General features: G+C 39.3%; 4 protein-coding genes across 13 annotated transcripts; 1 reads left to right on the top strand and 3 right to left on the bottom strand.

Annotated features, from left to right (window-relative positions):
• Positions 1–17,108: 17,108 nt before the first annotated feature.
• lepr (leptin receptor) lies at positions 17,109–64,189 on the bottom strand. Of its 2 annotated transcripts, XM_039811755.1 has the most exons (22): positions 64,098–64,189; positions 44,220–44,342; positions 43,406–43,463; positions 42,247–42,299; positions 39,890–40,114; positions 36,244–36,373; positions 35,651–35,841; positions 33,385–33,533; positions 32,387–32,528; positions 30,300–30,460; positions 30,040–30,145; positions 29,620–29,719; positions 26,304–26,521; positions 25,532–25,677; positions 24,748–24,901; positions 23,587–23,669; positions 23,279–23,492; positions 20,662–20,868; positions 20,476–20,559; positions 20,255–20,348; positions 19,688–19,763; positions 17,109–19,303 (listed from the first exon to the last, which is right to left on the bottom strand). In XM_039811755.1, the coding sequence occupies exons 3-22, from the start codon at positions 43,417–43,419 to the stop codon at positions 18,341–18,343; spliced, it is 3,510 nt and encodes a 1,169-aa protein (XP_039667689.1). In that variant the 5' UTR covers positions 43,420–43,463; positions 44,220–44,342; positions 64,098–64,189; the 3' UTR covers positions 17,109–18,340. The 2 variants fall into 2 exon arrangements, with proteins under 2 accessions (XP_039667689.1, XP_039667688.1); XM_039811754.1 differs by lacking the exon at positions 64,098–64,189 and having other exon boundaries at positions 44,220–44,549.
• A 7,111-nt stretch (positions 64,190–71,300) lies between these two features.
• Positions 71,301–111,965, bottom strand: dnajc6 (DnaJ (Hsp40) homolog, subfamily C, member 6). 8 transcript variants are annotated; one of them, XM_039811402.1, is made up of 21 exons: positions 111,612–111,965; positions 106,669–106,822; positions 106,241–106,289; positions 98,645–98,780; positions 90,136–90,185; positions 89,204–89,352; positions 87,642–87,764; positions 85,852–85,985; positions 84,993–85,187; positions 84,657–84,774; positions 83,828–83,907; positions 83,486–83,679; positions 82,323–82,349; positions 81,048–81,419; positions 80,293–80,436; positions 79,609–79,710; positions 79,142–79,273; positions 78,717–79,052; positions 78,205–78,353; positions 77,561–77,737; positions 71,301–74,265 (listed from the first exon to the last, which is right to left on the bottom strand). In XM_039811402.1, exons 4-21 carry the CDS (start codon positions 98,776–98,778, stop codon positions 74,164–74,166), a joined length of 2,718 nt encoding a protein of 905 aa, XP_039667336.1. In that variant the 5' UTR covers positions 98,779–98,780; positions 106,241–106,289; positions 106,669–106,822; positions 111,612–111,965; the 3' UTR covers positions 71,301–74,163. The 8 variants fall into 8 exon arrangements, with proteins under 8 accessions (XP_039667336.1, XP_039667335.1, XP_039667334.1 ...); XM_039811401.1 differs by lacking the exon at positions 106,241–106,289; XM_039811400.1 differs by lacking the exons at positions 106,241–106,289; positions 106,669–106,822.
• LOC120565535 (endogenous retrovirus group 3 member 1 Env polyprotein-like) lies at positions 75,149–77,221 on the top strand. Its single transcript, XM_039811404.1, has 2 exons — positions 75,149–75,288; positions 75,642–77,221. Exon 2 carries the CDS (start codon positions 75,749–75,751, stop codon positions 76,991–76,993), a length of 1,245 nt encoding a protein of 414 aa, XP_039667338.1. The 5' UTR covers positions 75,149–75,288; positions 75,642–75,748; the 3' UTR covers positions 76,994–77,221.
• A 5,063-nt stretch (positions 111,966–117,028) lies between the features above and the next one.
• Positions 117,029–125,820, bottom strand: ak4 (adenylate kinase 4). Of its 2 annotated transcripts, XM_039811774.1 has the most exons (6): positions 125,280–125,820; positions 124,294–124,413; positions 120,483–120,655; positions 119,616–119,734; positions 118,585–118,737; positions 117,029–117,579 (listed from the first exon to the last, which is right to left on the bottom strand). In XM_039811774.1, exons 1-5 carry the CDS (start codon positions 125,419–125,421, stop codon positions 118,611–118,613), a joined length of 681 nt encoding a protein of 226 aa, XP_039667708.1. In that variant the 5' UTR covers positions 125,422–125,820; the 3' UTR covers positions 117,029–117,579; positions 118,585–118,610. The 2 variants fall into 2 exon arrangements, with proteins under 2 accessions (XP_039667708.1, XP_039667707.1); XM_039811773.1 differs by having other exon boundaries at positions 117,029–118,737; positions 125,280–125,819.
• Positions 125,821–132,094: the final 6,274 nt, after the last annotated feature.

Here is a 132,094-nt window from a genome sequence, read left to right as displayed (position 1 = left end):
TTCGCCAAGCCACATGGAAAAAGAAGTTGCCAAGAACAAACCTGTAAAACACATTACATCAAGCTAAAGTGTCTCTCTGAAGGTACACTGTAGACCAAGATGTTGTCATGTGTTTTCAGTGGGCACATCCAGTTTAAAATTAGACTATGTTTTAAAGCGCTCAATGGCAGAGATTTAATGAGTGGTGAAAGTCTAGGTGCCAGGAGAAATCGCTTGTGGCCTGATTGTTTTTGAAAGATGGATATAAGTATATGCATGGTAGTGTTACTAACTGGCAAGCTATTGGAAAATACATTTCAGTCAAAGCTTTCCAGTATATATTAGAGAGTATGGAGGTAAACACAACCCGGCAGGCTTGCTCCCTTCCATCCAATCCTATTATGATGTCCGGGATTTATCTGATGTCCAGTGCGTAGTGTGTTTGCCTTGGCTTCAGGTGGCAGGCACCCTCTAGCTATTCTGGGTAGCAAGACAAACAACATGATTACATAGGCGAGTGGATATCCACACCGTTGCCATGACAATGAGAGCGAGCAGGCTTCAGCTCTAGTGGTGACATAAAAACATGATTTACTGTGTGGCAGTATAGCAATAGTGTTTGAATGATGGCAGGTGAGATGAAAGAAATGAGATGAAGGAACCCTGTATAAAACGGGTTGTAAGTTTTAACTGATGAGCTTATTAATGATTTATTTACTAATGTTTTAAAGCTCAATTATAAGCCATTAATATTAACGTTGGGTTGCCAGGTAGTGAAGAATCCCTTATTTCTAGAAAACGGCTGCAGCGCTAACATTTATAACTGCAGACTTAATGATTAAAACACTTTTGACTTATTCACTTTTACAACTGCAGACTTAATGGATATTTAGAAAGTTAGACACCGATGAGCATTGATTGATGGACTAGTAACATTTATCTGCATTATTACCAAATACAAAGAGAAAGGATAAACATCAATCAATGGGATGTTTTACCATATAGCCAAATGTTATAATTAATGCTAATAGCTGATTAATAATGCATTAGTAAATGTTTTATTTAACATTAAAAAGCCATACTTACGTATTAACTCTTTAAGAAGAATTCATATTCCTTGTTCATATCTATTGAAAACTTTAAAGAGGTCTTCAAAATCGCTTGAAAATATTTTGAATCTCATCTCAATATGTATGTATTGAAAAAAACAAGTATTGTCCAAACACTGTTAATCACTCCCGTAAACTTCATTTATGTTAATCTTGCATCAAATAAAAAGGTTTAATTCTATACTACCCAATTTGGGCTCAACACTTTTTTGTAATGTAATAAAACAGAAAAGAAATAGTTTTTTTTAACAGTGTTGAGAGTTCTTGAGAGGCAGAAATCACAAAACATCCACGGTAAAACTAAATAAAAAGCTTCAGATGAAAATTATATTTCTCATGATATGAAGAACTTAGGGCATTTTTTGTCTAAGTCTTTTTTGCTTCCTTCTTGTCTCTCTCCCCACTGTTCCACATTGGCACACTGCTTAGCCACTCTTTCTATTAGCCACCTGAAATGCAGTCAAAAGCCCTTTCCCTTCATTCTTCCATTTTGAAGAAGCTAAGAGACAGACTGGTTGTGCCCTTCTGGAGACAAAATAAAGGGATAAACAGCTGCGCTAAACAGCGACTCACACAGCTTGCAGCTAAAAGGAAGCTTCCACCCCCGGTATCCTGCTGTCTTCTTCTTTCCTCTTATACATACACAAACATGCACACACACATTTATCCCACGACTGACATGGGTCACTTGGCACCTGAAAGCTCCTCAAAGAGAGCCATTAAGCATTTCCTTTACTTGAATGTTATTTATCCCTGTGTGTGTGTGTGTGTGTGTGTGTGTGTGTGTGTGTGTGTGTGTGTGTGTGTGTGTGTGTGTGTGTGTGTGTGTGTGTGTGTGTGTGTGTGTGTGTGTGTGTGTGTGTGTTCTTGTTTAACTATATTCGTGGGGTCCAAAAACCGGGAGTCCAGTATACTTGTGGGGTCCCGACAGCTTTGTGGGGCCAAAATGCTGGAACCCCCAAGTTTAAAGGGCTGTTTGAGGGTTAAGACTTGGTTTTAGGATTAGGGATAGAATTAGGTGATGGTTAAGGTTAGGGTAAGGGTTAAGGTTAGGCATTCAGTTGTGATGGTTAAGGTTAGGGTAAGGGGCTAGGGAATGCATTATGTCAATGACAGGTCCCCACAAAGATAGTGCCACAAACCTGTGTGTGTGTGTGTGTGTGTGTGTGTGTGTGTGTGTGTGTGTGTGTGTGTGTGTGTGTGTGTGTGTGTGTGTGTGTGTGTGTGTGTGTGTGTGTGTGTTCACATCCCAAACTGCTCAAAGACATGGAAGTGAATTGAAATAAACCCCACTGAGTGCACACTGGGCTCTGAACCGGGTCCAAAACTTTACTTAGGCAACACAAAGCTTAGAGGATTGAAAGATAAAAGCCAGAGAGACCGACTGCAGTTCACTGGATCTGTCCAATCTATATCTTGCTTGAGTGAGTGGAACGGTTTTTATTTCCATGGTACGATGGAAATACTATGGTATTATTTTGTTATGCAAGAAAAAATGTATTTTTGTTTTATTAAGTGGAAATGTTAATAATAATAACTGATTGTGTTCATTAATGTGGAGAATTATATTATGCAGTATGTAAATTATACAAGCTTATCCAATGAATAAAGATATTTTAAATGTTTTTGCTTGTGTTTTTATTCCTTGCTCATGAGAATATCCTAAGCTATTAGTATGCTAGTCAGCTGTTTGTTTTTTTTAAATCCTTTGGACAAACTCTGTATTAAATATTACCCCTGAGGAAAGCAAATAAGAAATTCAAAACCTCCCCACCTTCTCTTGATCAGCAGCTGTTTTCCACCTGACCTCTTAATGTGAACTACACTGAGTGCTTTCAGTGAACCTTATGTAGATTTTTAATCAATACTTGGCACAGCACAGCCCTCAAAGGTTTATCAATGCAGATACATTAGCACTCAAAGCACTCAATGGCCATTTCACAAAACAACGACAGCATAATATCCTGGTTGATGAAAGTAGAAAAAGCATCACTGTTTTTCTTCTGGCAGAATGTCTCAAGCTTTAGCAGTCACTAACAAACCATCATCAGAGGCAGTTTGATGTCATGGAACCACAGCAAATACAGTAAATAGGCTACCATGTTTGGCCTAATAGAGAAACACATATAAGCATTCACAGGTGTCATGCCACTGGTTTATATCTACTTATGGAAAATGCTTCCTCAAAAAGTAGAATGTCCCAGTATTTACTTTTATGATTTCCACTACTTCAAATAGAGGTGTGAAAAAGAAATAAATAATAACAAATTCTGAAAATGCAAATCAGCACTATATTCACATGGGATTTTGTTACAGGGCTGATTTGACGCTCAGGGTAAGACATCAGATTGCATAGCTGTTTCCCTTTTTTCCAGTATTTGTACCTAGCTAAGCTAACCAGCTACTGTAGCTTCATAATTACCTTACAATTATGAGAGTAGCAATCTTCTAATGGCATGAAAGTGAATATCTAACACATAATACTTGTGATAGCTCAGATAAATAGTGATAATTAGGTTTTCTAGCAGACATCTTGTGCATTCACACGTGCAATGGGCCACACACTTCCTAACATGCTCACACTTTTATAGGGGCACAAATGAAAAGGGTTTATCCCCACAGTGCTATTTCATTGTAAAGTGCTTCTCAAATGAGCTGACATAATCCCATGTGTGTGTTCAGTGTGCTCGTATATAAATCCAGTGCTATTTGTGTCCCCCCCATCCTTCTGTTTACAGCTCAGCAATATTACAATTGATTTGCTCTAAAGGGTGGCAGATAGTATCAGCCTATGTAATTTAACAACAACCTTTGAGCCCCTTTGTCTGTCTGCTGGAAAACTGCATTCTCACTGTGCTGGGTTTATACTGTAAAGGAGGGAGGATGGCAGGGATGTGATGCAGGTGTGTGCGTTTTCTGCAGATGTGAAAATAAGACGGTCGGGTTAACAGAATGAGGTGATGATGGCTGGGTGTGAGGGTGAGAAGGTGTTGGGGGTAGAAGGGTGTGTGATGCTCTGACATATACATAACAATTTCCACATTACGACTTTTCTCTTGCAGTCCACACAAGGTTTTCCTCAACCTCAACAGAAATGTAAGCAGTGCTGCTCTGTTGAGATGATGGACTGCTGTGTTAAAATGCTGTTGTCAGTGTCAGCCATTGATTTTCACTACCCAGGAGACAGTGGTTTTGTCCGGTAATGCACAGCTCTGCTAATTGAAGCAGGCTAAGTGTTTGCGGCTGTTGTTGACGCCTGTGTCAGCAGAGACTTTTATTTTACAACCAACAACCACAAGGAGCCGTGAGACCCACTGACGCTAAGCAGAGCTACTCGACAGATTATGCAAATGCCACGGTTTCAACCTGCGTTTTATTCAGAGCCCTGACAAAGGTATTTTTATTTCCACTTGAGCATGTTTTTCCCCACAGTGGGTGGTAAGTGTATGGAGTGCACGTAAACAATGTGGGCAGGCTGTAAAAGCACAGCGAAACAGTGGGAGGGAGGAAGGTATCCTGGTTATAAGACAGTGTGGAGGACAGGGGGGTGGGGAGAGAAAATACAGACAAAAGGAATCATTTAAAATTTCTGGGAAAATATTGTCCTTCTTGTCATGAGTTAGATTTGAATATTAATACCACTCTCGTATCTATACAGTAAATATGAAGCTTGAGCCAGCAGCTAATTAGCTTAGCAGAAAGACGGGAAGCAGGTAAAAACAGCTAGCAAACACATGTTGTGTTATTTCATTATGGAAAAACATGTCTAAAAAAGTCACTTATTTCAATAGCTATGTAAAAGGTGTTCACTTTTCTCTTTACTGTCAGTTGAACACACACACACACACACACACACACACACACACACACACACACACACACACACACACACACACACACACACATACAGTACCACTTATCTCCTCGAGTACCCCACAATGTCATGACAACAACCATTCAAAATAGTTTGAGTCTTCCAAAACTGGAAGGAAAAAGCACCACAGGCCATCCTCCCCTCAGCGTGGTGTGAGAGGAAACCACAGATCAGGACCCGTCCATCCTCGAATGTTGTTTTTTGACCGAATGTCACCACAGTGGGGACAAATAAAGATTTTCAGGGATGAATCTATCAAACCAAATTTATAAGTGAGAATCAAAAGAATCATCTTGAAATAATGACAGAAGACTGGAGTCTGAAATACAAAACTCAGAGGAGCAGAGGAGTGTAATGTCTTAGAAAAAGGTGAGATGTTATAGAGTGACTCACATATAGTTTTCTTTTCCTAGGATGCCTGGTGAAACATTTGACTCAGCTACACTTACTTTAAATACGCAGTAAGTTTCTTGTTTCTGTTGTTTGGAGCTATCCAACCATTTTTTCCTCCATACTTATGTACTATAAGGTCAAAATCCTTTTTAGTTTGCCAACAAATAATTACCCTTTAAGTCCTCACCCAGAAAACAAGCATTTTAACCGTGTTTAATCCAGCTACTAGCTAGCAGTAGGCTAACATTAGCTGCTCTCGAGTGAATTGAAATGCAAAATAATAGAATTTTAATAATGTGATAATACATGCTATTAATCGCGATTAACTATAGAAATTCAGCGATTAATCACAATTTAAAAAAAAAGTCGTTTCACAGCCCTACTTTAAACCAATCACAATCGTCTTAAGCAGCGCTAAGCGCCTGCTGCAATAACGGTGCCTCTGCCTAGTCTAGCTGTCTGATTAACCCTGCAGAGATCTGAGGAGCAGTTACCCATAGTCCTCATAAAAAGACCAGAGTTTAGAATGCCAACATAAAGAAAGCGGAAGGTGAGGGAAAATCCGCAAAAAAACGAGGGACATCTGGCGAAACCTTGGGCGGCACCAAACAATCCCGTCAACGAAACATCAACAACATAGACTAGTTAGGCCGCAACCTCTTGTGGTCGTAGTAATTATTGCAGGAGTGAGGAGGGAAATGAGGTGACAAAGTATAAGACTTTTCACTGGACTTTCACTCAGGAGGAGGGGTTAGTGTCCCTTGTGAAACCAAAAGTCAACAGTCCCTTTTTGAATTTAACTGGCTTTAAAAGTACTATAGTCCGTACAATCCTAATGCTAACTACATGTTTAAAACGTTACGTTAAAAAGGTCACATGATTAAAACTGGCACAGCAGTCACATGTTACGGACTTCTGTTAAAAGCAGCCACCATGTGGCAGGAAATTCATTTTGGGAGTCATTGGAAATTGACCTATTGTATTGTTTTGGCTGTTTGCTATGAGAGCTGTGAGAGTGGACCAAAACAGTAAAGTTGCAGGCCGGACAGCTGAACAATGAGCTGAAACTCATTATAAAGCTCCATAAAGCCAAAAAGCTCTACAGATTCAGGTGTTAATTCTCTGCAGGTTCATCACGAGGGACCCTTTGACATTGTCATTATACACATTGTATTATAAAAAAAATAGCTGTAATAATCCTAAAGATTTGCATTATGATCCACTGATAAAAGCCCTTGCATTTACAGTATTAAGAACTGGGTTTCTGTGGTGACATTCCCAGGAAAAAAATCACAAGCAGAGCACAGCTAGTGACGTATTTTCCATCACCCAGCAGTGGTTGGTCTGCCAGGGAGGGTAGGCGGAGCTAACAGAACAAAGTTGCTAATGTCTTCAACTCACTTGTGTGTGCAGTGGCCATTGACATATATATAATGGACCAATAGACCCCGTTGCTCTGGACGGAGACCAGTGAAGGCTATTAGAAGCACTTTTCCGGTGATCTCTTGCTTTACTGCGCAGCCTCCAACTGACAGAGACAACGTAAATGTGACGTGAGCAACGTGTCTGAAAGTTATAAGTCTTCTAGTAGCTGTGCCAAGAGAAATCTCAATCATTCCCAATCTTAAAGAGACGGAGAGTGTAGGTATATGTAAGGAGATAACATAAGCACAGGCTAATTATTGCTAACTAACATGCTAGTTAACATTAGTAATTAAACCTAAACAGCTAACGTAAGTCAAAACTGCCTGCGAGCTTCTCCTGTACTATACGGTAATTCCTCTACTATGCGACAGTAAGTTACTTGGTTATGACACAATCGTTAGCCTATTTTTACAAAAACATCTGCTACGGAGCCATAACGTGAGATACAAGGTAATGGAGCCTTTTATACATTGTCGTGTTTCTTTAGAAATAAACAATGGACAAATAGAGTCTTTAAACATTTCTGATGTAAAGTTATTCGCTGTCAAAGTGGCGCCAAAATGTATGCTAGTCAGTGGAATGCTAATGGGAGGTGATTTCTTTGTAGCGTCAAAATGGCGCCATAGGAGGTTCGAGTTCTGAAGCGAAGCTTACCCCCTTGGCAGTGGCATACAGATTTTTCGGTCTTTTTCCGATTTCTCCTAGCGTTGCTAGAAATGGTTACTATGGCCGAACAACGAAAAGAGCCACAACTACAGATGAGACTTCAAAAACAAGTTAAAGTGAGATCCAAAAACACCGCTGCAATTACTGCTTATCGCCATAGGTGCCGCCAAAGCTGAGGTCTTCGAGATTGTACAATCACAACAACAACGTTACTTCTTTTTTTTTTTAAGATTATTTATACAGCTGAAGACATGAAAGTGGAGAGAGAGGGGGTATGACATGCAGCAAAGGGCCGCAGGTCAGAGTCGAACCCTGGCCCGCTGCGTTGAGGAGTAAACCTCTAGATATGGGTGCCTGCTCTAGCAACTGAGCTATCTGGTCGTCAACAACGTTACTTCTAGTCAATTTTGGCTTTATTGGTAAAAAAAAATAAAGATTAATAATATGAACTCTTTTCTCTTTGCTACACTTATACAATAGCTTCATGTTTTTAATCCCATCTTGTCTTCCTCCCCCTCACATAACAACTACTTGGATCCTCTGAATTTGTTAGGACGTTCCCAGACAGAGGAATGTGCCACGAGTGGGTTGCTACTGTCTTGTGTTTTTACTCCAGAGGTCCCCAGGCTCTATGGGACGCTGAGGCAAACAAACAAAGGGGCAGAACTAGGCCGTCGTGTTCCCACAGAGTGACGTGATCGAACGTGGGTCAAAGTCAGAAGAGGCCGGTATTTTGGGAATTGTTGTTGGGAATTTCAAATGGCTACACGAAGATTTTGCGGTGAAGTAACTCATAACATGGTTGAGGACGAAGGCATCTGTTTTGTGTTAGTGTGACTGCCTGTGTTTGTGACTGCATATGTGTGTGTGTGTGTGTGTGTGTGTGTGTGTGTGTTTGTGTGTGAGTGTGTTAAGTTTCTCAGCAGGATGGTTGCAGCATACTCAGCATGCAAGTTGTGAGGCCATTTTGTGTTCACTGCTCACTGTTTGCAAGACGCAAACAAATTTTCAGGCAGATGTCTAGGCGGCAAACTGACAGAGAGACAAAAATACAGCCAATCAAAATAACAAGTTTAGGGAGAAAAGATTATATCAAGCTAACATTATATTATATATATTTGATTGAAGACTGAATGGAGTATTGATCATGTCATCAGTGGTAAACGAGGCAAGGCTCTTAGATTCATTATTATTCCACTTGAGTGTTTGATATTAAGCTGAGGTTCTGAGATCAAACAAAGCTGTTAAAGAATACAGAGGGGGGGGAAAAGATCAGCAGGGACGAGAAATGTATAAGTAGACTTTTCGGAGCTGCACTTTTCCAGTTTGTGTTATCTTTATTTCAATATTAGGTAAAAGTGATTTTATTAATATTTAGACTCAGACAAACTTAGGTAAAATATATCAAAACCTCATCAAACTAAATCACAGGCAGATGTGATACAGAAGTTAACCTGTACTGTATGATGCTATAACTAAATGATTGAGTGTTATTTTAAATTAAATCCATCCAAGTAACGGGGTGTCCTGGTGGTCTCTTCTCAAATTTCCTGTCATCTCTAAACTATCTGCTATAAAAATAAAGGAAAAGATGCCCTGAAACACACTTAAAAAAACTAGACCTGCAGCTGATGACTTTGTACATGTATGTCTTGAGGAATCAGCTAACATAATTAGCTCTTGGATTGCAATAATTTAAGTATGAAAATTAGCACATAAAATAAGATATACCAAATGCATGTTGAAGTGTGGGATTTGAAAAAAACAACAACTACTGAATAAGTTAGTGTTCTGCTTGATACACCTCACAGAAAGAAAGTTTATTTTAGAGCATTTTAACTGTACACCGTCTCTCTTTTAATGATGTAAATGAAGAGATCTCTTTGCATGTTATGTTGTAAATGTAGTATCTTTTTAGTTTAGTCAGAGATGTTGGTGATTTCCATCTGTAAACGGCTTCCTTTATGACAGATCTTAAATTCTTTGCAAAGCAATTTAAGTATTTTTGTGGGAGTTTTATGCCTTTACTTGGAAGTGAAATGAGATGCAACAAAAGTCCCCAGGAGGAAATGAATAGAGGAATTTGCCACAAAAGTTTCCCATTTCAAGCAAATGTTGTTTCTTCTCTTAATATATTTGGTTTGTGTTTGTTCTCATTAAGATCATAAGTGATATTTTACACTTTTCAATGCAATCAGTGCAATCAGATTTGCAAGGTAAGTGCTTACATGCCCTACACAACTAATGTCCAACCATATATGTGTTTTAATTTATCTTGTCATTACACATCTCTTGGGGAGTGTGTGACAACTTATTAGTTTTGTTGCACCTGTTAAGGTGAGAGTTATACATGTATCATTCTTAATAAGCTATGTAGTTTGGGGACTTCAAGAAGTTCCACCAAACGTCAACCTGAACAGAGGTCTATTCAGCCAGAATAAGTGAAACGAACTGTGTGGGTGTGCAGGAACTTTAAGGGATGGGTTGTGTCTAAAAATCACACCCTAATTCACTATTCCCCATATAACAGACACTCAGTTTACTTTATAAAGAGCTGTAAATTGAGATCTTAGACACTTGTGAATTATCTTTTTCCCACAATGTAATGCATCTCATACGTACTTTGGTAGAAAGCTGTGTACACGCCTTTATTTTCAAAGGCACAACACTCAAAAGGCAGAAAATGGCAGACAGTAAATATTAGTGCACTATATAGTATACAACATTTCACAGCGATTGTGTGATCCTAAAACCTCTGATGCAAGGTTTTCTACAGACATGGCAGAACACTGAACATTTTAAATTGTATCAGTGAATCACTAATTTGATCTTTTCCTGAAAAGTAGCCTTTTTCTAGCCTGGTTAAACCCAGCCCGATCTGACGGCGATTTGATTTCGCCCTGCAGCTCAGGCTGGAAACATTTATCTATCCTGCTTCCGTTACAATTTTGCAGGGACCAATGACAAACTGGCTTATCTACCTGGAGCGCTATTGGCGGGTTTAACACGATGACGATAGAGAAGCGGCCAAGCAGCTTCTTGTTTACATTCAACATAGCGGCCACCGAAGCGCAGCCATCCGTTGATGCCGCTGCCGCTGCTACATCACCCGGATCGTTGGTCTGATTGGTTGAAGGACTATCCAATTGCGTACAGAGTCATTTGAACTATGCCCGTTGATCACGCCTCTTGTGCAGTAGAAAATACAGAGCAGACCCCCCAGACTAATGTTCAATCTTAAAATATTGAGCTTGGTCTGGTGATAGCCAGACTAGCCTTTTTCAGGTTTTTGACTGAGAAAGTAGTTTTAGCAGAATTAAAGATCTGAAAATGTATCTGACATAACCACAAGTATAGTGCAGTATGTAGTTTAAGGAGTAAAAAAAATACATGGCTGTACAGTATGGGTCTCTGGAGAGCAGGGATAGAGGCTTTCCAGTAATGCATTAAAGCAGTGCAACACACCATGCAGATATGCTCTTCTGTACTGCTGCCCGCTCATGGGAATGTCTCAGATAGATCCATATCTGCACTTAACTCTAAACCACTCTGCCCTGTGACATTCCCTCAGTAGATACTTCATCTGTGCGTCAAATGAGCTGTGAAAATATCCAAGTAATTGTCTAAAATTGCTGCACATGTTCAAAGAGAAAATAGGCTATCCACCCCTTGGCTTAAAACCTACTTTGGTAGTTCACAGATCAAAGGAATATTTCCAGTCAGAAAATAGTGAACAAGTGCACAGAAGCCTGGGGTGTCGCTTTGCCACATGCCTGTTGTGGACCTCAAACCAATTAGGCCTTAATTGAGTGACAGAGTGAAAGGGGGCCATTCAGCTGAGCCTCTTTCACCCTGTTAGCCAGAGACAAGCATTTTTTGTGACACACGTACTGACTGATCTGGAGACATTTCGTTCATACGACCCACTTATGGAAAAAAGGCTGCCCCAGGTCCCTTTCGCAGACTTGTGCATCTCATGTTTCCTCCCACAAACAAGTGGACAAATGAATTTTGCCATGCAAATAATTGGGTTAATGGTTCTGGTTGAATGCCAGTTCGTGTCTAATAAATATGTGGGGCAATGGTTCTCTTTCCCTCGTGCAAACAAGCAGAACAATAGGTCACAATAGACGAGGACGAGCTCTTTGATGGCATCTTTTAATACATACAGTGTGGATGTTTGTTTGTCCCCATCAAGCTCGGGTGACCCAGTTGTTCTGTACCCAAACAACAGAAGAAAGGTTGTGTGAGGTAAAATTGGTGTCTTTAATTAGTGGGTTGAACATAACTGAAGAATATCATCCTACTTAACTGCACTTTCATGTGGGTTCACAGATATTTAGCAACAAATTCAGCTGCTCCTTAAAAGACATACACAGGCAAATTTAGCATAACTGCAGCTCATGGATGGATGGATGGATGTGTTGATGTCAGCTGTATTTACTTGGAAATGTGTCAGGGCTATCCATAAATGCCTAAGCGATGACAGAGGAAATGGACTTTAAAGACATGTTAAATTCACTAAAACATTTCAGCTTCTTACTAAGTATTAAACTCTTAAGAATGCAGAGTTTTTGTTCAAGTGATTGTTGCTTATTTAGCCTTCAATATTTCATTCATAGAGAAAGATTTGAAGCAAAGTTTCCAGAGGCTTTAAGATGAAATATTGAAAAGTATTTTGAAAAAAATGTATTTGGGGTCCTGTAAACTTTATGTATTTTAATCAACAATATATTTTCTTTCTATAAAGTCACTTGACAAAATGACCCCAGGGCCTTCATTTCAGTCAGTGAGTAGCTCATAGAATACATTAAGGTATCATGGTAATATATGAATCGGTAAAAATGAATACCTCTTGGCAATTCACATGACTTGAAAATTCTTGCTCTGAAATGAAATATTGCCAGATGTCTGATGATACAAATCATCTAACAGTTAACAAATAGCTCAAATATTTGCAACCTTGTCTGAGAGAAATAAGGTGAGAGAGCTATATGCATGTCTTCCTAAATCCTCTCAGAGGCCTCCAGCACAGAAAGGGCCCCAAGGGTCAGCACAGCTTCTGTCTGTTTTTTTTTCCCTCTTCGTTTGCTCTGCTCTGTTCCACCTTCTGCTACAGATACATTTTAACTTATAGATTTTCAGATCCACTGTGGCTTCTCTCGTATTTGTCATCCTATGCTCACTGGTTTTCCTCTCTCTCTTTCTCGCTCTCACTCGTCTCTCTTTTTCCTCATGATTGTTGATGACAATTATTTCCCTACAATTGAGCTGCCGTTGATTTAAGATTAAAGATAACAGGGAGAGAAAGGCATTACATTCCCAGTGAGTCCACATCTATCCAACTTGCAGTGTGCTGTGATGCCTGGCAACCAGACTATGTTTCTCTTCCATTCGGTTTACTAAAAGAGGGAGCACAGCCAAATGCAGCATACTCATGCAGCTCAAAACCAGCTAAGGCAGATTTTCCTCATTTGCTTTGCAGCCGTGGACTTTTGCAGTGAACTTGCCACAATCTGACCTTTACCCCAGATGTTAAGGCCTTCAAAGCTAACATGGATAAACAGCAGTAGCCAAAGCCCTTCCCGATTGCTGCACGAATTAATGCCAGACGATCAATGAAGGATTTACAAGGTCAAGCTGCTAAATCTTTCTCCTGATGCACATTAACAGGGCTGATGGCAAGAGCCACAGTATCTCCTGATGCACATTAACAGGGCTGATGGCAAGAGCCACAGTATGAACAGTGGCATTGGTACACACACACACACACACACACACACAACACACACACACACACACACACACACACACACACACTTGTCTTTCAGGTCAATTTGTCAGTTCACTGATGGCCAGGTTGATAAAACTGCATAGTAACAGTGGTTTTTCAAGATGAACTTTTTATGGACGACAAGTTATTTTTATCCCGCTGAGGGATTTCAGCACATCTGGTTTGGTTTACACAAATTTTTACCGTTGTGTTTTGGGAGAGCAGAAAGGGTTTAGGTAAATTATACATGTACCAGCAGTGATAGATGTTTGTTTACTGTGGTGAGTAACCACAGCTAACCAGTGACAACCCCTGTGGATACCACCTTGATCTGTACCAAACCAGTGTGTTTGCAAGATGTAGCCTTTAAAGCTGCACTAATGCATATTTTTCTATTACCAGTTGAATGGCAAGAGAGGTGTCACTTATATTTAGGACACATAAAATGATCACTTAACATCGAAACTCTGTTTCCCTCAGCTGTACAGTTCGTTTTAGCATCTTTCAGCTCATTGTTTTGGTTTTCCAACCGGCAACTTTACTGTTTTGGTTTACATTGCCTCCCTTCTAGATGCAGTCAGCTGTTTTGGGCAAAAAAGCTATAATAAACCAATGTACACTACCTGCTCACCAAACGGCAAAAAGAGAAAGTTGGTGGACATACAGTATGAGCATTTAGCTGCTTTCGGGCCAGATATTCTCCTCAGGATTAAGGGGAGAGTGAATATATAATATGATACATTTAATGAACAGAAAGTAATGGATTCCTGTAATGGCAGAAAGAAACACATCCAAATACCTAAAACACAGTCAACTGGTTGATTGTGATTTGATGTACAGTATACACTATATGATATATACTGTATATGTAAAGCCTCTGACATTGTCCTTTAAAGCCAAGGTTTAACCTGTAACCTCTCAGCCACCAGAGCAGAGCCGTGGATCAGCATTTACTTTTTTAGTCCTCTTCAAAACTGTCCTCTTTGCCTCGTCAGTTGTTTTCTCCTACTTTTTCCAACTCCCACCTCCTTCTTCCACAACCCAAAGGTGATTAAATCACTTCCAGATGACAACATCCAGCTCAAGAGAGATAAATCAGTCAGGACATGTAGGTTTGTTTTTGAAGAAAGTTGCAACACCAGACAGATATTTCCTGGGAGGTGAGGAAGCTTTCTGTGAAAGTGTTTGAGCTGCCATTTCCAGATGAATGGATTTAGGCAGAGATGGCAAGGACCAGGGAAGAGAGAAAGATGGAGAAATCAAGCCCAATATGGATTATTTAAGATCCCTAACCCAGTTTTTACTTAAGATAACATAACATATGACCAAGAGTAACATATATTTTGTGACAAATGAGTTTTGTGTGAACAGTTCACAGTTCTTTACTTATAGCATTTCAAAGCCTGAATATAAATCTCTTTAGGACATGGCAAAGCTTAAGGCTTTGAACAAAACATTTTTGTGCCAGGAACTTTGAGCAGATCATATGGTCTTCAAAAGGAACATTTAAGTCAATATTCATAATCTTATTTTTTTACCAGTCACTCTTTCCCAACTAATGAACAAAAGCTCAATCGTAAGGACAAGATTACTGCATTTCACAGATACTTTGTTTACACTACCTCAGTGGCAAAGTGTTGAAGCTCAGTCCTTTCTTGGTGATGCTAATTTGTCACAGCTGAGAGATCAGCAGAGCACCAAAGAACTTTCACGTGTAGCATTTCTCTTGCCGGTCGTCTTATCTCACGACCTCGTGTTAAGCTGCTAAATTTGCAGACCAGGAAGCAGGTACTGAGGTCTGCTGCTGGGGGTTTCTGGGGGTATCTGGATCACTTGACTAGACATAGCAGTTTTTTGATTTTGGATCTTTTTGATCATTGGTGTGATGTCATGCGTCTTAATTTGCAACACTTGTATCTGATGGCTTTCAGGTTGGGATCCTCAAAGTAAACTCTATAAAAATATAACTGAGCTCCACATACATCTTTGTAATTAATTACCTAACTTGATGACACTTGTGTTCAAACTCCTTGCAAAGCCAGGCAGTTAATTTGCAAATAAAACCACAGAGGGCCTTTAAGGATACAGCTCCCTTGACATCACTGGGGGAAAAAAAAGAGTTACTGAGCTCCATAAGTGGTGCTTTTCTGTCTCCTCCTGGCTGCAAAATGCAAATACATGTGTATAGCGTTGGACGATTACAGATGGATTTATAATACTACACATTATAATGTAATTTGATAATGTTATGTGCAGTATATGTCATGTTGCTCTGTCACTAGCATTTTTGATTGTCAGGGGTGCATTTCATCCTCCTAAACTGTCATTTTGTGGCTGTAAGAAGAAAATGCATCAGAATGGCATCAGTACTACATTGTACTGTACTCGTCATGTGGCAAATATAAAGATGGGGAAATAATATCCTCTGGTGGTTTATTTAGCGGTTTACGAAGAGTATAATTACCACGTTGTCTGGACCAAGTCACATTGTCTCTTTGATTGCTGTATCCTTGTAAGCTGTAGTCTAGAGGCCTTTACACACCTTTACATGTGACAAATAACATACAGGAAAATCCATAATACTCTCTTATAGATATAAAAAATAATGGCTTGCAAATTATTCGCAAAAAAACAAACGTGCCCGGTGTGTAAAGGCCTTTAAACTACAGCTTTCAGAGACACAGCAATGCGCTATTTGGATGTATTTGCTTTTTGCAGCCACAAGGTTACAGCATATTACTGCAGTTTAAGAGAGTGATATGCACATCTGATCAGCATGTGCATGCTTTTATGTACTATTCATCTAATTATTCAATGTGTAATTTATTTATTTTAAGGTTTTGTGATGGTATAGCTACACCGACTACATAATCCAAAGCATATTAAGAATTAGATAGGGATGTGCTCAGTGGGCAAATTTTGATTTGCACTGAAACGCTAATGCTCTTGAAGAAAAAGGTTTGACATTTTAAAATGTGAGCTCCAAATACTCATATGAGTATTTGGAGCTTTGATGAGAAGCCGAATAAAAGAATAAAAATATAAGAAATAAAAAGAATAAAAAGACCATATTCGACAGGTCTTCAGAAGGGTTTCAAACAATAAAGGTGTGACCCTTTTTGTACATTCTTTCAGGAGTGCGATCTATATTGGGTAACTGCGACAAAAGGTGGGAGACAAAGCATGGTGTTAAAATAGTTTCATAACTTTTCGCAACTAGTAAAACACAATGCATGTACGTAATATACCACTACCTTTCACTCTATACTCATTTCATATCCAGACCCTATACATCATAATTTATCATATTACACTGCTGTGTTTCTTTATTTATTTAGGCTATATTACATTTCTGTTTTAATACAGATGAACACTAAGTTGCATTACTAAATCATATCAGTCTGGTGTACACTGTTAACATAGACATGCTGACTCTGCTACTATTAATCATTCACTTACTGTCATTTTTCCATGCAATTTAGTTAGTTTTTTTTTTTAAATACCGCCAGGGTTTCCCGCAGCACTTTGCAGCTAAGGCGGCTGCCTAAACAAGACACCCCTGCCACCTTAACTACGTCGTAAAAAAAAAAAAAAAAAAACAATAGTACATATGAGCGATATCTGCCTTGTTACTCTGTCCTGTTTTCTCCCTTTCATTCCAATCCGTGACCAACGCCAGTCTCCCTTCTCTGCAGTACAGAGTCTGTACTAGTCTATCGCACAAACAAGCCGCCCCCCGTCTGATGGCAAACCCCAGCCTACCACCTTAACTGACAAATGTTCCTGCACCTGTGCTCCTCTACGCATGAGTGCCTGAAGTATTCTCTTTTGCACACATTTTGAACAGTACATTGATCGTTCCGATCTTTGTTACACAAACCAGACAAACTCACGATAAACACTTTATTTCAACCATGAAAAATAGACAACATATCTCAATATACAATAATATTTAATGTCAACCGATATTTTCATTACTTATCATTTCTGTCCTCCTCTGGTTTCAAAGGTACATTCTTTTGTCTTTTATTAACACCAGACAGCAGGTGTTATTGGCCAAACAGAAAAAATAGAGATCACATTTCTCAAATACATTACAGCACAAAGTACAAAAAGACATTCTTTTGGTTGGTGGGGTGAGTTAATGCATGCAGATGTTGTTGCACAGCCTGATTACAAGTACAGTAAATTATGTGACCAAAAATCACCTGCAATTACTCACAGACTACATCTGTTTTTTATTGTTAACCTGCATTTCATTTAGTCACAACAGTAGCTTTAAAGTGACATCCAAGGTTTGCCTTCACTTCACAGTCTTATGTGCTTTTAAGGAAACCGAAACTGTCCAGGTTATGGGTTATTATTCTCTTTCACTTTCTGAGCGTTTCTTTATTCTCTTTGAACCTCTTACATGTTTCACTAAAAATGTAGTTGAAATAATTCAGCATTAGAGAATGAAAGTCACGTCACATTACAGAAGCAGCAGATGAGTAAATTTACTATATGCACACATACAACATCTAATGTAGAACCACCTGTGAAATATGCTGTATGTATAGGATGTTTAAAGCCAAAAGATGACTACAACCTCCATTACTCTCTTCCTGATTACCAGTGTACTGCTTACAGTCGGTCTGCTGTTCTCTGTGAGAACTGTACAGAATTCCACTAGCCTAAACTCCATTAAAAAAGTTCATTTTCCTCAGCAGGTAGTCCTGCATCAGGAAACGAGTGCAGAGGAGCAATGTGGCACAGTAGAATCTGGATTTCAAAGTCCCATGAAGAAAGAAAGAAAGAAAGAAAGAAAGAAAGAAAGAAAGAAAGAAAGAAAGAAAGAAAGAAAGAAAGAAAGAAAGAAAGAAAGGTCATAGCTGAGGCTGGTGCACCCTTGACGTCTTTTCTCACAGAGAACACAATAGCAGCATTGATGAATGTCAATTTGCAATCACACATTAGTCAAGGTAGTTTTCTGTTGTTTTTTTTTAGCTCCACACCTCACTGTGTCTGAAGGAACATCCGCTGCATGCAAATCTGCTTTGGTAAATGCTGAATCATGACGCAGTCGATGACATGACGGATGTAAAAAGGTGCATATTTTATTTTAATGCAGTCTGTGTAGAGTCACAGCTGGGGTTTGCAGTCATGTGGCTGAGCTGTGACTTGCCTCGTGCACGGAGCAGTTCTGAACTGAGGCAGGTACAGCGGAGAAAAGCTATGTGTTGAGGCTGACAGCAGCTCGCTCGAGTCCTCAGGGCCCAGCAAAGGGTGCGACTCCACAGAACAGTCCTCTAAGTTCAAAACTACATTTTTAAGCAGCTCAATTTTGGTTTCCTCTTTTCTCTGCTCCTTGTCTTCCTCGCTCTCCTCATCCTCGCTCTCCTCATCCTCCGCCGGATAGTTCATTCCTAGATAATACAAGTCCTTCCCTTCTCTCGTCACGTGTTCTTCTTCTTCTTGCTCTGATGTTTCAGAAAGCTTCTCCACAGAGTTGTAGGAGCAGGGGCGCTGCGGGTCGTCCATCCCTCCACCTCGGCAGCTGTCCAGCTCCCACAGGCCGCAGGGGAAAGATCCAGAAATGTCTGAGTTGTTGGCAGAGAAATTGCCCTCGTCGCTGGAGCTGCTGCCACTACCATCCTTGTAGTGGAGATGAATGGGCTGCTGCTCCTGCTTCAGACCAGACAGCAGCACAGTGGCATATGTGACTGAAGACTGAGCAGAGCTGTCAGTGGTGCCTGGAGGCTGGTCTCCTGGGGGATCAACTAGCGGTAACAGATCTATCCTTGGGAGTGTACTGGTTATTGCATCCAGATTAAGCGCTAAGGAAGCTCTACCTTGGAGCACCTCACTCTCCATGGGTTGGTCTTGGTCGACCTCGGAGTTAAACCCTGAAGGAATAGAGATAGATAAGGCAGTGGCTGGGTCAGGAGTTAGGGACACAAGTGGGGCTTGGACTAAAGCTGTAGACAGAGCTCCTAGGTCGAACTTGTCCCCTATGACGACTTCAGAAATGTTCTCAGATGGCAGGAGCAGTGGCCAGGCTGAAAGGCCCTCTCGAGGTATGAACAGGTGGTCAAAGCTGTCAGCCTAAAAAGACGTGCAAAGACATATTTTCAGAATTTGAGCTGATATATAAAAACGTATGAACAAGAAAAGACATAGCAGAGATTGCAATTGTGATGATAAGTGGTTAAGAAGGGGCGATGAACTGCCCAAATCTGGTTCTGTACTACCCGATGGTAGCATTGCAAACTACTCACACTACTACAAATGTAAAGACATAGAGCTTGTACATTTCTTTGACTACAGCAATTAATACAGTAAATGTGCAGGCATGAAGTAGAACACATTCTTACATGAAGGGCCAAATGTACACCATCATGCAAATGAATCATATTCAAGTGCATCAGTGTATAAAATAAGCATGTAAACATGTTGAGTCATTATCGTTGTAATTTTTCTTTTTTTTACCTGTTTGAAATCTAGTCCTTTGGCCCAGGAGCACTTGTTTGGGTTGGGAACATCCTTCCACACAAACCTTTTCATCCTGAAAAAATATGCACCAGATATTTATGTTTATCTCTCTGTCTAAAGGCTTTTCCCTCGCACTTCTTTTTTTTTTTTTTTTTTTTTTTTTTTTTTTTTTTACCCCTTCCCCCGTTTATGTTAACCCCCCCCTTCTTTTTTTTGGGGGGGGGGGTGCCTTCTTTTTGGGGGCGGCCCCCCCCCCCTTTTTTTTTTTTTTTTTTTTTTTTTTTTTTTGGTAAAAGAATAATTTGCTATACACTCATGCCATACATTAATACCCAATGCAAGATTAAATATGGAGTAAAACTGCACATTCTGCATGTGTCTTTCGTGAGATAAAATATTGCTGTTGTAGCATTAAAACATCTCCAACTCATATAATACCAGACGTTATACATGGTGATTTTCTTTGTGCAGCATGTTTCGTGACTGAACATCAACAACATAATTTTTGAGTTTAATTTCTCAAATATGTATTTGGAGTTTTTTCATCAAACAGCAGCCTTTTACTGGTTTTGGGAGAGGATCAGGGTGACGAACAAGACGATGAAGAGGAAGGAGATGATCATCAACATCATGTAGGCTGCAGGGTCTCCGCTGGTGGCTGTAACAGTTGGAAAAATACACATCAGACCTATGATTAATAACAGAAAACATGCTGGCATTGTGTCAGCGCTTAAAATACTTAAATGTGTAATATGATTTTGACAGCCGAAAAACCTGGTGCATACCTATGGCATACATTGGCTCCCCTTCACCATCAGCAAACACAGGGTACAAGTAGAAGCCACACTCCTCAGAGCCTAAGAAATCACCTAAAATGATACATTTAAATTATGTTGGCTGAGTATATATACGCACTCTTACACTGAAAAATAAATTAATAAAAAGAACAGACAGAGAAGAGGTCCTGTTACCTCTCAGATAGATAGGGTGGTCGGTGTAGGGAAGTCTGGCCCATGTTTTTCCACTCCTGCCGTTGTGATAATCAGAGTCCTGTTGCCTCTGTGGAGACCACTGGACCACCATGAACAGAGGCACATAGCTGTTGTCCAGCAGACTCCAGGACAGAGACACACAGGTGCTGTTGACAACCAACACACTGAACGAATGCACACAGCGGCCTGGAGAGTAGAGAAGAAGAAACTGAGTGGATTCAAACAATAAATCTATTAGTTCCATGGCAATTGCGAAACACCATTCTGCCCAAAGATATTTCCTTATTTTGGTGTTTTGAGGACACACATTCTGTGACTCCTCACACCCTGAATGGATCCATTTCTTTGTCTGCACTTACTTATTTAGGATTTTCTATTTTTTTCTGTATACTGTGAGCAACTACAACTGATAGTGTTTCTAACATATAAATACATTTATAGTTTATTTCTACCATTACACCTGCAGTAGTTATTTTGGCCACTCGAGGGCAGTAGAAACAAGTTGTGAAAATGCATATTGCTCACATTGACCTTTTAGGTTAATATGACAAACCTGGTTTTATTCTTCACCAACTCCTGAGCAAATATCTGAATCTCTAGCCGCGAAATGCTCCAATATGTTCACCAGCTAGTTGCTAACTGTGCCTGTTGCCTTTTGGTGTTGGGCAGGTAGTGAACAGAGGAAAAACAGGATATGTGTGGGCTGAAAAACAATGAGCTAATAGGTGCTAAAAGGCTCTGTAGAGTTGAGGGGAACTGTAGAGTCGGATGAGAAGTATCTGTCACTGTGAGTGATGCCTTTGACATACATGTATATGTGATCTATTGTTAATATAAAAATGTATTTATAGACACTTTAAGTAGCATGATTCTTTTATTTACAGACTGTTTACTGACGAAGGAAAAACCTGAGTAAATCAACAGAGAAACTAATGCAGATCCATACAAAAGGTCACTTAATGGTTTACTGAGTATATTGTGAATCATTAGCTACTGTATGGCCCTGAAATGTCAACATCAGTTATTTAGCTGCTCATAACACTGAAAACATATTCTTAAAATACAAATGGGAAAATTTCTGACAAACATGCTTTTTTTCTATAAAACTAATGAGTGAAATGGAAAAACATTTAGATTTTTCCAGTTAGTACTTTAATGAAAATATTTCCCCCTGAATTAGGAGTAATGGCAGGGTGACACACACACACACACACATACATAGTGCTTCTCACTATCTTTGTGGGGACCCGTCATTGACATAAAGCATTCCCTAGCCCCTTACCCTAACTTTAACCATCCCAACTAAATGCCTAACCTTAACCCTTACCCTAGCCATAACCTAATTCTATCCCTAATCCTAAAACCAAGTCTTAACCCTCAAACTGCCCTTTAATGTTGTGGGGTCCAGCACTTTGGCCCCACAAAGCTGTCGGGACCCCACAAGTATACTGGACTCCCGGTTTTTGGACCCCACGGATGTAGTTAAACGAGAACACACCACACACCACACACACACACACACACACACACACACACACACACACACACACACACACACACACACACACACACACACACACACACACACACACACACACACTTCTTAAACATCTGTTGTTTAGTAATAACTATACTAAAGCTAATGGCAGCAGCGCCTCACTCAGCGCTTTCACGGGCTTTCCAGAGACATGTAAGTGTCACATCCTAATGGATGGCTGTTTACATCCTTACGTATTTGTCATGTGTTATGAGGCCATGGTTATAGGGGGAAAATAACAGACAAAAAACATTTGTTTAAATGGTTAAAAAAAAAAAAAAAAAAAAAAAACATGTAGAAGGAATGTCTTGCCCAACAATCTAAAACATAATAGCCAAGGTGATGTTTTTCAAGAAATACATATTTCTGAGAGGACTTTTTTTTTTTATTGCCATCTTAACATAGTTTGGAAAGAAAGAAAAATATTACTGGAACCTTGTTATTTTCTTTCTAGTACATGTACACCTGCATCTGTAAGTAAAGTACTGACCATGAATCTGACTGATCTTAACCTCACTTTTGTAGACCTATCTTTCCCAGTGTTATAAAACTGCAAACCCTTTTCAACTCAGCTACAGCTTTCACATCTTTACTGGAACATAACAGCATGTGATAGTATTTAAATGAAACCGTTTGCTCTCTTTCTCCTGACTGCTTGAATCTTGAGGTGAGTTTTTTTGAAGTTGTTTCTAAGATGTATTTTTAGAGAGAAGTTGCAAAACCTCACATGCAACAAAGGTTTGGCATTTTTGCTTGATAAATTACTTAAATGATGATCAACAAAATTATTGAGGATTTATGTTTTGTTAACTTTTTATGTTCATGGGCCTCAAACACGCTGTTCCCTTTACCGTTGTAGCTATCCTTAAAATGTAAGATTACTGCAGATGTAGTCTTTAAAGAGGACTTACAGTACTGTTGCTGCATAATGTAATATGGTCCTCATGTCCAAATGGTTGAATAGATTCAGTGTTTGTGTAAAACAGAATATGACTATATAACTTTCTGTCTTACACTTCAAAAAAATATATAGATAAAACATATTTTCAGCTCACTCACGTTTGGGCTGTCTCTCCAGCGTCATGTTGATGTTGTTAGTGGACCTTCCCAGATTATTGTAGGCCTCCACAGTCACAGTTTGGGGCACCAGGTTCCACTCAAATGTGTAGGAGGACACCCGGTCGATCTTCTCCCTTATCACAGAGCCACTCAAGGCCTTGTACTGGACTATAAATCCATCAACACAGTAAGAGCGCCCTGATATTTGGAGATGCTGCAGGGGAAAAAAGCAGGAAAATCAACATTTTATTATATTTAGTTATGTATAAATTACAAGCCTGAACATGTTTTTGTTTTAGTTTGTGTACCTCAAATAGCAGAGTGACATTAGTCTGGTTTCTGTATGGATCATCTTGAAGGATTCTCCAGAAATCAGGGCCATGCTCAGGAGCTGGGGGGGAGAGACCGACAATTACATCACAGCTTTCACCTCTGTGTTAGTGGTATGATGTGTATCTCGTGGGCCGTCTTCCATTAGCACTAGGACTGCACAATATTAGGAAAATATGCGATAACATCGTTGAATATAGCGATAATGATATTACTTGCGACAAACAAACCGATATTAAAGTCTACTCAGTTCTACATTTTTGCTACTTTCAGTATTCTGTAAGATACAACAAATTGCTTTTGAATTTAAAACAAATGAAAGGAAATCATTACCAACATTCTTTTTTTGAACAAATTGAACATTGATTTGAATATAAAAGGCACTACTAAAAAAAAGAATGACAGGTGGCTGGGTTGGATCAGTGGGTAGAGCAGGCGCACATATACTTGGAGGTTTATGTCTCGACGCAGAGGTCTGGGGTTCGAATCCGACCTGTGACAATTTCCTGCATGTCTTCCCCCCCCCTCTCTCGCCCCTTTCTCACCTAGCTGTCCTGTCAAATAAAGGTGGAAAAGCCCCCCAAAAAAAAAGAATGACAGTTACATTATAAAGTGCAGTTTTCTACTGATATTTTCTTTCAACTGACACAAAAAGTGTATATTGCGCCAGTTGTTATTACGTTGACAATAAAAAAAAATTATATATTGAGCAGCCTTAATTAGCGCTAAAATCAGAAGGTCAGCTATGATATAAAAGGCCACATCAGGCATCAAGAGTGAAAGCTTTAGTGCGGAACGTTTTTTAATTAATGAACGTCCGTTACATTAAAGCCATTGCCCTATGAGTTGCTACAAAGCTTATTATTAAGTCTAAATTGTTGTCGTCCGGTAACTTTCCCACGCAGAAACTCGAGTGAAGATAATTACCTCTTCTGAAGAGTTCATCATGTTTTTTTAATCCTCCATGTCCTCATTGGCTACTAGCATCTGCGTGGAGGAACGGTGGGGGCGCGTGCGCGATTACGGAAGGCTTGTGTCATGTGGATGCAACAACAGTGTTGTTGTCATTACTTAGAATTCCTCATGGGGGTGACAGAAACTACGCACTATAGCTTGAAAGTAATGATGCCCTCCTGTACCTCTGCTGTTCTGAGGCGTGGAGTAGACCGAGTCGCTCCATTCGCTCCAGTAGCCGGTACCGCTGGTGGGCATACAGCGTACTTGTACCACATACTCCTGGCACATGGCTGACACTGCGGTCTTCGCCCACTGCACCCGCACTGGACTGTGGACCTGCAGGCATGACATTGTTCCCAGTTACTTGGTGTTCATTTTAGATGAAGGAAATGAAACATATCTGATCTGTTTCATCCTTCTCTCCGTTTACCAAAACAAAGGGAACAAACTATTTCCTCATCTTTCTCATTATATTAATAGCATGTGTCCAATTTTCCAGAGAATATTTCAACGAGAGACAGAAATATGGTCTCATCGCAGCTCCTATCAGATCATGTCAAACTGACCAGATTCCATGTCAAAGCATTCTGTGGCATTTAATGAGAAATGAGACTTGTTTACCAGCTGAGTCCTGGAGTCCTGGAATAACCTTTAATGTGTTTGTTGTTAATAGATAAACATCTTTCCTACAGGTAGAAGATTATTCAATGTCAATAATGTCGCTTTATAGAATAAAATAACAGTGAATGAACAGTAGTGAGTTGTCTGTGGTAATCATCCAGTTTGCCACCAAATACAATAATTACATGCAAGTTGATATTTAGATGGTTTGCAATGTTCTGGAGGGCTATTGTCTATTAACCTCCTATAATAATTGGTTTTCGATCAAGGTTAAATGCCGACCGTAATGCCACATAGCCAAACTTTCTATCAAAGCCTGGTAAAGAGTCCGATAGAGCAGCTCACCTTCCACTGTCTCACAGCAGAGGTTAAGTGGTACTGAAACTGACACTGGAGCCCCTCGACTGGCAGAGACGGAGGCTCCCATGTAACCATCAGGACTCCATTGCTCTGGCTCACTGCCTTTACATTAGTGGGTGTGTGGGGTTTCACTGCATGGAAAATAGAATGGAGGAAGCGTGAGTTTGTCTCATACAGCAGCAAAACATCTGATAAACATGATCATAGGGAATGGAAAAAAACATAACCAATCTTGTGTAAAGCTGTTTTCAGTTTTTCTCTGTGAGCAATAATATTCACTACTTTAACCTCAAGTTCATCTTCAAACAACCAACTCGTCCCCTAAGAATATATAACAGAGCAACGGTTTCTTGTGAAGTTAATATCCATTTGCCTTAAAACCTTATTTTAAAATTCCAAATATGCCATTTAGATAATGCTGATTTTTGATAACATCTAAACTAAACAAGAGGAATTATTTACATATATTTTCACATGCTATTTTATTTTTAAAAACACATGAACTTCCATGACAATTCATGACAATAAGCAACACCCTTGATGGACAAGATGCCCTTTTCAACCTATGTGACAGATTTAATTCATATTCAAAAACCTTTATTTTTCTTAGTGGCCTGAATCAATGCATCAATACATGACTTTATAAGAATGTTGTGGAGTGTAATTTAATCTTTTTACACTTTGAATCCAAATTTCTGTCACTTTTCCGTTCTGTTTAGTTTTGGTATGTTCCACACATCTTGTCCATCTTGCTCACCATGATCTATGGGCAACAGGTAGATGGGTTTAGAACTGATGGGGCCCAGTGGGGATGGCAACTCAAGCCACAGCTTGTAGCAGTTCATCCTCAAAGGCTTGATGGTGCAGGAGGTTTTCTGCTTGGATCTGTCCTGCAGGCAAGCGGGCCCCATCTCCCCCACTTCCACCCCGGCTCGTTCCCTCTCCTCCATCACATCACATGGCAGGTCAGCCCACCTGGCGTGAATTATTATGAAGATCTTGAATGTTGTAATGTTACTTTTATACAATCTGATTAATACAGCTCAAATGCCAATAGAGGCTCAGATGCATAAATAAAGAATTATTCCAGTTTCTGACAACTTGAGTCTTATTTTTTGTAGTTTTGGTTAGGATACTATTGTACTCAACCAGAATAATTGCTGAGATCTGGGAACAAGGCAACTTTAGCTAGAATGAAGACAGACAAGGCAACAAACAAGCGGTAAAATAATCAGACATGTAAACAAGCCAACTGTTAAAGTGATGGTTCGGAGTATTTCACCCTAGGGTCCTTTGCACCATGACCTCGAGCCAAAGACCCCCCCAGAAGTTTTTTTCACCTGGGTCGAACATTGGGAGAGTTAGCTAGAGTAGCGTTATCAGCTGAATAGCTTAGCGCAGGGGCTAACGGACCCACGTTTGTATCTTGTAAGTTACCCCACTAATAATGCCCGAAATGATACCAAACGTCTACAAGTAGTACAAATAGGTTATGCTCTCATAAAACGATGGATTGGATAGTTTGTAAGTACACCAGAAGTTTATGAACACTTGCCTGCTCTCTTCAGCTCTCTGCTGCTGCTGCTGCTACCTGCAGTTAGAAGAGTGCTTAGGGCCGTCTACAAATTACTACACCGAAAAGAGTTACAACAAAAATATTTATTAATTCAATGATTAAATAAAGTAATGTCTCCAAACTTACCTCAATTATTACTTGTCTCCTGCTAGTTATATTACAGCACTTACAGTGCCTTGCGAAAGTATTCGGCCCCCTTGAACGTTTCGACCTTTGCCATAGCAAGTAAAGATATAAAACTGTAATTTTTGTGAAGAATACAAAGTGGATATGTAAAAATATGAGTGGTTAGATGAAGCCCTGATCACTCTGGTGCACAGTCTACAGTGGTGGGGACCTGTATAGCACATCGTCGTATACTGCACAAATCTGGCTTGGAGTGGCCATTTCTTAAGATATCCTAGTGTCGTTTAAAGTTTGCCAAGCCACCTGGGGACACACCAATGTGGGGTTGTGGTAGATGACAAAACTTTTGACAATAACGTTATGTTTGGTAGCAACACAGCTCATCACCCTGCACACCTCACTGTCAACATGGTGGTGGCAGATCATGGTTTGGGCCGATTTTCTTCAGAGGAAGGAGATGGTTCAAATTGATGGGAGATGGATGGAGCCAATACAGGACCATTCTGAAGTGGGGTTCAGATGATATTGTCTTCCAACAAAAATATCAAATAAAGCAAAATACAATGATGTTACAATAAAATATCAGTGTTAGAATGCAAGTAAGTGATATCAATCGAGATTGTGATTGTGTTAAGTCTCCATCCAACCTCACTGAGTCAGTGTTTTGCAAGGGGATGGGCAAAATGTCAGTCTGTCGATGTGCAAAACTGATAGAGACATACTCCAGCGCTTACAGCTGTAACGAAGCAAAATGCTACAAAGTATTAACTTAAGGGGCTGAATAATTTTGCACGCCAATATTTCAGTTTTTATTTGTTTTAAAAGGTTTGAAATATCAATAAATTTCGTTCCACTTCATTATTGTGTCCCACTTGTTGTTGATTCTTCACAAAAAATTACAGTTTTATATCTTTATGTTTGAGGCCTGAAATGTGGCAAAGGTCGAAAAGTTCAAGGGGGCCGAATACTTTCGCAAGGCACTGTACTTAAAAAAAAAAATTAAATTAATAAATATTTTTGTTGTAACTCTTTTCGGTGTTGTAATTTGTAGACGACCCTAAGCACTCATCTTACAGCAGCAACAACAACAACAGAGAGCAGAAGCCAGCAGGCAAGTGTTATTTAAATAAACTTCTGGTGTACTTACAAACTTTCCAATCCATCGTTTTATGAGAGCATAACCTATTTGTACTACTTGTAGACGTTTGGTATCATTTCGGGCATTATTAGTGGGGTAACTTACGAGATACAAACGTGGGTCCGTTAGCCCCTGCGCTAAGCTATTCAGCTGATAACGCTACTCTACGCTAACTCTCCCAATGTTAGACCCAGGTGAAAAAAGCTTCTGGGGGGGTGTTTGGCTCGAGGTCATGGTGCAAAGGACCCTAGGGTGAATTACTCTGAACCATCACTATAAGTCAGATTAATAAAACCAGTGTACGTGGAGGGCGCAAAACTGAAAGTGAGGGCACCCAAAATGTCTGTAATAATCAGTCATTGCACGAGAAAACTATAGCCAGTGTGGTGGGTTAAAGTTAAATCAGGAAATCCATCTGCAATCTGTGATAGATGTTTACAAAACAGTTTGGGGATTAACTTTCATTTTGATTGGATTGGTTTAAAACCTGTATGATCATCCGACTACTCATATATTTTGCCCGTGTTATCCTGTCAGACATTTTTGCAATATTGCCACATTCCCAGAACTTATTACGGAGTGATTGTTAAACTGTGTAAATAAAACCTACATTGTATTAAAATGCAATTATTCTTAAAATTATAAATCACTTCAAAATAGTAAAACATCTCTCACATCTAAATTCACAGTGATTTGTTGTTTCCATCTCTATTTGAAAGATGGGGAATTAAAGGAAATGTAACAAAAAAAAATAGGAACTGGAGTAAAGAACAAAATAATGTTGCACAAGAAAGTTATAAAACAAGCTTTACATCAGTCTGTCAGTCCTCATTGTTGCTGTGGTTTTTAGAGTGTAGAGACTTTCTATTGGGGTCAGAAGATGAAATAAACCTCCTGGTATCACTTCACACAACTATTTCCTGGGTGTGTTCACTAATTGTGCTGCCTGCTACTCTGTGTTCAGTAAATTCTAGGTTTTCAACACACTTCAACACACTGAGGTTAAATCCTAAATCAGATCTGCTAGAATGATCGACGTAAGAATACCAGAGTAAGCCAATCAGAGGGAGAATAAGGCAGGCCACAAGGCACATCCTTTGACGTTGACACGTCTAGTGGGTCCGATCTAGCATCAACCAGTTGTGAGGTTTCATAAACAATGCCACAGCTTGTACAAACATCCTAACACACTAAAAGAAGAGAGCTACTGTGAAATGTAAATTGGTGCTTTACCTGGATCTGAATTTGTGTTTACTCCACTTCGGGTTGTTCCAGCTGCACTTCATAGCATCGATATTACCGTTGGTTTCACAGTTTATATCGATGGAGACTCCTGAGATATGCAGGAAGACACTCACATTTAGGTCACAATAACAAACTTCACCTGAGATTGCCTCTGTGCACTCTGATTATTTTTGGTTCACATTGTTGTGCTGTCGCATGTCTCCTCTCTCTTTCCTGTCTTTGTCCTCTGCCATGGAAAAGTGAGGGACTTCCAGGAACTTTAAAACATCAGAGGTGAAATGTTGACGTTTGACTTTCCCTACAGAATTAGCTCATCCGTGTCTTAAACTGTAAATAAATGATGACTGATGATGGTTTCCTTCTGTCTGTAATATTTCGCTTTGCAGTTATTGGTGCAACAAAGCTCACCTTCTACATAGATCTGGCTGTACGGGATGGTCCACTCCTGAGTGCACCGCAGCAGGTTGTACAGGTCGTACCGAGTCTCTGAAGGACGCACTGTGATCTGGCTGACCTGGTTTGGGAACGGGAAAGCCAGATCTATTAAGTAATTAGGTGGACTGTTCTTTCCTAAAAAAATACACAGGGAAGTCATTCAAACGTGTTGGAAATGTTCCCAAAAACACACAAAAGCCCTGGAAGGAGGAGGTTGTTTTTTTTCTTCTTACCCATTGGTTGACTGCGTGGTACTGACTGCGAGGAAGCTGCTGTTGGAGGTTGAGCATCCACATGGCCGTGCTGGCGTTGATGCTGTGGTCGTTGAACACGCAATACACCGTTACGTTCTCACCCGGTCGCGCCACCACTTCCTCAGGGATGTAGCTCACCTCTGCACACACACACAAAAACATCATGACACGGTTTGATTTCTTTATAAAACTTCTCTCTTCCTCTTTTTATAATTTTCATAGAAGTCTCAATATTGCACACATTATTTTATATAAAGCAACATCCAGGCGTCCTTCAGTTGAAAGGACGCCTGATTCATTCTTATTCACGCACAGTTTCCATGTTGACTTTTTACAAAAGACAAAAAAAAAAAAATAACTTTGATTGGGATATTGTCTGAAATGAGTGTGAGGGTGTGAGGGCTGTCATCTAAAACACCTCCTCAGATGCAGCCAACCAAAACATCTGAGTGGAGTCAAAAGAAAAACTAAAGTAAATGAACTCATCCGTCTGCAGGTGAGGAGCTCAACAAAAGAATTCTGTTTCATGTCTCATCATTGTTGAAGCTTATTTTTTTACTGCTGATACGCATTAAAAAAACCTTCCAAGAGTCATTCATTTACTTTGCTGTGTTGGAAGACTTGCTGTCATCAGTTCATTTGCAATAAAGTTTTTTAAGCTTGTTTGGGTGAGATGACTCAGAGTTGTTGAGTCTTACAAACTTTCAACCCCATGACACGGACAGATTTTTCCACCAGACTCAGGTTTCCTCATGTGATGTAGAGTAGAAGAGCAACCATTTGTAAACAGCACATGCAAACACATGCATGTCTACATAAAAAAGTTAAAAGCAAGTATGCACAAAGAGATCTAATGACAGCACGAAGCACTGCCCAATACACAAAAGGTATGTTGTGTTTTTAAGCCGTCAGGCTGATGTTCACATTTTAATTATCAGTCTGATGTTGCAGAACACAAACTAACAACCAGCCAAAAGGAGCTATTTATAGTCTCTGAGTAAATGAATTATTTGGAGTGTGCGAATAATTCTCGCTCTCAATACTCAAATCTCAGTTTCATCATTTCAATGGATGGCTGCTTCATGTTCAGCTTTTTGCTGCTTGTGACATTTTCCTTATTTTTTATACAGTTTTATACAGTCTATGGTCATGCTGTAGGATTTGTAGCCTTGAGAACGACCTCTGGTTCAGAGTCTATTGGCGTTGACCACATTGGAGTGAGTTCTTCATTAATAGCCAATGAGCTGGACTCATTTTAATAGATTAGCATTGACATAAATCTACCTGAGGGATAATTGAGGTCAGGTGTTTAAATCCAACACAGTCAGTGATGAGTGTTGAATTGCAGCCATCAGGACAGGTTAAAATGGTCATTGCAAAAAGGGGAAATTATGTCATTCCACTCCCTGATTTTAGGGCCATCAAATACCCAAATTACCTATTCGTATAGTTCAGCTTTTGCAGTTCTGAAACAACACCGTTAAACAATCAAGTTTCAAAACGTCAGCAGTGAGTTGAGAGTATTTTTTTTTTATTTTATTAAGAAACTAAATTGAAAAAAGGGGGATAAGAGTTATTAAGAAATAATTATTTTTCACATTTCAGTTGGAGGTTTTGTCATTATTAAATCATTTGGTAAAAAAGGACATCTCATTAAAAGTAAACACAGCAGCCAATATGTAATATTTAAGGCAGACTGAGAAAAAGCAACCAGAACAAGGACAAGTTTTACTTTAAACATTTTGAGAGAAATTGTATACCTTACATACACACAGCAGGCTGTAAAATGCCTTTAGCATAGCCTGTCACTTATTTTATGCAAAATTAAGTGAATGTTTTGCAGTACTTCCAAGAATCCCCAGAAAGTCATTGACCCCCTGTTGAATACAACAATGAATTTCAAACAAACCGTGCAGGGTTGTACTGAGTGATACATTTACATTAGAGGGAAAAAAAAATCAAGAGGCAAAAACCTTTCAGCTTGAATTTATTGAAGTATGAATAAAAAAAACTAAATATCTTCTTGTATGTCTCTATATAAACAGATGGAAGGGAACAGTTCTTACCGTCCAGGTGGATGCGGTAAGGTTCACTCCACTCGCTCCACAGTGAAGGCTTGTCCAGGCAGGAGCAGCGAACCTGGGTGATGTACTTCAATCTGGGCTTCAGCTCCAGAGACAACCTGGGCTCTCTAGGAGCAGACACCACCTGGAGCCGGTAGAGAGGGAATTAAAAAAAACTGAATCCAGGATAGTTGGGTGTGTTCTTATATGAACGATGACTGAATCAAATCCATCATCGTAAACATGACTGTGGCTGGGTCTTGGATCAACTGTAACTGTCACAAAAACATACAATCAGAAATGGATGGTGTGTGTAGACTTCGGCAATTTTTTAACATTAAAAGTCAGCATTTTTCATGTTAAAGTTTAATCATATCTGAACCCTGGATGAATCATGGAGCCTCTGCTGAACACCGAGTGCAATGTTAAATGCTAAGTACACTCTCTGAGGCTATTACAACCGAAATGACTGAGCAGCAGCGAAAAGCAAATACAGTTAAGTGTATTTATAGTCGTGTGTGTGTGTGTGTGTGTGTGTGTGTGTGTGTGTGTGTGTGTGTGTGTGTGTGTGTGTGTGTGTGTGTGTGTGTGTGTGTGTGTACCACTCACTTGGACAAAAATCCATTTATTATAACTCTAGACTTGATGGATTAAAAGCAAAATAATAATGACTTGACATACATAGCTGCAGACTAGATGGCCATGAGTAATTATTAATGGTTTCTTAACCTGCATCATTATCAAATAGAAAAGAAAAACACGAGGCAGAGGCATATTTTACAATTTGAAAATGTTATTATTAATAGCATATAATTGTAATATAATCTATTACCCCCAGTATACTCATTAATTACAGTTTACCAACCCTTTACAGAGGGAGCCTTATCATAAAGTGTTACATATCTTTATATAATTAGATCCCATGACTTTCAGTGGGGTCAGTGGCAAACTCTTACAAGGTACCATATCTTAACTAATATCTTATGAATGCTTAGTGTTACCTGCCAGGCCGGATGAGTGGTATTGGAAGAGAGTCGGACTTCGTATCTTAGTGGACCGGTATCAAAGTCTGGTGGGTTGTCCCACTGTAAAATCAGTTCTGCCTCAATGGTCTGGATATGTGACAGGTTGACTGGAGGACTTGGTTTCACTGCAGGGAAAAGAGCAGATTGTCTCACAAACAGAAGCATGTGTTTACAGTAGAATGCATACACTGCTATTCATAACACCACTATGATCCTGATTTCATATCAATTCATATTTTATCAAAAGGTTACTAAATTCTGTGTCAATCATTACAATAACTGTATGAGGATTTTGACATATGGCTCCTACAATTACAATATCTGAGTTTGCATCTGTGAGGGATTTAAAGATCCGCTGTGCAGCCTTAAGGCCATGTATTACTGGGGTGGTTATTTACTGAAATATGACATAACAACAATGTACTGTACATCTAAAAGGTGAAATTTGCTGTAATTACAGTACACTTATCATGCAGTGAAGATCAATAGTCTTCTTGTCCTTGGCCAGGTTTATCAATATTAGATAAATAAATAAATTAATCACATCTGGAGTTAATAAATAATATTAACAGAATATCATTTAATTTCTCTGCTTAGCATAAAATACAAATGCAATTCTTTTCTTTTTCAGTCATTACATACAGTATATAAGAAGTGTAGGCACCTAAATGCCAGCTAATCATGCGCAGATCTTTAATCAAAGTATGTAACTGAACATTTTTATTAACCCATGATTCATCTGTGCCATATGTTGAGCTTAATATTTGGACTGAATAACCATTTTCGGTGGATTTCAGAGTTGTGGATCCAGACTTATATTTACTGTCATTCACAGCGCAATTACTGTATGACACATACAGAGATAATTAGGAGCAATAGCTCAACAATTTATTTTCCAGACTGCTCTCGCATCAGACATACAAGCAAACATCTCAAACTATAAATAAACTATAAAAGCTATATTACAATATGTATAGTACAGTACATATCACATGGAAATTGATGACTGAACTCCATCCAATCATTGGATTTTCAAAGAAAAATCATGGCAGCTTTGTTTCAAGAGCAGAAAAAGAAGAACATTTAGACGGCTGAAGGTTTTACTACTGACACTGTAACCTAGAAAAGTATTACACTGAAGAGAAACGATAGTGTTACAAACAACACAATGTTTCTACTCAGTTTGTGTTCTGCTCTGTCAGTTTAACCAAAAGGTCTGGTTGGACAAACACAGCATGGAAAATTCTTCTCTGTCTCTGTGGAGATCTCACAACTATGGACGCACACACGCGCACACACACTCCGCACACACACACATTCAGGGCCATGGCCCATATGCTCTTGGCTATTCCAGTCACGTCTGCCAATCACAACTGAATAAAACTCTTTCTTCTTATCTGTTCAGATGCATCACTTTGAAGCTGGACATTGGAAAAGTTTGGTGTTTTAAACATTGATGAGCCCAGCATCATCTTCATAGATGGCTGAATTTATTCTCAGAGCCCTAATGCCAGTAATTGAGTAACTTTCTGGGAACTCGCTTTTTTGCTGACTTACTTCCTGTAATGCACTACAAAACAGTGTGTCCTTATTCTCCAAAGAAAATAACAGATAAGTGAGGTCTTGTCTTTACATTCAAAAACTTCAGCTTTCCAAAGGGCTTTGGAATAACTACTTGAGACATTTTTAAGACTTTTCTCAATACCAATTTATAATAAAGCATACTTTATAAAGAGTTTATGATTAGTAAATAAACAATTAATATCATAAAACATTTACTAATGCTTTACAGATGTTAAACTGATATGGACAAGTTTTAGGATGCCAGGTTGTGAATGTAATAATTCCATCATTTACAACTTGTATATAAACTCCTTATATAAAATAAGTCTAACTAGAAAGTGAAATCCCTTTCTCAGTAAGTCAACGACTTAGTTAGCATACAGTTTTACATCCGTCCTAGCTCTAGGTTCAATAGCACGGGAAGCACTAATTTTGCACTAATCTTTTCCCAAAATACAACCCCTACAGCACAGCCATAACTCTAGCTACTGGAGCAAGAGTTTTCCAGTTAAGTAAAAACAAGGACTGCACACCACTCCTTAGGGATGCATTCCATTATTAGCTGAAATGCCTACAGTCTGTAGAGAAAACTCACATCTCTGAACTTCTCCACAACGGATTCTTCCAACTTCCAACTAATACAAAACAAAGAATGAGACAAAGAAAATCCCTCTCTTACCAGGTCGGGCAGGAATCCTGAGAAGAACTGGTGGAGCAACGGCATTAGAGATGCTGACAATTACCATGATGACAAAGCTTGTTGTAACATCCAGAGCGACTGAACACATAAAGAAATCCTCTGCCTCACAGACAACAGGATTATCAGGTGCAGTATTCCCATCCTTCAGCTCTGTGTCGTCTTTCTGGGAACTGAGAAATGGATACGAAACATACTTTTGTCACTGACTGCAAAATATAATCTAAATTTAAAACATGTAATCAAACCTAAATATCATTGAATGTCTAAAATAATATGACATTATCTTCATCGGCATGGATGAGAAGCCTCTGAACATCTATGATTTAATGACAGCTGGGTAACTTTAACTGATGAAGATTGTGTGACATGATTGAAAGGTCTAGTACATCTAATAAATGTACCTTGAGCTGAAACCATTTTGTCAGCTATTGTTGCAAACATTTCAGAACAGTGTAGATATGTGGAGAATTGGTCTCTTTATCCCACAAATTAAAATTAAAACCTTGGAGCTTGTGACACACAGACAAAACACACACAGACACACACAGAAAAGGGTGATGCTTCATACTCACACCAGACGCTGTAAACTAACTGTCATGAGACCAGAATCCAGGGTGGTAGATGGTGGACCGAGAGACTGAAGGTCACATGTTAAATTTCCCCAATTTTCCTCAATTCTGCACAGTATGTCCAAACAGGTGCCTGACGAGAAATCAGAATTGCATGTTAGTGGCACGATCAGCGCTGACCTTCAAATGAAGGCTTCTTAGAAAAAGCCTATCTTCATATTCTGGGAACAGTGAAATATTATAGCTGCAAGCAGCAATGTGGTGGTGAAGCTCCTGCCTGGAAATGTAACCAGGACGACAGGGGAAAACAATTTTTAGAATAAGTTGCCAAATAAAATTGTTAAATCATTCATTGTGAAGTTAGGGGTTTTGAGATATATATATATATATATATATATATATATATATATATATATATATATATATATATATATATATATATATTTTTTTTTAAATGATCAAAATAAGATTGGAGAAATTATTTTGAAAATAAAACTAATACATTTGCTACAGTTACAGCCATGCTACAGTAAGCGCTCTGTAAGGCTGTATCGCACGCGGTGTTGTTAAATGCTAACATCAGCATGCTAATATGCTCATAATAACAATGCTAACATATTAATGTTCAACAGGTAAACTGTTAGCCATGTTCATCATCTGCGTGTTAGCATGCTAACATTTGGTAATTTGCACTAAATACAAAGTAAAGCTGAGGATGATCGGAATGTCACCAGTTTCGCAGGCATTTAGTCAAACATCAAAGTATGTGACAAATTAAGAAATTGATTTGATGATGGCGCTAGAGGAAAAGTTAAGGTTAAGGTCACCAAATGTATTACAATTCAGCCTGAGGGTGACCTAATGTCTGTATCAAATTTCATGGAAATCCATCCAGTCTGGACCAAAGTGGCGGACCAAAAGAGCAACATTGCCATTTCAAGTTCAAATGAAATTCAAAGTTTGCTTGACAGCAACTGGTACGCTGCCAGAGTGCCGGTATTACACCGCAGGGAATAAGACACAAAAGTAAACAAAGTTTTAGCCTACATGGCATGGGCAGACAGCATGTTGTTCGTGGTATGAAAGAGTAAAGAACACACCTGCATCCAATTAGACCCAAGTGACATTTGCAGGTCCGTTTACGCGCCGTTTAAAGTTCTACAGTTGATTAGCTATCTAGCCTGCAAACTGACAGAGAGCTAAGGTGCAGGACAGGACGTGTGTTGATGTTTGTAAATTCGATAAGAAGGAAACTTTAGCAGGAAAGCTAATGTGTCATTTGGCTATTAATGTGTGATATGAAATGTTTTTCGGTGAGATAAAATTTACAACCACAATTCACACCTAACACATGCCCTCTGTGTGCCAAATTCATTTCCCATACAGTATATAAGTATATTGCCGTATATATGAAGTGGAAAGTTTAGTATTTATGTCAGCCATTTCTGCATGTTACATACTCATCTACAGCAGGACTGACTATGCACATAGTGTACTCAATACTCAAGTGATTTTGTTGTTCAATCTCAGCCCTGAGCAGTTGTTAACCCACACCTGTCTTGAAGAAGTTGTTGCTGCTGAAAGCAACAAAAGATGCGTATAAAATAAGTATGACTAACAAGCAAACATGAATGAGCAAACAGACCAGGGGCCTTGGAGGTGAATCACACTGCGGACTGTCAAAAGGCCTCATAAAGCAGTCAAAAGGCACAGTGTAGGCCTTAAACTTCTCTGTTAAACCATCATTGTCTAGACACGATGCCGGAAGGTCTCAGCTAATCACCATTGATTTGAACGCGTCACAGCACCTCTTCATCGCCTCACAGCTCGATGAAAACAAACAAATCCTCCTCACCTCCCTCATGTCTAAGTATCACCTCACCTCCATCTTCACCTCCACTCTGACAATGTCAAGAGAGCATTTTGTTTATGACTCACTTGAATTGGTCCCTCATTTGCTCTTTAAACTCAACAACCTTTATACTTTCTCTCCTTGCTTGAAAACAGTGGTGCTGAACGATTTCCTTGATAATTAGAAGAGGTAAGAAACAGCTGGTTTGGTTCCATTGTGCTGATAAAAGGCAATCCTCTTGAGCCGGACTGACTTGACAGCACAAGACTCTGCAGGTGGGAGGGCTGCAGGCTAAAGAGCCATTAAAGTGTAATGAGCCTGTCAGGCTGATCTTTAGAGGCATCTCTATCAGTGACGACACTGCAGGAGGAATTACGAGGCTCTGTCACACTAACCCTGCGGTTTGTTCTAATGAGCACCAGCCATATCAAACAGCTACCCTGTTACTAAATGGGATCACAAGTGTATCACTTAAATGTTTTCTTGTAAACAGACAGTTATAATTATGTTCCAGCAGACAAAGACTGATGCTTGTCCTCTACATCTTGTCTGAAGTCAAGCATGGAATAGCATGAAACCGTCAGTGGACTAGAGCACAAACATAACAACCGCTCATCGAAAACACTGTTCGTGGGTGGTCAAAGGTGCCACAGTGCCACATCTTTAAAATGTAGAAAACAACAGCTTCAGTTGCAGTGTGTAAAGCCAGCCCTATATCCTAGGAATAAAGTTAATATTGGTTTGGATGTCATGATTTACTGTACGTCCAATGCCAATGTTTAGTGCTAATGCAAGACATAGCATGCCCTAAATGTAGCAAGGCAGAAATTAAAGGTGTGGCGCACTCAGGATGGTGAACAGGCCTGTAGCAAGACCGACTTTAACACAAGATACCAGAATTTGCATCCAGAGACACACCTACAAATGACATTTTTATTAACTGTAACCATGAGCTTTCTCTAACTGTAACCAATTGTTTTAGTTACCTAACCCAAACCACACATTAACCATAGTTTATTTAGCATGATCACAATCTTTCCTTAACTTGTTGTTAAGGAAAGATTGTTTAGAATGTTTAAAATGTATTGGGCATTAAACAAAAAAAAATCTTGTCATTGAATGTAACACAGGGTTTAATATCGACCTTCTTGTCTGCCGATCAGGTGGCGAGAGCTGAATGCTATGTGCCTGTTACTGTACCATTACTTTTAAATATTTTTTTTTAAATATGTGCAGTAGAAATACAATTTTTGCATCTTATACTGTATGTGGGAACAAGTCTATAAACAACATAGAGCAAACATGGTTGTCATGCATCATTAGTCTCTCAACAAACAGGCAAGAATTGTAATTTTCCTTGCAGGATTAATAAAGTATACATTATTATGATTATTATTATGATTATTATTATTATCTTTGAATTTATGAGCTAAAGATTTTGGGACTTTGCCACACGTTGGTCTCACTAACCTGCAAACTTAATGCATAATATTAAAAATAAATTAAACCTGTTTAATAACTTGTCTTCTAATTGTCTTTTAGGAGACATGTAACACTTATGCAGGTGTACAAACGCCCTGAATCAAAGCACTGGAAGAGACCCAGAGCTGCCACACTGCATGCGAGTCGATATATTTGCCAGATATTCCGGTGGTATATCATGTGGACGCGCCAACAGTTTTGTTGTCATTAGTTAGAATTCCTCATGGGGGCTACAGAAACTCTCCACTATAGCTTTAAATGAATCATTTCTTTGTCAAGAAACATTTTGGATACCAGTGTTAAATAAACTCATACCGCCAGAGGGCTCATGAGGGTGTGATTCGGTTGTCGAGCTCCTGAAGCTGCAGAGGGGATAGTGTAGGAGGTTTGATTCAGAGCGATTTGTCTCCGGTGCATGCGTGTCTCGCTCCACAGTGAGGTGGGCTGAAGGTGAGTCACAGCACAGCTCATCCTGCCACGGGAGGTTCAGGGCACGTGAATAGAGAGAGGCTCCCTCCTCCGGCTCCAAACACTGAGCACCTGCTCACAGAGAGACAAAGAAGTTAACTCAGGTTTGACACATGGACAGGGAAAAAACCTGAATGTTCACAGTGTTTTTATATTTTCAGTTTTTTGTTTCTTTTTCTGCACCAGACAAGTTACATTACATTATGTTGCTCTATTTTTATCTATACTAAAAACAATGTTTCTTATTGAAACAACTGGCTGCTGCTTTGTACTTCTGTATAAAGCATACCTGCAAACTCAGAAGGGCTGAAAAAGGTGACACATCCCCCCCCCCAGAAGGAAATAGAAAGGGAAAAAACAACATTTTCCCGGTGCTAAAACGATACATTTAAAATGGTGCCTGAACTGAAATAATTTATATATATATAATATTACATGATTTATTAAAAATGTTATAACCATAACTTATAACAATAACTTATTTCACCAGTAAATTCCTGTTAACGACACACAAAAAAAACAATGGATGGGAATGCAGCACGAGGCTGGCGATGAGAGTCTGTGTTGTTTTTCAGACAACAGCAGCTACAGTCTGGTGTCACAATCCTCTCCAGTGAAATACAGACAGACACTTTTACACCGTTTAGCTGTCAGCATTTTAACAGTGTTTACTCCATATGTCAATGGTTTACTCCAGCTGCTAGCTAACGGTAAGCTAACCCTACCTCCTGCCGAGTGTAGTGTTAACTAGCGTCCCGTGCGGCGATGTTTCAGTTCCCTCTAACGTCCGTTTTCGGAGAATCAGAGAAAAGCCCTGGCATTTAAGTGGCACCTAAATAAGGCACCGAAATCCACGTGGCTATTCGGTCCGGTAGATAACGGTCGTTAAGGCACCGGTGCCGTATTAGCACCCCCCTCGCCCCCCAAATAAAAACTCTTCGGATCTACATGATTCACGTGGATGACATGACTGAAAAGCGACTAGTTTGCAGGTATGATAAAAGGCATACAGGTTTCAGTCTGAGTTTTTTCTTGCAACACATTAGAGGGTTTTTATAAAAATTCAGTTCATGATCTAAAATCTTTACTAAGCAATGTATTCATTGTAAACAATGTGTTCCGTTATTACGGAGCAATAAGGGAAGAGTAGACAACCCACAAGATAAAAAAATATATATATTTAAATGCAAAATCTGTGTGTACAATGTCACTGGACATTTCTCAAGGTGTTATCATTAATTAATCATAACTTATTAACTCTACTTCCTCTTATGAACAAGTATTCATAGAGTAAAAGTACCAAATGGCAGGATTGGTGGGAAAGACTATAAGGTTAGGTTTAGGTGAAGGCCATTTTGGGCGATTTTGATTTCTGTTTCTATTCCCCTAAAATTGTTGCAATATCAACGGCTCTTTCTGAGACATCCTGCATGTCCTGAATTTTGTATTTCAAAGTCAGGCAGATGGCTTTAATGACAGAAAAACAGAAAGAGAGCATGAGAGAAGCACAAACTTGTTAGTGTCCATCTGAGGTGATATTGATTTTAGCTCAGGTGAAAGTTATCATGTAGGTTTGACAAATGGTAGAGGATACCCCATGAGCTCCACATGGGAAATCTATCAACTGTAGCACAATACATCTCAAGTGTCAACACTGGTATGAGGCTGTTGCATTCTGTGTATCTGAAGATTATATAGACTTACATGTCGTAACCAGTAAATAGAAATGTCAGTTCCAAGCTGAAATTAAGCTTAAACTATGACCAATAATTAAAAAATAATTAATCTCCATCTAAGAACGCCAATCTTCTCGTACACATTCTTAGCATCCAGAATTATATCTATATTTACATTGTCAGAATCTTTTCTGCTAGGACCAAAGCCTCACGAAATCCATATGACTAATAAAACACCTCACACCGATATGGCAAGCACACTGCATTCCAATTTAAATTAGAGTCTAAGATTAATCAATAGCACCCCTTGGTAAAAACCCTCAAGGTGTTGCATGAAAAATATGATATACAGCAAGGTCCCTCCACTTACTGTTTTTAGACGGAACTTTTCTAAGCTGAGTTTATCTGTTTACTTCAAACGTGAAACGGCTGTACATTCATATTTTTTAAGAAAGAAAACTAATACAAGGTGGAAGATCATCCTACAAGTTGAGATGTCAAAACCGTTGTGCTGAAGGTGGAACTTACCATGCGATACTAGAAATATGTGGATCAGGACTGCCAACATCACAGACCGAACCCTGTAGAGAACACAGAAGAAGACGGAAACGGAGTGAGTCAGGTATCAAGGGAAGTGGTAGTAGTTAGTTTATAGCAATGTCTTTAATCTTTTATTTTCAGTGTACCAGCAAATACTCTCTGTGACACATTCAGAATTAGCTGGAAATGGGAGGAGCTCTGCATGTTACATAATAATATTAGAAAAAAAAAGAAAGATAATTCTGATCTCCAAATGTGACAATGATTACACCACAACCAGTATAATGGGAGAGCAGCGGGAGGTGTACAACCCAGTGCCAGAAAACTTAGGTTTGACAAAGTGACACAGTACAGTACACTACAGTGAAATAACTGGTGTAGCAACTTCTCTACAGATGTAATGACTCATCATGGGACATAAAGCTCTGCTGTGAAGGGTTGCAACATGAGACACAGTTCACATTAACGGCTTTTCAGATTCGCAGCTCCAAGTAGAGTGTGACGTGAACGTGTGTTCATCCTAAAACAGTGGCTCCCTCGTTACCGTCACACCCCTGTGAAACAAGCAAGACTTTTTCAAAACCTGGACACAAACTCTTTGATCCCCTCCCCTCTGACAGGAGGCTGCGGTCCATCAGGACCAAAACCTCACGTCACAAATCTGCAGCTGGCCCGGGACCCCCACTCAAACTGTCTCATACACACACATGTGTCACAATGAGTTACATCTCTGGTCATAATTGCACATATTCTCTGTACATTATACTGTGAATGTTTGCACATTATTTGGAAAATATTTTGAACATTCCTGCACAAAACTGTGCAGCTCTTATTGTTTTATATGTTATTTATGTTTCTTGACTGTTTTAATATTTATTTTTTTCTCACCCTATGTTTACTGTTATGCATCAAAACACCAAGGCAAATTCCATGTATGTGAAAACCTACTTGGTAATAAACCCGTTTCTGATTCAATTATGTATTTAATCTGATTATAATGCAAGAATTGCAAATGTGTGGATTTATAATTCTGGCCAATGCCAGTGTCATTTTTCTTCTCCCCAAACCAATTTCAGTCAATTGTTTTGACACTTAATAACATCCACATTCACAAAGACCACCTCTATCTACATACGGCAATACTTACATCTTAGTTGTCATAGCATGAGAATGGCCTTGCTGGGCTTTGGCTGTGGTGAATCTCACTGTAGAGAGAGAGAAAGAAAAAGAAAGAAAGAGAGAGAAGGTTTTCAGGGATTTGAAGCAATCCAACTCAATTCTGCAGGACTGAAGACCCGTGCTGTTATTGGAATAAATACGGGTAAAAGATTAGGAACAGGATTTAAATGAAAAATACTTAAAATTCTTGGCAAGGGTAGAACCAGACGAATTATAAAGGCAATTTTCTGGAGGCGGCATTAAAAGACTTTCTCAGACACTTCCTATTTCAGAGGCAGATCTCTCACTGACAGGAGCACCTCCCAATCTCCTTCTCTACCCTTCTATAACAGCTGTGCACAGAAACGTGGACTCAAAAAGCAGGACTCAGAGGCAGAGCGGATGAAAGCAATCAATAGTTTACTATCTAATCAGTGATAGCCTACGTTCATTATTTATTTATTTTACAGTCTATGCTATGCAGTAATAAGTTTAGGCTATTTAACATAGCACCTTTTATAGAACAAAGTCACAAATTGCTTCACAAGAGTAAAACTGTTTCAAAGAAGACCAAACAATAAAAATAAATAAAATGACAGAAAAATGACAGGAAAAACCACAAAGTGGCCTACATCCGAAGTAAAAACATAACATTCAACTTGACAGCACGTGGGTGAGTAATTCAACGACTCGGTGTTAAAGAGAACCGGTCACGAGAACGGTTGGCAGCCTGACCACAAAAACATCCTAAGTGGTTAGAAGCGTTAAAGTGAGAATGAGTAATACTGAGAGTGTGTCCTTACATCGCTCCTGGAAGTTTCTTCTGGTTTCGTGTCCAGTTTTTGTTCGGGCAGGTGAGTTCGTCCAAAATCCTCAGTGAAGAAGATGTGTGCGCTTCTGTCAGAGTTCACCGTCCATTTCTGAATCTAAAGACCAACAACAATAATGAGGACTTTCCCAAACAGAACAGGAACACTTCTCTCACGCAGGCGCCGTTGCTTTTTCCAGCTGGTCGCTGAGCCGCCCGGCGTAAAGAAGTGAGCCTGAACACTGGAGGTGAGAGAGCATGGAGAGGAGGGAGAGGCTCAGAGGCTCCGACAGACACAACTGCGTCCTGCCCACCGTGATGCGTTCAGGAACACATCCGGAAATCCTAACACCTAGGATTAACACAGTTATAGGCTTCATGGAACAATCATTTGTTTGGGATAAAAACAAAAGCAACACGTGGAGGTCGCACATAACGTAGGCCTACATCTACTCAAGTACTATAGCCTACTTCAGTACAATTTTAAAGAGCCTGTACTTCACTTAAGTGTTTCAATAGCCTTCTGTGCTCCACTTGCCTACATTTCAGAAGGAAATGTGGTACTTGTAGTCCATCAGGCTACATTTATCCAACGTCTATAGCTGGTTATTTTGCAGATTAACATTCTACATATCGGCTAAATCTTATTATTTTCTTGTAACTATGATGCATTGTGATGGATTAAATACTAAGCAGTGTAGAAAACTGCTGTTGCTCAGCACTGACCAACCACAGAATTTAAATTCAGCTTTGCCTATGTAACAGCAACAATATAAATTCTACTGCATAATGAATACTTAACTACGTAATTGTATTTCCCCATCCATCCATCCATCCATCCATCCACTGTCTGTTAAGCATGGTCACAGAGTGGTGGAGCTTATCCCAGCACACTGGGCAAGTGTATACACTAGTGCCAGTTTATTACAGGGCTAACACAGGGCAATGATAAAACACAGATTAAAACCTACAGGCAATTTAAATGTATAAAACAATATGTATTTGTTTGTTTTTTTCTTCAGTTTTTGTCGTATCTCAAGAACATCCCACCTTTAGCTGGCTTTATTGTCGGCTGTCACCAAGGGAGCAGCAAGCAATGTAGCGCTGTACGTATGCCAAATATCTCTATGGACTAGCAACTTCCCGTCTTTATTGATTTATGATTCCCAAGTAGCATTTAAAATAAAAATAAATATGTGAGTTTGCAGCTGTTCTCATGAATCTGAGGTTGGTATTCAGCTGCTAAGTGGGAGGTGTGATTTCATCTGCACGGTTCAAAATGTCACCACATTTCAGCCGTCCTTTCTTCACGAGAGAACCCTATCTATTTTCCTTCATATTTATTTTAGGTTATCATTCCCATGGCATCAGACAGAGCTAAACAGGTCATTGTGCACTATTTTCCAGGATTCCCAACAATACTTCGAAATTTGACATAGTGTATTTTGTTAAATAATACATGTTCCTAAAGAATTATGTTTCAAAAAATAAAAATGTGCTGTTTACTTATTTTTCAGTTTACAATGGTATTGGGAGTTGCCATCAGCTGTAGACTGCTGGCAACACAAAGATGCTTTAAGCTCCCCAAGGTCTCTGTCTTCCTCTGATTACTCCCTTCTGCTTTCTGTATCTCTTCATCCAAAAAAAAGAAGCAGAATTCTACAGAATTACATTAGTCACTTCAGCCTCACAGATGTTCCACATGTCAGTTATACAAATATTTCTATTTATTTTCCTATGAAAGAGTAGTCAACAGACTGCAGTAAAATGGGTACACAGGTGCAAACAGTCTAGTGGGGTAGTGATCTGCAGGCTTCTGTTGACAGTCAACTTCTTTCTTTCTTTTTTTAAAAATGCTCCTAAAAAGCCCACTGTTTTAGTCCTGGAAAAAAGTCTTCATTCAGATGTGGATCCTTGGGCACACCTACTGTAGGTCAACCTACTTTTCCAAATGCAAACAGGCAGTCCAGTCAGTAATCTTTGTTATTTGAATGGAAAGTATGCAAGTAGGCAACTCCACATAGAAGAGTGAATAGTAAATTACTTATGTGGCCTGAAATTTGTGTCACATATATACTTTCCCAAAACTTTTAATTTCTGTGGCACACCAGTTGAAAACAAAGAACTTGCTTTATTACTGTAATGCTGCCTGGTGTCCATATATTTCTCGCATATAGCCATACATACAGTAAACAGAGGTGAGAGAACATTGCATTTTAGATTAATCATGTCAATGGAAAACAGATAATACCTGTTATTGTCTGTATGATGAGAGTCAATGTAGACATTTAGAAATGAGTATGAATAGGGTAATGCTCAATTGCTTATCATTGTTTTCCCACAGGCTTAATATTTATTTGTGGTGTTGACTCTGTGAACAGCATTGGATTCATAAACTAGATGAAGCTTGCTCAGACTTTTAAAATCAATTTCTTAAGAGTAAAAAATAACAACTCTATTACAAAATCAATGGTTGTACTTTCAAAGTATGCAGCACTACAAACTGACCAAAGCATATTTATTTTCACAAGAAATAATCATTACTTTTACAAATGCTTGTTTACTACTGTTAGTCTAAATGTTTTGCATGGTGTAGGCTACCAGCTCTCTTTCTTCTCCCACAGATCAATACAGAAAGGCTCAGTATAATGTTCCCAACACATCTGGCTGCTTGTTTTGTCAATAGCTGCATGCGTGTACCCAGAACTGGGGTCTGCACAAGTGGTCACTGTGTGATAACATATGTGATAAATAATTAGATTAAATGTAACCACACCAGTGAATCCCTGGCTGTTAGACAGATTAGATTTGTGGCCTTAGGTAAGAGAAGTGTCATGTACTAGTGTGTTAGCAACAGTGATTGTCAGAATAAAAAAAAAAACGTTTCCGTGTGGATGGCCCCTTAGTGAATATTACGATGACAAGCTAACGGCTGGGCTGTCCGTAGGTGTGAATCCTAATTAAGTTGAGGTGTAAATTTACAATCCCACACCTTTGGTTATACTTTCTGCTTTATTGGTATGCTGTCATTGGATACTCCATACTCCAAAACTTGTGTCCCCACATGGTTAACCATTTATTTTAGGGCTAGACTTGATTTTAGGTTGAAGAAGTATCCATCCAATTTACACATTGCATAGTGGCTGAGAAGCAGGGGACACTCTGGAAAGGTTGCCAGGCCATAACAGGCCTAATGTATACAGATGGACGATGACACTCTACTTTATTTAACACTTATGGACAATTTTGTAGTTTCCAATTCATCTAACCTGCATGCTTTTGGACTGTAAGAGAAGACTGAAGCATCTGGGGGAAACCCAGGCAGAAAGCATTCAAAGGACACAGATGGATGCCAGATTTAGACCCATGATCTTCTGGCTGGGTGGCAACAGTGCTGACCACTAAGCCATTATGCTGCACAGGTTGGAAATACGACCAGGCTGAGGTTAGGTTAAGGTTAGGCACGGAGCAGTTATGGTTAAAGTTAGGGCAAGCTTCCAGGGAATTAATGAAATACAATGCCCTCACAAGTATAGTAGTACAGTGTGTGTGTGTGTGTGTGTGTGTGTGTGTGTGTGTGTGTGTGTGTGTGTGTGTGTGTGTGTGTGTGTGTGTGTGTGTGTGTGTGTGTGTGTGTGTGTGTGTGTGTGAGCTACGGAGTGAGATACTGCTGTCATACTGCAGTCACTATCACACTTCATGACGTAGAAAGGAAGCATCATTGTGTGCCTGCAAAGATTTGCATACGTAAAGAGGAGGAGGTTAATATGCAAATGGATTTCCTTGATCTGCGTCATGATGGAGGAACATCATTTCACTTTCACAGCCCAATGATCTTTATGGAGATGGATTTTGCTCATTGTTGTCAGCAGCCTGGGCTGAATGCTGCAGTGACTGTTGGGGATTAGCAGCATCTGGTTTCACACACATCCAAAATCCTTTCAGAGTGAGCAGAGAGCGTTACTAAAGAAGATGAAAGTGAAGACTTTTTTTCTGCCATAAAACATCTATTTTGTTACTTTTGCAAATTACAGTCATGTTATTGTCAGATGACTTGTGATTGCAAACATGTGCCAGTGTCAGACACATTCTGTCATACCAGCAATAATTAAGTCGAAACTGGCACTGATGACAGAATGACGACCCCAAATTTATGATTTTAAAAATCATTTACTAAAACAACAAAACACATGCTTGATTTACTCTGAAACCTGATAAAAATAGCTGAAAAATACTTTTTGATGGGAGCTATTTTTAATAGCAGGAAAAGGGGGCAGATGGTCTTTTTCACACTTACTGCCGACATTACACATAAAGTCAACATACTTTCTAGAAATAGACTTAAAAAAAAACATTCCAAAGCTGCAAACCATGATCCCTAAAGCATTTTCATCGGACCGTAATTCCCACTTCTGGGAATCTTTTCCATTCCTTTGCAGCACAGCATTAAAGCGATACATACATATGAGGTTTACAGCCTGCTACACAATATATAAAAGTAGGTAAACAATTAAAGGTTCACTGCTCAGACAGGGATGTGAAGGAGAGCGTGAATAGGGGAAACACACTGCAGCAGCAGCCTCACCTACAACAGTGTGCATTTAAAATGAGGAGGTGACATCATTCCCTAATGACATCATCCCAACCTGTGTGTAAGAATGACATCATCCTCTATGTATGTAATGTAATGTGAAGATGTTTGTGTGCTTCAAAAAGAAATAAACGTACAATAAAGTGAATGGATAATCAAAATCTGATAATTATCCACTATTGATATCACCGTTTGATCAGTGACACCAGGAGACATAATGGGAAACTACTGTTGTTATGTATCTGATTATCATGTCAGGTATCATTCACAGACCATTTAGGTAGGTTTCAGAAACATGTGATAACCATAAACAATTCATAGTTGTTTGTTCAGCTGTTTCATTTTAAAATGTATACCATGTTATCTTGGTATGTATTTTAGTACTACTTGAGCTACACTGTATGAAGGATACGTATAATAATTTTTTTTATTGTATTAAGGGCACATGATTATTGATTAATTTATTTATGTTTGTTCTACTCGTCTTCTTCTACTTTATTACAATCATTATTATTTTCGTACAGCACCTGTAACAGTTAAAACATAATGCATTAGGGATTTACTATATTTGTATATTTGATTCTTGTTTTCATTACATTTGACAAACATCATCCATTTGACCCTTTAAAAAGCATCCACTTTCACCCAGCCTCAAATAGTCCTGTCCCTGTTAGATCATGCACCAACATGATTCATTATCATTATTCCCATGTCATGATTGCTCAACTGGATCATTTTACAGCAGAGCTAAAGTATCATCACTACAGTAGATGAGTTCAGCTTTTTACACTGTACCGACATTATGAGTTGACTCCTTCTAACAAACAGCCTCCTGGCCCTGCAGTGTCTCTGCACATGAAACAGGGAAGCCGCTCATGAATTATTAATCAGATTCTGCGAGGGAAAAAGTTCCTCACGAAGGGGGGAATACATACCAAGACGGTGATGTCATGCTTGTAGACTGGTTGGGATGATGTCACTGAAAGGGTAATTTCTTTCTTTTATTTATTCTGCTGTGATGCCAGCAGCCCCTAATACAGACTCAATCTCTTTCATCACTGAAATAAGGTTAGATGAAGGGCCATTGATAGAGAGAGCATGCTCTACAGGAATTACCTCAGCAGACAAAGGAACTGGTTTTATAGGGAACAAGGTGAATTTTCTATTTTTACCTTTGGACAGAGCCAGCCTGTTACTCTTTTTCAGTCTTAATGCTAAGCTGAGTTTACAGTCTCCTGGGTTCATATTGGTAGCTTCATATTTATTATGTAAAAGTGAGAGTAGTATTAATCTTCTCATCTAACTTTCTGCAATCAAGCGAATAAACATGTCTCAAAATGTTGATCTATTTTGTTAAAATCTCACAGTATTCAACTTTTGTTGCAAATCTATTCAAATCCAATCTTGTCCTTCCAGTCTGAAATCTGTACCTTGATATCCGAAATATATATCTTCTAAAAAAACTGTACTATTGACATGAAAATAGCTTTCTTTTTCCTCACCACTTACAGTACAGATACTATAGCATATGCAGTGGAGTAAAGGAAGTTTTCTGGTCTGCTGATGCTAAAGCAGGTCATCCTCCTAGTGCTTATTTTTCTCCGGGAGGACGGCATGGAAGAGACCAGAGAGGGGGAAAGGCCAAAGTATGCAGGGCAACTGCAGTTTGAGACGCTAGCCTCACCAACCTCTCCTCTGAGTCGCATCTCCCTCGTAATGGACTCAGTTTCACTGAGCGTACTAACACTTAGAAAATAAATGGCATTACATTGAGTTCAAACTGCTTATTGTTTACAACTGATTTTGATACTGTACTGTATGGATGGTAGTTACAGGACATGCTTTGAATTCATAAGATTTAACAATACAGTGTTAGGGACAGATCAGATGGCCAGAGACTTGAGACTTGACTTGGACTCGTGGCAAAAGACTTGAGACTTGACTTGAACTTGCCCCTCAGAGACTTAAGACTTGATTTGGACTCAAGCTCAAAGACTTGAGACTCGACTTGGACTTCCAAAAAATGACTTGTGAACATATTTGATATACGTAAACACAAATCTTCTAATAAGAGATTTTAAGACTTTTTGTACATTAATTCCACTCTTGATACAATACGTAAAGTGTAGCACAGCATGTACAGTACATTAATCTAACTTTCTATGCCAGGGTGCAATGCCAAAACCTAGTATTAAGGAAAATAAACGTTTGACCTCACCCTCCTGCCCTTATCATTTAGTGATTGCAACAAGGTTTCCTTCGAAATTTAAGTTGCACAAATCCTTACTGTAGGTTGGCTGGATTTGTTGTGACAGCGCATATGCTGACTCAAAACCGGCTCTGTTATTGTAGAGATTTTCAGTTAATCTTTACTGGAATATTTCCTTATGTGACGATTCCCTTGAATTCTCCTAATGGAACATGTGAAAACAGGCTTGTGATTGCTGTTTTTTCTCATTGTGTATCCCATTCATAGCTAAAATATGAGCATTTATTCATATTTGATACTGAACATCCTTATTTCTATTGGTATCGTGCCCTGGGTCACACTATAAATATCCTTGTTACTGAGAAATTCAGCAGCCACAGGGAATGAGTGTTCAGAGGAAAACATGAAAGTATACTGTACCAAACAAACACCTCTGCCTGTTGTCGTCTCTTACTTCTTTTTCATTTAAGAAAGAAATAATCACTATGATTTTCAGTCTAAGGGCCTGTTTATGTCATGCATTAACTTCGTCATTATGTAAGCAATAGTGTGTGCTGACAAAGTTTGAGCGTGACATCTTTTCAAGAGCACAGCTGTATCATATCTCCTTGAAAGCTATGCCTGCTGAAATACAAGCTGACCCCGCGCTTCTCCAGAGTTCTGGTTAATGCAGCCGATATAAAATATAGCAGTTTGGACCCCTCAACCATAGAACAAAAAGCTGAGAGAAGCTGCAGATCATTCTCTGTAGGTTCTTCACCACAAGCGACAGATTTCACATTGTCATTTGATACATTGTTATTATAAAACATTGATTACGTTCGCCTTACACTGCTTAATTTTGAGTTTTCTTCTGCTCAACTGATTTTAGGACAATCATTTTGTCTAAAGAAAGGACAAATGGTGGCAATGGTACTTTTCCACTGCTCAGTGGCTGTTTATTGAATTAAGAAAAGAAAAAGATTTCCAATTGCAGACCTGCACATGAGACACAGCACCTGCCAAACATCAGTCCTGAGAGAGAAGAGACAGATGGAGAAAGTGTCAGAGAAGCAGAGAGGAAAAACAGAGAGTGAGTCAAGGTGGTATGTGCCCAAACCACCATATGGGGAAAAAAACATTAAAACTGTGTCCACTTCTACTGACAGAAGGATTTAGAAGTGTAAAATGTATGTCATTTAGAAGTGTATGATACCCATACATACGTTTTGCCTTTTCTCTCATTTATCCCTTTTATCTTTATACTGTATCTTTATGCACTTTCTTGAAAAGATTAGTTGATTGATTGATTGATTGATTGATTGATTGATTGATTAATTAATCAGTAAAATCTAAAGAAATACAACTACAAAGTGTATAATGGATTCATCTTTAATTTATTCATCAAGCAAGAATGGCAAACATTAACTGTTTGTTTTAGGTTTCTCTTCTTTTTTTTTTTTTAAAGTGCTCATATTAATCTCATTTTCAGGTTCATACTTGTATTTAGAGGTTGTACCAGAATAGGTTTACATGGTTTAATTTTCAGAAAACACCATATATTTGTTGTACTGCACATTGCTGCAGCTCCTCTTTTCACCCTGTGTGTTGAGTTCTCTGTTTTAGCTACAGAGTGAGGCATCGCACTTCTGTACCATCTTTGTTGGGAGTCGCACATGTGCAGTAAGTACTGCTAGCTTGTCAGTTGCAGAGTATGAGGGAGTGACATGCTAGCAGCTAGGCGAGCATTATAACGTGTTACAAAGTGACGCATTTTTGGAGCAGTTTGTGAACAGTGTTTTCTGTTGGAGATGGTAAGTCCCTTTGGGGTGGACTTTGGGCTTTTTCACTTTGTAAAACTATAATGTGCACACAAAAATATATAACACAATGAAGGAAAGGGAAAAAGCCAAAAAGCACAATATGAACACTTTAAAACTAATTTCTGACATTTTATAGACTAAATTATATAGGCCTTGACTTATTAAAAAAAACAATTAAGAATTGATATTGAAATGAATCATTAGTTGCAGCCCTACAGTACTTTACTATTTTTTTTACTTCAACATCAACATTTATTTATATAGCACTTTACAGCAACCAGCAGGTATCCAGAGTGCTTTACATCAGGAACTAAGGATAAAACAACATATCATACAATAAAAAGAATGAAACATAGAAAACAGTAAAATCAGAAAAGGTTACATAGAAACAGGAGGAGGAGAGAGAAATTGTCACACCACTACTACGTATTAAAAGCCATTCCAAACAAATAGGTTTTGAGTTTGGATCTAGCAACTTGTCCTTCCCTTGGTCCTCCTGTTTCTCTTATGGAGGTTTGCCTGCGTGTTGCAACACAACTGGAGCTCAATTGGGGTCATGTGCACACTTATGACACAATAAACTGACCCAAAACACAGCCGCTCTGGAGTTAACGAGACAGCCACAGCTAATCAGAATCAGAATCAGAATCAGAATCAGAATCAGAATCAGAATCAGCTTTATTGGCCAGGTTTGCGTAAAAAAACAAGGAATTTGACTCTGGTTAATCTTTGCTCTCAAAGTACAACACTCACTTAACATATAAAGAATAAAAACAGAAAGGACAGTAAGAAATATAAAAAAAAAATACTGTTAAGTATACAGTATAACATCATCACCATCCTGATGGGCACAGAAAAATGGACCGTCATTTCTGGGCCTCTCCCTACCTACAGAAAGGGTGCTGAGAGATGGTCCAGACTGTTCAGTCTCCACACCTGGCTGAAACGCCACTGCGCTTCCTTAAGCATTCTCTATGTCAACAACTTTGACTTGTTCTGGGAGCGGCCCAGCCTGCTGAAGCATGATGGTCTCCACCCAAACCAACATGGAGCCAGGCTGCTCTCTGACAACAAACGACCACACTGAGGCATTGACATTCTGTAGAAAATATCACAGATTCATGCCCCCCAGGTATTGATTCAAATGGCACTTTGGCACTTGTGGATGGATCTGAAAATGTTTTCTACAGTGTAACATAGTACTACTACTACCATTACACACTCTCCCTTAAGCTCTTCTTCCTCTACAAATAACTCTGCTAGCCCACTGACCAGCTCTATCATTCCAGTTATAATCAACATAGACCATACAAAGTGATGAATCCCCTAAGTAATATGAAGCAATTAACTGCAAACATAGTCAATTTAGCATTCATTCCCCGTCAGCCACAGCCTGTCCCAAAAAACAAGACAGATAATTCTTTTAATACACTAACAATAGCCCTACTAAACATCCGGTCTTTGGCAGGAAAATCATTTTTAATCAATGATTTTATTATTGCTATTATTGTTATAATCCCATAACCGAGGTGTCTGTCCCCCGACTCAGATCAGTTAAATCAAAGGTAAACAAAAGAGGGGCTATACTTAAAAACCTAATTGGAATTAAAACTACCAGTGCAATGATAGAACAGAATAGGAAAATTAGATGTGGACTATTAAATATCAGATATCTGTCTTCTAAAGCAGTACTAGTAAATGATTTGATATCAGACAATCAAATTCATCTATTCTGTCTTACAGAAACATGGCTGTACCATGAAGAATATGTTAGTCTAAATGAAGCCACTCCTCCCAGTCATAATAATACTCAAATTCCTAGAGGCTCAGGCCGAGCCTGTTAATTAATCCTAAACCTAAACTAAATTATAACTCGTTTGAAGGCCTTGTTCTTAATCTTCAACATCCAACATGGAAAACATTACAGCCAAGTATGTTCGTTGTTTACCAAGCTCCAGGTCCATATTCTGAATTTTTATCTGAATTCTCTGAGTTTTTATCATGTGTAGTCCTTAAATCAGACAAAGTACTTATTGTAGGTGATTTTAATATCCATGTGGACGTTGACAGCAATAGCCTTAGTATTGCTTTCAACTCACTACTAGATTCAATTGGTTTTAGTCAGAGTGTGCATAAGGCCACTCACTTACATAGTATTTCCGCAGAATCCTTTATTATCGGACCATTTTTTAATAACTTTCGAATTCTTACTATGCTTTAATATAACAGAGGACCTTTATGTTAACTTTAGTCCCTCCCAAATTGATAATTTTGTAGACGGTGCTACGGCCTGCCTACGAACAACTTTAGACTCTGTTGCTCCCCTCAAAAAGAAGATGATGAAGCACTAGCACCTTGGTATAACTCCCAAACTCGCAAATTAAAACAAACCTCGCGAAAACTTGAAAGTAAAACTGGAAGAATCTCGTTTAGATTGGCAAGACAGTCTGAAAACCTATAGGATTAGACTATTATAAGGTACTTTATTTGTCACATACACGTACATGTAGCGAAATTCATTCTCTGCATTTAACCCATCCCTCAAGGGAGCAGTGGGCAGCCAATGACAGCGCCCGGGGACCAACTCCAGATCTGAGCCAGTGCCTTGATCAAGGGCACTGACTGGATAACCTAGTACATGTTTTTGATGGTGGGGGAAACCGGAGCACCCGGAGGAAACCCACGCAAACATGGGGAGAACATGCAAACTCCACACAGAAAGGCCCCGGAATGACCTGGATTCGAACACAGAACCTTCTTGCTATGAGGCCACAGTGCTAACCACTGTGCCACCATGCTATTACTCATCATTAATAAAAGAAAATAAGAACAATCCAAGATTTCTTTTCAGCACTGTAGCCAGGCTGACAGATAGTCACAGCTCTATTGAGCAGTGACAGACTGGCCATCTGGAATTTGGGCAAATGCCAGAAGGGCCACTACTGATAATTTCTTTTTGGTTATTTTGATGTTATTTTATGCATGCAGCCACAAATAGTCAAGATTGTACTGCGGCGAGGTGTGTGGAAAGATTCAATCGGAAGGCAGAGTTACTAATTTCCAAGCTAGGTTATTGCCAGGGCCGTTTTTTGAACCCAGTCCGTCACTGCTATTGAGCCATCTATTCCTATAGCTCTGAGTAGTAGTGACTTTATGAGCTTCTTCAATGATAAAATTATAACAATTAGAGATAAAATTCATCACCTTTTGCCCTCAACTTCTAACGGTTCACCTTTAAACACAGATGACTGATAGAAAGAATGACAATACCTGACATTAACTTAGACTGCTTTTATCCTAGACCTTCAACAACTAATGTTAAAGGTCTCTTAAGCTAAGCCATCTACCTGTCTCTTAGACCCCATCCCAACAAGGCTACTTAAAGTGTGGTTAACACTTAATTACTAGATATGATCAATATGTCTTTATTAACAGTTTATGTACCGCAGTCATTTAAAGTAGCTGTGATAAAACCTCTTCTGAAAAAACCCACCTTCGATCCTGAGATCTTAGACAACTATAGACCTATATCTAACCTTCCCTTTCTCTCCAAGATACTTGAGAAGGTAGTCGCTAATCAGTTATGTGATTTTTCTACACAGCAATAGTCTATTTGAAGACTTTCAGTCAGGATTTAGAATGCATCATAGCACAGAGACAGCACTGGTGAAAATTACTAACGACCTTCTAACTTCTTCAGACAAAGGACTTGTCTCCGTACTTATTATTATTTTTAGATCTTAGTGCTGCATTCAACACTATTGACCATACCATCCTGTTATAGAGATTGGAACATTTAGTTGCCATAGAAATCACACTAAGCTGGTTTAAGTCCTATTTCTCTGATCGATCTCAATTTGTTAATGTTAACGATAAATCCTCCAGGTATGCTAAAGATAGCCATGGCGTTCCACAAGGCTCAGTGCTTGGACCAATTCTATTCTCCTTATATATGCTTCCTCTAGGCAGTATTATTAGGAAACACTCAATTAACCTTCACTGTTATGCGGATGAAACCCAATTATACTTATTAATCAAGCCGGACGAAACCAGTCAGTTAGCTAAACTTCAAGCATGCATTAAAGATATAAAATCCTGGATGACCTACAATTTTCTGATGTTAAACTCAAACAAAACTGAAGTTATTGTGCTGTGGGCCCTAAACACCTCCGAACCTCATTATCCAAAGATATAGTTACTCTGGATGGCATTGCCTTGGCCTCCAGCACTACTGTCAGAAATCTAGGAGTTATTTTGGATCAGGATATATTCTTCAATATCTACTTAAAACAAACCTCAAGAACAGCTTTTTTTCATCTTTGTAACATTGCCAAAATAGGTACATCCTGTCTCAAAACGATGCTACTATATTATTAGGTTGCCCAAATAAGTCCCTTAAGACTCTCCAGCTGATCCAGAATGCTGCAGCGCGTGTTCTGACAAGAACCAAAAAAGAAGAGATCATATTTCTCCTGTATTAGCGTCTCTGCATTGGCTTACTGTAAAATCCAGGACTGAATTTAAAATCCTTCTCCTGACCTACAAAGCTCTAAATGGTCAAGCACCATCATATCTTGAAGAGCTCATAGTACCTTATTGTCCCACTAGAGCACTGTGCTCCCAGAATGCAGAGTTACTTGTGGTTCCTAGAGTCTCTAAAATAGAATGGGAGCCAGAACCTTCAGCTATCAGGCTCCTCTCCTGTGGAACTAGCTCCCGGTCTGTGTTCGGGAGGCAGACACCATCACCACATTTAAAAGTAAACTTAAAACTCTCCTCTTTGATAAAGCTTATAGGTAGGAAGTGAGGAGTTGCAGTGTTCACCTAGAAAGGCGGGGGAGGGTGTATAGCGCAGGGGAGAGTTCTAACCCGACCAGGCTCCTCTCCTTAACCTGTCTCTCTTAGTTATGCTGTTATAGTTTTTGACTGCCCGGGGACATCCTTTGAAACACTGAGTTTCTCTCTTCTCTCTCTTTCCATCTGTGTGCATCCTTGTCCCAGAAATGCTTGTTACTAACTTAGCTGTGGGGAGCTTATTCCCTGGAGTCCTTATGTGTTTCTTTTGCCCAGCATGTTTCCTTGGACTAGGGTGGCACCTAAATGATGGTTGCAGCTGTCCTGGTGGTCCTGCTCCGTGCCCTGCTTTGCCCTGTTACACCCCGCTACGCTCTGCAGTGCCCTGCTATGCCCTGCTACACCCTGCTACGTCCTGCTACACCCTGCTATGCTTTGCTGTGCCCTGCTACATCCTGTAACGCCCTGCAGTGCCCTGCTATGCCATGAATTACTACAACTACTATTTCTGGTCATTGTTCCAGTATCTTTATTGTGACTATTATTGGCATTGTTCATCACACCCCCAACCGGCACCGTCAGACACCGCCTACCAAGAGCCTGGGTCTGCCCGAGGTTTCTTCCTAAAAGGAGTTTTTCCTCGCCACTGTTGCACTAAATGCTTGCTCTTGGGGGAATTTCTGGAATTGTTGTAAATTATAGAGTGTGGTCTAGACCTACTCTATCTGTAAAGTGTCCTGAGATAACTCTTGTTATGATTTGATACTATAAATAAAATTGAATTGAATTGAATTAACAATACAATACAATTTACAAATTTACAAAAAAATATACAGTAACAATTGAAGAGAGGGAAGGAATAGTGCAATATCAGTATAGTCTGAGATTTAAGATTTAAATATAAATATAGTGCAAGGCAGTTCAGATCAATGGTAATATATGAATAATAATATTGTAATTGTAAGATTGAAATATACATGAGGTAGATGAGCAGAACAGATTGATTGTTCAGTGTAAGGGTGGGGGGCTATTTCTGAGCGTTCAACAGAGTGACTGCTTGGGGAAAGAAGCTGTCTTTGTGTCGGAATAATAGATAATAGATTAAATTGGTCTTATTAGTGACAATACTCATCCGCTGGCACAAAAACTGCCCTGGAAAACACAAGGAGCTGTCGTCATTGGGGTTTGTGGATGCACAACACATGAACAACACACACTAGTGCCAGATGTGAGTGGATAACAGCAATAACCAGGCTTAAGATAAAGGTCTGTGGGGGCTAGCACTCAAGCATCAGAGACCAAAGGAACGAGCCTGAGGGCTGAGATGAGCATTTCTTATTCATCTTGTGGTTCTTTCTTTCTTTCTACCTCTCCCTTTCTCTCTGTCTTACGCACACTCCGTCATAAACACTCATCAGCACACAATCTGCAGCCGTGTGTGCACGATGATGTGATGAAATGAGCTTGTTCTCTGCACTGTATAACCCCATCATCAGAGTGTGATGGAGTCACTCATCAAACCACAATCACAGTCTCTCCCTGGGATACAATCTCCACCAGACACACACACACACACACACACACACACACACACACACACACACACACAACTGTTCTGTCACTTATTCCACACCAAGTAGGTTATGTACTCATACATTTTCTCCTTTGAGAGCCAAGTCAAATTATAATTGATTCTGCTCTTCTTTCCATCTTCCCAGGGGGAAAAAAACAAATATGGAAAGAATTAGAGAGAAAGGCTGAACGAGAGAGAAAGTGCTGAGGCGTCTCAATGCCAAGCATGTGCGTCATCAGATTTTATTATCTAAAACGTAGTGAGCCGTCTCTTCCAAGCCAACACAATGAAGAAATGCCTGGGGGCGTCAAGTAGGGGACTGTCATGTGGTGGCAGGTCGAGGCTGTGTTAGTGCTATCAACTCAATGTCATTTTGTGACTGCTTTTTTACATGTATGTTACTGTAAGCAATGTTGGTCCTCCCTGCTGCTTGTGATTAAACATACATCATTCAGAGGAAAAGATAGTTTGTCATAGCAACATGCTTGGGATCTCCAAAATGCCCACTGATTTAGTGTCAATTTGTTGTCATTAGAATGTTTAAGGAATTGTATTTCTTTTTGTCTTTTCTATCTGTTTTTAATTTGCCGCAAAAGTCGCACTAAAACTGAAAATGTGTCCGTCTTAGTTGTTTGTTATCCCACTACTGATCAATATCACAAACAGTTGCACACTGATTGAAAATATGCAGATTAAGGGTCTTCAAATACAGCTAAGAGTGAGTTTGCTCAGGAGGCAAAAAAAAAAGCTTCACAGCATCTGTTAAAAGGAAGGTCAAGCTGATCCCTGAGGGATTGTAGCTGAGGCCTGGGATTAACACAATGTACAGAAGAAGTGCTAAGCAATTACTCCTCACACTGTCACTTTGAGATTTAAATAGCAATTTACAGTAAACGTGGGAGAAAATGAAATTTTGGTAATGATGATGATCTATTCACATCTAAATTCACAGGATTTGTGACAGACATGAGGCACAAGGAATTGATCATTTGTGGCACGTGGTTAAAAAGATGGATTTGGTGGAAAAGACAAAAAAAAACATAAATGGCCATTAGAACATAATAAGTCAACAATACCATAAAACTTAGAGTAGCATATACAGTGGAGGTGTGGTCGGAATGGGAGCTACATGATGTATCTGAAGAGTAATAGTGTCAAGATATTACTGTAAAGGTGTCTGTGCACCTCTATAAACATGATTGGATGTTACCAGTCAGCTGGTAGCCAAGCAACTGATGAATGCTGATGGTGAAGCATGAATGAAGAAACTGATGCAATTGATGCAATTCTCTCTTGATGTCTTTATCAAATTCAATTCAATTCAAGAGCAAATGTATCAATCACTGTAAATTACAATCTTTAGTGCTGCTGTTATCATTTAGTGCTTGTTTCACTCACCTTTAAACTGTATAAAGACAAACATGATACAGATTTGGTTTTGTGGAATAGTTGCTTATTAATTGTTGTTTTAAAGATAGGTTTCATTTTGAATTAAATCAATAGCGCAGGTACAACAAAACTAACATTTATCCAATCCTAACGATGCTAAGATTCAGTACCGCTACCACCAAATGCACTCTGTTAAGCAAGTATTTCAGCAATACATGCTTTAAGATTGTTTTTTTGTTTTTTTTAAATGTCTGATATAACTTATGACAGTCATGGAAAGTGAAGACAGAAGGATGGAGAAATGCAGGATTTGTTTTCATATCAAGCCAATGGGAGTTAGTTAGTTAGTTAGTTTCCACTCAATACCCACTCCCCAACCACCTACTTATGTCTGCACATGATTTAATGTTTTCATTCAGCGCCGCGCTCACACTAAAGCAGTCTGCATCAGTCAAGCAACAGGCAATAACATCTAGGCAGCGCTCTCTCTCTCTCTCTCTCTCTCTCTCTTTTTTTCTCTCTCTCTCTCTCTCTCTCTCTCTGAGTCACACTTTGATCTCTACCTTAATGTCTCTCTGCCAACCTGGTTTGCCACCTTGAGCGATTCAAACGCTCTCATTGTTCTAAAATGAAAGCTCTTAGGTCATAAAGCATGGCAATAAAGTTTCATTTGAGTGTACTGACGTTTTGTACAGTGTTTTTCTGAATGAAAGCACTACACCTGCAGTTAATGAATGAAACTCCCCCGGCTGAGGCCATCATATCACCTATGTTGTTTTGTTTATTTTTCATTCAAATGTTTCCGAGCAAACGTGTAAACATGGGGTTTGAGTTGTTTATTTGCAGCCTGAGGCCGTTCATATTTTACCTTTTTTGTTTGTTTTCTTTTTAATCACGCTGCTCCTTCATCACAGCTTGTCGTTAGAGGATTTCAGATTTCTAAATGATAGTTAACAAAAGCGGGGTTCAAAAAAGCAAGAGACGGCAAACATGCAGTTTAACAATTGTACGGGACATGCATACAAACATAATTATATTAGTTCATGTCCAGTATGTTGTTGTTTTTTTCCAGCTTTTTGTTCTATTCCAAAACATAGCACAGAATAAAAAACAACCCTAAATAGGAAGCAAGGGTGAATTAGTGCAAGAGAAACAGGAGTGGTGAGAGTGCTTGTACATGGAGGATAGATAAAAAACAAGTGGATAGCAATAATGACAGAAAATGGGAAAAATGGAGAGGAAGCAACACAATGAATACACCAACATGGAGAGTCTTCCTAGAATATTTGCACTGCTGTGCCTCTAAAAGCATTATCACCAAACCCCACAAACAACAAGTGAGGCAAAACCATTTGGTGACAGCCTAAGAGCTCCAAAACATTTGGTCATAATGTGCTAATTACAGTAAATTAAGTTATGAATGTCTCAGTAATTCCTTAAACCTTGAACCCAGGGTCCCTATGGCACTAGAGGAAATCTGTTGTCTGGGGTAAAGTGCAGCCAGTCCAAAGACATGTAGCCTAAAGTGGAAACTTTAATGTTTGAATGTGAGTGTATATGTATTCATCGCTTTATTAGCCCTTCCTCCAGCTCCCTGTGCCCTTGAATACCAATAAGCAAGCATAGAGAATAAATGGATGTACATAGTTATTGATATGGTTATTCAGTTCCAGATTTGGCAAGATTTCCAACTCATATGATTTTGTACCTCTCTAAATATTTTTAATTATTCGGATTGTTTTTATAATATAGCCATTCAATTTATTCCTGAAAGTTTTTGATTTATTCTTTTAATGGAGCAGCTGTTTCAAGGAAATTCATCAACCTCTTATTGACAACTTTTCTTCCCTGTTATCAGTATGAGATTAAGGTTAGTTATTTCTAGGAAATAGTATGTAATGCAATCATGAAATAAAGCATTTCTGGTTTATTTCCCACTATAGTGTATATACAATTCTGGTGCAGAAATCCTGCCCTCCAAGTTTGCTGAACACAACAAAGCAAATACTGAGGACAATAGCTGAGTGTCCTACAGCCGTAAGTGTGAACATGAAGATCAACTGGAGCAGCACAGGGTTAAATAATCACTTACACTTTCAGCTCCTGTGTAAATTCAGCCCTAGAGGTCCAACTGAGCAAACAGCACAGTACAGAAGCCAGCCATCACCATGGGGATCTCTGTGATCATAGTCTCACCTTTTGCACTTCTAGTTTGAATAAACCAAATGGTCAATTTGGCGGCAAAATGCCCCCCGCCCTTCTCCCCTGCCAAATGACCATTGCTGTTAGCTCTGACACAGATTAAAAAAAACAGAGTCTCTAGTCTGTCGATCGAGGCCAGACTGGTCAGCTTTTGCCCGAGGCTCGTCTGAAATGTGTCTGTGGCCGAAGATACTGCAGTCTAAACACAAGGGCGGTTTTCACTGTGGAGGAAAATGGCCTTTTTTGAACTAATGCACAGAACTGAAATATGTTAGAGAAATAATTTACTCTAAGAAGAACTGTTTTTACACCCAAAAGTCTGATAGCAAGGTAAGGCACAGGACCAAATTTTGACTAGATTAGCTTCAATAAAAGCTCCATGCTGCGATATTTTATCAACATTTCGCTTTTGAGTGACATGAGAATATCAACGTCTTTTCAATAAAGGACTTTGGGGAAATATGTTTATGTGCTTGCTATGATTATCTGTCTGTTAGATAAGAGCCAGCAGACAGTAAGCTTAGCCTGGTAAAAATAAAACAACAACAACAACAAACCCTTTAGTTATATCTGTCAACAAGACTCCAGGAAGTCATTTCTCCAAGAAATAGTGCAGCACATAACTCCCCATAAAACCTAATTTTTATACACAATGTTTTACATTTCAAAGAAACAATATATAATATGTTAAATAGTGGGCTTTTAGCGGGATTGGTAGAAACATTTCTAAAAAGGAGAGAGCCCAGACTGGCTGTTTCCCCCTTCTTTCAGTCTTTATGAGCTCGGCTAAACACGCCCTCCAGCGCCATGTTTAACACACAGATATAAGAGATTTTATCATTTCACTCTTGGAAAGAAAAATTATCTAATTCCTAAAATCTAGAACTAACTACAACTTCTAACTTACATCAAAATAATAATTGAATTCTCTCTGTGGTTCTCGTTGTACCGCGTCATTCAAGTTTGAAGCAAAATATATGGAGGTGAAGCAACAACGTGGAGAGAGACAGCAGCAGATAGACTGCAACAAAGACTTCAGGGTAATTAATTAGAGAAAGGAAACCAGAGAGAAGTGACAAAGACCAGAAATAGTAACTGAAGAACAACACAAGGTTGATCCTTTGTTTGTAATTTCTCCTCACAAACTGTGACACAACTCCAGACATTCAGAATTAAAACAGTAAGCAATCTCACAATGTTGTAATTGTCAAATCAAGTGTAATTCATTGTGGGCAGCATGAGTCATTCACCTCACAGCTTTTGTTCCATTTCTTATGAAAAGTTGTAATATAACGTTGAGAGAAATGACTCACCAGCTGCTCCGCACAATCAGACCTGAAGTCTTAAGTATACCATGGGAAATAAAGTTTTCCTTCCAGCTGATATCCTGAACATTTGCAGTAGCAGACAGAGAGCTTTATGTGGACCACTGCGTCTCTGGGCATGAGGGGCTATTTCTAAACCACGGTGTCAGAATACACACCAATCACTCACAACACCGCACACAGGCCAGGATGTTGCATGCATGTGTTTGCACTGCAGGTAAGTGTAGATGGGGGTTTGAGTTTACTGGTTGAAAGCCATCTCTATTTTTGTGTTTATGTACACGGACTGGATATGTACAGTGTAGCTGTTGGCAGAAGGGAATTTCACAGAGTCTTAGATAAACACAAGCATACAAGCAGACCCTTCTGTCAGTGGTTGCCTCAAATTTTCCCCTCAGATGGTACAGAGGAGTTTTCTATGTTCCTGTGTTGTGTGTTGTGTGTGTGTGTGTGTGTGTGTGTGTGTGTGTGTGTGTGTGTGTGTGTGTGTGTGTGTGTGTGTGTGTGTGTGTGTGTGTGTGTGTGTGTAACTATAACTGTGACTGAGTAGCATGCTGTTTTAAGGTGACAAAGGACTGAGTGTCCGCAGACTACAACGGAGGCAAATATTAAAGCTGCTATAATATATTCTTAATATAAACAATGGGTCAAATCTTTATGTGTAAATTGAAAGAAATCGCTTGTAGTGATGAACCCACTGAGAATTATCAACTGACGCTGAAGTTCCCCTCAGCTCTACACAGCATTTTAGCATCTTTCAGCTGCTCATTCTTTTGGTTTTTCATGCCACAATTGTACTGTTTTGGTTCATTTTCACCGCTCTCTCAATGTTTTCAGGCAGCCGTTTTCAGCAACAAAAAAAAAAGCCACTGTACACAAACACAGTTAGCAACTAACTAACTAAACATAGTGGAGCATTTAGCATGTAGCTGAAGAGCCAGATATTTCCCTTGGGAGATGGTGGAGAATAAAAACTAAAAGGAGAGTGAATACTGACTTCAATTCATCATGTGGTTAGAAACTTGACTCTGAAGAAATGCTAATGTTATCCTGTATTTGCTGGATGTGTAAATAGACAAATGAGTGGCTAACACGTTCACCACAACAACGTTATAGGACGTCAGTGGCTGTGCCCAAGTGGCCAAAAAAGAAATGTGCAAAGGAATGATGAATCACAATTCAGGATTACACTTCTATCATGCCATCTGGAAATTTACCAACTGTGGCTGCAATCGCCATTAAAAGTGACAATCAAGAAGTAGCAAGTATAATTTCAGAAGCAAATAGCAACAAACCCCAACAACAGCCATTCTAAACGCCTGTAAAAAGTTATTCTCATAGTGCCATTGTTAGTTTCCATCACAGCTGCAGTTACATTTAATCCATGCTTGTAAAGTGGCAGAGCCAAAGAGGACGCCACTATTTTTAAACTGCCAGTAAGATACCAAAGCTCAGCAGTGTTAGGAAATTGACCTGCATGACACCTGAAGTGGTTTGAAAAAAGCTATAAAGCTTTAACCTTTGTGAATGGGCGTTCTGAAAAACATAGGTCAGGTCTGGAAAAAACACTCACTTACTGTTAGTAACCCAGATTAAGCTACAAATTTAAATAATATCATCATCAGAGATCATTTATAAGCAGAATTGGACCCACACAGCCGTGTTGCAATGATCACAAAACAATGATTTATTTCTGATCACTGTGCTGAATAACTTGTGTTTGGTGGACTGTGTACAACACAGTATAAACTATTGTATGGCAATTTAAAAAATATCAATGACTTTTTTGGCATCTGCACAGTAAATCAAATTGATCATTTAGCACAATGATATTATTATTATTATTATAATTATTATCTGCTGCTTTAAGGACATCTGCATTTTCAGAGTTATTGTTATACTAACCCTACAATATAAAATAAAGTGCTGATCGGCAGTAAACTTACACACTGGCACTGCACCATCATGTTACTGTGACAGTACGCTAACATAAAGAGACTTCTTCATCCCATCCTTTTGTCTGTGCTAATTTACAGTATTCAGGACACAAAATGAAGCCAAACAGGAAACTATAAACTTTTTAGAGTCAAACAACAATGTTATAAAGAGATTTGACATATAGAAGGGACTTCTACGAAAACATCTTGGCTTCCTGTCACAAATGTCACCTGGGTGTGATAATACAGTGACATTTAATTTGAAAAACTATTTAAAAAAGTCGTTCAGTCATTTTTTTATCATTTGAGCTGGTAAAAAACACAGCTGCTCGACTTTTAATACTAGAAGACAAGATCATCAGCCCTGTTATAGCTTCTCTCCCCTATGAGCCAGAGCGCAGATCTGAGGCTGCAGAATCAGTAAAATCTTTTAAATCACTTCTCAAAACTTATCTTATTTAAAAAAAATGCTTTTATTAAAAGTAAAAATATTTATTGTGATATTTCCGGGTTTTTATGACTTTCATCAGGTACGTCGACCAAAGTCATTGTCAATATGTAAATGAGAATCGCCCACCCTGACTTCCCTCAACCCTGGCGTGGATTTTTCTTCTTCTTTTTCCCTACAAACTTATTTTATATGTCATTTTATGTCAAGTGTCAAATATGGTGTAATATCGTCCTGAGTCTATGCATTTGAAGGTTAAATCCATCCAGTAACATAATGATTTCACTTACTGTTTGGAAGTATGATCTCAATAATGAAGCCCCGGGTTCCCAGACGTTACAGCCACACAACAACTCCGTTCAACCCCCTTTTTCATCCCTCTCCTCAACTCTCTTCCTCCCACCTACCTACCTTCCTGTATACTTTGGCTATTCCAAATTAAATTACTGTACTTTTATACCATGCATGGTGTGGTCTTGTGAAAGAGGTATCGATTATGTAGGATTTACATATAGTAGATCATCTCTATCAAATGTGAATAATCTACTAGGGTTTAAATTGTATACATCAGTAAATCAGCTCACTATCTATACTGTGCTGTACTGTAGCTTGTTCTCGGCTGTGAAAGAAGCAATAGAGCAGGAAATTCAAAAGACAAATGTTGAAACTAAATAAAATGTTCTGTTTCTGTTTCCTGTGTGAAATCTGCACCTGAAATATGCACCCACCCACACTGTATCTGTCTTAGCATGCAAGAATTATAATATACGCGCAAACACACACACATACACACACACACACACACACAAACACACATAGCAATATCCTTCACTTGTATTGCATCACATAGAACTTGAAGGAAAATGCTCCCTTTTATCAAGTCACCACATGTAGTTATAGGAGAGTTTATATAGTAGTTTACGACTGTGATATCAAAGCACTTTACTGTCTCAGAGATATGTTTAACTGCATTTAAAAGACAGCAGAGGAAGTGTGTTCAATTGTGTGGAATTATATACTGAAAGTGTGTGATTTAGCACAAAGAGAGCAGCAGTTATAAAACATTTCACTCATTAAACTATCATAATGAAACCCTTGATCTTCAGAAGACATAAAACATGTGGCTCTAATCCATGGTATGCAAAATAGCTCCCTAAAACATGATTTGTTGGTCGACAACCCCCATGGTCAGAAACCCACCAACCACAAAAGAACCTTGAGAATGAGTCTGTAATGGCTGCATTTTAACCACTTGACGTCAGTGATGTATTTGAGATTATGAGTAAAGTAGGAAGCGCAGGTCATAGGCAAATTAATACAATGTCACTGAGGTCTTGCTACAGTATGTGGAGGCCAGAGAGCACTTAAAAATACATGTCATGCCTGTCTCCTGATAAACATAATGAGAAATATAACTAGAGACAATGGATTAAATAATAAATTAGGCTGTTTTCCTGTTTTTTTGCTTGTGATGTAGCTCTAAAGCAGGGTTGTCACACTCAATTTCACTAAGGGCCACACTGGAAAATAAGAAGCACATTCAGACTTATTTCATCGAAAAAGTCAAACATCTTTTACTGTACTTTTGCATGTCTTATACAGTCTTCTCACTTACAGCTTCGCAACATAAAGTCCCAAAAAAGTAATTCAGCTATCAAAAAAATAAAGCATGAGAAAACATTGGAAAGAAACATAGGAAAAAGTGGGAAAAACTATGAACAAAGTGAAAAAGCGACAACTAGCGAAAACTTATTTCATTATACAAAATTTATTGTGGACCTATAATGATATGCATGCCAGATTAAAATCTGCAAGGGGGGCCGGGTTTGGCCCCTGGGCCTTGAGTTTGTGCTCTAAAGAGACAGCAAAGTTGGTCTGTTGGTCTGTTGGTCAGTTGGTCCTCAACTTTGGTCCACACTGAAATATTTCTATCTATATAACTTATATTCTATATAACTATCGGATGTATTGATATATTTTGTACAGACATCCATGATGCCCAGAAGAGGATTCCATTTATCAAGTTACTGTAAATATCTCAACATCTACTCACTGTAATGGATTGGCACATAATTTGGTACAGACATCAGTGTTTCTTAGACAATGTGTCCTGATGACTTGATGTGATCCCCTGACTTTTCCTTCAGCACCATCCTGAGGTTGATACTTTTTTAATTTGAGTGAAATGTCTCGACAATTATTGGATGGATTGCCATGACATTTGGTACAGAGATTCATGTTCTGCATCTATGAAAGCCTAATGACTCCAACACTTTGGTTTATGAGCAAATGCCTACAAAACTAAAGACATTCCCATGAGCCTCAGCAGCACTAATAAGTGTGAAGTAGCAAATCATCATGCTTTCATGCTAACACACTAAACTAAGATGGTAAAAATCTGCTGGGTTGTTTTGTAAATTAAACTGTGTACGTACACACCTTTCAAACAAAGTATTTTTGCATTAAATATATGTTTCTGCATGTCTATTATTGATATTTTGGAAATTGTCTCAATTCACTGATGACCACATTCTCCATATTCAGTTTTGATACAAAGCTCTGTGTCCTGCACGCAACACAAAAGAACAGTAAAACTGGAGACTTTTCAGACAAATTAACCATCCACGAATCAATTTATTTTAATGACTGTTTCTGGAGAGATCATGTGAAAACATGTCTTTTAAGTTCCTAATAAGACTGTAGGAGAAGCATCTCTGGAGACATGAGAGTTTCCCAGCCAGTCAGCTGCCTTGTTAAGATAAGATAACAACAGTACATACTAGTGTGCTTGTACAACGACTCTAAGTTAGCTTCTTTTTTTAAAGCTTGTTTATTTGTACAGTATGTACTTAAGCAGAGCAGCACTGTTTTCCAGACACATCTGGTTTCACAGGATCACGCTGACACACAGTCGGTCACAGCAGGCTCCAGCAGGAGGTCTTTTAGTGAGCAGTGAAGCACTTAGGGGTTAAGTGCCTTCATGGATAAATTGACAGTAGTGCTTGACTTAGTGAGAGGCATCATTTATTCAGGTCCCACCTTCACAACTTCACAGCCTTTAGAAGAACAGTTCTGCTTTCACACAATCCGTTATTGTGTGAAAGCAAGGTGCACCTGGTCCGGTCCAAGTGAACCGTGAATTTATTCAAAACACTGCCTCTTCAAGTAAAAAAAATGTCAGACAGCGATAATCAGCCACAGATGCACATATACCACCACCGATTACTATACAATATGATCCATCAATAAATACTGTAAGTAAAATCTTGAATTCACTTGTAATCTATAAGCCCACAATATGTACCTCAGGAGGGATGCGATGCTGATTTCTTTCAGTGGGCGGACAGAATTTGTCTTGGTCAGATGAGTCACCTTTTCAGTTATGTACCATTAGTTAGCAGCAGCAACTTTAACCTTTTGAGGTGACATTCATGAAGATGTCCACATGCTTGTCTACATTCATCTTATTCCAAAGGACATCCATGTCCCCGCTGGTATCAAGATGTGTATTTAATACTCTTTTTTTGTATGTGTAATAGCTTGACATCTAGATGTGCCTAATGCTGTAGGATATGATGAAAAAATGCCAATGGTCTACATCCATCAGAGCTGAATCTGTCTCAGGAAGTGAGTCAGGAGAGCGAGTTTGAGGAGGGAAAAACTGAAGAGTGCAACAGCAACCTTAATTTAAAATGAATCACTGATTGGAGGGAGTTATTTTCAATTACCCTAAAATTCCTCCTTGAGAGTCGAACACTGACACTGCAGTCCTGTTTTTCCTAGATCTGAGCCCCGGGGGGGGGGAACTTACCAGTCCCTAACTGATTACGTATGAGAGGAGATTAAGTTGTGAACAGCAGCACTGTAATGCAACTTTTTGTTACAGTATGTTTTCAATACCACCAGTGTGTAAATGCATAAATTCTACTGAGAGGGATCATCTCCCATACTAAATAATTTTTTCAAGTACTGTACTTTAAGTAAAATTTTTAGGTCATATTTCCATTATGTTACTTTATACTCCTACTCCTCTTTGTTGTTTGACAGCCATAGTTGGTAGTTCCTTTCCGATTATGAAAAGCTTAAAAAATACAGTGCATTGTAAAATATTAAACTCATGGTTCCCAAACTTATTCGGGAAAAGGCAGTGTCTGGTTGGGGCTCCTTGTGACATTTTAGATGGGAGTTTTTAGCTCTTCCACCAGTGTGATTGGCCCTCTAAACTTCTAAGATGATGCCATTTAAATAAATATTTGAAGTAAAAATATCCAAACATTGGAGGAAAGTCTAAAATATGAATATACATTTGTGTATCAGTGTTGTTTTTTGTCCAACCCCATTAATCATCTCATAATCCCTCAAATTTAATCTTGTGACACTTTAGAGGGGCCTGACCCTTACGTTGGAACCACTCAACTAAAATACCTATATAAAGTAGCAGTATAAATCAGTTAAAACTAGCTCCACCTCAACCAGCTACAATAATACAATCACATTTAAGCATTGATGCCTCAGTAACAATCTAATAATGTAATATAGGATAATACATCAGTCACAGGGCGCATTATTTTGCAGAACAAGTACTTTGACTTGATACTTTAAGTATATTTTGCTGATAATGCTTCTGTACTTTTACTTACTGGATTTTGTTGAGGGCTTTTACTTGTAATGGGATAGTTTTATTTGTACTTTTACTTAAGTGATCTGAGTACTTGTTTCATCAGCGAGCACGCTGCAGAGTAGTTCATATGTTGTACACTGCTACCCTCTAGTGATCAAAAAAAAGAAACACCAAGAGACACAATATCTGATGAATGCTGCCTCTGTTTTCTGTTTACTATTTATTTTTGTGCACCGCACTTGATCATTATGTACATCCTGTAATGGTAAACAGACCTGAAAAGGAACACATGAACATCATTTTTAAACAGTTTAGTAATACTTGAACAGCAGACAGGCAAACACATAACGTACAGTAGTCTGTATCCAATTCTGTATTCATACATACCACAACTTCAAACAACACACATCCATTGACTACAATATAGAGAGGTTAGCTTTTTAACATAGCCGTACGATTTCAGAGAATTCAGTCAGCGAGGGAGCTTATGAGGGTTATTTCACATGTAGGTCCTCGGTGTAAATAGAGCACAGAAGCACATACTACATACTTCCTGTGTTTGATAAGTCGCCAAAGAAAGCAGTGGCCTCTAGATCAGAGTTTAACATTTTCAACATGAGACCAAGAGTCTTCTTCAGGGACCCATTTTAGTCAAGACGCTCTGTCCAGTTGAAGAAACAGCGCTTTAGAGCAGTCATAATCTTTTTCCACTGGTCAGTGTAGTAAACATCCTCAACACAGATGAACAAACTGGGAATCCTGGGCAATAATTAAGTCCAACAAAGGGAAAAACATTAACAAGGTTAAAACAGAGAGAATGACAGCATGAAAACGGTATAAAGAAGTTTATGAAAATGTGAAGGCAAATATTCTGCTAAATGTGCATGTGTGAAAATGGACTTTAAACACATTTTTATTATAACAGATGTCATACATCAGAATACAACAGCACTTTACAATAAAGCTCTGTTGTTAAATGGATGTTATGAGATCATATGAGTTTCCTATCAAACCTATTTTATTCAAAAATAAATTCAGAATTGCTTCAGTTTCGACTTGCTAATCAGTAAATACATTTTGTTTTGTTTTTGCATGTTTGTCATTTGCCCATGGACTTCATCCCAGGAGTGTGAAATACTTTTTCCACAAGGAGAAAATGTTAGGAGTCAATTTCCATATATCAGTGAAACTATTTGGAAAGAATTCATATCTCTTCTAGATTTAAATTATTACAAACCTGCAACATATACAGACATGTGTGTTGATATGAAATAGTGTAAGTATTACTCATCCAGACAAAAAGCTGCATGATCATTATAAATAAAAGTGTCAGTGCTGTGACAGAAATGTCTCACAAACGTAAACAAATTACATAAATTAATTCAACAAAAAAAACATGTTGCAATCATTGCAAATTAGTGTTGTAATGACAGCAAATATATGTAGGATCTGAGTGAAATGAACAATTCGAGATATGAAGAAGTGAGATCCAGTAAAGCACAAAATTCAATCATTACGATATATCCTCTTATAGTATGAGAACATTTCCCATCTTTGCAAAATCAACCCACGATTCTTTTTGCATTGTGGGAAGTTTGTAACGACAGCAGCACACAAGCGTCACTTCTGTTGTTTGGAAAAAGTTATTGCAGACTACAAAAGGTTATACACTCAAAAATTGTGATATAGTTTTACAAATGATTCCCTTGTTTTGCTTGACAGTCAGTTAATGAGTTAACCTATAATGGTCTAAAATATCCCAAACATGTCCTTTACATAAGTTAGCTGATGACATGTGCAGTTCATTTAAACCTCTGATAAACAAAACAACAAAATGAAGATGAACATATAAATAACAATGGCTTTCCTTCAACGCTGTACCGAGTAAAAGTTTGTGCTTTCACAGAGCTCCCTCGCAAAAATACATGTTACTGTACGAGTGAGTACACATGAGGCCTCGAGGTGCTTCATGTATGGAACTGTACATGTGCTCATCCTAAAATACATTATACAATCCTCAGTTCCCTGCAGACATGGAAACACACAAGGCTTGATTACATCAGACACACCAATGAAAAAGCATTCTCCTACAGTACAAACACCTTTTTTGTTAATCTGTCATATGAATATTAACTCAGAAACTGAAATTGTCGCAGCCTTCTGGTGTGTGTTTTTATTGTAGAGCCCCGTAATTTTCATTTTCAATTATCCTCAGCAGACTTAATAAATAAGAGATGGAAGCCAACCTGTAATCAGAGTTACTGTTAAAAGCAATATGCTTTCATTCTTTTTGCACTTTTTAAATTTGATTGTTAATGTTTACCTCCAAACAGCTTGTTTTGGATGGAAAACAGGTTTGTCAGTGAAAAACATATAACTTAACGCTGCTTCTCTTATCTGTTCTTCTAAGAACATTCAATTCCATGAAGAAGCGTGAATTTGATATGACAGAACTGGTCATGGATTCAATTTCCACATAAAGCACAACAGAATGTTTTGTGGGTAACTGGCTTGATTGATGTTAAATGATTATTTTTTGCCCTACAGACTATTTGGTGCTCTGAATCCCTTATTTAGAGCAGTCTGTGAAAATTTTGATCAGTTTACTCCCTGATGTGTTTTTCTCTTATCTCGCTGTCTTTTGATCTGTCTCCTCTGAATCAAGCGTTTCTTTTGTTTTTTCTAGACGTGCCGGTGACTCTGCTTTGATTGGTGGGTTGGTTTCAGGGCTAAGGACACTCAACAAGGAAGGACTATGTTGTACCACATACATACCTTAGGTAGGTACATTTTAGCTACGGGGAGTCATTTGTTCTGTCACACTGTTGGTCACTGGAGCTCTGTAAGTCTTTTTCCGTATTTGCAGATCAACTGGATGTTCTGTGTTTGTTTGTGCGAAGAGAAGTATGGGTCAAAGCACAGGTATAAAGGCAGATGTTGTAGGGTGCGGCTGTAGTATGTTGACAAGAAGTGGGGACACATTTTTAGGATTGGATGACATAATCAGGAGGGACATCCTCTGCTCGCTCACTTCCTCTCACTATTTATTCAGTAGAGAGGTTTTTGTCCTTGGCTATCAAATTCTGACCAGGCGTCATTTAGTTCCATGAAAATCATCTTGGCATATTGTTCATAGGGCTGTCCTGTCGCCTGTGAGGGAAGACAGAAAAAGCAGTTAAGCCCACAGGAAAATCCCCTAAAATCATGTTCCTTTTCTGGCCATATCCAAATGAGTGATGTAAAGCAAGTGTTTTGCCTCTGGCAAAAACCTGGAGGATATAAAACACCTGCTTTGACATAACAGATTGGACTGTGGCCAGATGTATTCAAGCTGAAACATGCTTTTGAAATGCAAGAGCTTCGAGCCATGTGTGAAAAAAGAAACTAATTGACAAATACACACTATTAATGCATTCACATACAGGTGATGAACCACTGGGGGGAAAAAAAGGTAATACATAAACAACCAACAGGTCTGAAAAAAACCCACAAAAAATGTAATCTACAAAACCCAAAATACACAATTTATATACTCAATACATTTAATTAAATCTTTCAAACTTTGCACAACAAAGATATTCATTCTCCAACCACTGTTCTTGACACATTTTATTGATTATTTATTATTCTTTTAATTTGTTTTATTTTATATTGTGGCTCTATCTTATGTCTTGCTTTTGGAAGATGCATCTTTGTGTGTTTATATTTACACATGTATACACATGCGTAAACACACAGTGTACACAGTATACTGTACAGTGTTTTACTGCTTTTGTGTGTCCTTATATGCATTTACTGTTTGTTGTCCTAAATAAATGTGCTCATGTTTTTGTGGGCTTATGCAACTAAACCACATCTGGCACGAAGCAGCCTTTGAGTCCGCCCTGTTTTGATGATTTAAATCCCGCCCTCTTGTAACGATTGATCAGTCTGTATTGAGTTTTTGATTCACTCACTAGACCCTTGTGATTGGGTACATTTTAGGGTGTGTCTACGCTCTTGTTCTGATAAAAGAGAGGATGAATAGGGGGATGAGAAGTGATTTCTCCTTGCATGCATGCTAGCAATGTCCTGCCATGATCTCACAACAGAACTTAGAGCCATAACCGGAATCCACTGAGTGTTCCTGAGAGTAAAAAATAAAAAGAGCTGCCCGGATGACTGTAACCACAGGTAAGCTTATTGTACTGGCTGCTGTTATGATTGCCTTTTCCTTGCCTTGCCATTTGTAAACTCAGTAAAGTGTAAATCTGAACATGAAGTTGTGAATTCTTTATAATTTGGTATAATATATGGTGGTATTTTGGGTCTAATACGGCATTATCTGCTGTTCCTAATTACAGCATAATTTAGATACATGGTGTCTTATAAGGGTATAACTGTGTTCATTTACTGTCTAATAAAGACCAAATTATTTCTTGTTTTGGTTAAATTTAACATAAATTATGGCTTATTACGTCTTATTTTTGTACTGTAATAAGGGCGACTGATTTGAGTCATTCTCCGTCCACTGTATGTATTCACAGGTACGAACTGCCTTCTAGACTCCTGACGGTGGTGCTGACGTTCAGCTAGAGCTTGGTGACTCTTACTGTAAAGATCCGACGCCAGATTTTGAGGATTCACTGAAACAATGTCCCTGATCCAGCGCCTCCTGATACTGATCTTGGTGGAGTCCACCATGGGAGCTCCCCAGGTCATGAAAGTACCAGACATAAGAGCAGACGCTATGAATGTTTTTATGACTATGGCATGGCAAGTAGCCAACCATATATACCCTAATTCCAGCTGCTACGTCTGTGGCCTAATGCCCTACACAGCTGGAGAAGGTTTACCTCTGATGGCCTTACCTCCCTCTGACTGTGACACCTGCCACCTGATGCATATTCCATTATCGCAGTCCTATTCTCACCCTGATTGTTCCAGCCTCTCCAAAATGAGGCCACTTGACTGTTCTACAGGACATGCAAACTGTTATAAATGTCTCAAAACCCCCAAACCTGTTCCCATACAGCTCATCCCTCAGAAGTTCCCTTGGTGTCTCCAGAATGACGGCGAGACACCGGTAGGGCAATCGGACTGCCTTCGTACATTCAAATGGGACCCAGAACTAACCAATATTGAATTTAAATCTCTAGATTCTGCACCACACAACTGTTTGGAAGCAGCGGGCCAGGCTCGCTTCAGTGCTCTAGCTCACCGCACAGCTAGCTGCACCATCTCCTCTCCTGTGGGAATGTACTGGGTATGTGGAAACCTGGCATACCCATATCTTCCTGTGGATTACAATGGACGCTGCGGATTGGCGTACATCATCCCGGCTATGAGAGTGGCTCACTCCCTCCCCCAGAAGCCTCTTAAACGGGTACAACGTGGACTTTCAGATACCTTTGGGACTCATCATCAATCAAATTTCAAAAATGTACTTGGCCCCCTTCTTCCTTTTTATGGAGTTATGTCTGCGTTAGATCAAATCGCCGATCTGTCTCAGGCAATAGAAGTTATAGCTAATGAAACTGGTAAAGCTCTCATGCTTCTGTCAAGTGAACTCGCCTCTGTTAGACTTGTAGCTTTACAAAACAGAGCAGCTTTGGATTTTCTTTTAGCAGCGCGAGGAGGAACTTGTGCTGTTATTGGTGCTGAATGTTGTACCTTTGTGCCTGACAATAATGCTACGATTGGTGATATAGTTAACCACCTTCATAATACTGCGAACTCTGTTCACCAGGATAGTAGTTCTTTATTTGATTGGTTAAAAACTGCTTTTGGTACAGTAAGTTATCACGTTGTTGAAGTGATGATTACTTTGGTTGTTTTCATTGTATTGATGTCTCTCTTTAGTTCATGTGTGAAAAAGTTCATCTTCAAAATAAGATAAGTACAAACACCTTTTGATCCTCCTAGACTGGCACCTTTGAATGGATAACATGTTTCAGAAGTCTGTCAGATTAATTCTGTTTAGGGTCTCAGAAACCACAGTTGAAAAACATAAACAATAGACAGATAAATAAAATGGAATTTAATTTGCTTTATATCTGTGATTGGTGTTGACAGAACTTTTTGTGCCACACAACCCGTCTGTTATTGCAGTTTTGTAACAATTTGTTGTAACCTCTTTGCGGTCTTTTTGACCCTAACCATAATAAATAATAATAAAACATTAACTATTTCCTTATTTGGTGTAATAACAATGCTGTGCAAGTCCAGTTTGTTCCAAAGAGAAGGGTTCCCACTTCAACAATTCGCTACATATGGGGTTTTTCATAAAAGAGTAGAAGAAAAGAAAAGTATGGGGAAACATTTTGATAAAAATTACAAATATTTTTTTTTTTTTACAAATATAGCAGTGGTGTTAAATAATGAGGAAATAAAATGTCAACAAAACACCAGGGTTAATACAAGAGAACTTGAATAATGTAGGTTCCGAGAAGTCTATGTGTCTCACCTTATCTGGATGGACGACCAGGACAGCTTTGCGGTAGACCTTCTTGACCTGTTCTGGAGTAACCAGGTCAGCCATGCCCACAGGCTTCCAGCGCGTCTCTCCCTCCCACAGCACAGTATGCATGGTGGACAGTAGAGAACGGATGTTACGCTCCTTCCCCTCGATCCAGTCCAGAATCTGGGTCACAAACAGGAGAGGGAGAGAGGGGGAACCATTAGCCAGTGATGAACAGATTTGGAACAATTCTTAACAGAAATGCTTTCAGTGATTTCTGGCTCCGGTGAAATGTTTTTAAAGGAGTAATTAGAGGAACCAAAGTTTGGTCATGGGAGACCTACATTGGTTGCTTCATTAATTCTGTAATACACAGAAAGTCTTTAAGCCAAAGGGTTTTGAGTACACGCTCCTACTTTTGGGACTCACTGAATTGTTTCTATTGTCCTACATTGGATAAACAGATGACAAAAACCCAATGAACTGATGTCAAACCGTAATTCTACTCAGATGTAGTGATGATACAAGAGTCATGGGACTTCATGGTGTTAGTGTTGAAACTTAAACAGCAAATAAGAACAACAAACCACTCCTTATCTTCATTTGTATACAGATGGTACTTAATATCACATCAGAAAAAAAGACCCTGCCTTTATTTTCTCAGGGTCCATCTCTTTGGCCATCTCCTCCTTCCTCATCTCTGCTATAGTCCTGGGCCCTTTCTTCTCTTTGGCCCCTGCAAAGCCCTGACCAGACAGCAGGTCATCAAAGTTGGCATGAAAGGCTTTGGGCTTAGAGCCTGGCAGGAGAGAGAGATGCAAACACAAAGAGACAAAACATACTTTTTATACTTTCATACTATTTTAAGCCACTTATGGTCCTGCACTATTAGATGAAATGCACTGTAAAACATTGACTTAGTGACAGATCCATTCCCACTGAAGAATGAATGTGCCTATTACTTTATGTAACAGAGACAACACAAATAAACATTGTTATGTAGAGAGGAGTAATGCAACAAGGGCAGGGCATCTAGCTTCAAGAATTATAGCACTTTATTCAAAATATGTCATGCCTACAAGAATTTATCAAATTCACAACCTGACCACAACATTTGCATCATACCAGAAACGTCAAATCTAATTCCACATCTCCTGCTCACCCATGGCAGCCTGTACTTTGCCCCCTGCGCTAGGCGAGCCCCCTCCCATTGCAGAGAAGCTGACATTGTAGTTGGGTCGGTTCTGGGGCGATGTGTGAGGCATGGGGGTGTGGCTGGGGCTGGGCTTTGGCTGCGGGGCAGGGCCCTGTCCTTGATGTGGCCATCCTCCACCGCCTCCAGCACCTGGCTGCCACGAGGGGAAGCCGGCTCCTGTGTGGGACTGCCACCCTTCTGCGTGCTGGGGAGACGGAGGAGGTCGCGATGGGGAGCCCATGGGAGGGACGGAAGGGGCAGTTCCAGTAGGAGTGGTGGGTTTGCTGGAAAAGCCAGAACCTGCTAATGGAAAGGCAGAGATTATGACATAGTGTAAGGTGAAAATAACAAATGCTCAGATCAAGTGTTTCAGAAATTTTCTAGTGACTGACCTCCAAGGCTTCCCCCGAGGTTGCCTAAGTCAGCGAACGGGTCCAGGGTGTTTGGCTGGGTTTGGTGGGTGGGGGTGCTGTGGACCGAGCCTGTGGGGCTTGTAGTCGCTGACCGACTGCCCATACCAAAGCCTGCTCATGGATGAATCAACAAACAATGCATATATTTTTGAGCCCGACATTTTACAGTTACAGAGGTGTTGTGGTCTTCAACAGTCAGTTCCACCAGCTCCCACTGATGTAAATACATTCAAAAAGGTTTTGTGGGCTTCCACAAGTAAAGTATTAGATGAACATTCAGTGGTCTTTGTCTGTTGTCTGTTTGTGTGTGTGTGTGTGTGTGTGTGTGTGTGTGTGTGTGTGTGTGTGTGTGTGTGTGTGTGTGTGTGTGTGTGTGTGTGTGTGTGTGTGTGTGTGTGTATGTGTGTGGGTGTGTGTGTGTGTGTGTTTGGGTTACTGGTTTCTACCTGTGCTTGTAGTAGCAGGTCTGGTCCAGTCCCATCCTCCCTTTGCATTTAGCTGCTGAATGTTGACGGTTGGGGTTGCGGGCGGGACTGGGGAACTCCGGCCTATTCAAGCACATGAAGGTTTATCACATACTGAGCGAACAGTGAATGGGAACTGAGCATGACATTGAATGAATAAATGAATTAGCATGATACACTGATTAAAAGGCATACTGATAATATTGTTGTTGTCTTGCTTCATCATGCACACACTGCTCTGTAAAGGTATACAGCCTAAAGGCTTCAGGCTGAAGATGTTGATGGTTAATGGAGAATGATCCGTGCTGGGGGTGAAATATCAAGTTTGTGCCATCTCTATGCAATATTAATCAGACAGGCTGTAAATACTCATCATACATCATGCAAACCCATTCATTTCCAAACATACAGCAGCAATAGAAAAAGGCTCTCTTGCAAAGCCAGCATGTGAGTAAGCAATAAGTAGAGCAAAAATATGAGAAACGAAAAAGATATTAAAAGCAGTGCAGTCTAATATATCTTGGGGTAGAAAAAAGTTTTAGAAGTTTTAACCAGAGTTCCTGTGCAGAGACAATCATGCATGCATGTTTATGTGCCTTACCATTGTACAGACTCTTTAATTAGATCCAAAATGCTGTGAGACTGTGCAGCAGAAGCATGCCTTACCCAAGCTTGTAGGCTGCAGGGTGGGTGATGGAGAGCGTGTAGCATGCAGGAAGGGGTCTGGCTGCCCCATGTTACCTGGTCCAAGGAATGAACCCATCATGTCCTGAGGCTTAGGCATGGGACCCGTCCCAAAGGGATCAAAACCTGAGGGAAACAAAAACACCATTGCTATCGTCTTACTCTAGAAAATTATATGGCCAAACTGCACTTTTAAAAAAGTTGTTTCATTTTATTTTCTTCACTTTTGCATTTTTGCACATTTGCTACTGGGTTTCTTTGTATGATATACTGTATTTTCAAATAACCCTAACTGCTTTACCTTGAGATGTTACTGTCTAGAATATTTATTTCAAGATTGTTTGTGTAAGTGCATTAGATATTGTGAATGTTTAAAATTATATTCTTGTTACTTTCCTTACAGACTATTTTCTTTTAAAAGGAAAATTAATTAATGTGATAACACTTCTTTTTTTTTACTTTTTATGACCTGTGACCCATTTCAGATCTTAAGATGACCCAGATATCAGAATTTGAGTATGGCATATTTTTACCTTACTTGACGTATTTACAGCATTCATTCATTTTTATGCCTTCATTTATTAATATATACCAGCTTAATAACTTATATCAGTCTTTAGCAATCCACTGAAACACTAATTGTGAACCAAGCAATCTAAACTTGCTTCGTGCAATATCACATTTTAATTTTAGAGTTGTATTTCAAATTGAATGTACTCCTAAACTCGGGATCTCACCTGATGGCGCAGGAGAGGGACATGGCGAGGCAGTGTTTAGGACTACTTTCTGTGGTGTGGACTGGGCAGATGACGCCCCACTGGTTGGCTGGGGTGGGCCCCCGAACAAGTCCCCTAGGAGGTCAGTGGTTGCGGCTGCAGCAGACGGGGGCTGAGATGAAGGACAGTTGATCTCCTCCCCATCGAGGCCAAGAAGATCCATTTCTTCAGCGGGTGCAGAGGCGGCAGGCATCGGCGCAGAAGGGTCGGGTTTCTGGGGGGCCGTGCTGGCGTTGCTTCGTTGGCTGGAGAGAGAGAGCATATCATCATCCGAGGGCTCGCTCTCCTCGCCGTGGCCCCGACCGTCTGGACCTCCGTGGGGCCGACTTGGCTCTGCAGAAGGATGAGACGGAAATAGAAGGAAAGAGGTAGAGAAAGATAGAGACAGAGGAAACATGTAGTTACCAAATGAGACAGAGGCATGCAAAGTGGAGAAGGTAGAGAGAAATAACAACACAGACAAAGGAAATTAATTAGGGAAAAGCAGACAAAAATACAGAGTAGGTTAAGAGAAGAAAGGAGGGAAAAATGAGCAACTACATGTGTCATCTATGTTACAAGCACCAGCTTTTCTCCTGATACTATGTACACTGTGTGCTATAATACATAAACTGCACACTTTGCAGTGTGCACTGGCTGCTCTTAGCTATGTAGCTAATTGGAGGAGATCATTTCTAAAACAACACATAAATCTTTATGGATCCAATCAATAAAATATACTAGTAATGCTTTTAAAGAAGGGATGGGATGTACAGTATGACTACAAACTTCAGCTAGTATTTATCTAGAGCAATATTTCACTTTGGTAGAATTTCTTTCAATTTGTACCACTTATAGCTGCAAAGTTTCTAAGTTTGCTTCTGGGATCATCACCAGGATTGTGTGTTTTCTTTTCCCAGTTTCTATATTTCTCTGGATGCAGGGCAAATATACATTGGTCTGCTGTTGTAGGATATCACAGGAAATACTTACACTAGTAATTTATTCAGGTCCCCATATTAAAGTCATCTACCAAAATGATATATCACTGCATAACAAGGATAGGGTTTGTTTCAATTCAATCAATAGGTACAGATCGTAAATGGAAACAGCAAAGTGATTTTCCAATAACAGAAGACATAATCGTCAATAGGATCAATGCTCTCTCTACATTTTGAGGAGAGTATGATTGAATTGAACCAAGCCCTGGTATACTGAGTTTCTCTAACATATCTGTGGTCTCCTCTACTGTCTTACCCTCCAGATCCAATCCCTCCATCTCATCTTGTAGGAACAAAAATAAGAGTTAGTTTATTAGTGTGTTCTTGTGTCTGCATGTAAATGCACGTGAATGTGCTTTTGAATATATTAGCCAACCATCACTGATCTACTGCAGCTGTGCACCACACATCTGTGCGCCGAATTCTTTGTAGTTTATGCATGATGAATTTGTGAGTATGGTTGTTTTGTGGATGTGCATTATTCACTTGTATCCTTGTGGGCACAAGTCTGAGTTTTAGACTTTTAATTTCTGGCTGGTAGCCTATCAGTTTTTGTAAGTAGCTGACATGGTTAGAATTTGTGTTAAATTAGTGTAGTTTAGGGTTTATGTTTAGGGTAATTAGTTATTGGTAAGGCTAAATAGTTAGTTGTTAAATCATTTTGTAACAGCTAACAAACAACAGTTAAAAATTACAATTAGCAATGCTGAATCACATTCAGCTTGTGAAACTCTAACCTAGTAAAGCAAGTAATGATGAAAAATGTTGTGTAAACTAGATGTAAGCCAAAATATACTATTTACAATCACTGACTGTCAATCCAGAGGCATTCATGTAGCTACACAGGTTATATGCTGTTGAATCAAGCCAAGGTATTTTTCTAGTAGCTAACTAGCTAGCTAGCTAGCTGGCTTCCTGCTATTTTTGTTGTATTTTTTGTTGTATTTTCTTATTGAGGTTGTAAGCTGAAACTTGACACAGGAGCTTTTCTGTCCATAGTTTTAGCTTTACAACTAACTTACTGCTACTAATGCAACAGGTGGTAAAATTTGACATATTTGGTATTTAAAAAAAAGATAGTTACCTTTTAACAACTACAGCTCCCACAAGACTTTGACAACACTTCTGTGTCAGAGTCATGAGCGATGTTTTCATTGAATATACACAATATAATCACTAGTTTATATTTGTTTAAATGACAAGCGTTTAATAGCCAGTATTTAGCTATGGACAGAAAAACCCTTGAGCTTTTCAAAGAGAAAAATACACAAAAGCTAATGGATCACACATTTAACATAGAGCTCCCCACCTTAAGTGTGGTGTGCAGTATGTTATGGATTCAACATATGTGTGCAGTCCACATTAGCAGAGACCGTTTGTGTGTCATATTTGTCCCCAGTGTACCCGTCCCCAGAGTACCAGCGATAGCCAGTGCGTCCTGGTGCTCCTGGTGGCAGGAGAAGAGTACGTTGGGGTTGAGGTCTTTAACTGGGAACTGCTCCCACGGCGGCGTCAGGTCCTTTTGCTTGTCCACCCCTTCCACCTCCACGTCCAGTATCACATGGAAAAGCTGGGGATACTTCTCAGGAGAGTCGCATGCATCCAGCTCTGGTCTGAGGGGGGGGGGGGGGGGCGGGGGGGCGGGAATAGGGTGAATAAAAAACGTGTGATATAGTGAGAGATGGAAAACAGACTGGAATCAGCAGGGTTTGTTTTTTAGCCGTAGTGGTACAAGTGATTAAATAGAATAAATATCCTTACTTGTTAAACTTTAACATGGTGGTACCAGGCGCAATGAAGCCAGTGTGGAACTGTATCTGGAAGATCTGGGTGTTGGACACCTAATAACAGTAAAACAAAGTAAGTTTGGACCATGGTATTTTAGTGTATCATACCAAATTGCATCAATAGCCAAATGCACTGCAGTCTTTTACAGCATACTGTATAAAGCACAGCTTTCTGTTGGACTATATGATGTTAATTCACAGAGAAATTGCATATTGTGTTGCCGTCCTTATGTCTATTTTCATTGATTTTGCCATTATTCCTATTCATATAGTTACATATGCACTTGCACAATGCAATCAAAACCTATAAAGGAAATGTGGGGGTCGAACACCTTTAAACTAATATACTGCATTTAGCACATGCTGTTTGAAGTTAAATAATACGATAACCAGAAGAAACAATGGCCTAAACTAAAGGTTGTTAAAACAAGTTTTTATTTTAGTATTTACTATTAATCTAGTATTTCTCCTAGTGCCGCTGTTTGAGGAAAACCACATTTCCATAAACTAGGCACATCAGGAAATTAAAAACTTGTTTCAAACATGTCACTTCTTGCTTCTTATTTTGTGGGTTTGCGTTTGGACTCAAGTTTCTCGAAGACACTGTTTGATGGCTAATAGTCCAATATGAGCTTGTTACAACCATTATCCAGCATTATTGTTGTGCAACATCTTGTTTGTGTCAAGTTTGATCAAGATGTTAACTTTATCAGTACACAGACATGGTGTTTCTCAACATATGTTGTCTCTTTCAGTAAAAAAAGACTTTGTAGGATGCACAGCATAGAGGACATTAAGTTTACCTTGGCCTGCAGACGTCCTCCGATGGTCGACCTCATGTGGTAGACTGAAACAATAACGTCTCCTTGCACACTCACACCCAGAGGGAAAGCGATCTTACCCTCTTGGACCCTGTGCTCTCTGGACATGCAGAGTGTGTAGGAGGGAGGAACATGGGCAGGAGGAAAGAATAAATGGGGCAGCAATAATTACAGGGAAATGTTGCAGAGAGGGAGATAAAGGGAGTGGAGAATGAGGATAAAAAAGGCATGATGTGTTTCAGACTCTTTAATCATACTTTCATATACGCTGCATAAAGTCTTGTTTCTATTGAGGCTTACAAACTTCACTGCCCCTACCTCATCCTCTCATACTCCTGTGAAGTGGTGAAGATCTTCGTCTCCCCGATGAGGACATCGCAGAAGGGCCGACAGCCGCTGCGCTGCTTGTTAAAGCAGGGGACCGGAGTTATGGTGAGACCCTTGATCATCAAGGGCTTGGAGTGGGGTAGACTGGGCTTCTCTGACACCATGCTACACACATAGCCTATGTACCTGGATAGAAAGAAGGAAAGATAATTGCTTTTATCCCGTTTTAGATTTTCAATGTTAAATGCATGCCTCACTTTGTGTTCTGTGTATATGATAAGGATGATGTTATTGCTGCCATTTCCATAAGTTCTCAGTCAATTTGCACTTAAACGCTGACTCATGAAGGAGATCTTGATAAATAATACAGCTACTGGCTGTCATGGTAATAAAATGTTCATCCTGCACTTTTTATGTTTCGATTAGCCTATCCCCATACATTAGCAAATCTTCTTAAATGGTGCTGTTATGCTCTAAAAACATGAATCGCCTTCTAAAGGGGCAGATAGGGGAATAAACATAGTGGAACCCGCTGATGATGTGAATTTGTTTCTAACCCCAACATCCAGTTTATCCAGTTGGAATCCAGTTTATCAGTGAAAAGTAATCCCCTCTTTTTCTGCCTGACATTTATTTTGTTATTATGTTAATTCTGGCAGCTGGTGATATGTAGGATTCAACCGCAGAGAAAAGAAGAATGTGTTACAAAGAGGCCACAAGCCAAATTGAATTCTAGTGTGAATACATTTCCCCGTCCTTTCTTTCTCCCTCACTTCCCCTCTTCTATTTCTCAATCTCTGTCACACCCACATGCACACACACATACACACACATGTTCAGAATTACAAACCTGTGGTGTGAGGGCCAGAGGCCGGAACCTGGTCTCTTGGCGCTGAGCAGCTGCATGGCAGGAACTGGGTTGTTGAAGAGGTGGCAGAAGCAGAACATGGCACAAACCAAAACACCAGAGAGAGCACGGCCATCCTAAATTAACACACAGCAAAGGAGACACTGAGACACTTGAGTAATTGTTATATTTAAAAGCTTTACGAATCTACTTTTTGGTCTTGTCTGCCATGCATGTCAACCCCTGCACTGCTTCCATTTACATCTTAGCACTGCAGCAATGACAGTAGCAAGTGTGAAGATGTGTAGATCCAGCCACTGAACAAAGTGACTCAAAGTTTTTGAATGCTTTCTGTAACTCCAGCTCTAAGATGAATTGTTAAAGTAGCCAGAATCTACCTAACTTACTACAAGCCATAGCTCAAAGAAGTTCATTTATTCATGATGAAGTTATGTGCCCAAACAGGCCGACACTAAATATAACTGCAGTAGAGATATTTGCTCACTGAATGAACTCACCGTATTTACTCAGAGTTCATTTCAGATTACAGGGAGACAAAAACATTCTTGTGATCCGGAGCAGAGAAAACATTTATTTTAAAAAGGAACCATTTGGCGGAGGTTATGCAAGATGGAGCAGTTTGCCAAGCCACAGCCAAACCGCAGTGACTTGGCAATAACATGCTCCGCCACATGCCAGTGTACAGTGTGGCTGTCACTGAATTAGAACAGACAGAAAACCCTGTTTCACTGAATTCTTCAGTAGTGATTGTATTGCAAAACATTTGTATTTAGGGTTTGGACTGTGTTTTAAATATGCCTGACATTATCAAAGCTGTACAGTATTATCATAGACGTATTAAAAGTGCAACTGGTTGCTGAGGATTTTTTTTTTTTTTCAGAACTTATCTCTGCCAAGCAAAATACATGTATTTTGGACATTAAATGAAATTTTTATCTAACTTTAACATATCTTACCAAATTTAACTCAAGACCAACATGTGGGACTTAAATGCTCTTTTGTTCTAGTTTCTCAGGGAAATTCAATTCTCTTTTCAATGCAAAGACCAAGTGATGAGCGACAACAGAGGCAGATGAACCGAAAGGACTGAGAGGAGCCAAACAGAAACAATCAGTTTCACAAGCTCCAAGCTGTGTTTTACTGTATTTAAAGTTAGAGAAATAGGAAAGAGGCTAAACATGGGGTTTGTTTCCCTCGCTACGATTCCTTGTCTGTGGGGCTTGTAGCTTTCATTTGATGGAGAGTGGGAAGATCACCTCGCTAATTTTGTAGAAGGAGAAAAACAAGAGGTTGACAGTTTTGTAAAATGTTCACTAAATATGTCTTTTTTTTGTCACAGTACAATCACCATGTTTCACACTGTGAAAACCAAACCAAAAGGTTTAAGTACAGATTTTTAGGATCAGGACTTTCATTAAGTCATCTGTGTTGGCAGCATCTGTGTTGGCAGTTAATGTACAATAGAGTGGACACAGAGGGCCTCTGAGTACATTTCAAATTGTCCTCTTGCAGCATCTTTTGAGCGCTGTGCATAGACTCAAAAGTTAGTTAATTAAAAAACAACTCCAAAAACTGGGATGTCCCTACACATAAAAAATGCCTTCACTTCATAGTAAACTGAATGAAACATGGCAATAGACGAGGTAAGCCGTGCAAAAGCAAGGACAATTTGCATTAGCTTCAATAATCCATACAATCAATGGAAAAATAAGTGGAGGATAGGGATAAATGTGATGAAGGTACCGTGTATGACTATATGAGCGTCTTCTTACCGAGCAGGTGATGACACAAACATTCTTGGGATTCTGTTTGAGCCAGTTGTGCATGTTCTTACACACAGCAAACAGGTTGTGGAGGCTGGGAGCCTGGCGAGAAGGCCAATTACACTCTGAAACCTGGAAAGAGTTAGTGGAAGAAATGAGAAAGGGAGAAGGAATGAGGAAAATAGGGAGAGACATAGAAAAAGAGATAAGGAGAAAAAGTGCAAAGAAAGGCAGAGAGACAGGGTTGAGAAGAGAGAGGAAGTAAGTTGAAGAAACAGAGGAAAACAAAAAAAGATATAAAATCAGGAGATGAGGAGAAAGGAGAGGTGGAGGTTAGCAACACCGCTGAAGTAGCAGAGCAAAACAAAACACCAGTTGCCATGATGAGTCATCTGCATGAGATACAGCAACTTCCACAAGCAGACAGGGGGCCATCTTGGCCATGTTAACTCGACAGCTTGACTCTTCAGCGTTCTTGGATGTTTCTGCCGGAGGGTGGCAGTCTTTTATCTATAGAGATCCCACATGTGCCTCCCACTTGAATCCAAATCCAGCTGTGCAAAAGTGCTGCATGACATGAGCAAAATACTCCATGCTGAGATTAGTCATAACCACAAAGATGGAATAAAATAGAATAAATAGAGCATTCAGTATCAGATCCTGCTTTTGAAATGGTCATTTATCTGGGGCACTTGACCCATAAAATAGATTTTATTTTAGATTTTTTAGATATAGATTTTTATTTAGAAACCTCTATGGTCACAAGTGGTTATTGCTGTGGTGAATCATGTAAAAGATGCATGATGAATCACTGCTGTAGAATATTAAATAGCAAAAATATACTTCTTATCTATACAAAAATACACTCAATAATGCTGCTATATCGGTGAAGAGCATCCCCAAATGTCCTTCCAGCTCACGGTCCATCCACAAAAACAGTTAACTGGAAGAACATTGTGTTAATTGGAGATGCTGTGGGGCTCTATAATAAAGTGTATCTTTAAAGCATGAAAGGCCAGTAATATATTATCTGACTGGGATTATCTGACTAAACATTGAGTATTTAAAGCAGTAATGCACCCAATGTTCTGAGTTTGAAGTTTTATAGTCATGAGTTCACATGGTGTTTGTCTGAATTAAACCTCCTTTTTGATAATATATATTTGATATTTGATCAAATATAATGACTCTGTACTGTGACTGAGTTACTTCCACTGCTGATCTCACTGAGAAACACCTAACTTTGCAGCTCTTTGAAGCTCTCAGACACTTTTACATATTGTTTTACTTCTCTGCTCTGTATGATGGCCTCCCAATGAGTCTTAGCAAAAACACTATATGTAACAGTAGCAAGCAACCTGCTAAAATGAATGGACAAAGCCATGCTTTAGACTTCCACGGAGACCAGTGAAGTCTATTATAAGCACTTTTCCGGTGATGGTTGAGCGTTACTGCGCAGCCTCCAACTGAGAGACGACATAAATGTGAAAATTCCATCATATTAACACAGTACAAACTAATAAATCTGTAACAGCTTCATCCGTGGCTTCACGAAGCAGTATCACACTCACCCTATTGGAGAATTTGGCGCCGCGGTAGTTGCGCTGTGATAGATTGAAAACAGTGTAGTGGTCGGCATGGCGGCTGTCGAGGAAGGACCGAATGTCCTCTACGTGGTTCTGGTAGCCAATCTGCACTGACTCCGCAGGGTAGGTCATCACTGAAAATAAAATCAATCATTCAGGATGATTTCAAGAGTTTCATGCACTGTTGGTGCTGACGTTTACATACACATATCATCATATACATCATATGCATATGATAAGCTCACACTCTGACAATGTCATCCTTCTTTTATCCTCATCTACAATTATTCTGCAATTAGTGAATCAAAATTTGAAAATGTGCTTCCAGCTGATTATGTTCTCTCTGCTGCTCTACACTTATGAGCATGTAAAGCTGGAAGCAATGTGAGAATGAGAGATGAGGGCAGAGGGAAAGCTGAGGGTGCAGGTGTCTGTTTATTTGTATGTGTTTCTGTGTGTGTGTTTAATTAGTCTTAGGATCATACATGAACGCTCATTCTCTTATATAAACATACTTTTTTTCAGCCATGTATTTCCATGTACCAATCATGATTTAGCAATGTTTGAATTTAAATCTAATGATAGTTGTTGGCTTGTTTGGTCACTGTCAATCAAATCTGACCAAACCAAACTCACATGGTCCTAGGTTTTGAGTGTTAAATCCTTAATAAATAATAATTTAACAAAATCGTTTGTATTTTGATTGTCGCTTACATGGGTGATTTTTAAATGTTAAATGGAGAATCACTTAAGATTTCAAACTAACTTGGTGCTTAAAAATGCAGCTTTTTTTTAAAAAAAATAATGAAAATTATTGAGTAATTTATTATTTCTGGTGACAATGTTAGACTGCATCTACACACAGCTCACACATGCACAAGACACCACACTATTTGCTACAACTAAATGTGTTTTACCTATGATCCGTGATGTAATGTAGGCAATGTCCAGCTCCCCTTTAGTGTACCTGTGGCAAAGAAAGAAGATTATTTTTAAAGATTATTTTCAAAAATTCTTTCCATGCAATTCTCATGAAACCGAAAAAAGAGAGAGCAATAATGACAGATAATTATAAGTGTAGTACGCTGCTTCTGTTTGAAATGTTTTTCTGTAATCCAAAACACAGTATATGCTAAAATATGGGCTGGTTCAATTATCACTGGTGTGTGATAATCTTTACATTAATATGGAGAAAATATAGTTTGGTAAGATGTTGAAATGTTCTCTGTTGTGAGTTAGCCCTTGAACCTCTCAGGACCTTTCCTTCTGCTTTGGGTGGCCAGAGGTGCCATTATATCGCAGTATTGTAAATCTAATATGTCTCAAATCCTGCAGCCCTTATGTCGACCTTCAGCAATGTTACAAGCAAAAAGACTGCGACTGAGTCCACTGACACCCCAACAAATCTTTGAAATTCGCACAGTATTCGTGAAACAATAATGCCTTTGTGTGTATTACAGGTATACTGTTAAACAGCAGGCACAGCATGTGTTAATGGTTTTCAAGCAATTTAAGCATTTAGTCAGGAGAGTCAAAAGATACCCTGTTGTTGAAAAATGTCAAATCATTAAAAAGAGGAAATCAATGCATGACCAGCCTCCAAAAGGTTCTCCAGCTCTTCTTGTCTGCTGTCAGTGCATCAGGCTGCATGTCATGCATATCCAAGTAGTTAGATTCAACAGGCTTTAGAGCAGAAGCTTCCATGTGTCTGGCTGTGTGCAAGTTGTCTTTTTCAGTTTTACCACACAAGGTTGAACTGCTGGGATCAAAGGAATACCATATGTGAATCCTTCAATTGAGCATCATTGACTTTCGTTTCTAAATTTAGCTAGTCCATATGGAGTTTATTTTTTATTTTTTTCAAATCTCTGAGAGCAGCTGCAGTGCACACGCATACAAGTAATCCACGGCTTCTGCACAATGGAAGTGATGGAAAACAATGCTTGTGAAACACTATGAAAGCAGGTGCAGAATGGAGAGGAGTTTGTTTAAATGTGTTCTAATTGTTTAAAATGACATTTTTTTTCTTATTTCTTGTAATGAAAGAGTCATTAAAGAGTAATTTACAAAAATGTTTTTCCCCAGCAGTGCATGACTGGACTACCCGCTGCACTGCAATTATCATGCAAAACACATTAGTAGGCTAATGTGCATCAGATTGAGTTGACTTGTTGCCTACTGTGAAAATCCCCAAAGCAGGACTGATCTGGGCCAATCCCCTCTGTGTGGTCATGGAAAAGTGCCATATGACCCTGATGCAATCCTAGACCTGGTTATACTGTATAATGTTTTGCAAGTAAAATAGTTTTAAGTGGAGTGACAGCATGCTAATTGTGTTTTGGGATTTTGATTTGTAGTGCACATAAATGCATTTTTGGATGTTATGAGTATTATATGGTAATTCCTAAAGAAAAGAAAAACATTTCATTGTTGTGTGGCATAGACAACTGCTAATATAACAAATAACCTGAGTTAAATCCATCAAAGATGTTGTGTCTGTAAGCCCTCCATAATGAAATGATTGGACAACAGTTCAGGATTCTATTTTCATCTAACTCTGTGTGTTTATCCCGGAGTACAAATGAAGACTACAGCTTTCACAGTGACATGGAAGGTAAGTATCTGAACTGTATTCTCCTATTTTTCAGCCAGTATACAGACTACTTTTACCTTTATGTGGGGTTGCTATAAATGCACATTGTTTATTATCTTGGTGAAAAAGAGGAATATTTGAAGAATGTTAAAAAAGATATTCTAAGGAACTGAAAAAAAAAACTGAATTAATTTCTACCATTTTATCTTGTCCTCTGTTTTTTGTCCCAGAAATATTTTCCACACATTTGATCAAAACTGAAGCGATCAGTTTTCTACAGGATGTGCTGTGTGAATCTGCTTCTCTCCTGAAATACTGTAGCTCCTGGGCTATTAAAGGAGAGAAGCAGGTCAGGTGTCAAGTTTAAATGGCCATGGCCAATAGCCATGGAGTATGCAAATGAGCAGTCTCCCTGACCTCTTGAGGTTAGAGCTACAGCCAGTTAAAATGTACTGCAAGGTGTGGTACGGAGAATAAAAAGAGAGGAAGGACACGATCGGATAGAAGGGCAAAGCTGACACTATAATTTTCCTCTATCTGCTAATCAAGCTCGCCACCATACTAGCTGTCCAAAGCTAATGTTTTGCTAACACAACTTTCTAAGCAGCAGTTAATATTTAATGTTGGGATAACTGTTATGTATTTTGACTAATTTTACTTTTTACTGTTGGTAAACTGTGTACATTTATTAGATCAACTGTGTTGTACTTCCTATGGGGACTTAATGTTGACCTTTCACTGGTTTGTTTTTTTCTGGCATAAGGGACAATGCAACTAATTTGACAAGTCAGTCTCTATGTTTGTAAATCTAGTTGTCTTGGCTCTGTACTTTCTTTTTTATAATAATGCTCTTGTTTAGGGTATCTCATCTTTTCCTAATTTTTAATCACTATAATTCAATGTATTGTCCAATACTGTTGTCACAGTTTCACAATTGCTTCCAGTGCAACTGATCTTTCATCTTTATTGGAAGTGTGCTTAGCTCGCAGCATAGCAGTGTAATTACAGGCATAGTGAGGGCAGAAGAGTGACAACAACCACACACATGCAAATACCCACAAGCACCAGCATCACAGTGCCTGTTTCTTCTGGAAGTAAACATTAGGAGCATGAAAGCCATTTTAGGGCTGATTATGATATTATACTTTGAGTCTCCAGTGACTACACACACACACACACACACACACACATTCTCAAGCAAACTCAGTGTAAGTGGGTTGGATCTCGATGGATATTAGATTTGGGTTTTCCACATTCCTTGCATGCTTTGCTCCAACACGCTCTATCCTCCATCTGCTTCATAATGGATACTTTAAAGTTAAGAATGACAACCAATATAAGAGGCAACAGAAAGGCACTGGCCATATTAGTTTGCACTGCAACCCACTGACCCTAGGGGCCTAATTTACATAACGTATTTCACACTTGAATAAAAATACTGCCAAAACTAAACACTACACCAGATTTTTTTTTATATAGTTGATCCTATTTAATTTCATCACAATTCTCTCGCCAAAAAATTTCTGGCCACTAGAAAAAGTGAGGAAAACAGTTGTTTAGTGGAGAAATAATTACAGAGAGACAAAGATGTCAGCCAAGTGTTAGTTTTCATGAAATGGGGACAAATGAGAAATAAAAATGAGAGAGAGCTGAATGTGTGTCTGGTGGGACTGGGTGGAGGGTGTCTGGGTGCAGACCAAGGAGAACTGCGCCTTTCACAAAACCAGATCAGCCATCCAGACTCCATCGCCGTTGTGTTTCTCACAGACAGAGCAACACACAGCTGAGCGTTGTTGACTGATTGGTTTCCATGCAAAACTTCCCTTCAGCCAGGTAAACAAACAAGCAGGCTGCTTTAAATAATTCAGCAACAGCCTTTTGCCTGGGATGTAGATGAGACAGAAGCACAGAGGAACCAATCAAGTCTAGTTGGGGTGTTAAAAAAGGGCCTAGTTAACAACTGAACTCGCAGGGGGTTTGCCTTGTATCAAGCTAAAAGACCTATATAAAAACAGAACATTGTGTAATAGACATTTCTACCGATGGGGTAAACAAATTACAATAGGTTTCTTGTAACTAGAATACAAATCTGGCCACCACATAACAATATATCATCTTAAAGGTAGTAAGAAAAAAACAAAAACAAAGAAAAAGATCATATTCTCCTGCTACTTTACATCTGATACCTGCATTCATTTATTTTTTGGCCACTTTGGAACAGCGCAAAAAAACCTAAAAACACAACTTTGACAAAATATTAGACTGACTCCAAAATTACAAGATGGCAGCGCCCATATCTGGGATATTTTGGCATGACTTTTGTACAGTGGGAGGAAGTGGAGACACGTCCATCATCTTTTTTACCGTCTACGATTTACACATTCATCAGACACAGAGCAACATTAGCATTTATTTGGAGTCCACCTGATAAATGTTAATCCAATATTCACTCTCCTTTTAGCTCCTGGGGGAAATATCTGTCTCTTTAGCTGTTAGATGCTCCACTATGTTGGACTGTAAAACCAAAACAATGAGCTAATGGATGCTATAAACCTGCCCCGAGCTGAGGGGAAATGCAGAGATCATAATTCTGTGTGGTTTGTGACTGACCAACCCCTTTCATATAACACATAGACTTTTGATCCATTTTTAATACAAAAATATTGATGAGAGCAGCTTTAACAGTGTTGCAGTGTTGTTTTGTCTTGCCTACGTTTAGACCGGTTTGAGTCTTGAAATAAATAAGCAATCTTGTTTTCTCTTAATTTATGTCTGGGATATTATAAATATCTTATTGAATATCTTATTACAAATAACTGTCTTAAAACATGATGAATGATCTAAAGCAAATTGTCCTAAATCCTGAAATAAGATATTCTGACTTCTTTGAATTGATGTCCTGATTTGGCCAGTGGAAAAAGAATTCCATAAAGACAAACAAATATGTCAGCACAGTGTTATTGGAAATTTACGGAGCCCCCCTGGTCCCACTTTGTCATAAAAAATTAATTATAACTATCTCGTGGCCATGAGATAGTATCTTGAGGCCTCAAGATACAACCTCGTGGCCAGAAAGCACACTATTAAATATTATGAATACGACAGCACAATTAACTCTCCAGTGTGTCAGATCACAGCAGCATAGTTAATGTTGACACTTGTCATAGGATCACCAAAGAAGCCTGTCTGTCTAAGCACCTTTAAAGTGTGCTGCACTAAGCTGTGGCACATTAATGTACCTCTGTCCATCTACCTTTCCGTTCTGAGGCTTTCAGCCGGTTGCCACGCTAGCCTGCCTCCCACCGCCCCATTATCCCAACCACCCACTAACAGATACTTATACAGTCCACACACAAACACACAGGGCTCCAATGAAATGAATCCTTCTGTATCAACAGTGCACTGGCCGTTTGGCACAATGAACGGTCATGAATAATTCAGCCAGGAGAGGAGACGGCAAAGAGAGGAGAGGAGGAAAGGTGGAGCCGAGATGAGAGGCGGGCGAAAAACACCAGGGGAACGACTGGGCAGGAGAGTGGGAGTTTGCCAAGAGCAGAAGAGGGGAGACACAACGATCAAACTTGCTGAGTCAATAGTGAGAGAGGAGCTGTATGTGTTTCTGACAATACAGAGGGCCCTTTGTGCTGCCCTGTGCAGATGCCTGTGCACAAACGCTCTATACTGGGACGACCGAGCCGTGCCAGACTCTGCTGCCTCCCTCCATCCACACTGTTCTGTGTCTCTTCCAAAGTGTTTGGAAAATCACTTCACATTGTAGTCGACAGCTCAAACAAGATTCAGTTACAGTTCAATTACTACATGTTATATTGTGGCATCAACTTGCGTCATCCATCATCACGGCTCTTATGTTTGGAACATGTAGCAAAGTTGGCCATAGCTCTCTCAAAAAAACAACAACTGTGGACTCAGTTGCCAATTATGCAACGTGACTGTGGGGTAAACATGTTTCTCAGCAGTTGCATTACGATAGCTCACCAGTGTATTCTGGTCGTTTCATGCTATTTTGATTGTTTGGTTCGTACTGTAGATGTGGGTTGTAGCAGCTGTTACATAGTGGGATTGGAGTCCCAAAATGTCAGGATTCTGACGCAGGCTGTGTTTGTTCCCCGAAGCTTGGCTGCATCACTGTCTGTCTCACAGTGCAATCTAAGACCACCATGTCGATCTGACAACCGAAGATTTCACAACATTAATCTCACAATTGTCAATGAGACAGCCAGCATTCACACAGGGTAAAGAGGCCTTAAAGCCTTTTTCTCCTCAACACACTGTGTCTTTGATATGAACCATGCCCAACCAAGTTACAGAGCTGTGGCACTGGCACTTTGAGACCTAAACGTTACAAACACAGACAAGCAAATTGCAGGCGATACTGTAGCACTTGCACCACCTCAGCCTGTGTTTTTTGTCCTCTAAGGGGAGTGTAGTGTTCACGGACGACCAGTGTTGTGTGTAATATGTTACAAAGTAATACATTACAGTAATGTAACTACTTTTTCAGGTAAAAAGTAGTGTAACGCACTACTACTGAAAATTTGGTAACGAAACGTAGTTCCTTTTTCAATTCGGTGCAACGTTACTTTTCCCAGGGACAGATTTGACAGCGACACTGCCTTCTCAGCTGCGCGCTCACAAGCTCCACACGGTACGTGACAGAGGCTGGTAGCAGAGCAATCATGGCAAGCCACAAGCAGCCAATGCTAACTTTTGAGAGCGTTTTAAGCTTTGTGGCTTTTTCGCTGGACGGCGCTCTGAGCCTACGTGACACATGCCACTACATCGGACATCCTACAAACAGAGCATGCCAGGCAGACACAAAACTGACAACCTCACAGATGGATGCAGTGGAGATGGGCTCATGCATAGGCTACACACAGCGGACCGCTGTGGACTTGTGTTGGTCGCACAGACATGCAAGGATTTCCAGAAAAGAGGCTGCATGTGTCTACGACAATGCACGGATAGGGTTGGGTACCGAAACCCGGTTCCACTATGGAACCGGTTCCTACGCAACCGGTAAGAATTGGACCGGATTAGAACGCAAATTTCGGTTCCTCATTTCGGTTCCACTTAATGTGTCGACTGAAATATTTTCCCTCTGTCGCTCCGAAAATGGACGTAAAAATATCACACTTTCTCTGTAGTCTACCGTTAGCTAGCTATCGTAAATGTAGGCTACTTTTAAAATGCCATATTTTCCCTCTGGGCTCACCAAAATGTAATTTTTCTGTTTTTTTAAGAATCGGTTTAGGAATCGGAATCGTTTTAAAAATACCGGTTCAGCATCGGAATCGTAAAAATCCAAACGGTACCCAACCCTATGCACGGACCATCGTGGCTGTGCGACCGGTACAAGTCGATACAGACATTACATACACTAACACCGTGTAACGCCGATGACCTACCGATGTGCATTCAACCCGCGTTGGACTCGTTCATAATACTTCCACAAACTGCGGACAACACACTACACTAATTGGACTGAACTCTGGTGGGGATGAGTCCGCCTACAGGCAGGTGATTGACCACCTGGTGACCTGGTGCAGTCAGAACAACTTGGAGCTAAATGCTCTGAAGAACATCAGCTCCCTCTTTAAAAAAGCCCAGCAGAAGATGTACTTCCTGCAGCGGCTGAAGAAGTTCAACCTGTCAAAGACAATGATGGTGCACTTCTACACTGCAATCATTTAGTCCATTCTCACCGGCTCCATCACCATAGCGTATCATCCGCTCTGCTGAGAAGGTGATTGGCTGTAAACTGCCATGTCTTCAGTACCTGTATGCCTTCAGCACACTAAGGCAGGCAGGAAAGATTGTAGCCGATCCCTCTCACCCCAGACACAAACTGTTTGAAGCCCTCCCCTCGGGCAGGAGGCTGCGGTCCATCAGGACCAAAACCTCACACCATAAAAACCGTTTCTTCCCCTCAGTAGTAAGCCTTACCAACAAATCCCCAGACCCCCACTGACACTGAGCCTTAATCCTACATCCTGTCCTCTGCACATTCTATGTATCCTGAACTTTTTGCACATCCCTCTACATTTTTGTACATCCTGCACTAACCATACAGACTATTTTTTTCCTTCTTAGTGTTAAATAGTTGTATGTATGTATGCGTTATTTGTTTCTGTATTGATTGTTTGTTTATTATATATTATTGTTTTTATGTATGCATCATCAACCAAAGCAAATTCCTAGTAAGTGCTACTTACCTGGCAATAAATCTATTTCTGATTTCTAAGACTATCCTGATTAGTTTGGAAAAGAAAGGGTTTAAAGAACAGAGCTTGTGACCAGATTTTATTACTGTAATCTGAAAAAGACAAAATAGGATAAGGATACAGAAGCTTAAGGGAAATAAAATAAAATAAGATTACGCAATGTAGGTTAACAACGTGCTGTGTCTGGGATAAAAAAAAAAAGTTAAAATAAAATATTTCTACATACAATGCCTAGTTTTGTAGTATCACAACTACAGACGTGGCTCTGCTTCTGTCTTTCCTTTCTCCTGGACATATGAGGGTGCCCTAGCTTTTTGCAGCCAAGAGCAGTGCACATAGCGAACAAATTATACAGCAAAAAAAAGAAGATCGTAATCTGTCTGGAGCTTGTACTGATGCTATTGAAATTGGATTTAAATGGAGGAACACACTTAGTGTTATTTTGGTCTCCAAACCTTGGTCTTTCAAACCAGAACGAAAGCTAATTATGGCAGCAGTCATTATTCTAGCTGTAGTTCAACACACATGCAGTTACCAGCGGGTGCTTGGCAATAGTACAGTACATCGTGCATGAATGCAGCGCTAACTTACGTGGAAACCTGATGCATGACCTTGGTGGAGGTGTCTTTCAACGTGTCCTTCAAGTTGTCCTTGAAGTTGCTGAAGAACTTCCCTGCTCCTCCCTTCACCATATCCAACAGTCCTCCGCCATAATTGGCATCCATTTCTGGGGACAGAGAACCTTTAGTCAATCAGAATCCACAGGGAAACAAAATACTCACACAGAGAGGATGCCAACGGAGAGGCACACTTCCATGTAAAAGCGCAGATTAAAAAAAACCTGCCATCTTACTTTTTCAATAGAAAAAGAATTGCTGTTGTTCTATGCAGACAATATTGTTTAAAATGTATATAATGCCCAATTAAATAAATGTCATCCTTTAATTACAAACTGGAGTTTAGAGGTTTTCAATTGACTTCAGTGATGAACATATGAGTAACTGCATAACACGCATGTAGGTGGGAAGGAATGATGGACAAGGACACAAGAGACAAGACACATAATAAAATGCATACCATCTGGAGGTGTGTGTGTGTGTGTGCGTGTGTTGGAAAAGAACCAAGTGTCATCTTAGTCAGCACCCCTGTGGTGATATAAGATTTTCTCGTTTCTCTCTTTCTCTGTCCCTCTCCTTCACGTATCCACACATACACATGTACCAACTATAATGGCTTCACTTGAGATGTAACTTAGCTGTACAGACATTATACACAAGGCACGTTTTAATAATAATAATAATAAATTGAATTTATATAGCGCTTTTTATGGACTCAAAGTCGCTTTACAGGGCAGGGTAGATTATAGGGTTAGTTTTGGGTTGGATCATTCAGTGGTAAACAGCTGTTTGCTCAGATAGAGTTTGGGTTTAGTTATTTCATAATATAATTCATTCAAAAAATCTAAAAGGTTTTAAAGTAGGATATTTAATGTCAAAAAAAAAAAAAAAAAAAAAAAAAAAGTCTGAAAAGCTAAAGCCGATTTATGACCAATAGTTTTGCATCAGATTTCACCTGATAGCAGCACTACAACACCACCCAGATGTATTATACATGATCTGACTGTATCATGCATTAATTATATTTTCCACAGTAAAGCCATGTTTAAGCAGTCCAACTCACTTTAGTTTGTTACACATCAGAAATTTTTTTTTCACATTTCCATTTGCAAAAGTTGGATAGAACCTGGTACCTTTTTTGGTACCCCCTAAGTCAAGGTTCCATGCGACCTGAGCTCATACTAAAAGATAGAATTAAAACACTGCAGACCACTGATCAGTCAGAGGGAATCGTCACTAGCGAGACATACTGCACAAAACAACTATTAACTATTAAGAGTCAAGCGAGTCATCAATAGCTGTGTTTACTTTCTTACATTTACTTTATGAGAGTGACAGTTGGAAGATCCGCCTTGTTTCATGACTGAATATGAAACTGTTCACAGTGTTGAGGTTCTTTCGTAAACATTCACGGTGAGCAGAAGGTTTCAGTGGAGATGGATTTGCTAGTTGTGTGTTACTGAAAAGGAGCCTTTTTCCAACCTGCTTCATGTTGTGTTCACTATCAACAATCTCTATTCCCATCAAGAACTTATAGGAGAAAACGCAAGCAGCCCATGCTGACCATAGTATCTCTTTAGCATACCGTACTGCGTAGCTACATCGGCTGTGCGCGTAGGCTTCATTCTACACTGTTACCCCATAATGCATAACTGTAAATAAAGCTTACCGTCAATAATGTGAGCAAATCTTGTTTCACAATTAGTTCAACTAGGAAAGAAGTTGAGAGTTTACCACCCATGTTCATCCAGCCAATAAGAGGTCAAGTTGAGCATGACATCGAGGTGAGGCATACGATGAGATAGTACAGTGTCATTAGCTGGAAGTTGGCTGCAATTTGTTTGATGTTATTGCCACTAAGAACATAACCTAAGAGGAATAGCTAGTTGGCTATTACAGGCCACTTTTTCGTCATGCTTTAGGGCTACTGTGCCTTTTTCTGTGTGGACCTATTACCTATTACCTGTTACATCAGTGTTTCTCAAATAGGAGTATGTGTACCAGGGGTACTTTGGAGGACTGCAGGGGGTACGTGACATTTTTTGCTAAATGTTTTTTAGTTACAAGGCTGTAGTTACTTCTGTCTTTTTTTTCCAAGTTTTTTCCAAGTTTTTGTCGCTGTTTTTGAAGTTTGTCGCTTTTATGTGTGTCCAAAACAATCATATGTCCTTCTCTTTAATGAAGAAATAACCAAATTCAAATGTTGGGTCAAACTCAGGTCTCACAGATGTGGAAGCAGGCCATGCCCTACCTAGTATCTCCTCACGTATAACGCTGACATTATCACACTAATTTTCAAGTTTTTTACAGAAGAAAATCCTCTGAGATGTACCAGTTTTTTTTAGATTAAAATCTTGATGATTTTGTGGTGCAATGGAGGGGCACACTTTTGATTGATTTAAACAGCAGACTTTCGCACTTACTCACAAAGACATCACAAACACTGTCTCTGAGGAAATCTGCTGGCTGCTGAGACAGTGTTTCCCGATTAATCATAAACAGTAACTGATAAACTCTTTCACTACTTGTCTACTTTTGATCCCTCCATTCCTCTCTCTTTCCCGGTCTGGTTCTCTCCATCCCATCCTCAAATTTAGACTTTTCATCTCTGACTGCACAGGAACTGAAATGACAGGGATTTTGTTCTGAAGAATAAAGCCCCTGCTTGTTGAACTCATCCAGCATATGATCCTCAGAAACTTCCAAAACTCAAATGGAAAGGTGCTCTAAGCGATGTTGGGTGATGGCACTTCTTATTGATGTTCAAAGTATTTTCAAACAAAACTAGGCTAGCTCGCCCCTCCCTCCTCCTCATCCCGTCCCCTCTCCCTCCCTTCCGTGCTTCTGTGCACTAACCCCCACCTCCAAATCCTTCTTGTCGTTTATCGGCTGGAACGCTGGAAGACTGTCTGTTATGTTTGGTGGTGCAGGTTGGAACAGTTTGCTTTTGTTGGCGTTTGTGGAGCCTAGGCTGTCTACAGAGAACGCATTTTTTTACAGTGTGTTCAGGGGACAGCCAGATCGCGGATAGTGAGGAGATGTTTGCTGTATGTGACAAAAAATGTTGTAGCCTAAAAAACGCGTGACATCACTTAGAGCACCTTTAACTGAACAGGCACTCACATAGTGACTGAAGCGAATTGCTGCCTTAAGAAAGGTTAAATACAGTACCTCAAAACAAATATATGTCATAGGGGTCTCAAATTGGGCTTGAAACTTAAATATTTAAACAGGAAACCTTTGTTATGTACTTGGAATGTGGAGTTCATGGGAATTGTAGGAATCCATTGTTTTTGGAGGTTGACTCATACCATTGGCTGAAAGTCTAGATAATAGAAACCTCTGCTGTTTTTGTTTTAAATCCTCCAACTTTATAAAAGCCACACAAAATAGCTTTATTTTCACCTTATTGATAGTATTTTTTATATTTATTTTTATAGAAAGGAGCATAAAACTACAACTAAGTAAAGACACTAAACAGCACACTAAACAACTGGTCAGTAAAGACCGGAGTTCTGTCAGTAACAACAAATCATATTTTCACATTTGCAGAGGGTTAGATAAGTAGGTCAATATTACTCTCATGTCTATGCACACTAATATGAAGCTACAGCCAGCAGCTGCTTAGCTAAGCTTAGCAAAAAGGCAAGAGGAAACAGCTAGTAAAGGTACTTTATTGTCACATACACATACGTGTAACGAAATTCATTCTCTGCATTTAACCCATCCCTCAAGGAAGCAGTGGGCAGCCAATCACAGCGCCCGGGAACCAACTCCAGACCTGAGCCAGTGCCTTGATCAAGGGCACTGACTGGAGAACCTAGTACATGTTTTTGATGGTGGGGGAAACCGGAGCACCCGGAGGAAACCCACGCAAACATGGGGAGAACATGCAAACTCCACACAGAAAGGCCCCGGAACGACCTGGATTCGAACCCAGAACCTTCTTGCTGTGAGGCCACAGTGCTAACCATTGGGCATGGCTCTGTCCAAAAGGTCAAAATCCACTTACTATCACCTCCAAAGCTCTAAAGCACACTAATTAACATGTTAGAGCTTGTTTGTTTTATCCATACAAAAATGAAGTCTGAAGGCAGATTCATTGTTATCTTTAGAGAGAGCCAGGCTAGCTGTCTTCATGCTAAGCTAAGCTAAGCTAACAGGCTGTGAGATGTCGCTTTATCTTAACTGTAGAGACATGAGAGTGATATTAATCTTCTCAACTAACTCTCGACAAGAAAGAGAGTAGTTCCCAAAATGTTATATTCCTTAATTTTGTTAGTTATATTGAAATGAAAATGCTCCCCTTGCATTCTTCAGGCAATATTGTAATTTCACCTGCACATTTTGGTCTATTTTTAACTTTCTTACTATGCAAATTTCCCAGCCAGTGAGCATGACAGGGTGTGTTAGGAAAACCTGCATCCTGCTCTGCCTTGAAATTAAGCGCTATATGAGCTTGACCTGGATCTGCCAATCATGTTCAGATGCCTGCACAGGTAAAGAGGCATATCTTATGATGAAGGAAAGAATGTGCTACAAATAAATCGCACTAGAACTGTTCCACAAAAAAACAGGACCAGGCCAATAGCTCACCCCTCCTCCCTCCTCAACTGCCTCCTATCACTTTCACAGAGTCGACCAATAGCAACAGAGAGAGGAAAAGAGAAAGACAGTTCTTGTTATGTCTAGAGGGATCAGTGGGCTGTCTGAATATGTCTCCCTCCTCCTACAGCCACAAACATTTTTCCCTCAATGTCCAGCTTGGTGTGAATAACACACATGGATGCATGCACACAACAATAAAGCTTGACATGCAAACACACTGCACTGCACTCAATCTCAGTGCTACTACTACACTATGCCGGGCCTCGTTGTGTCCTGGACCCGAATGACTGCGGCGTCAAACCCCGGAATCTAATCTGCTTAATTATAGATGCTGCTGATGAGACAAGGTTGTGTTTGCCTAATCATCTACTGAGAGAATTCCACTGTTTTGAATGGCAAGCAAGGTCTTACAGACTGCTAAACACATGACATGTTGTAGTGCAACTGTAGGTGCAAGCTAACAGTTAAACACTCAAAGAACATTTTGGTATAAAAGATCTGACATTCTGAACTTCCTCTGTACATTCACATTATTTTGATACCTTTACAAATGCTTGGCCTAGTTTTGAAGCATTTTTGTAAGCATTCTTCAAAATAGATTGTCCAAGCAAGCTCATAAATGTCTTTACACAGTAGCGAGATGATAGGCAATGAATTGAGAGAGAGAGAGAGAGAGAGAGAGAGAGATGGGGAACGACATGCAATGAAGGCTCCCAGACAGACTCAAATCTGGGATGTTGCGTCTCAAGTTCAGCCCCCTAACCCCTATAGGACGCCAGTTTTACTACTATCAATCAAAAATATAAACAAGGCCACTTAGAGGGGAGACCCCTGCCTTATTCACAGCGAAATATTTAAAGTAATATTGTTGAGAAATGAACAGAGCTGGAGATCATGTTGAAGATTGATGTTGCTCTCAGTACCCTAGCTAGGTGATGAGCCAGGGCTAATAGGCCACAATTGCTAATGCAATAAGGATCAACAACAAACAATGTTTCATTTTTGGTGCCTAAAACTATATTTAACAATTTGTATCAGTTATCTTCAGCCTCAATCTTTAAAATACTGTATTCTATAATGCAGTAATGCAGTAACAGGCTATGAATCCAAAGTGGTACTCCCTGTTGTTAGCTGTGTTTGCTAGTAAACACCAACTGGCATTGAGGAAGTTGATATATAGTCTTGACTAGTGGTTCGCTTTTTGGCTGAGAACCCCTTAAAATGAAGCAGTAACTGCTTGTGATACCAAAGGTTAAATATTTCTATGAGTTGTGACATTTTTTTAAAGATTAATTTAGCTGTTTGTTTATTTACTTCTTATTACCCAAATGGATCTATGTTATGTTGTCTCCTTTAGTCTTCCCTGTGTTGTTTCCCATCCTGAGTTTGATACTGTATAAATCGATTACAGTGTGAACGGATACCTTTGTTTCTTACATATCTGCTCTCCTGTAAATCATGTGCTTTCACTCTATTTTATGTTGTATCTATGTCTCTGTATATCTGTGTGAATGTGTTAGCTGGTCTATGTGCCTCTCTGCCCGTGGCCAGATGGATGTGGGAGTGTGCAGACTGGTGTGCCAGATACAGGGACAAACCTTGCTAATACAGAAACCAGAGGGAGGCTCTGATACAGGCTCCATCAGGTAATACAGCAGCAGTAGAGAGCCCAGCCACTGACAGTAAGATAGGGCCGGACATTAACAGAACAGAGAGGTCTTGGTCATTGCCAGAAAGATCAATGAATGTGTCTCCCTTCTTCTAGAGTGCCAAGCTTTACCCTTCAGTATCAGGCTGTGTTTGAATGGGACAGACGGATGCATAGACATACAAAAAAAGGCACACATGTACATGAAAGAGACCATCCGTAAGACCGGGCAGACCAGACAGACATCTGACACTGGAGCCCCCTCCTCCACCCCCACCCTCGTCCATCACCACCAACCCAAATCCCCTTCCTTCATTGACCCTGCCACCCTCCTCATCCTGCTTCTTTTGTTTCACTCTAATGTTCATCCCTGGAGGCTGGCTGACTCCACAGAGCACTGCAATGAGGTGAACACAGACTTTAACTTTACTGTAAATATTCAAAGTAACAGACTTCCCTATTAGCCTGCATTTACTGCAAATATTATAATTACTGTCATTATATTGTAATATTAGCAGTAATATTGTCATTTTTACTGGAAACTGCACGATGCTTTAGGATAAAAACTGAAAATGATTTGGTAAACATGGATGTTGAACAAACACTGAGTTGGCTGTTCACATATGAAACATTTAAATTAGTTACTTGGAGATAGCCTGGGTGATGGGGGGCCCTTCATCAGGGTAAACTAAATAGATGTACATTATGTTTATTTTGATGTTTGATAAACAGTGGTGTCTTGTGATCCCATATAGGATGGGCCAAATGTTTGGCATGACACATACATACAAACTAAGTGGTATAAGTATTACAGTTATAGCAGTAGTAATTGTAGTAGTGGCAGCAGCAAGGGTTGCAGTAGTAACATCATAAAACCTTTTTCTTTTCCAGAGGCTTTTTTCCAGAGGACAATATTGATCTGAATGAGGATAAAGTGTAAAAACAAATGACCTATTATAGCTGAAATCAATAAACCATATACGGGATGTGTCATCAGATTAATGATAAAAAATATTTTAGTTTTAATTGGATACATTAGGTTTGCCTAAAACTGAAGCAGGATTTATTCTCTTAACTACTTAGATGAGATTACTAGTTTAATTTCACATTAAAAGCCCATATGAAATATGAAATGTGGTTTATATTACTGACAACTGGCTGGAGAATAAGTTTGTATACATTTGCTTCCAAATTTTGCATATTTCATAAACATTATGGTCACTAGAATAGAGTATGTGCTATATATGTACACATAATTATTACAAGCATTCATGCAAATTTTTATAGCCAACTTTACACATATCTTAAACATACCTCTAAGTCTAGTCTGAACTGTATGTCAAATGCTTTGGTACTGGTCACCCTATAACAGAGATGTACAGGACTGGTTAGCACCGCATATAAGAACACACATAATGCAGACAATTTTAGAAATGTTACACCAAACCAATGGCACTAGAACATGTCTTAATCTGTTCTGCCATGCATACAATAGCCCAATATAGCCATTGAGGTGGGGTCTGGGAGTCACTATGAGCCCTGGAGGGGAATCGAGGAGGTGCATAGCATCAATGTATACTTTCACTATTGTTAGCCATTGTGTTGTCCACTGCTACCCCTGTGCTCACCAGGACACTTACAGGCCACGCTACTGCGTAAACTCATCAAATGGTATACTAAAGCACTCTTCACGTTGGCGTGCAATCGCTATCCAAGTTCCAGGAGGTGGTGAGTACTCTTACCTGAGCTGTCCATGGTGCTGCAGTCCTCCTCTCTCAGCGGGATTGCCTTCGGTCCAAGGGTGGCCGCTCTGGAGCCTGCCAGTGTGACGCTGCCGCCGCCGCTGCTGCTGCTTCCTCTGCCGACACTGAAGCTATCTCCGCCGCTATCGACCAACTGCAAAGATTCATAGCCATCGTAACTGGTCTTTTTCTTGTAGGCCCCCAGCAAGCTCATTACCGAAGAAAAAAATAGAAAATAAAGGACAAAAGAAGCTCCAAAGACGTAGGCTACGCTGCGATGTCGCCGCCACCACCGCCACAGCCGCCGCTGCTGCTGCTGCTGCTGGCTGCTACAACTGCTGCTGCTGGGTGAACCACATGTCCGAGGAGGAGAGGACGACCGGTCTCCTCTGTTTTCTAGGGGAAAGAAATATTCTGCCGGGTGCTTTCCGGTGCTCTCCTCCCTCTCTCTCTCTCCCTCTCTCTCTCTCTCTCTCTCTCTCTCTCTCTCTCTCTCTCTCTCCTGTCTATCGCCTCCTCTTTTCTCAGCAGCACCGCATTTTACTACGACGCTTCAGCTGCTGATGCTGCTGTAGTCCCCGACAGAGTAAAGGGGAAATCCGCCCCAACGCACAATCCTCTCATATCATTGCTGCATCTATTACTCACGTACTCTAATCAGAATACGCTATAGGCTTATTTTTCCCTAAAGCTCACCAATACAGGACATTTTCATACAAAAGTAAAAAATATAGAAGAAAAATAAGGTCCTAAAAATGTATGAAGATATCATGAAATTAAAGCACCACTACATACTAATTCCCCATTAGTATGTTTTTGGAATATCATTGTGATATCAATATAAGCATGCCTTAAAATGGCACATTAAAATTTGTATGATAATATTATAGAAATATAATAGTTGTTATAATTATCTTTGGTTGCAAAGATAAGACTCTTACATGTCTTACAATTTCTCACATGGCCCTATGTAAAATGAGAAGGATCCCAATTTCACAGTTCCTATTCCCTTATAAAGTTTTCTAATGTCTAGCTTCTAGCCAATTATGATTGTCCTATGTAGTAATGGTAATAGCACTTGTTCTACCCTGCAGTTGTTTCACTGAATATAGCCTGCATTACGTAATTAGCCTTACATTAAAATTTAAAGAATGTAAAAAAGCTATGGCAATTATTTTCATTATGAATTGATCAGCTGATTATTTTCTTGACTAATCAATGATTCATTATGTCTAAAATGTCAGAAAATTGGGAACATTTTTCTTACAACATTTCAAGTCCTTAAATTGCTTGTTTTGTCCGACCATCAATAAAAAAGGTATTCAATTTAAAATGATAAAAGACAGAGAAAAGCAGAAACTCCTCACTGGTACCTGCAAATGTTTGACATTTCAGCTTTAAAAGCGACTCAAATTTTTTATCGGTTATCAAAATAGTTGCCAAGTTAACTGCTCAACATAAATGGAAGACAGATGCCGTATAGATGAGTGCTGGATGGTGTCTGCTGTAACCATGACTGTACATGTACTGTACAAGAGGCACAGGTCATAATGGTTTAAAGTGTGGTGAAAAAAATGAAGTGTCATCCATTAAAATAACAGAAGTCATTTGGGAAAAAGTGTAGAGATATAAAATACATTTTGAGATTGTTAAAATAAAACTATGACCTGCTTTATTGGGTAAATATGGAGGAAATTATAAATCTGGGCCTACAATACAGCAACATTATTAGTTGAGTCCTGTTCTGAAAATGAACAAGGACCCCTGGCCTTGTCATTGTAAAAAGCATAGCAAGACAACAGCACCATACTTTGTCAGGAAAAGGAAACTCACTCTGCATCAAAGGGAATTTTCTCTACTCAACTAATAGCAGCTTTGAATGTTAATAGGCTCTTTGTAATATAATTAAAATCCAACAGATTTGAAATTTCAGCTCCAAATTTGTCATTTTAGCTCCACTTTTGTGTGTAATGACCCTGGCTCCATGAAGGACAAAACACTGACCACTGATGGCATGCTTCCTTCTTTGGCCTTGTCCCCTGGCAACGAAAACCCTGCATGGTTTTTGAAAAGAGGACATGAGCCTGGGAAACTCTTTTTGGAGAACAGACGGGGACTCAAAGCACAGCGGGAACAGAATGTCCAAAAGGGAGGAAAGATACCCCCGCCATCACCGGACGCAAAGTGCTGCCGCTCCATTGTTGGCATGGAGCTTCCTGTCCTAGCCGTGCCTACCAATATTTACCCCTTGATGCCCTTATGAGTGTGACTGTTTAGAATGCAGCAAGCAGGTGCGGGAAGGACGTCGCAAACTTTGCCACGATCAAAGGACATGAAAAGAAAACACAATCTAAATAGAGCTGAAACAATTAGTATAATCATTGTTAGTCCATGGACAGAAATAATGAATCATTTCCAGCTAAATTTGCCAAATATTCAAAAGTTCCACTTCTCAATGTGAACATTTGCTGCTTTTCTTTGTCGCATATCATAGTTAACTGCATATCTTTGGGTTTTGGACTGTTGGTTAGACAAAACAAGATTTGTGAATGTGTTAGATTTGGCTCTGGGAAATTATAATGGGCATTTTATAGACAAAAAGATGAATCAATGAATTGGGAAAATAATCAGCAGATTAATAAACAGAGAAAATAAAGCAGCCCTGAAAGAAAATATTGAAAAACTGCACTTTTCACTTGAAAATGCATAAAAAGCTTACAGGGTATTACTTTGGCCAACATCAGACCTTCATCTCTTATTTCAAAATTATTCATTCAACATTTCTAGGCTTTGTATGATGGATGCTAGTTTACCCCTTATGGGTGTTGGGCAACCATTGCATAAAGGCTTATGGAAACATGGCATAAAATGTATTTTATGTATTGATCAATGCAAGAGACCTTATGATGATGTTTGAGGCATTCATTTACAACCCTCTTTTAAGAATTCCTAAAAAAAGCCTTTACATGAATGCTTGGCTTGGTGCCATTTTATGACATTGCTGTAACGTGATAGCTTATGGCCTTGTGTCTCTTCATTGGTTTTTACCATCACACTCAAGGGTAGATTGAGGATTAATGATTATCCTCATAACAGTTAAAGCAGAATCCAGGAATCTGCTGGATCAGCTGTAGGACACACTTGACAAGACAGACAGTTGAATTGAATCTGTGGTTGAGTCTGTGAGAATTTAGATTGTGTAATTCAAGGATTCTTGTTCTGCGTGGTAAAAACTGAAACATGACAGACACGCGTTGGCTGCTACTTGTCTTCATAGATAAACAATGGCATTCATGTTGCCCTGGTTTGCTACCACTGAGCTGGCAGGAGGCCTACGTTAGAGAAGGAAAACTGGAGGATCACCATTTTCATTAACAGCATGTATTCTGTTGAAATGGTACTGAGCACAAAGACAGATTATCTACCTGTTTACTTATTTGCTAATTCCAAGGCTTAAACCCCTTTTACATGTGCTCTTTTAAATGGACTATAAACAGAGGCATTGCAAATAGAATAATGTATTAATTTAGTAACGAACTTAAATGCTTTAAATAAATTAATAGCATGTCCAAGTTCTAATCCTGTGTTGTTTATTTATTTATCTCTTTTTACTTACTAAATCATTTTTGAGTAGGCTTTTTTATATCCAAGTTCCTGTATTTTCTCTACTGTAAAACATGAACATATTTTTTGATGACTCTAAGTATATTTGCTCAAGTGCTGTACTAAAGTAAAATTTTTAGAAAGTTATACTTGAGTATTTAAATGTTCTGCAACTTCTACATGTATTTGATAACTTTAGTTACTTTGCAGATTCAGAATAATAAAACAAAATAGAATCATCAAGAAAATCATGGAATTACTACTTTTTAGAGAGTAAAAAAAGTAAAACCGTGGAATGCCCCTGGCTTTAAGGTAGGTGAGGTAAAAGCTCTATTGGCTAAACCACACCTATGTTCAGGGATTCGCTCTACTAAGCCCCGCCCACATATGTAATAATACATGGCATTCCAGAACGTTCTAAATTACATTTCACTGTGACTATCAATGAAATGTCCATCTGATATGTCACCTATGTGTTTTTAACAGATGAACAAGGTGACTCAGTGGCTGATCAGCGCATGAAACCACACCAAGCTGCATTAAGCTGCTCACGTGACGTGCGTGACGTTGGTGGCGATGTGACAGTGACAGCAATTGGACAAGAGAGGAGCAGCTGCCCTCTCAGCCAGCCCTGGATGATGAAGATTGTGATTCTGATAATTACTGATAATCAAGATACAAAGACATCAGTCAGGTCAAAATGGCAATAATAGGCTACCGATGAATAAAAACACCGGTCCTCTATAGATCGATTTGCGGACAGAGTGATGTGTACCTTTAACTGGTGTCCTAAAGTGCCGTTACCGATATCATCAGCTGACAGAAAAAAAATCCAACTGATATCAAAGCGGCAGCCCTCACCCTGTTAATTCAGTCTAGTCCTCAGGATGTCATTTATAGGGATAAAGCAACAGTAAGTATCAAAGGCCTACAGAAAAAAAACAATATGTCTCATTAGGCTGTGTGAAAAAATCGACACCTACTGAATCAAATTAACCCAAATGATGTCATTCATTTTGCCCGCGTGCGCATCTCGCCACATAGAGGCCCTGATTTTATCATTTTAGATTAATGCATCGCCTAAAGTGAAAAAAAAGCGAGTAGGCTATTTCTCTATGGAGCAAGTGCATGCTGGTGATAACCTCTCGAGCAGAGATGGGGGAGTGAGAGAAAGGGGAAGGGGGGGGGGGGGTTGAATTTCCAGAGGCAGCCTGATATTATGTAACATCCACACACAGATCATGATGCTCTCTCCTTCTTTCCCTGGTGAGAGATGCAGGCTACGCCAATAAACCACGTCTCGTGAATCACATCAAATGAACAGAAACAGACGACTTTACCTTTCAGAGCGCTTTCTATCATTATCCCCCCGGGATCGCCGTGTTGTGCCGTGGTGTAGATGCGCTTTAAACCCCGGCTCCGCTCACAGACACCGACCTTTGGTTTGTCATTCGCTGCCAGTCAAAGGTTAAAAGCGTTAAACGTCCCGTGAGACGCACTGTCCTGCAAGGATTCCCCGGTATCTCCCAGTTAACCTGTCAGTACATTTACAGAGGCAGCACCTGGTGCGGCATCATCATATTCACATTTTGGCATATGAGCAACAAACCAGCGATGGCGATTGGTAGATCTGTAGATGATGTGGATGAGCGTAAACGAGGAAAAGCAAGAGTGGATGTTCATGAGTCTGCACGGTAGAAACTGCGCCGCTCAGCGAGTCCTGGCAGAGCTGTCAGAGCTGGTAAAACCTGGGATGGACCTCCGAAACGGGTTGAATGTTGGCTAACATATAATAGCCCATATGATGACCGCATGTGAAGTTGATGCAGTAGGCCTAATCGAGAAACCAATAGTCTACTGGTGATATGCAGAATGATTACGGTAGGTTTTATCAGGTCACAGAATGGCTGAGCCACACTTGTAATGGTTCCCATAAGAACAGTGGGCATGAGGCAATAGTAAAAACCCTAAAATGCAACACCATCTGCTGCATTTCAAATTTTGGACACAGGATACTCATCTAAATCTTCATTATGGTTAATGCATGGACAAACTACAGCTGCACACCATCTGTCAAAGGTAAACACAGCAGATGAGACTGTAATCCAGTAAGACAGTCTAGCACGCCCAACCAACCTCTAATGCATAGGGTTTATTTACAGATCTGAGAGGATTAGACACCCTATGAAGGCTACACACACGCATGCGTGTGTGTTTTTCTGTACGCCTCCTGTAAATCAATGGCAAGTTAGCAGCACACCCTCCTGCTGCTTCCTGTTTTTTTCACATGACATAAAAGATCAAGGAGCAAAGAAGGGAGGAGCAACGCCTTTCTATTATTTTTATGTGTGCTGGAAAGAAAGAAAGAAGTCACAGCCACATATCTAAATAGGCTATCAGAGATTCTTTAGAGTTGTAAAAGTAAGTTTTGTGTAGTTTCAACCAGGCAGACCACTACTGAAATCAAAACTTGACAAATCTGAGAAAACAACAGCATTTTAGTCATTTAAACCCCAAAGAGCTTTATATGCCTAAAGTTGAAGTTTTTGACTACACTACCCACTTGCTTACAGTAGTTCGGACTGAGAAATAATCCTTAAAAGTATAAATGAAGAAACCTGTCTGCACCCAACCAAAGTATGAATTAGCTGGGAGTCTCCCACAAAATAAGATACAGTAAGGACGGTAGGTACATTTTGTTGCATACAAGTACAAGATTAAGTATAAAGACAGTGAAAGCAGCCTTGAGAAAATATTTTGTATTGTTTTCGGTATGTAACATGTTTGGACAGCATGGTTTGAAAATAGGAAAGAAAAAATCCTTACACATCAGCAGTAGGGTGAGGTCACATATTGTACAACATAACACTTTGACACCACGCCCTTTCATTCAACGACACAGTGTTATACAGATCTTATATTGAGTCCATTTTAACTTTTTTTTTGATTTCCTCAACCTTACAGTACAAAACAAAAGTCGTCTGTCCAAAATTGTTACAGAGGCCAGCAAGATAACAGGCATACAGCAGCTCTCTCTAACAAGGATCTTTGACAGACAAGTTTTGCAGAAGACACGGTCAATCTTGTCAAGCTCTGACCACCCACTCATTCCTCTTCTCTTTTTTTTAAGATAATGTTTGGGCATTTTAGTTTTTAAAAGACTGGACTAGACAGGAAAGGGGGAGAGAGAGGGGGAAGACATGCAGCAAATGGCCGCAGGTCAGACTTGAACCCTGAGCCGCTGCGTTGAGGACTGAGCCTCTGCATATGGGCGCCTGCTCTACCAGGTGAGATAGCTAGGCGCCCTCAAGCTGATAACTTGCACAACTCTTAAATGCACAGTTTTTATTAGTGTCACTTGGGCCTTCTCAGTGACAATTTTAGAAATCACTTTTCCAGACAATCTCAAGGGATTTTATTTGACACTGTTCACTGATGTTCAGTGATGAAATTGTTCTCAATCACTCTGTTGGTTGTGTGCTGCTAAGATGTTTTATGCCTTGTTTATTGTGTTGTTGTTTTGTTGTTTTTTTTGTACCTCCAACAGCAAATCAAATTTCCCCTTGACAGACCATAAATAACTCTGAACTGAACTATGAGCAACAGAGATGGGAAGTAACGAAGTACAAATACTTCGTTACTGTACTTAAGTAGATTTTTCGGATATTTCTACTTTACTTTACTACTTTTTTTTGTGGCGACTTTTTACTTTTACTCCTTACATTTTAACACAAATATCGGTACTTTCTACTCCTTACATTTAAAAAATTGGCTCGTTACTTTAGTTTTGTACAACAGGTCGTAATGTCGGAGAATAGCGCTGACCAGGGGCGTCGCACCCGTGGGGATGTGGTTTTAACACCCACACTTTTCCCGGTGATCGCTGTCTGCCCCCTGTCATCTCATATACCAAATATGGTCATTTCCTTTTCATCAGCAACCAATCTTGAAAGTCAAAGGGGGATTATTTGATTCTAAAAGCGCAATCTCATTGGCTGATGCCAATTTCTGACAACGTGATTCGCTTAGAATGGTCACGTGACGCGCTCTGACATTTCCGCGGTAGTTCAGAATGTCAAGGAAGTGCGTCGAAAACGGTCGAAAATCACCTCAAAGAAGACGAAAACAGTTGTTATCAGCAAGAAGACACAGGGGATTACACACTAAGACAGCAGATGATGAAATGTCTTCACATAGTACGTTGATGTGTCAACTATCGTTCAGAAAACAGGAGTTTTCAGACAGCGGAGGTAATCAATCAATCTCTCCCTCTCTCTCTCTCTCTCTCAGCAGTTTACAGAAATCCATAGCCTAGCTACATGTCATATATTAAATATGTGGGTGTCACATATATACTATTCTACTATAATTACTATAAAATACTAAACCAATCTGTAATTTTGGGATCCTAAGTGGTTGTGAGTCCCTCAGGCTGTGGCAGGCAGATCCATATTTAGCTGTCAGTAGAGCTGCTGTTCCCTCTCCTAGGAGAACTACCAGCTTCTCTTCTGGTGTTAACTTTGGGAAGTTTTATGTTTTGGGCTATTTTTCCAAGGTGTAAATCTCTTAGTGAAGATACTTTTTCCCAGTGGAGGAGGAAGTGCATCTCTGTCTGACCCAGTTGGTGGTCACTGAGCCTGTCTCTCTCTGACCTGTCTGTCTGACCCGGTTGGTGGTCACTGAGCCTGTATTTAGTATGGATGGTAACTGCACCTTTTTAGGTTTACTAGCAACGTTAAATGAAAGCTAATATGTACGAGTAGTTTCCCATGTAAGAGGTATAACGTTCCGTAATATTAGCTGCGTTATAGCATTCATAATGAACGGATAAACGGATCATAATATAATTACGTATGTGGTAATTTGCATAAATAGCACAACAGATCTAAACATTGGGTATAGCCAGGTGAAAATGTAAAAGTAAAAAGACTTAATGTAAAGGTCTGAATGGAACCCATTTAGGCTACCCATGAGCATTAATACATAGAGGCAGGAAGAAGTGCTTTAAACCAGTATTGATTATTGAGTGTATTAAACCAGTATTATTATTATTACAGAGATGGGGTCTGGGGCTGAGTCAGTGGGACTGTTTCTGGGGGATGAGTCTGAGGGAAGAACAAGGTAAGGAGAATGCAGAAGACAAAAGGTAGGTCGAATAAAAAATGTAACCCCCAGAAACAGTCCCACGGACCCAGCCCCAAACCCCATCTCTGCAATAATAGGCTAATTAATAAATGCTGGTTTAAAGCACTTCTTCCTGCCTCTATGTATTAATGCGCATAGGTAGCCTAAATGGGTTCCATTCAGACCTTAATATTAAGTCTTTTTCTGTTATATGTCAACAATATATGCGTAGTTGGAAACCAGCATCAGCTTTAAATACGGTCCTAATCTAGTCCTCACTAACACGTTTCAAATAATTTCACTGGAGTTACCGTTATTATTTTTCGTGTCATCAATAGGCTACCGAATTCAATCTAATTGGATACTACGTTGTATGCATGTAACGCACCACTACAAGACGACTCGACAGATTCGGCCGCATTCTGCATTCATTTGCGGCAAATAATTGCAGCTTGATGGTGGTAACGTTAGCACTAGTAGTATGGACGGCGACATTATTGAAAATGAAGAAAACAGAGATCCCAGAGATTAGGCAGACAAGCAGCAAGACATTCCCAATCATCCCTGGCCTTATCTGAGAGAGATGTTTGAGATAGGCTAGGAGGCATCAAGTATGACTCCTGGCCAATGTGCTGTGTAACTCTAAAAGTATGGGGAACTTCTTAATTAATCTATGTTTAGTAATTCATATTGTATCCTTTATTTTCTTTTTATATTTGAGCACACACACACACACATGTAGATTCCTTTACATGTTAAGGGGACGAATAAAAAAAGAGAAACTTGATCTGTGAATTCTCACAGAATCACAATTAAATTCATATCTTGCTACTCAGTCAGAATCTTATTAAGTTGGAGTCCCAGTCTCTGTAACAATAATCATATATGGGATGTTTGGCAGACATCCATTTAAAATGTAGACGATGGCATATAAAGAGCCTGGTTTTTATGTCCACTGAAGTTTCTCATCTTGCACTCTAGTAACGTGTGTGGTCCAGGTAGCTTTGCATAAAAAGTGGTTGTCATTCGCAAGGCTACTTTTACTTTTATACTTTAAGTACATTTCAAAGCCTGTACTTTGTTACTTTTACTTAAGTAAAGAAATTAAATCAGTACTTTTACTTTTACCAGAGTATTTTTTAACACAAGTATCTGTACTTCTACTTAAGTACGGGAAGTGAGTACTTTTGCCATCTCTGATGAGCAACATGAAACCAAAGTGTAAATCATATTCTGCTCCTACAGACTCATCCCATCCCAAGACATCTTATCATTTTGTTACTCAAGAAAAACATATTATTGAGTAAAAGTGTCAGTGTTTTTTTTTTGTATCTTTGGTCTGTCATTATCTTTTAAAAGCCTTTAATCTGTATAAAATACAACCCCCACTCTTTCTAGACCCTAGATAAGAAAAACAAAAACGCCACCAAAAAACGTTGATACAAGCCAGTTTGACCTCACAAAAGAAATGTAAAAATATATATATTTTTGCATGTGAGAGGATAAGTGCACTTTGCTAATTCTCAGCTTCATAATGAATACTGGTAATGACATTGTACTGTAAAGTCTGAAAGCTGCAGAGCCAGCATTAGCACAGCTGTAAAAAAAAAAAAAAAAATGAAAACAATGAAAACCCAGTTGTTGGTCTTTATTGCACAAGTTAGGTACTGGTGTGCTTATGTGATTGCCAAAAGCAAACTCCTGTGCCATTGGGTGAAAATATGACACCCTTCTTTTAACTTCAGGTGACCAGAAGCTATACTGTAGGGTGGGAACTAAAATCAAACATTCAGAAAAAAAATCACTTACAAAAAAATATAAAAAATCTACAAGGTTAACATTTTACAAGCTGTTCACCCTGCAGCAGTGCTTTCTACATTCAAACAAACCTCAAAATAAGACCTTTACATATATGACCTTGTTCTGCTTCCAAATCCTATTACTTACTAAAGTTATATCCAGCAATATCTTAAAGTTAAACAAACACTGCAAAACATTACATTTTATAAACAACAATCTTTGACATTTTGAAGATTAAAATTTCAAGGCAACCTTAGGAAAGTAACAGCATTGAAGGCACTATATTCTGTGCATTGGTCTTCATCCCAGCCAGAGTTTGCTGTAGAGTGATTGTGAGGGATTCTTGAGTCTTGTACAAGTCCAGCACCAGCCCAGTAAATTGTCCTGTGTGTTATCAGTTGCAGAATGCATAATAATCTTTAGCATTTCAGTACAAAAGTAAAGAATAGCTGTTTGTACAGTGCACAATAAAAACTGGTTCACTCAGGCTTGCACAATGTTTTAGAAAAAAATGAACCAAATAATGGCTGTCCAAGATTGATTTTGGATTTAGACACAATGCATTAATGTCAGTTTTGCCCTCTGTGAATCTGTCAGTTAAGGCTGTGGTGAGACTGACTTTAATAAAATGATTTTGTAATGTGTATTCAGCTCAATGAATCTACAACTCCCCAGTTATATACACATTGAAGGGTAATTAAAGGGTTTCACTCCAAAATGATAAAGTATATTTGTAGAGGCAACAACAAGATATTGTTTGCCTGATTATAAACAACTAATATAAAGTGTAATTAATCAAATCTGTAAATAAATAGATAACATATTTAAGTTATGTTTTGCTAAGTTTGCTTTCATTAACGTTCTTATTTTCCTAATCATTTTATCAAGTTTTGTAGCACATATTTAATGTTGGTTTTTGATTTAATATTCTACCTTACCCCTCTGTCGTCAGTGATAAAATATTGATACTGGAGAGCTACAGTGAAGGAAATCCTTCCTTCTCTACATACTTTTTTTCTTTTAACCTTTGGTTTTACCACAGCTTCCCTGAATGAGCTACAATGTATAACAATAGGAAATATAGCAGATTTAAAAAAAAAACACAAACATTGTTGCTTGATGGTGAGTGCTTATGTAAAATTATGATTTACAAAAATGATCAGTTTTGAAATTGCCTTGAACCTTTCACTGTGATAATGCAGAAATCAACACAATCAACTAAGCTCTTGAAATATTTGCATTGGACCATTCATTTGAAAAACCACCTGGTGATTGAATAACAAGCATGTTGGATTTCCTTATCGTCTCTCTAAACCTCTCTTTTAAGGAAACTGAAAGCTGCATGTGGAAACATCTTCCCACATCCTCTGGCTGCTTCTTGACATGTACCTGTGATCTTTTCATTCAGAAAAGTGTCAGGGTGTTTGGGTTTGGAAGAAATCTGATGGCTGCATGTGCATCTTGGTGCTGAGGAGGGAGTTAATATAAGGCCAAATCCGGTCCGTATCTGTACCGGAAAATGAGTGCAGGATTCCCTGTGACCTGAGCAAAGAAATAAGAGAACAAATAATAAGAAAAACAAATTGATTGATTAAATGACAGAATGTGGCTTAGTCTTTAAATTGTAAAAGAGAACTGCATTGCATGCCTATAACATTGTCAGACTAATGGACTGTTAAATAACAAAAGATCTAAATCGATGCATCCACACATTGTTCTTCCTTGTCAAAAAATGGGACCTACATCAACCACAATGCAACCTAACTTCCAACAGTTTGGGCGGTGTGCTATGCTAGTAGCGGCTAATGTAGCCTCAAGCCGCTAGCCTCAGGCAGAGATGAGGAGCAGGCTACAGAGGTCTGGTAAACTCACTTATTTCTAACTCCACACACCCCCAGATTTTTTTCATTTTCAAACTTGAAGTCTTCAGTCCCAGCCGACGCTGACTCAAGTGACATCACTTGAGGCAATTAATCAGACTTCATATAGCTCCCTCTGGAGCCACACAATGCTTTAGTTAAACAAAATGTAACTCAGCCAAGCATCCAAAAAAAAAGGGAGTGTTCTGCTGACCATTGTTTCATTTCATGTAATTCATAAAATATGAAACTAAGACTTAAGTGTTGACTGCTATTTAATGCAGAGATCTACCAAATTCACACGATCTCTTTCATGACCTCCATGTTTTGTTATTGTTTGACATCTGGGTTTGATTGCCTATGTGCAACATTTCACGTTAATGATCTGTGATAATAATGTTATTATGATACTTTGCAATAATGTTAGAACAACTAAAGGCCACTTATCTGCTGGAGTATCTATCTAAATAAAATTTCAATCTGATATATGCCACAGCAAGAACTGACACTGTTGGCTGCCAGTAGAAATAATACTGAATAAAGACTCAAGTATTTACTGACTTGTATAAGTTTATGACCGGCTTGGCCACATCTTTGTAGTGTCTCAGTCTGGCCATCAGGGCTTCTGGTTTGTCATCATCGTGTTGAATCAGTGGCTCCCCAGTGATGTCATCCTTACCCTGTGGAAGGCAACATAAGGTCAGACATGCAACAAAGGTGAACTCAAAATGCAGTGAAGTCTCATAACACAGGCGATTTCCAAACATATCTATTCATTACTTTATTCTATTCATTGTATTATTATTATCGTTGATTACAGGATCTTTTGTTGCTAATATATTATAAAGATATGAAGAACATAACATCAACATTGGCCATGGAAATTGGTGAGTTTTCCAGTAGCTGCTTGAACCTTGATCTTTTCAGCCATTGTTAATGCAATAATGTTGTCAACATAAGGTACTGATATGTAATGGAAATATATCAAACCCTCCTCATCCTTTTTTAATTCTGAATTATATTTAATAAAGAAATAGTGCTTCTAAACAACTTTATTATGTGACTAATTTCCTGTAGTGAGGCGATGGAGACTATACTGGAGACAGAGGGCATCTGCTGTCAGGATAGACTTATTTTCACAAGTTTCCAGACATGTTGTAAGATTTATAAATAATAATAAAAAAACTCTGATTTGAATAACTTGTGTCTGATGTGGTTCTGTCACATTAAAAGTTCAATTGCCAAGTTAACATTACAATTGCTTCCTAATTTTCATTAAAAAAAATCCATAATCTATGAAGATGAAGATGAATATTTTTCATTTCAAAAGTTAAACTAGACACAAGTTGTCTCGTACTGCATATTGAATGTAGGATGTAGAATATTCCAAGCACTCTAACTCTACTGTAACTTAAAGACTTCTGAGACCTGCACTCGTGGCGGGTTGAAGCCCATGTTGTAGACTCGGCCACTGACTGGATGGATCCAGCGGTCGCTCAGTCTCTCCTTCAGAGTCTCATAGGGGATGTTGAGGCTGATGACCAGGTCCAGCTGACACAAATTGCTCAGGGCTTGGGCCTGCGACAGAGTCCGGGGAAAACCTAGACAGACAGCAGAGATAGAATGTGAGAGGCACCGCCACCAGGAACAGTTCAGTGTTATATATACATTGATGTATGACCTTTATTTTTCAATACACTACATTTAAGATTATGTTACATGTGTATTTTTGAAGTTATGATTATCATTGTGAGTCAATAACATAAGGAAGACATACTGTACATGAATAGTATGCCATTCATTTCCTGCATCAATGTTTGCTAATATCAGCAAGTAAACTTGGACTCAAGCTGTTTCCAGTTTTCCAGTGAGAGTGCCTATAGCCGTGACAACAATATTATGTATGTGAATGAACTTACTGGAAAAAAAACAATGCCCTTAGTTACATGACCTGGATGAATCACCAGCAGTTATAATAAGACAAGAGTTTACTGTCATGCTAGCTGCTCTTTGGGGGTGTACTGAGGCACAGTGGTGCTTTGAGTTCAATGCTAACATGCTGGTGTTTAGCAGGCAATGTTTACTTTGGTCATTATCTTATTTTAGCTTGTTAGCATGCTGACGTGCTAATTAGCACTAAACACAAAGTACAGCTGAGACTGTTGGGAATGCCATTAGTTTTTAAAGGTATTTGATCATAAAAAGTATTGGATAAATTGAATACCTAATGTTGGTCGGAAAAGTCAGAGAATCACCAACGTTATTACAATTCATCCTGAGGGGGACATGAATGTTTGTACTAAATGTCATGGCAATCGATCCAATAGTTTGAGACATTTCACTCCAACCCACAAGATGGCACAGAGTCACTTGATTACCAAAGTCATCGTCTCGGAACCATGAACGTCCGTATGAATATGTGCCAATCCATCTTTATTTACTGGATAAGTGAAAACTTTTACATGCTGATCGCAGTGGATGAAAAGTCAAGTGATCACCAAGGTCATCTTAAATATATATTCTGGGGTGGCTGGGTTGGTTCAGTGGGTAGAGCAGGCGCACATGCCTGGACGCAGAGGTCCAGGGTTCGAATCTGATCTGTGATAATTTCTTGCATGTCTTCCCCCTCTCTCTCCCCTTTCTCACCTAGCTGTCATGTCAAAAATTAAAGGCGGAAAAGCCCAAACAAATTATCTTCTGGGGACCATGGATATCTGTAACCAACGGTGGCAATCCATCTAATCTCAGCCTCATTGTGGGACTAGAGGAAAAGTCAGGGAGGATTCATCCTGGACCGACAGACCAATATTTCTGTAATGAAACCTGCACATTACATTTGTGATTGAATTACATTGCTGTGATCTCTACATGGAAAATCAGCACCAGTGGGGTTGGCAGGTATTCTGTGCCTTGCTCAAGGATACTTCAACATGGTGGGTGTTCACATGGCAAGCCTACTGTGGATTTAGGTCCTTCAGTTTTAAGGCCATTTTTTCTCTCTCTTGTTTTAGTATGCTTTGGTATGAATGCAGTTCAGTTTATTGCTTCCTTGTGTGTTGGAGGGGAAACTGGCAATCGCTCTGTATGTTCCATTGTTGGTCAATAAAGAGCTTTTAAATCTCTCCAACCACTAGAGCATCATGCTGCCCACAAATGAGTGACAGAAAGGCACCAATCAAAGGATACAAGAGGGAAAGAGAAGGGTATATTTAGGGAGGATATATATGCGTAGATGTGTCTGTGTTAGTTTGTCTCAGTTTATGAATACATGCAGGCGAGTATGTGTGTGTGTGTGTGTGTGTGTGTGTGTGTGTGTGTGTGTGTGTGTGTGTGTGTGTGTGTGTGTGTGTGTGTGTGTGTGTGTGTGTGTGTAACCTTGATTTGTTTGCTAAAAGAAGCATGTGTTTACTGATCATGTTTCAAGGTTTAAACATGAGTAACACCAACTAGTTTGTTTCATCAATGTTTGGCATCTCTCTTACAGATAGTGGATAATATTTAACTTGAAAAAGACACTGAGTTTTTCATCTCAGCAGTCAGGACATTATAATCTCTGTTACTAATGACTCAAACTAAATATGTTACCAACTTCTTAACCTAACACAATTCTGATTCCTTTTCCATAGAACTTGCACTTTTGTATATGCATGGCAAAAATGTGAATCCTCATGTATCACATACACAAGAATTGACATGTAAAATTTAATAATATCACTACAGGTGTTATCACTTTATAGTGACTTGATCTCAACCATAAGTAAAGACATACAAACTGTTTTTTTAATTGACTAACTAACCAATCAATCAATCAAATGTATTTTAAGTGTAAAATCCATAGACAGTATATAAACTGGACCAACAGATCCCGTTGCTCTGGACGGAGACCAGTGAAGAATATTAGAAGCACTTTTCCGGTGATGGCTGAGCGTTACTGCGCAGCCTCCAACTGAGCTCGAAGACGTATATGTGACGTGAGCAACCTGTCTGAAAGTTGTAAGTCTTCTGATAGCTGTGCCAAGAGAAATCTCAATCATTCCCAATCTTACAGAGACGGAGAGCGTAAGTATATGTAAGGAGATAACATAGGCACAGGCTAATTATTGCTAACTAAAATGCTAGTTAACATTAGTAATTAAACTTAAACAGCTCATGTAAGTCGAAACTGCCTGCGAGCTTCTCCTGTACTATACGGTAATTCCTCTACTATGCGACAATAAGTCACTTGGTTATGACACAATCGTTAGCCTATTTTTACAAAAACGTCTACTACGGAGCCATAACGTGAGGTACAAGGAAACGAGCCTTTTATACATTGTCGTTTTTCTTTAGAAATAAACAATGGACAAATAGAGTCTTCAAACGCTTCAGATGTAAAGTTATTCGCTGTCAAAGTGGCGCCAAAATGAATGGCAGTCAATCGAAAGGCTAACGGGAGGTGATGGCTTGGTAGCATCAAAATGGCGCCATAGGAGCTACGCGTTCCGGGGAGAGGCTTACCCCCTTGGTAAAATCACCATTAGACATGGTCTCAGTGCACTTTACAATCAAAGGAACACAGAAATAACAGACAGCAACAAAACAAATGAACAGCATAAAGCAGTAATAATAAACAATATAACCAGCAACATAAGACAATAAGTGTTGTAACAAAGGTCACTTGAATGTGAATAAAAAATAAATTGTAAAACTTGCATTATAGATCAGGACAGCACAGGGAACATGTGGAGTCTCCTGTATTAATGGCAAAAAAAATTATTCTTTATTCTTTTTTCTTTGATTTGAATCTAATGCAAATCATATATGGCTGTTGATAGTGGAATGACAATAGCATGTACAGACCTGCTGGTATTGGATTAGGTATATCAGATAATGTAGAGCGTATTTTTCCACTCAGTTACCTCCTCAGGATCAAGTAAAAGACACCTTTGGGGGGCATGTTTCTGAGCTTGCAGAGGTGTAGAAAATGCATGCCCAATCTCCTCTAACATGACTATTAGTCCGGGGATTTGGTGAGGGGGGTGGCACCCGGGTTGGCCAATCAGATTTAAGGGGTGGCAGGCAGTTTCCATTACTGGCCATGATGCTGCATAATGAAAAACATATTCCCTCACTACAATTGAACAAGGCGAAGAATGGAGGCTGCTGTAAGATAAAGCCGGTGTGTCATAAATACATCAGTCAAATAAAGTACAGACCCTGCACTCTTATTGTATAAAAACAAAAACACAACTTTTCATACCGTCCAGCAGCCAGCTGTGGCCGATCAGGTGTTCCAGTCTGGGCAGCATCAGTCTTGTCATCACATGGTCAGGCACCAGCATGCTTCTTTCTACATAGGTCCTCACCAGCACACCTGCCTCTGATCCACAACAGAAAGGTAAACATAGTCAATGCGTGTGCGCTTCTAAAGTTCAAGACAGTACAGGGCCTGTTAAATCTATCAAGGCCTTGATATATAAAAAGCATGGTTGGTATGGTACCACTTATGAGCATCTAGTTATTGTGTAACTATCAGACCAGAGATTGTAAATGGTTAAAATGATGTAGCCTCCCAAAATTACACTAAACATCTGGGGCCTGCTGTGGATTTGTTAAACAAACACGCATATTGAACTCACTGGTTTATAAACCCTGAAACTTGTTTTAAAATATTAAAAAAAAGGCTTAGTTACCTGATCTGATCCAGCAAGTCGCAACTATACTAAAACGTTTCAGAAATGGCAACCAAGCGCACATGTTTTTACTTAAGCTGATCTGCACTGAACACCAATTTTATTATCTGCTTGGCACATGCTTGGATTTCAATGTATTCCAGTTGGGTAGCTTACCATGAAAAGTTTTAAGTTTTAAGAGACACTATCAATGGTTTAAAGTGTAAGTTTGGGGAAATATTCAAAAAAAAAAAACTGTTAACTGGAGTGAACACTGAGTCAACACTAGATTGAAATCAGATAAATAAGAATTAAGTTTGTGGTCATCCAAATGGCTCGTGTTTTATAGCTTGGATTGAAATGTGAAGGTTAAGTCAACTGTCAAATTAGCTTCTAGAAAACAACTGTGGATCACAAAATGCGCACATCTCACCATCTCATTCTGCAAACAGTTTTTTTGCTACGATTACATTTTTGTGACAATTAGAGCAAGATCCACATGCAGCATAGTTTCCACAGACTTCCCTGCTGACTGGTTCTTCCTGTTGACGCCCCGTACACGGGAAGATCCTACCTGTGTTTGCCGCTATGCTCTCTCGTAGGTAGTGGCCACTGGACAGATATTGCAGGCCAAAGCTTTGGGCAATCCTCTGGGATATCGTTCCTTTTCCTGATCCTGGTGGTCCCATGATAGCAGCTCGGAATAACTTGGCCATGTCTTCCTCAAACACAGACTGCAACTTTAAAACCTCTGGGATGCACAAATGTTAGTTTGTCCTCTTTGTGCGCTAGGGAAAGCGCACAAACCTCTTTTTTTTAAAACCCCTAGTTAGTTGGGTGCATGAGCGATCAAAGTGGTCCAAAAACTGAATGGCTTTGAAAGTTGTAGTTGCCAATGTAGATTTCAGCTTCTCTTTGGAGTCTGCGGTTGTCTACACAGAGCCCACTCTCTGCGCATATTGGGGCTATCCTCGCTCTATGACTTGGATCAAGTCAAAACGCCCTTTTCCTTTTTTTCTTTCGGTCGCTTAAGGATACATTACACCCGTCTACGTATTTTCGGACAAAGACTTTTCTCTGCGAATGAATGAGGAGGGTGTCTCCACAACGCCCTATTTTTCTGCGCACATCATCCAGAAAAAATGCGGATGACTGACTCGCATGAACTTTGCGGGGTAAACTGGTCACTGTAGTTTTTTTTATACAAATGATGTACAACAACAACAGCAACTGTCGTCTGTTACTTAAGTCACTTAAGAGAGGGGAAACTGTGACGACTATATTTTACAAGCACACTGATATCACCGGGAAGAATAAAGAGGAGGAGGATGAAGAGGAGGAGAAGAAGAAGCCGTTTAAAGGTGAAAATGTATCATTCTAACTCATAGGTAGAAATGGGCTACCACCATGTTTTCCTTCATGCTAACATACTAAAAAGCAAAAACACAAAAATAAAAGTGCCAATTCACTTCACTGCAACACATCTAAAGTTTAGTAAGGGAGTGCCTTTCTGTGCAGAACGTTTAAGACCAGTCTGTTTGGAAAGCTAGATATTGTTATTTTGATCTGCAACTGCAAAGGGGAAATCAGATAATCACATCTTCAGTTCATGTTGAGGCTTGGTAGAAAGATTGTATGACAAACTGCCATGCAACTAATTACTTACAAGCCAGAAAAGGGAGTGTCAGTCACCTGATCCCATAAACATATTTGGTTTGCAATGGAAATATATAATATAAATGATTCTTCTACAGTAATAAGCTTTTGGAATTAGTTACGAAAAGTTGACATTGTAAGACTCAGTTCTGCAATAAATAGGCTAAATTAATGAGTTACTAATACCATGCAAATGATCCCACTATTAAAGTGGGCTGTTCTTGGATTCCACCACTTGTTGACAGTGTTTCTCTCAAATCAGAGCTTTTATTATTCATTATGGTTCATGGGGTTGTTATCTTTCTTGGTTTTGCACTGCTGGCAGCAGGCTCAGAAAAACACATGAGTCGTTGTCATTCCGCGCAACATTTGCGGACGGGTGGATCGAATCCAGTGATTAGGCTACTTGTACTTGTTGCGAGCCATACGGCGGCGGCAGCGTCCTGGAGCTGTCAGAAATTGCGCACAGCCTTCAGTCTTCAGTCTTCAGTCAGTGGAGTTACCAGACTAATCCATCAAACAACTCGGAAGATTAACCTTTTTTAGCCTCGCGAAAGTAGGTATTAGTCTCCACACCCGGAAGCTTGTTTTAAATTTCACGATCATTTTCGTCACATGGCTTTGGAGAATTCAATAACAACAAAAAATGGCGACAATCACGTTGTGTAGTCTTGCTGCGTCATTAAAAATAGTCATGTAAACACGGGACATTAAACGGGAAAATTGCAGGTATGTGAGCCAATGTGTGTTATATATTTAATGCGGACTGAATTTAATTAAGAATAAATGATTATAATCTATTTGAATCATACAGCATGCTGTTCGTTTTTGTCTAGAAAAGGGGCGTGTATGCAATGCTGGGCGTTAACGTTTGGCTGCACAATATTTAACATTGCACTTATATTTCGCCATTAGTCGCTTTTCAGTTTAAGCAGGTATGCGTGTTGATATGTAGCCTAATGCCATTATGTTGTTAAGATTTTGGACAACTTTTGTTTAGCCTATTTGTAGAAAACAGCAACAAGCGTTTATTTCAGTAGCCTAGGCTGCTTGCTGTTGTCCTTATTTTCTCGAGCGTATCGGAGCCATTGATCTGTAACCCATATGTTACCTTCACGGTTGTAGGTTATAAGCCATTCCCCAGTTATTTACATTGAGGGTTTAAATGCAATATGGACGCGCTTTCTTCACAGGGTCTCCTGTAACAGACAAACGGAGCATTCCGCCCTGATAATTTGTTTGTCCTCTGCCATGTTTAGTTTTTTTTTGCACATGTTGCTTTGCTTTTCTGACATGAACATTTTTTGGCCAGTGCCCTGAGCAGCGGGACTAATGGAGTTGTTTACATGAAGTGCGGAGGGCGGATGACGAGGAGGAGGAGCCGCTACGTCGGGCAGAGACGCCACCGGACTGCTCCAGAGGCTGCCTGCACCGAGGGTGGGGGGGGGCGGAGCCCGCGAGGAGAATCATAACAAGTCTGATGTCACTCGGCCTTGTGGTTGGTATGAATAATATACAGTAGTTTGCCTCGACCAAGTCCTAGCAGGAAGGAGGTTTGGAAAAACAAAGTCTTTCTACCTGTAATTGTTTTATAAGATGCAACATTTACGAGCCCTCTGTGCACCAGCAGAATGGAAACTTTTTATATATATATATATATATATATATATATATATATATATATATATATATATATAAAATAACCTTTCATATGGAAAGAGAAAAATAATTAACCATGTTAAAATAGCCTACGTAGGACTTTAAAGCAAGCTTCCTCCTCCCATTTCCAAGAATTGTGCAATGTTGTTTTTAATCACAGATTCACAGCCACAAGGTAGAGTTCAAATTTCATGTGCAGGGTTGTGCATTATTAACTGTCTTTAGGGTTAGGGTTACCTTCCCTGGTAGACGTTTCATCATATAATGGACAACAGAGTCTGTCGTTTACAGAATCAATAACTGCACCACTCTACCATACCTCAAAGGCCTAAATAAATTACATACAATGACATTGTCCTGTGCATATGTGAGCTTACTCATTTAATTTTTAAGACTTTGTTATCCAAACTTTTTTGACAATTTTTCTGACTCAGGCAGTGGGATGTAGTATAAAGGAAAGCTGGATAATCAGGATTGTATGAGCCTTGAACTGATTTATTTCTGTTCCCACAATCAAACTATGTTATATAGTTTATGTTTTGTCTTTTTCACTCTGACTTTATGAATTTATTTTTTAAAGGTATTATATCTCCCCAAAATGTTATTGGATCTTTAAGGGTTAAATCCCATGGTTAGAGGGCAAAGTATTTCCTGCTGGTTATTAGTTGGAAGGATATTTAAAAAACTAATAAAGTAAATTACATGCCTATATTACTCTGCAGATTAATCTGTTATTGTATTAGCTACTGTATGTAATTTGAGAAGTATTTATACATTATGCAAACAAACGAAATGCTGGAGATACAACTAGCATATGTTTTGAATGAGATACCATCAAATGTACTGCAAAAAAATGCAAAAGGAAAACGTTGTTATCTTTGAATCTATTGACCTGGAGCACACATTATGGTTGGATGACGAATGGAGCAAAGCCCCGGACTGCTAGATTTGTCAGGCTGCCCTGGTTCAGTTATCACGGTGCTGATGCTGTCCCCATCGAAGGTACAGTACTGTGATAACTGAAGGATGGCTGCCAACTTGACCCAAGTGCAGTGAATCAAAGCATGTTCGGCTAACGAGCCAGAGGACCAAAGAGAAGGTGGACAAGTGTGAGTATGTAAACAAAAAATACTGTGGTACGTTGCTTTAAAAACGTTAATGTGATATCCAGAAGTCCATGTGTTTTTTATTTACAAAATAGTTTTCCCTTGTTGAATCTGTCACAATCTTTTAGGCCTTTTTTGTACATCGAAGTATAAGAAACTCAAAACCTGTAAGTTAGTATTATCTTCACTACTTATGTAACTTCTGCTTAACTATAAGAAATAAAGTGACATTTGTTTAATTCAAATGTGTATGTTCTTTAATTCATCTCTGCTTTTAAAAGTTCTGTGGATCTTAACTACAGAAGGTTACAACAATAAAAACAGTCAACTATTGAGTAACCGAAGTCTCCATCTGATCAGTTTTAAGATTACATTCAATACTTTTTGACAGCTCTCTTCATAGCATTGCAAGGAAAGTGCCATTTAGCAATAAAACTAATGTACGTCATGCAAACTTGACAAAGAAAACCATCTGCCCTAATTTCCTGCATAGTGTGTCTTTTTTTAATCATAGTCTAGCCTGATGGCTCTATGCTAATGAACCTTGCATTGCAACATAAGTCCTAACGCCATATAAATCTGAAGCTTAGAATAACAGTGTGTTCTTCAAGTTTTTTTCCTGACTAAACTATTATATCCACACAGACTTGTCCCTTACTGGAAGCACTGCTCTGCAGGCTAAGCGTAAGGTAGTCCTGAATGGTTGCTCCACATAGTTGTCAACAGAGGGAGCTAAAGATCTATTATTGATGTGCTTTGTGGTCTAAATAACAATGTCTATGGCTCTGTCCTGTAGTCCCACTGTTATTGAAATATGCATATTTCAATGGCAGAGTCGATGCAGTGCTCATTTGTCATGAGTCATGTTAAATATAGCGTAAAATATTTGGCTGAATCCAGTTTTGGAAACACAACTCCGGTGGTAGAGCAGTCGTCTACCAATCGGAAGGTCGGTGGTTCGATCCCTGGCCCTGCAGTCCCATGTCAAAGTGTCATTGGGCAAGACACTGAACCCCGAATGTGCATGTGAATGATGCCTGTATTATGTAAAAGTGCTTTGACTAGTCTAGTCTAGTAAACACTAGTCTAGTCTAGTAAAACACAGTCTAAAAACACTATATAAATGCAGTCCATTTGCATGTATGCCCATGTGTGATTCACATCAATGACAGCCGCGGTCTCCATTTTGGTAGAAATTGCTATGTCATTGTTATTTTATGTTATGTTCAATATGTGATATCAATACATCACATATCAAAACACACTTTTACTGTGATCTGTGATGTCAGAACCCTGTTTTGAATAATACATGCACTGTTTGACTCATGTCTGATAAACCACAGGTCACTGCACCTGTCTTTACAATGTTTTACTCAAAGGGTACATTCTGTAGCTGCTGTGGAAATCCCCAAAGAGTCATGCTACATATTTTGTTTTTGTCTCACTCTAACCTCAATCTGCTCGATTCGCCTTTATTCACATGTGTTTTTCTGACTCACCGTGCGATATCTAGATACTTTGTGGTAAAGCATATTTTTTTATAATAAAATATGAAAAGTTAGTTTTTTTTTTAAATTAGACCAGGCATTCAAATCCCCTAAATGTCATGATAGTGAAACCAACTACTACAAAACTCTACCTGCAACCCATGATTATGGTGAATTTCTGTCTTACTTCCTTTAATGCAAGGCAATATGTGTTTACTGGGATGTGGCATGGGAAGTCCCTCCTATATGAACCACCCATTTTTTTTTATTTCACATCCTTGTTCTTTTGATGCAGGAAGAAAGTAGTTCTCCCTTTTCCCCCACACAGGTCCCTGTCTATTCCCTAACCCACCCGAACAATCCACCGAACGATCCATTACAATTTATAAATGCTGGGCTGATGTAATTTGGACTGAAGTATCCACCAACAGCTTAAGAAAAACTGTATTTGACACTGACCACTGCACATTGAGGACTGATGTGAAAAAAGGTGAGAAAATTCAAAAGATATAATGAATTAATTTGTCAGCAACTATATTGTAACTCATATAGCCATGGCTGGTGTAAACACAGATAATACAGCAAAACATTGTTGTAATTACATAGAATATGTCTACATTGGAGAAGTTATAATTGCTGACATATACTGCACACAGCCTTAGCCATCTATTAAATGTTTGTGTATAAATGCTAAATAGGGGAAGTTAAAGTAAAGTGTTATCCTAAACTTATGTAAGTCACTTACCTTAGTTTTCTCTCCATATCCACGGAGCCATTTATTAAAGTATTAACTATAAAAAACATATATGTTAATATATACACTTTGTCTCTTTGATCTTTAGTATGCATGTCAGTGGGGAAACTCCATTATTTGTTTTGTAGTGAAATCATCTATCTGTCTGCTGTCGCGGAATTGTTCACATATTGTCACACACTTCTTCATTATTGTCCTCTGTTATAACATGGTTCTTTAATATGCAGTTCTTTGTTAAAAGTCAACATATTCATAATTTATTACATAATGCGTAAACACGTCATGATGTAAACAGGAGTGCGTATACCTCAAAATGTGAGCGTTATCACCAGTGCTTCACCACTGGAATGCCCTCACAGTTTCCAGTAAACAACCACATCCAAAAGGGCAGTTATGCAAATTTGCAAGAGGTGGGAACCATGCAGTGTTAGTGCAAACCCAGGCTATGACTACATGTTGGTCGGTTTTGGAAACACAATCACAAAGATGTTTTAGATTGCTCAAACAAAGACCTGGAAGAATTTGTGCCACCTACAGAATGGCAAAGATGAATGATTGCTCTCCCTGCTACAAAAGATGTGCACAACTGCGAAGTCCATGAGTGTGAAAAAACCTTGGTGGAAGAAGTATTTAGATCCTTAGGTAATAGTATCAATACTGCGATACTCCATTACAAAAGTCTTGCAATCAAAACCTTACTTAAGCAAAAGCATGTAAGCATTGTCAG

Source organism: Perca fluviatilis, chromosome 9 (assembly GCF_010015445.1).
Source record: "Perca fluviatilis chromosome 9, GENO_Pfluv_1.0, whole genome shotgun sequence".
Taxonomy (NCBI): Eukaryota; Metazoa; Chordata; class Actinopteri; order Perciformes; family Percidae; genus Perca; species Perca fluviatilis.
Note: the sequence above shows the minus strand (reverse complement) of the source record. Positions and strands in the feature narration are given on the sequence as shown.

Bases quoted from the DNA above. Each gene is read 5' to 3' on its own strand.
- dnajc6 (XM_039811396.1), bottom strand. From the start codon at position 106,882: ATGAGCTTGCTGGGGGCCTACAAGAAAAAGACCAGTTACGATGGCTAT. The intron at 79,711-80,292 runs GTAAGGCATGCT...GTGCTTGAATAG, and splicing joins CCTGCAGCCTACAAGCTTGG to GCCGGAGTTCCCCAGTCCCG. The intron at 77,738-78,204 runs GCAGGGTCTTTT...TTTGTGACCCAG, and splicing joins TGGACCCTGAGAAAATAAAG to ATTCTGGACTGGATCGAGGG.
- lepr (XM_039811755.1), bottom strand. The intron at 40,115-42,246 runs GTAAGTTCCACC...CTCTGTGAGCAG, and splicing joins CATATTTCTAGTATCGCATG to GTGCTCAGTGTTTGGAGCCG. The intron at 30,146-30,299 runs GTAAGAAGAAAA...TTCCCAAACCAG, and splicing joins ACCACGCAGTCAACCAATGG to GTCAGCCAGATCACAGTGCG.
- ak4 (XM_039811774.1), bottom strand. From the start codon at position 125,421: ATGGCCAAGTTATTCCGAGCTGCTATCATGGGACCACCAGGATCAGGA. The intron at 120,656-124,293 runs GTATGAAAAGTT...CTGTCTGTCTAG, and splicing joins CCACAGCTGGCTGCTGGACG to GTTTTCCCCGGACTCTGTCG. The intron at 118,738-119,615 runs GTCAGTAAATAC...TTCTTTGCTCAG, and splicing joins CCGGTCATAAACTTATACAA to GTCACAGGGAATCCTGCACT.
- LOC120565535 (XM_039811404.1), top strand. From the start codon at position 75,749: ATGTCCCTGATCCAGCGCCTCCTGATACTGATCTTGGTGGAGTCCACC.